At 48.4% G+C, this 108293-nt stretch overlaps 2 protein-coding genes across 2 annotated transcripts; both read right to left on the reverse strand.

Annotated features, from left to right (window-relative positions):
* Positions 1 to 8420: 8420 nt before the first annotated feature.
* ARHGEF18 (Rho/Rac guanine nucleotide exchange factor 18) lies at positions 8421 to 79112 on the reverse strand. The gene is made up of 29 exons (XM_084614519.1): positions 78623 to 79112; positions 74514 to 74718; positions 73565 to 73679; positions 72192 to 72249; positions 71696 to 71740; positions 71232 to 71309; positions 70603 to 70708; positions 69739 to 69892; positions 48518 to 48585; positions 46505 to 46568; positions 35948 to 36092; positions 34798 to 34910; positions 34463 to 34603; positions 32889 to 33139; positions 31968 to 32093; positions 30428 to 30545; positions 29525 to 29773; positions 26391 to 26467; positions 23811 to 23989; positions 23184 to 23275; positions 21655 to 21843; positions 20858 to 20995; positions 17664 to 17785; positions 16715 to 16771; positions 16075 to 16122; positions 14971 to 15438; positions 13488 to 13815; positions 10387 to 10509; positions 8421 to 10293 (listed from the first exon to the last, which is right to left on the reverse strand). Exons 1-29 carry the CDS (start codon positions 79090 to 79092, stop codon positions 10148 to 10150), a joined length of 4473 nt encoding a protein of 1490 aa, XP_084470645.1. The 5' UTR covers positions 79093 to 79112; the 3' UTR covers positions 8421 to 10147.
* A 352-nt stretch (positions 79113 to 79464) lies between these two features.
* LOC311513232 (uncharacterized protein) lies at positions 79465 to 107994 on the reverse strand (the record flags this gene model as incomplete). The annotated part of the gene is made up of 4 exons (XM_084614913.1): positions 107920 to 107994; positions 105968 to 106222; positions 80328 to 80508; positions 79465 to 79630 (listed from the first exon to the last, which is right to left on the reverse strand). The coding sequence occupies exons 2-4, from the start codon at positions 106209 to 106211 to the stop codon at positions 79465 to 79467; spliced, it is 591 nt and encodes a 196-aa protein (XP_084471039.1). The 5' UTR covers positions 106212 to 106222; positions 107920 to 107994.
* Between the last annotated feature and the right edge of the window lie 299 nt (positions 107995 to 108293).

Genomic DNA, 108293 nt, shown 5'->3' on the forward strand with positions numbered 1-108293 from the left:
CTGCTGAGGAAGCACCGCCCCAGGAAGCACGAGGCTTGGCATTCCCTTCCAAAGACTAACACCTCCCATGGGATGTGAGCAGCGAGAGAAGGCCCTGAAGCAGCTCCCAGCCACAGCTCTCACCTCAAAGCCTCCTGCGGCACTGGCCCGAGCTATCGGAGAAGTGGCCTGTCCCTCCGGGCCCGGGACGTCCTACAACAGCTGTGCTGCAGCAGAATAGTGAGACCCTCACAGCGTGGAGACTGGCCTGGCCACCGGGCGCACTCCTGCCAAGCGAGAACAATGGCTGTACACCTCGCTGTCCTCGCAGCCCAGCCCTGTGACTTCACCCTCCCAGAGCCCGTTCCCCCCGCACAGCCTGGGAGCTGCACAACCAGATTCTTCAACACTGAGCAGGTGTCAGATACTAGACAGACCGACCCTCCCCCTGATGGCCACACTGCCGGACAACTGGCACACATGGCCCAGTGTTCAGCAGGAAGTGGAGCCTGGCAGCTCCTCAAGTCCCTTGTGCAGCTGGCATTTGAAGGGCCAAGAAACCCCAGTCTGCAGACCAGCCCTGGGTCTCTCGCTTTAAATCCTGACTTTCAGAAAAAGCTGAGAAGCCACAGTCACAGAACCAGCAGCCGAGGCCAGGCTGAACTGAAAAGATTCGGGGAGGGAATTGCTCAGTGGTTTGAGCATTGGCCTGCTAAACCCAGGGTTGTGAGTTCAATCCTTGAGGGGGCCATTTAGGGATCTGGGGCAAAAATTGGGGATTGGCCCTGCTTTGAGCAGGGGGTTGGACTAGATACCTCCTGAGGTCCCTTCCCACCCTGAGATTCTAGGATTCACTGCCAGCCGGCTCTGGCGCATGGGGGGCCTGCCAACAGCTAACAGGCTGTCGCAATGGTGCCTAGTTGGGCCCCCACGCCGCACCTGGCCCAGGTGGCTGCAGTGCTTGGAACACGCCGAGTCACAAGCAGCAGCCTCGGTTAGAGAATCAAACGCTGAGGCAAACGTTCCCGCAATTCCTCCCCTTGGGTTCCCAGCTGCACCCTGGCAGTCGTCTCCTGCTACTGGCACGCGGGGGACATACCAGGCCAGCCCAGCTGCTCTCAGGCCTTACCTCCTCCTCAGGCTGGATGCCCACGTAATCCTCTCTGACAGAGCAGTAACGTTGGGACCTCTCGCTTCACGGCTGGCGAAGATCACGCGTGGCTCCGTTCATTATCCATCGTCCTCTGCTGCCTCGTAAGCTAGGGGTGGTGATGTTCCTAGGACACTCTCCTGCTCCTTATGCTTAGTTCGGTCACAGTTACCCCTCCCCAAGAGGCCCTGTGCTGCAGCCACCATCCTGCTAGCCAAGGAACGCAGAGGATGCTCCTTAATCCTCACTTTGAAGAGTCTCAATTACATGCCTGGACCACGCCAGTAGTTACTGGGTGTATGATTTAGTCTTGTCCAAACATCCAAACGTGACTGAAGGGAAAAGAGCTTTCAGATAACCGGAAAGGCACCTGTCACAGAAATACTGGAACAGCGTCATCCATGCTGAGCTGGCCGTCACGCCTTAGGGGTACGCTGCCTGCCAGGCCCCCCTCCAAGCCCATGTCAGTACTGGGTGCAAAGTGTTCTGCTTCCTAAAGGGGAAACTCCCCTGAGCCAACCCTGGAAGACTGGGCTTTGTATCTGGAAGATGTGGTTCTGCTGAGGAGCTGACACTACGTAAACAAGATGGTTTCTAAACCCCAGCGACCTCTGGGAGAATTGGGGGTGGGGTGGGGTGGGGGGTAAATGGGGATTTGTGGATGTTATACATGCATTTGCATGCACAGAGTTTATATTGGGTGAGAGAGTTCTTAAGTGGCTATGTTAGTACTCGCTTCGTGTGGGGCTGTTCTCTGTTATTCTTTGTGTCCTCTAACAGAGGCACGGAGAGAGGGAAAGCGACTTCCCCGAAGTCTCAGAGCAGATCGGGAGAGGGATGGGAATAGCCTCCCTTATTGTATTTACTGTTATTTTCTCTCTCCTCTTTTTGCTTTGATAATATTGAAACTTGATCCGCTGTGGAGCTTACTGAGCAGTTTAGAGTGAAACCTCCATCACCCATTTGAAATATTTGCGCTATCAAGATTTAGCTGTCGCCAGCCTCTGCTTCTGTCTGTTGATCTCAGCGCTCTGGGGTAGTTGTGGTTACTTCATATTGCTTAATTTATATTAAGAATTAAAGAGACATCAGACTTTGTTTGGAAAGGGGTGACGTCTGCAACTGTCCAAGGTGCTAGGGGCAGGCCTGGCCCATCCCACAGCACCCTCCCGAGGATGTTTCAAGGTAGTAGTGTTACTCTCAGCTTTTTTTTAAGAAAAGCAGCCCTGGAACAGAATGCAGCTGGGCCCTTGTCTGAGATCCCTGTGACACTCCAATGCTGCCAGCTGCCAAGACAAGTCGCCCAAAGTGCTGGGAGGGAGGCACTTACCTTGCTTCGCCAGAAGAAAGCGCCTCAGGCATCCCCCCTTGTATGCTGAGAACAGACTGGCCCACTCCTGGGGTAGGAAACTGGACTGGTTTTGATTTTCAGAGGCGATGAAGCAGCATATTCCCTCTCTCAGCAGCACAGGATGGACCCACTGAGTGCTCGTCCTTCAACACCTGGCTCTCCAGTGGCGCACAGATGCACATGCAGCCGAGCCTCCCCCACACGAAAGGGAACGTTCGCAGCAGGAAACTTGTCGTTCCTCATGGCTCAAGCGATTCATCCCTGGAGAAGGGGCGATGGTTGGGCTGGAGTTGAATCCGCATCAGATCTGAAATTAGCGAAGGCAGGGGGAGCTGCTGCCCTTGCTGAGGTGCTAGGTTTACTACTTGCTCACACGCAACTGGTTACAGAGTCCGGCTCTAGGGGAGACTATCAGGGAAAACTTAGAACAGAGCAGCTGTCCAGGGGCTTCACAAACTCCCTCTCCCGTGAGGGGAGGCCAGGGCAGAAGTAGCTTCGTATTCATTTTACAGAACAGCAATGGCTTGCCCAGAGCCTCACCACAAGCCAGCATCAGAGCTGAGAACAGGCCCCTTGGGGTCTCCGTTCCCAGCCACTTGCTCTCACCATGGCCTGTGCTTTGTGAAATGGTTATTTGCCACTCCCCTTGGGCTTTAGTGAGTCTGTCGTCGCTGGCAGAAATATTCCCTTCCCGCTGCTGGACTGGCACATCTGCATGGCAGATGCGGGTGAGCAATTACGAGGGAACCACCAGCTGCATGACTTTACGGCGGACTTTCAGCATGTGCTGCGGCCTGGAGTTGGTCCCTCCTCCCCGGCTGCAGACACTTGCCAGTCACGCCATTGCTTCGGCACTGGTCTTTGGGTTTCCTGAGTTTTCCCATCCGCTTTCTCCGTGCTTGTCTCGTCCACCCCCAGCACTGCCCCTCTTCTCACCTCTCTACCCTGCGTCTTTGCTGGGACGCCCCCACACTGCCTGCGGCACTGAAGCAGCGGCTGTAGTCTGTGCAGGTCACCCTGTCCATCTGCCCCCACCTCCCCGTTTCCCTGCAGCACAGACTAGACCCCTGCATGTTGCCCCATCTACCCACAACCTGCTCCAGCAACGGGGACATCAGCACTTCCGCGAGGCAGCTCCCTAGTCTCACTGGCAGCAAAATCCTAGTCAGCCTGAATTTTCCTTTGGCCATTGCTGGTTAGCTCTTGCTCTGGGAACACTGCATACAGTCCGGGCCTCCCAACTTGGTTATTAATCACCTCACACCCTGAGATTTAGTTGGGCAGGACTCCAGCCCTACCAACAGCACTGCCTTTTAATTCCAGGCATAAAGCAGCCCCCCCACCCAGCTGTCACCCACCAGAAACAGCAAAGCTCCATTTTCTGCTGCTGTACAGTATTTAAAAAAGAAATATTGCACTTTGGCTAGCTACCCAGACAAACAGGAAATGCATATAACAATGACCCCCCAGTGGCCACTGCAGCTGAGCACCGAGAGCGCTTACCAGGGGGCCAGAATAAGCACAAATGTTTTGTCCTCAAGGCAGATCCAAGTCAAGTCAGGATCTGTTTACACGGCCTTTAGAGCTCCATCCTCTGAAGCATCACTCAGCTCTACCACTACCTCTGTCAGTGTTGACATATGCTGGGAAAACACTCGGGACCCTCCATCTAATATGAACTTTGAAGACCCACAACTTCAGATGCTAAGAACATTTCACAGGTGAAGCGTAGCTTCCAACAGAGATACAGCCCAGATCCCTCAATACCACTTTGAGATTGATATGATTTTACCGTTATTAGACAAATCTAATCATTCGGAGTCTGCCACATTCACACACATGTATGCACATCTGGCCAAAGGTGTTCCTCAGCAGACTCCATATGGAATGGGGGGGACAGAAAATGCCTTCAGTCTGCTGGAGTCCAGGAACCCCCTGCTGCCCTCTCTCATTTTATCTGATCTATCCCCTGAGCCTCAATCCCCTGCCAAGGCCAAGGCTGACTGGGGCTTCCTTTGGAGTCTGTCAATACTTAGTGTTGTGAGGAGCTCCCCATAGAATGCGCATTGTCAGACCTGTAGCAGGGGCCGAGTACAACTAGTCAAATGAGTCCCACGCTGGCAGTACCTAGCAGCAGCCTCCAGGCTGGCACAGAAAGAGTTCGATACATTGCAGATGGAAACTGATTGACTGAAGCAGCACCAGCAACATCTCAAACCAGACTGGCCCCAAGTTGCTGTCTGCCAATGTAAGGTAATTTCCTACCTTCACACTCCCACCACTACACTGTATTTCTGCCATTCTGGGACCAGGCCCCTTCATGGGGGCTTCAGCTCCTTGGAGATCTCTATACTTGTCAAGACCCTTGCACCTGCCTGACTCACTGTATGCCTCCCCCTTCCTCTAGGCAGAAGATGTGTCACTAACACACAAGGAATTTTGTCTCTAGGGCAGAAAACCAGATGTATGTGAGAAACGGCTGCTTCTCTGATCTGTTTTAGGACAGCATTTAATCTTAAATGGAAATAAAAGTGTCTTAACGCAGCTAGTTTTTGAGGGTATTTTTATTGCTCGAAGTTGGTTTCAGGTCTATTGCTGCTCTGAAACCCTTCAGTGGAGAAACATTGCAATCACTGAAAAAATAAATTGTTTGGTGTGCTAAAATCATGTTTACAATTAACCAAGAAGTGCACAATTCAAGAGAATAGTAACATTTAACCATTGACTTTACAAATAAAATTAAGGACTACAAAGAAGTTGAATTACTGAATTATTGACAGTAGAGGAACTATTTACAATGTTTACATCCTAACAAAAGGAAAACAACTGAGACATTTCCCCAACAGAATACTCAATTTAAATCCCATGTAACCATAAATCATGATGATTCATGAATCATTGCAGCGCAGGGGGCCTTTAAACCAGGCCTAAGACTAAACAGCGTTAAGACAGTTCACAACTCACTGGGCGAGATACAACAGGATTTACTATCGTGAGCATTTACCTTGGTACAAACAGAAGAGGAATTTAAAATAAACTTTCCTAAAGTGCTCCAATTCTTTTCAGTACAAAAATATAAAACATTGATTAGACACATGGCACAAGTGGAATTCGACAAGTAGCATGCACACATAATGGATAAAGGGCAGCTAACTGTTTCAAAGGTACTGGACTGGCCTTGAAGGGGGGAAGGCTGTTCCCCAGATTTCTCAATGAGCAGGGTTTGCAGCTGCAGCAGAGGTAAAATCTACTGCAAAGGGAGATTTTAAAAATGCTGGGAACTGGGAAGATGACAAAATGCTCCGCTCTCCTGTGGGGAGAATCTATGCAACGAACTGGTGCGTCACTTGCGAGCATTAGCAGAGTCTCAGGGAATTGGGTTCTGCAGGATCAGGTATAAGGATTTATTATTTTTTTTACATTATTTTTAAACCCTATTCCAGTCTAATATGCTACTTTGATTCTAGGTATTTTGCCATTTGCTTTAACAAGTGCCATGAATGGACTCAAACAGTCGCCTGCATCTGGCTACAGGACTTTAAAAATAGAGGACCATTTAGAAAGGCAGAATTGCCACCACTTTACTCGGAATCAGCCGCTTGTCCGGGCACACTCGTAACTGGTATGCAGTGAACAGGCATCTCTAGAAATCAGCAACTCTTCCCTCCACCCAGGGAAATAGATTCCAAAAGTCAACTTGCTGGGCCGGCTGCACCTACAAGTCACAGCTGGGGAAGTCAGATGCTAAGAAAGCACTTGAGAGTGTCAGAGTGAGCTCAACCTTGAGGAAGCCATTGGAACCCGAAGGCGGGAAACATGAAGGGGCAGCACTTTGAACTGAGAGAAGAAAGGAAGCAGCCTTTGGATTGGATTTTAAAAGATCGAAGACTACAAGCAACCGTAACATTTCAAAGCAACAGTATGAAACACACACATCATCCAGGATGGGAAGGCTGTGACATAAAGTGAAGAACAGCCAAGTAGTTCAAAGGTCATGCTGAAACTCCCACCATACCTCTGGGCAGTAAAGGACCAAAGGGTGAGTTCAGGCAGGAAGGGCAGCATGGAGCTTCTGATTTGTAGCAACAGTATTTAAAAGCAAACGTTTGGTAGTGAGCTCCCCCGCACCGCTTAAAATAAGTAAGTTCTTCCCTGAAGAGCATTAGAAATATGCCAATTACCCCAGACTTGAATAGCATCTTTAGAATCTAGGCTGCTTCAGGGGAATGGGTTTAAAAACTAGTGCTGGGTGAAATACCCCAATGAACTATTTTTTAATGACAAAATTTGTCTTGTGACATTGGAGGAATTTAATGAAATTTCAAGGCCTCTGAACAGGTGAATTTTTTAAATCACCTTTTCCCCTCAGTTCCACACATGATTTATTTTGCATTTTGGTAGGTGAATGTCACGTTTTGGCTTAAAGCCTTGGAGAGTTACAGATTTTGCACACACTATCATTAAGATAGCGCATCATTCGCTAATTCACGGTCATGCCTCTTCAGGCCGGTCACCGCACAGAAAAATCACATCAATGCCTAGCTTGGCACTTAAAAAACCCAAACAAACCTGAGTTTGACTCGAGACCAAGAGTCAAAGGGGTCCAGTCACCACACCAGATAAATGCAACCTCCACAAATGCTAGCAACAGTGAGACGTGTGCATTGAGGCAGATGCTGACTCTTAAGGTAGCTCCTCAGTTGTGGATTGAAGGCCCCATCTGGGAAGGAGCCCTCGGGATGGCGCCCAAGAGGCACCACGTCTGCTCACGTGTAGCTACAATCACTTCCTGGGAACAACACTGATAAAGCAGCTGTTTAAAACTTGGGTTATGTTTCTGATGAGTTCTCATTACAGACCTGGCAGTTTCAGGTGTCACTCTTCTACATCTGAGAGGATTTATTGCAGGGAGGGGTGAGGACAGCAGCAGCTACCTAAGCCTTGGGGGCCCATACACTTTATCTCCCACAATGTTAGAATGACAAAAATAAAACAAAGTAATTGTTTCGGAAAATTGGTTTAAAGGCTCCACCCCCGACCTGGGACCATGGACATAAGCGTAGCTCTGTGGTAAAGCTCCTGAACTCCGGGGTTCTAAGGGAATGGCCGAATAGAATTTCGGCTTGGAATGGAGAGACTACAGCAACCCTGCACTCCTGCTGCTTTGATGTACACTTACACAAGGAAATGTGTGTGTCTCTATTACACAGGACTGGAATTGCAGCATTAGCTGATCAAATACAGCAATCAACCCTTACTGGGCGACTCGGTGGGCCCTCGTGCAGGTTAGATCAGAACTCATCTTACTCTAAGGAGAGAAGAAATTCCAGCCCAGCAGCCAAGAGAGGGTGAAGAAGAGAGACTGTCAAATGAAGACAGAGCCACAAACTCATCATGGTCCCATGTCCTGACCACTAATAAGGGGACACATTGGGTCACAGTAACGCAATATCACGATGCCAGCATCAGGCTGTCTCTTGGTGTGACCTGACAGCTCTTTGCACCTCGGCTCCATAACCAACTGCACGAGCTCGGCAAGGCTGCAGATCAGCAGGCAGCACTGCGACACCACCACCAAAGGGGCCTGATTTAGAAACCACTTGTCTCAAAACAGAAAAATATTCAATAGGAGCTTCTAGAGGGCACGTCTCTGGAGATAAACCACATGACGTGGGGCCGGATTCTCTTCTCACTTACACCAGTGTAACTCCACTGACTTCAGTGGCGTTGCTCCCGATTTTCACCAGGGATGAGCATTAAGCCAACAATGTCCAAGGCAGCACCGAGGAGAGGGCACTTGCCCAGCACAGCAGGCACAGGGCCACTTGGCTTCCAAATTTCTGTCTTTCTCCCTCACTGATCACAGATTTCCAGGATATTTGAGTCTCCCAGTTACAGCTGAGCTTGCTTGGGGCAATAATCCTGCTTACACCATTTAGCCACTTTGAAACCAAGACTGTATTCTGCAGCAAATACTTTTGACAATTTATAAAACCTCCTGGCCTTCCCACGTTGAACAGTCGAAAATACTTGGGCTGAACTGAAGTTACTGACATGCAGCACACTTGCTCTGCCCGTTCAGAGGGAACAGTTTATTTAAAGCAGAAATAACTCGCTTTCCTCTCAGGCTGGAATAAAGCAGCATATCCAAATGCTTCTGGTTGGGAAACTGCCTTAACTTGTGCTGAAATGATTTTAGCCAGGATTTTGTGCGCCAAATCTACTGCAATCGTATTTTAGGAAGCATTTCCCCAAACTTGCTAAGGTTGAGAAAGCCTGGTTTCCCTTCCTATGGCATCATCCCCACAGAACAATCCCTTTTGGTGCACATCATTGTACACAGTACATTTGACCAGACACTTCCATGTACTAGGTTACATGTTAATTAGATGTAGTGCATATTCAAGAACTGAGACACACACTGGAGTCCTATAATACGCTGAATGATTTCCCGAAATGCACACTGCCATTTGAGCAGAATGGTCTTAACTTTGTCAACATTCCAAAATTCACTAAACCCGACCCATCCAATAAGAGGAGATGTCAAAGCAGCTGTAAGATGATTTAGTTAATGGTAAATTATTCTAAATATTCCTTATTCCCTTCATTCTTGACACACTGCTGCAGAGCACTCTCTGCAGTAACAGCAGCTTTGTTACATTCCAGTCCTTAGCACGATGTCCACTGAGGCGGCAGACAGATAAAGATCCAGAAGACAAGAGGTTAGACAGGACAGTAACCAACTGCATGCTGAACCAGGTCTTTATGTTCAGCATCTTCAGCTGGAATAAAACCCCAGTCTCAAAGTTAATTTTGAACCAACACATGGTTTTTGCCTTGGGAATTTTTACACACTCACAGACATGGAGATGGTTGTCTACTTGTTGTGTCTTTAAGGAGCCTTTCCCGAAGATGGACATCAGACCTAGTGCAAGTGATTGCCAGGGAATACTCTCCCAGCTCAATTCTTCATTACCACGTTAGAGAGTTTATACATGTCCAACCCTTTGCTGTCACAACTAGGGGGAGCTTTTTGGCTCTTGGATTTTTTGAATGTTAAGAGGTTTACAGTCCCTCTTACATTTTGCATGTGCAGTAAGCACATGTTCTGCTGAACTCAGTAAAACGTACAAGATGCTATTCCTTTCATGTGAGTGGGTAGCTCTCCTCTGTCACGCTGGTTGTGAGAAGACTGGCTTGCTGTCCAGCTTGTTATTAAAACAAAATGAATAATCCATTACACTGATCACTGCTCTGTAAAGACAGAATTAAACTTCTCAGCCATTTGAAGACCTATTCTTAAAACTTGTACATAAAAATCTGAGAGGCCCAACATCAATTAAAACTGACTTGCTTTACAAGATAAAAGATCTACCAAGAGCTACTGCAAATTCACCAAAGAGAGCAAATTACAGTAGATGGCAACATTTTAACAGGCTTTGAATTTATACACCTAAGCCATATAAAAGTCAATACTTTCCCATGCTTGGAAAAGTTAAAAGAAAGTGTGTTACTATGGTGAATTCATTTTCAGCTGTCAGTAGAGAAGCCAACCAAGCAACACTGAAATCCTGCTCCACTGCATCAGTGGTGGAAGGACATCCATGATGCTGACCTTCTGTTCTTTGAAACGGCATGGCACAAGGACCTTCTTGAACAGGAAACACTTAGAAAAAAATGACATCTTCCTTGCAGGTATCGTCTTCAGCATTTATCAGGGCTGGCGGAGAGGCCACCAACGTGTGGACGTGAACATTGTTGGGCTTGAATGGATTCACTGCTTCGGGCTGGTTGTCAGCTGGGCTGTAACTCTCTGTGGGAGAAAGAGGGAGAGGAAAGACTCACTATAGTACACAAGAATGTCTCAGCACAGAGTGGCCTCTCACTGCTCTTTGGCAAGACTTACCTGGCTGGAACGCAATGCTGTGGCTGTTCAGGAGGACCGGGCTCGCTGACCGTCTGTTCTTCAGTGCACCCTCATCTTTCCCAACAAGCTTAGGTGTAAGCAGCTGTTTCAGGTCAACAGATGCTGAAAAGAAAAAGTTGCTTTACACATCAGTACTTCATCCTGGGAGCATTTTGCCGACTCCACTGTTTCAGCCCAGGCTCAGACACCCAATACCCATTCCCCATACACCCAAAGGGCTGGTCCTAATAAACTTAATTTACCTCTTCAACTGCTCAGACCATGAGCATTCACCCTCTCTCTCCCGCACCCAGCACCTTCTATTTAGTTACACAGAGACACCCCAACTCCCGAGTGGCCCCCCTAGGACAACTGAAGATTTTAATCCTGTTTTATGATGGTCTGGTATAGTCAAGAAACACCTTTGGCACAGACACGCAGAACAAAATGGCTATTGCCACTCTCCACACTAGAAAGGTCACCACAAGTCTACCCGTGCTCCTTACCTGCAATGCAGCTGCAGCAGTGAGAAAACACAGCAGCTCTGATGGGACACTTTGCCAATGTTTTTATTCCAGAAGTAAAAGCAATCAATGGGAATTAAATCACTCCAGTCCAAAAGGCCTCCACATCCCAATGCCCATCCCTTACCTAGCAACCTACAAGCCAAATGAGACACTATGTGCCATTGGTGCAGAAAGTCTTAGTACGTTTTATTCTCAGCTCTACACCCGTGAACAGACCACCCCATTAGCGCTGATGAGAATGGACCCAATCGGTTTGGGTTTCACACCTTGCTCATGAGCTGATGAAAAACCATTAAGTACATTTCCACTGTGCACATCTGTAGCAGGATGGTCACCACGCTCCGGCCCTGAAGGGGTTAAAACAGCCATGGGAGAGGGCTGCCTGGGGGAGCCAATAGTAAAAGCAGCCCTGGAGAGGGCTGCAGCTGGGAAAAGCTAGGCTGACTGGGGGAAGTAGCCACAGCTGGGGCCACACCCCAAGCAGGGCACAGCTGGCTCTTATAAGAGGGCTGTGGGCCAGAAGCTGGAGGAGTCTCACTCTAGCCCTGGAGTGGGAAGGACTAGCTGCTGGGAGCAAGGTACTGAAGCAGAGCAGTGCTAGGGAAGGGCAAAGGGCGCTGGGGAGCTCCAGCCTGGTAAACACCCAGGCTGCAGGCCTTGCTGAAGGCCAAGAAAGGTACTGGGACTGCAGCGGGGCAGCTTGGGAATAGGCACTGGAGTCAGGGAGGAACACAGATCCCAGCAGCAGGCGAGACACCAGCCTGTAGAGGGTGCTCTGAAGGCTGGAAAGAGCTAATTCCCTAGATGACCACCAGGAGGCGCCGTGCCGGTGAGTTGTCGCTTCGCTACAGTTATATTGTTCATTTTGTAATATGCAAGGTTTGCCGTTAGAATGGATGCCTCACAAGTCCTTTTGAAAGGGGAACTGGAGCAGTGCTGAGGAATAGGGCAAGGGAGCTGGGGAGCTCCAGCCTGGTAAAACCCCAGGCTGAGGCCTTGATGAAGGCCTATGAAAAGGTACAAGGGCTGCAAAGGGTCATCCTGGGAATAGACAGAGGCAGCTGGTCCTAATCCCCTGCCAACGATGAGTGGCCATTAAACTGCAGTCTGCCCCAGTGAGCGGAGGTTAGATGATGACTGGCAGTAGCCACTGAGGCAAGGTAGATTTAGAGGGTTGGGGGTTCCCCAGGGAGGGGAGACCCAGAGTGTGGGGGTACTGCTGGGGCAGAACCCCAGGGTAAAGGGCACCAAAGTCCAGGAGGGACATGGATGCCAGCAGCAGGCGAGACACCGGCCTGCAGAGGGTGCTCCGAAGGCTGGAAAGAGTTAATTCCCAAGATGGCCAGCAGGAGGCGCTGTGCCGGTGAGTCACCATGTCGCCACAACACCACTGTGTAAAAGCAATTTACAAAAATCAAGTTGGGGAGCTGCACTACTCCAGCTTTGTTTCCTCTGTTGCCACCACTTGGTTCAGAGGAAAGGGGCTACGAGGTTACAGGTAGGTGCTGGAAATAAGCCAATTCGCGTTATGAAAATAAAGTTACATTTAAACACCAGTGCTATAGGAGAGCACAGGTGGAAGGTGCCTCCCCAATGCACCTGGAGAAGCCTGACACTATCCACGCTACATAAACATGGACCTGTCATGTGTGTAAACTTGCCAGGACAATCCGGCATGGAACTAAAGATATTTATATAAAACTCAGAACTAAAGGCTGGAAATAAAGTGCTTTCAAGTGGCTGGAAAACTGTGGGTTTTGCATTGTCTGTCATTATCAAAGGCCACTATTTTAGTAACCAGCTCTTAGAAGCAGAAATTACATCATGGCATCATGACTGCATTTGTAGTCCCTTCTATTCCTGACAGAATTAGCTCTTTTTAGCTCTGTAATACATGCAGCACCCTTGTTCTGGCCTGGAGATTCATGTTCACAGGGTGAGAAACGTTGGCAGATTACTGCCTTTCAGATTCCAGGGGAGAACATGGCTAGGTATTAGAACCAGCAGCTTTGTGCTAGGAAGTGCACATCTTCCCCTTTGGGATTTTCAGAATGGCCTTTGCAAGTGAGAAATCTTCCTGGACAAGCCATTGCCCGCAGGGAGGTGGGAGAAAGCCAGTTCTCTCTCACGCCAGGGTACCCAACAATGGCGAGGAGGAGAGGCTCAGCATATTCCATACGCCACCATGAGGATAAGAGATACTGCTCAGCATTCACAAAACAAGCTAGGATTCGGGGTGAGAGTCATTCAGATGTGTTTAAATATGTATGCCCAAAGCAGAGTTGGATGCTCTATTTGAGAACCCCCTGCCCCAAATTCCCAGTGTTACAGCAGCTGAGGACAGGGTCAGGGAGTCATAGGATTAAATCAGCCTTAAGTTCCATGCTGGTTTACTTAGGACATTCAATTTTCAGCTACAGTTCCACCCCAAGAAGGGTCCTTGTGCTTTCTGTGGCTTATGAATTCCTGTGAGGGGTTGTTTGGCTGGATGGAGGTGGCCAGAGACTTGCTCCATATGGTGTTGTGTGCATCTGTGATTTCAGCAGAGCTCAGAGATCCCCTTAATGCACTCACCTGTGCTGTCTGTCCTGTGCGATGCTTTGCTCTTCCCCCCCTTTTCTTTGCTTCCTTTCGTGAAGGTGGCAAGCTTGGTGGGGATTTGCTGCTGAACTGCAGCCTGTTTCTGTATCTGGTTGGTTGCACTCAGCAGGTGGATTGGCACTTCGTTCTTCATTGCAAGAACTGGACGATTCTCCAATATGGCACTGTCCCTGCGAACCAGCTCTGGCCGCTCCACATAATCCACTCCCGAGACACTAGCCCTCCCAAAGGGCTTCAAGTGTTGCACAGACCCTTCTACCCCTTCTCCATTGAAACTGATGGAATGATTCAGTATTTGACTCTACAAGAGAAAAGAATTGTGTTACATGAAGCTGATACCTCATATCCCCCAAGGACTGAGGAGAGGAGGAAACAAAAGACAACCCCCAAAATATACACACGCCTTCCTGTGGCCAACACCAGGACCTCCCTTGTGCTACCGAACAAAAGAAGCAGCAAGAAAAACTCAGTCCGCATAAGTCTTGGCAAACTAAAGAAAAATATCTTGGCAGCTTTGGACCTTGATTAATACCATCCCTGACAGAGGGCTTTGAAAGGGACCACTGGCTGACAACAAAGTACAAATAGGGCAGACAGTAAAAAAAAACAAAAAACCAAAAACAAACAAGCCCAGCAGATTAGGCTGTGGGCCAGCAAGTGGGGCAGTGACATGAGAGCAGAGGCCTGCACTACGCATGGGGAAGTACAGCACACACCTGTTACAATCAGGCTAAGAACCTCACCCACGCCCACAGACAGCGAGCAGGTGCCTGCTCTGGGCTCAAAGAGGCATTTAAAACAAAATGGCGTTTTAAGGCTTTAAGAAGTGGCTGAGCTGAGCTACTACCACCTGCAGCTCTGCCTGGGGTGTCCGGGTCTATTGTACTTCTACATGGCAAGGAAGCTTGGTCACCTATCTCACAGCCCCGCCTGCTGTGGCTGGATTCCTCTCCCTGGAGAGGGACTGAACCAGTGGAGCTGGGGGCAGCCAGAGGCAGAAGGTCACACTTTGGAGGGGGAGCATGTTTTTAGAATTTAAATGCACAGAATTCAGGAAAATTACAGAATGTCACAACTAAACCCCTCTGGTGCAATCATCTCCAGGGCAGAGTACAGTGCCTTTGTTTAGCAAACCCTATTGCAGCCACAGGACCAAATGCAATTTCCTCAACTTCTCTCACATGCTCTGCAGAACGCTTGGGCAAGTTGCCAGGCTGAATCAGAACAAGACCATCTACCCCGCTGCCCTGTCTCCAATAGTGGCCAGTACCTGCTTCTTCAGAGAAAGGTGCAAAACAAACCCTGCAAGAGGCAGCTATGGGATAACTTTCCCCAGGGAAAGTTACAGCATTAAGATGTAGCAACTACTGTAAAGGAGGGAGACTTCCATTTAGAAGTCTATGTGAAGGTGGCAGTTAGAAATCAAGCATCCAGCTGCCAGCAACTCAGTCCTTACCTGTCCCCCTTCTGGGGAGAACATGCCCGACATCGTGTTCTGTTTTTTCAGCTTCTTTAGCTGCTCCACACGCTCTCTCTCTTTCTCAACTGCTCTCTGCGCTTCCCGTAGCCTCTCCAGGTCATGCTGATAGGCCTCTCGCTGTCTCTCCAGCTCTTCCCTCTCCTGGTTCAAGCGACCTTTCAGCTGCCGAGTCTCCTCTTCTCGCTCCTGCAACCGTGTCTCTATACTTTCAAACTCCCTCTGCTGCCGGTCCCTCTCCCGTTCCCAACGCTGCTGTTCCACCTTCAGCTGGTTCTGAAGCTTCTGCACATTGGCCAGTTCTTCTCTCTGCTTCTCAAAATTGCGTTGCTTTTCCTGCTCTAGCAGCAGGTTCCCGCGCGTGGACTGTAGCCGGTACTGCTTCTCCCGATCTATGATGGTGGCTCGCTGGATTTCAATGTAGCTGTCCTGCTGTGATATCACTGCCTGGAAAAAAACAACACAACACATGGGCTTGAAAAATACAGGAGAAGCGAGGTCAGAGACTGCATTGTCTACCAGTGTATAGATCTCAGAAGATAAAGAGACCTATTAGGTTACCCAGCCCATTCCCCTCAGCACAAGAGGGCTGAATTCTCACTTGGAACCTGTGGTTGCCATTAACCTGGTACTACATGTGACCTTGAGCCAAAAAACCTAACTTGCATCATTCAAAATGATGCATCTTTTGAACCTAATTATCAGTCTGTATCTGACAGGATTATCTATACACATCCACATAGACGTGGTGTGCGTATTCTATAGTCATTGTGGGAAGCACAGTGTATCTCAGCAGTAAGGAAACCAAGTGGAGCTCAGAGAGGTAGAAAGAAGGGAGCTAGTTAGATCAGAAGGAGGAAAGGATTTCATTCTGTAAAGGCACAGGCGGCTAGGCTTCCTCTGAAATACTGGGGATAGTATTGGTTACTCTGGCACCCAAGTCTCAGACAAATCCTGCAGCCTCCCCAGCCTACGCATGAACTTTGTTGTTTCCAGTGCGGTATTAAATTACCATTACTACCTACATTCCTGCAGACTGATTAGTTCAGCTTTAAACGAATCTCTTGGATAGCAGCGTTTTACCTGAAGGCTGAGGAGCAACTGTGACAGCCTCTGTATCCGTTGGACAAGCTGAGGAAAGAGAAAGGCATTAGATTCTGGGGAGGATATGGTGGCGACATTCATTTTGTCAGTACTAATCTGTTGTCCAGCTAGAGTATCAGTGCCCACTAACACCACACAGATTCTGGGCAGCAATCCTTGTGCCAGGCTTTCCTCAGTTTAGAGACTTGATGCTGGTTTCCTCCAACACACCAGCATGAAGCTATGACACATACACAGCTGCTTGAACCATCTCTCAGAGATTCAGTTTCACCTTAGTAAACTGTTAGTGTGAGAGTGAGGGTGAATGGGAAGTAGTTAGCTCACTATACCTAAAACTCATCTTCGCTTTCAAATAGGATTTCACTCTCTGCATTTATTATATCCAAGTAACTAACTGCAAGGTCCAGGCTGTTGACAAGTTTCTGAGTCTATGAACATTAAAATGCTATATGCTCAAATAAATTTGTTAGTCTCTAAGGTGCCACAAGTATTCCTCTTTTTGCGAATACAGACTAACACGGCTGCTACTCTGAAACCTACATTTTCTTTGTATACTATGGAGCTAAATGTCACTCCTCTTTACTCTGTCTTAAAGCACAAACATAGCTTATTCTAGTACCTCGGATTCCAGGAGGGGCTGGAAACTGCTGTTGTAATCCAGTCTCATTACATCACTCTGGAAAAAGACACAAGCAACAGATGTCCTAGAGCATACTGTAGATAAGAGTCAGCATGCACATAGGCTGCTTTGTCGTCACTCTCTCAGCTTTACAATGGGAGAAGGCTTATTTAGATGGAAATTTTACAACCATCATTGCAGTAGAAAACATTTGATTAGCTCTATTTCAGACCCATTTAAAGCATTGCAAGTGTTTGCAGACCGAGGAGACCATATTCCAAGTACCATAAAGAAATAGTCCAATAATTTATTTCTCAAGTATCAAAAGAATTTTCTTGTTTTTTAAAAATTCATTTTGACATGGAGAATTAATGCTGGTAAGAATCCAATTTAAAGCAATGAGTCACATTAGGTTCTATTCTGTGAAACCCTCCAAATCATTTTAGTGTTAAGAACATTAATTTGAAGAAAAAATAAAGTAAAGGGAGTGGCACCATTAAGACACACCTCTCCCAATACGTCATTGTGTGGCATTATCTAGATGGCCTTAATTAAAGGCATCTTCCCCAAGGGCTCTCACACTGAGGAGGGACATAGGAAATATTTTAGCCAAATTCCAGGTTGAAATAGATGCACAATCATTAAAAACTACATGTAAACAGTACATACAGTAGAGAATGGACAAGCACTATAAATGAAAAAGTTGCCAAATTAAGTACATGTAGATTCTTGCACTTCAGATGTAAAACCACAAACCACGAGTTCAACCCTAAAGAACAGTAGCCTTAATGGAGCCAACTTATTTAACACGACGTAGGACTCTGCTAAGGAGTGGACATCATCAGCTGTTGGGACTTCTGATTTTCAGTGACTTATCCTCTGTCTCCACCATGTTTGTCTAGGACTACCAGGATATGCATTTTAAAATGATGAGTGAAGACTAACGTACTGTGTGAGGTCCTTCTTCTGCATCAAGAGGAAGGTCATGGAGCTGCACATCTGAACTTATTGCAGGGCCTCTCCGGTCTCTCAGCCTCTGGTCACTACCACAGACCTTCTTAAAACTACCATCTGAAAAAGCAAGTAACCCAGTCAACATACACAGAGATGATATGTGCAACACTTGGTACTTTCTATTAGGAAAAAAATGTAAAAATTGAAACAATTTAATGGGCAAAAGCAGAACAACTCTGGGGTTGGAAGTTTGTATAGATTTGCAATTTGTTGATTTAAAAATATGTATGAAAGTAGGGAACAGGGAGAGTCAGGTCCATCTGAGAGTTGTGAGAGACCTGAAGAGAACAGACTAAGGGAAATAGTGAGAGTGAATTAAAATAGTCCGTGTACAGATTAACATACAACCAGCAACAAGGCAAAGACTGAGAACATCAGTGGTTACTAAAACATACCCTCCGATATCTATTGCTACATACATCTTACCGGAAGCAATTACTGTGGTGGATAGGGGAGGAACTGAAAACCAAGTCTCATAAGGCGAGTATCTACCTTGTGCTCTTTTCGTATCACAACAACTACCTTTAACAGGCAGGTGAAACAGCTCCTGTAGATAAAAGATGGTAGGGAAGGGGCAGCAGGGCTTGGAGGATGTTCCAAGTATGTGTGCATCACATCCCCAGGATGTGCCAGTGAGCTTCTGAATGATGCTAACCCTTGCCTTTATCTTCTTTTGGTGTTGGCGATAGCTCAGCGTCCAATTGAAGGTAACCCCAAGGGACCATGGATTGTGGTCGTGTGTTAAAGGCAGACATTTCAGTGGCACTTTGGTCTCAGGGTTGTTCAAGTGGAAGGCAAAGACGAGTGCTTTTGGGAGCGTTGGGTTTCAGTTGCCAAGCTTTGAAATACAGCTCAAGTGTCCAGAGGTCGTTGTTAGTCACCTTTTCTGTGGCCTTCAGAGAGGACACTCACATTGCTAATGCAGTATCATCCGTACACATGAATTTATGGGATGATGTGACCAGAGATGGTGGGGAGATTAAACAGGGCAGGTGCTAAAACGGGTCCCTCTGGGCGGCTGCTGTTCAGTCTCTGTAATTTGCTAGTGGAGTCACCGAGGTGTGTGGTGAATCTTCCGTTACTCAGCATCTCTGTGAGGAAGCTGATGGTTGACTGGCCGGGAAAACTAATAACTTCAGCAGGAGACCTTTGCACCACACAGTAGTGTATGTGGAAGGAAGGTTAATAAATGCTGCCACTAGTTTTAATTTTTGCTATTAGCTAGATTCTGTGTAGCTAGTTAAGGCCAGCGCCTGGTCACAGCAGCTGCGACCGGTTCTAAATCTGGCCTGCTCTTTGGAAACCAGATGCTCCACTCTCGGCTGTAACCTTTGAAGTGGGAGCCGCTCAACAGTCTGTAGCAACAGCTCAGGAGAGAGATGGGCTGGTAACTTTTTGGATCAGTGGCCTCTTTTCCGGGCTTCAAAATGACTATAATCTTAGCTACATTCCATTCTTTTGGTATTCTACCAGAAGAGCAGCTGTTAAGGAAGAAGTCTGCCAGCCATATTCTTGCTTTCAGACTAAGGTTTATCCAGAATTTCTGGATATATTCCATCCATTCCTGATGCATTCCCGGACTTACTGTTGGAGAGACCCTTATCCACTTCATCTACTGTGTAGAAGGCGTTAAGGGAGGAAGACAACGGGCACTGTGCAGTAAAGTTGTTTGTGGACTTTCCACCTTATGTTTTTATCCATGGGCACATGGAAGTTGGCAGTTAACTGCAGTGATGGCATCTGCACTTACTTGAGGTGGTTTGTAAGCTACTGGAGCCCCACTGCCTGAAAGACAGAGGAGCTTCCAGGCTTTGTGGCTTGACCTCGTGAAGTCAAGAGCCATCACGGTTTTGCAGAACCTTTTCCTTCTTACTGCATTCAAAGACTCAATGACATTGCAATTTTGAGGCTTTTGTTGGCTTGATATTGCTAGAAGAGTGCCTCGCTCTCTTCTGTTGAGGAAGGAATGAATGCTTTTCTGAAGCCTCTTGCCATGCTTGATTTGGTGGCCAATATTAATAGACCTATAAAGTGGTGGTAATGAGCCAGATATGGGGGGATCCAGTTTATCAAGCCCTCTAAGATCGCCTCATAACAGGACCAATCAGCAGAGTGTAAATTCTAGTGGAGTTTCAGAAGGGAATCGAATTAGAGGAACTTTTACACAAATCACAGCCAGGTGGTGTTGGCTGCTGGGAGAGTCATTGAGAACTGACCTCGTATATGACATGTGGCCGCTAATATTCTGTGAGACAAAACAAAGGTCACGAGCGTAGCACTTCCTCCATCGGGCTGACCCGAATGTGCCACAGGTTTTGGCATCCTAAAAAGAGGTCCTGGTCTTTGATGAAAGCCCAGGATGGTCGTTCCTATAATAGCCCCATAGGTCATGGTGGCTATTGAAACTGCCCGTGTGGATGGCATGGGGGTAGAGATGACACCCTTCACACGGTCGCCTGATACATGCAAAAACACAATGAATGTCATCAAATCAGTAACCAAATGATCTTAAGGGTCTTCCCAGTCAGAAAAGCAACGGCAATAACTGCACATGTCCAGACCAAACCTTCCTTCCAACAGACCCATCGCTGAAAATTATGCAGCTCAATAATGAGGCCTATCCAACGCAAAGTGCAATTACATCACAACAATCCTGCAGACTTAAAATTTCAACGTCCTTGCACTGCAAGAAATACACCTGACAAGTGAAGGCCACTGGTCAAACAGCAATGGATACATCCTTGTATCTGCAAGCCATCACCCTAAATATGGACTCCCAACGTTTGTAAAACATGACCTTAAAGATTTCGACTAGGTCATGCCTATCACAAACTTTTACTCAATCATCATCAAGATGGGCGATCTGATAGTGAGAAACATGCATAAGCCACCAACAATGGAACGGCCGCATCAGGGTTACCAACACCAAGCCATCTTACTATCCACATCGGCAATTTCTACAGCCCTCATAGCCTATGGGGCTAGTAACAGAACGACTGTGCTGGAGAACAGCTGACATCCTGGGCTTTCACCGAAAAGATCAGTAAGGTGACCAGAATGCCAGCTCCTCTCACTGACACACTGGGTCTGCAGTCCTGGACTGGATCCCCGAAGGCCCCAGTGTCTTACTTTTGTTTTGTATTGTGGTGGTGCTGTCATATCCCCCAAAGGTCTCCGCTCTCCTGGGTAGCCCCAACCCACAGCTGTCTTCAGAACGATAGGTCACATTGGCTGACTGTGTGAAAATCAGGTTCTGGAGATTCTCAACTAGGGAAGAGGAGCACAGGTAATTTTAAGGAGTCATGTCCATGCAATGAGGCATTGGCACCATGCTACTATGTTACGTATACAACCATTCAAAACTCTGACATGCATTTAGAGATCAGACTGAGAGCCTCTTTACAGCACAGACGTATTTTCCCTTACCTCATACTCTGAAACGGAAAGGTACATGTGAAGATGATGCCTCATCTTCAAATGGGGACTCAAGTCATTAGGCCAGTCTGGATGGGCTTTCAGAAGGCTAAATCAATGACTCTTCACACATCAGCCACCAATTAAGGTGATGTTTGTTATCTGTGCTCATGCCATCCTTGCTCTCACAGGCAGCCCAACCTCCCTTAATTTGGGACCCTTGCACGGTATCTCAGTGCATGCTGGCATGCTGTCAGGGCACTCAGTAGCCACACATCCGAACAGACTCATGTCTACGCGCCATAATTTGATCTAACTTTTAAAAAATATTGTTCTAACTTGTAGGGAACGTCCACATTACCCATTTCACAGGAGGGCTCTGAGAATTAATAGTCTGAACAGCACTACCCAAGTACTAACTTTTTAGATACCATTAAACCCCATAGCCTCTCTCTTTATATCTACCTACCTACCTACACACACACAAACACACATTCCTGTTTTGCACTTACTTTCCGTCACTGCAGATTTCAGGATCACCTCTCCTTGCAGATTCTCTAAGGTCTCCCCCCTGAGAAGAAGTTTGGATCGGGCTCCTTGGGAAAGATCTTCAAATCCATTCATTTCAGACATTTCTAGATAAATCTGTTGTTTCTCATTTAGACTTTGCAAAATCAGATCATCTTTCATGCTCAGACGGTCTAGGGGGAAAAACAAACTAATTTAAACCCTACAAAGCTGTTTGTAAAATCATTATCAGAAGCATAATGCTAATTTCAGAAGATCATATTGATTTATTTTGTATTTCTTCTGTTTGTTTGAAGCTCTTACTATCATAAATGGCCAGAAAGAGCCAAATGGCAGAAAAGGAAGCAGATAAAAATGGCCATACTGGGTCACACCAATGGTCCATCAAGCTCAATATCCTATCTCTGACAGTTGCCAGTGCCAGATGCTTCAGAGAAAATGAACAGAACAGGGCAACTGGTGAGTGAGCCATCTTTGTCCAGTCCCAGCTTCTGCCAGTCAGAAGTTTAGGGACTCTCAGATCATGGGTTTGCACCACTGACCATCTTGGCTAATAGCCAAGATGGACCTATCCTCCATGAATTTATCTAATTCTTTTTTGAACCCAGTTGTACTTTTGGCCTTCACAACACCCCCAAGGCAATGAGTTCCACAGGTGTGTTGTATGAAGAAGTACTTCCGTACATAGGCACCGACTTTCCCTCTGCCTGGTGGGCGCTCAAACCCCACCCCCCGCCGCCCCTGGCCTTGCCTCTTCCCGCCCCTGCACCGCCCTCACCCTACCCCCATTCCACCCCTTCCCCAAAGTCCCCGCCCCATCCTGTCTTTTCCCACCCCAGTCCCTTCCCACCCCCTTCCCAAGTCCTCGTCCCTGCCCTGCCTCTTCTCCACCTCCTCCTCTGAGTGCGCCACGTCCCCGCTCCTCCCCCTCCGTCCCGGAAAGTCCTAAGCACCACCAAACAGTGGGAAGCGCTGGGCGGGGAGGGGAGGAGCGGGGACATGGCGCGCTCAGAGCCAGGGAGGAGGCGGCAAGGGAGGGCAGGAGCTTGGCTGCCAGCGAGTGCAGAGCACCCACTAATTTTTCCCCGTGTATGCTCCAGCCCTGGAGCACGCAGAAAGTCGGCGCCTATGCTTCCTTATGTTAGTTTAAACCTGCTGCCTATTAATTTCATGGTGTGACTGCCGGTTCTTGTGTTATGGGAAGGAGTAAATAACATGTCCTTATACACTTTCTCCGCACCAGTCATGATTTTATAGACCTCTGTCCCATCCCCCATACTTCTTCATCTCTTTTCCAAGCTGAACGGTCCCAGTCTTTTTAATCTCCCCTCATACGGAAGCTGTTCCACACCCCTCATCGTTTTTCTCACATCTCAACAAAAAGTGAGAGGGGTTTTTTAGATGTGTTATGGGATGACATTCTTAGTCATTAAGTGTCCACCAAGAATAAGAGGTTCACGAAGAGTTAGTGATACTGAGAAGCTGTTCACTGGATGCTTGCATAAACCATTACCTTGAAATTCTTTTAATTTAGCAACTCGTGCTTCAGCCAGTCTCCTTTCTTCTTCAGGCTCACTGAATGTTCCTTCCTCTTCATCAGGGCAGCTATAAAATGAGGCAAGGCAGGAGGAGATTGATTTGATCTATGCATAGATAACCTACTGAAAGCCTTGGCCCAGATCCTGCATCCTTGCTTGGAAGGTGCTGTATCCTGCAGCCTGTTTGTATCTCGCATCCAGAACGCTACTATTATGTCAGGTAGTGGGCAAACACGCTTCCTAGGGAGGCTTAATCTTCTGACCAGGTCAAGTTACTGACAAATAAAACCCCTAATCTTCTCTCATCTGCCGTGATCTGTCTCCTTCAGGTGAGCATGTGCAAAGCAACATGCTCCACTCTTACGAAGAGCATGAAATACAACAGCAAAAACCAAAACCAAAAGACAGTCAAATCTATCTGGTCTCCTGAGAGAAGGCGCACTGAGATGACTAGTATACATCTTAGCAAGGATGTGAAATGGAGCCTGAGGGACCAGGTTAGTCAAATGTATCTTTACCCCACAAGCAGAACTTTCAGCTGTGCTGAGAGATCAAACACATGATCAAGAAATCAAACCCTCCGACTTTCAGTCATAATTTACCTTTCCACAGCTCTGCGAATTTGCGCCATCCAAGAATTTCTCTCTTCTTTGGAGCTGGTGTGAATTTCATACATCTCTGGTCCTTTTAATGAGGCACTAATTAAGAACATTGCTTTCTCCTCATTAGCTACCTCTCTTACAATTAGCTTTTGCAATGAAATAACTGGTGGCTTAGAGTCCTGCAGAACAAAAATATAAGTTGATGTGTTAAGTTTTGCTGAAGCACTAGATCACACAACACCTTTAGGATTAGGATTTCTTCTCTGTCCATGACCAATGAAGACAAACTGCAATGGTGCAGTTTTATTGCTGGGGCCCTTTTATATAGCACCCGTGCATGGCACATAACAGATGAGTCTCAAGGACCTACATTCTAAAAACATGAGACTTGTGAGAGTTGTGAATTTTGGCTCTTCAGAGTTCCCCGTGAGGGAGGGCAGCATGAACTAGTTTGGACTTTGCTTCTTTTGGCAGTAATAAAAACAGAACAGGGAAAAAAACACCACCACTAGACCTAATGATACACGAATATAAAAATGAAAGGAGAGCAGCAGGAAGCAATGCTGGTGCCAAACTGGCAGGTTAGCTCATAGGACAGGGAGAGAGAGTCACCTTCAGGTCTAGGAAACTGAAACCAGGTCCAAAGGGTAAAACCCTTCTTATATAACAGATTAACAGCAACTCTCCATGATAAACCGTTTCTAAAAGGGCTATATTTGTAACCAGTGTCCCTAGCTACACTTTGTATTTCAGCCAATGTACAACACTTAGATAACCCATCACTGGGTGAGAAAAGAGTTATTTTGCAGGCTGCTGAACATGCTCCATTTCCACCGCATAAATCTTGGGGGGAAGCAGAGGGGATTCCTGAAACTGTGACATCAAGAAAACAAAGTTTTGCCAACTGTCCTCGGGCTCCCCTGCAAGCTGTGTGCTGGGGTCACTAGGACAATGCAGGAGAGCCGAGTAGATCTATTCACTCCCCTCCTCCTCTTAATTTATCTAGGAGAGATTAATATTTAGCTCATTTTAAACAGATCCCATAAATATAAAGGTGCCACGAACAGATCAATCCTTGACTATGGACAGACAGTATTCCACCAGGCAAGGCACCCTCCACTAGGGATTAGCAATTTGGGATGGTAACAAGAGGCTGGATGCTCTTTAGCATTCTAACACATGATATCTAGGTTCTTCTGTAGCAGGAGTTGAGCTAGTGAAGTAGAATTGCAACTACAGTAACATAGGACAAAAAGGCTGCAAGCCGCACAGAGGGGCAGAGGAGCAAACTCAAACATTCCCAATGACAACTATCCAAGTGTTCCATTTGCAGGTATTACATTTGGGTTTAACATTCAACCTGAAGGAGTATATTTTGGGAAACGGACCAGAAGCAAATATCCCACTCTACTCCAGTGCTATAGAAGCCAAACAGTGTGTGTATGTTGTCATGAATGGATGAATAGGCTGTAAAAGCCCAGGTGCAGCAACTTTACAGATAGAAAATACCCCTTCCCGGAAATCATAGGTATAGGCTTAAAATTTTAAGTACTTGCTTAAATCCCATGGAAGTCAAGTGATACAGTTTGCCAGGAATATTCAGCCCCCGTCTTGATATGTTGAAAAATATCAGGACAAAGTAAATAATTTAAAACAAAAAACCCCTTTCAAAATTGTAATTAGTAAATCCTGTTACAGTCACAACTGAACTTTGGTCAGTTCCAAATGTACATGTCTGTCCTAAGAACTAGGAAAGGCCCTGAAAAACAAGCGAATCCACAAGTGCTCCAAATTGCTGCAGTAATTACATATGGGTTAGTGCTCATTACATTTACATAAGAAAATCTCAGTTGCAGCAGGTTGGAGGCTACCCTAGTCACAGTTTACCATTTCCCCAGATGACATGGCAGGATTTTTTTTTTTCCTTCATCAAGCCTCAAATTAACACACTGAAGGAAAGTTGAGCAGCAGAGTCCCCCTTCTCTAAAGAGCTGTTTATAGGGGCCTTTCAAAGCAGGGTTCTAGCACACTTCCTCATATACTGCCAGCATACACAACCCAGCAATAGGGGGAGCAGTGAAAAGAACACAGAACAGTGCTCAATGCCACAGGAAGTTAGAGAGTTTGCTTGGGTTAGGAGTTCCGTACTAAGAGAAAAGTTCTGGGGCTGACCCAGGTTTAGCTTACGTGACCCTAAGATACCTGGTTTGTTTTCTAATCATATTTTTCTTTCAGATATTTTCTCTTTTTGATTCTTCTATGTGGGTGCCTCTGCAGCTCATGAGGGGGCATTAGTTTAGTTTAGAACAAACTCCACTCTCATGACTCTTACGTTTCTATTATGTACAATGACGCATGCACTTCCAGTGGTGACAGACGGAGTCTCCATATCAGCTGGCATATGAGTCTGAATTCCATAGGCCAGTCAGGCATATTTGTGCAGCCCCTCAGCATAATGAGGCCTTGATCTCAGTTGGGGAGCTTGATCACTACCATAATATACACATTTAATATGAATACTGCTACCAACATTCATGAATATTATGAGTGAATATTTTAATGAAGCAGAAAGATACATACCACAGATGCGAAAGTATATTTTTGGTCCTTTTCTTGCAACAGCAAAAGTACGTCAGTTAACAGGACAGCCAGAATATCTACTCAAGGCAACAGGAGAAAAATGAAATGGTTTTAAAGCCAAAAGACTTGATGCAAACAAGAAACCACTTGAGTTAACACTACAGTGTAAATGTCAAACAGTGCAGATGATTTACAGAGAATGTTTTGGTACCAGAAGCCTTTCAGTACCATTCTACATTGTGATGAGCCACTTTGTGATGCAGCCTACCTGGATGGATTATAATCAAGGCCCTGTGTACTCTGTATCAAGGTAGACCTCAATTATGTGGCAAGGACTCATTTTCTGTAGCTTCATTTTAAATAAACAACAAATGGATGCTTTTACTAAAATGAGTATGAAAATGAATATAGGCAGTAAAGCAGCCCTTGTATTATTGATTTTATATTGGCCTATATTGAATGGCCTCATAAGAATGGCCTACTGGCTCAGACCAACGGTCCATCTAGCCCAGTATCCTGTCTCTGATAGTTGCCAGTGCCAGATGCTTCAGCAGGAATGAACAGAACAGCGCAATTATCAAGTGATACTGTCGTCCAGTCCTAGCTTCTGGCAGTTGGAGGGTCAGGGATATCAAGAGCATGGGTTGTGTCCCTGACCATCTTGACTAATCCGCCATGAATTTATCTAATTCTTTTTTGAATCCAGTTATACTTTTGGCCTTCACAACATCACCTACCAATGAGTTCCACATGTTGACTGTGCATTGTGCAAAGAAATACTTCCTCCCTGTTCATCTATGTGCCTGATAATTCTGTTCTTTACTACAGTTTCAACCAATTTGCTTGGTACTGAAATCAGACTTACTGGCTTGTTATTGCCAGGATTGCCTCTGGAGCCTTGGTTAAAAATTGGTGTCACATTAGCTATCCACCTGTCATCTGATACAGAGGCTGATTTAACCAATAGGTTAAATACCACAGTTAGTAGTTCTGCAGTAGTTTCATATTTGAGTTTCTTCAAAACCCTTGGGTGAATACCATCTGGTCCTGGTGACTTACTACTGTTGAATTGAGCAATTAGTTCCAAAACTTCCTCTACTGACACCTCAAGCTGGGACAGTTCCTCAGATCTGTCACCTAAAAAGAATGCTCAGGTGTGGGGATTTTCCTATACCCTCTGCACTGGTACAATGCAAAGGATTCATTTAGCTTCTCTGCAGCAACATTGTCTTCCTTGAGTGCTCCTTTAGCATCTCCATCGTCCAGTGGCCCCACAGCCTGCCAGTCATTCTGCTTCTGATGTACTTTGAAAAAATTTTGCTTATAGTTTGTGTGTCCTTAGATACTCTTCAAATTCTTTCTTGGCCTACCTTATTGTGCTTTTATACTCAACTTGCCAGAGTTTATGCTCCTTTCTATTGTCCTCACTAGGATCTGACTTTCAATTTTAAAAGGATGCCTTTTTGCCTCTCACTGCCTCTTTTACTCTGCTGTTTAGCCATGGTGGCATTTTTTTGTTCTATTACTTTTTGACTGGGGCAGGGGATGGGTGGGTAAGATGTTTAGTTTGAGCCTCTATTATGGGGTTTTTAAGTAGCCTCCATGCAGTTTGTCTTTATTACTGTCCCTGTTTAATTTAATTTCTGTTTAACCTCATATATGTGTAGTTCCCCGTTTTTAAATTAAATGCTGCCATGGTGGGTTTCTTTGGCATTTTTCCCCCTACAAGGATATTAAATTTATTTACATTATGGTCACTATTATCAAGCAGTTCAACTATATTCACTTCTTGTACCAGATCCTATGATCTACTTAGGACTAAAATCAAAACCACTTAACTGTCATGGGTCATGTCAGAGGCTGTCTAGTTGGGGCTTTTGTCCCTAAGAAGGCATGTTAGGCAGTTTGGGATCCTGGGATGAGATCAGCAGATTTCTATTAAAGTGATCAGCAGTGAAATAGTTAAGAATATTGACATTTAACTGTAATTAGTTGGGGTTGAGATTTAAAGCCTATTGAGAGGAATGGAGTAGATCACCCCACAGAGCCATTGTTACTGCATTGCTTACACTCAGGTCATGTTTTTAAGGGTAATTTCTACCACAACAAGCTTTGTATATAAGGAAAGTTTAGATTCTGGAGCCGATTCTGCAACCAGTTGGATTCCAAAGCAAATTCGTTGGCAACATCAAATACATAGGGGGGGGCTGATCATACTTATTGCTCTAGTGATAGACACAGTCTATATCAGAAGATCAGATGTAGATTAGACACCTATCTGCAGCTCCTTGTAGTTATTTCTAACGCACTGTGATTATGGACCTCTATCCCAAAGAAAAGCCTAGATTTAAAGCAGCAAAAGTTTTCAGAGAAGTGGGAAAAGTGGAAACACTTGGTAACTGTTCACAGCTACTCTAAACACTGTTCAACAGGCCTTTCCTACCGTCAGCGTTGCAATGGCATGTACATTATTCCTTTAAATTTGCAATGGTCACACACACAGCCTGACAGAATGCACTTTTTGCAGGAACACAAAAGGAACACATTAAAATATCTGCAAAGAGATTTGAAGATGAAAAGTTCTCCTGAGGCACAGGTTAACATATAAACCCAATCTGCTCATGAGGGAACATGCCTCTGTCCCAGCAGCAAAATCTGTGTGAACTCCACAGGCACCAGATACCTCTGGCAACATTAGATGAGCCAATGAGCTTATGGAAGCCGTATTGATTTTCTGACCAGTCAGTCAGTTTGTGGAAGGAAGATGTCATGACGTTGACATGACAATTTTTCCAAGTGTGAACTGGAGCTCGCACAAATAATGTTTTTCCACAGGAGTCTAAGAAGGTTTGACTCAACACTTTGTCATCTATTTAAAGACCTCCCATTTGAATTGGGCAGAGGATCAGACAGATTATAAGCATCAAACTGCATAAGGAATTTATCGTGTACCATTATAGAGTTGCTTATTTGACAAGTCAGGAATAGAACAAGTGCTATTTCTTCCAGTACCCTATGAAACTAGCAGGTTATCTTTATACTCATCTGACTTTATACTCAATTGATCAGTAATAAACAAATGGAAATCTTGTTTTCCAGTTGTGTTTTTCCCCCTTTTCAGCCCTTTTATTTACCTTTGAGCCTCCCTGATGCAGCTTTCCAGCACAGCGTCCCATCCAGCAGAAGCTGCCGCTGGCCCATGTCATTCTTCCGGAAAAGCAGCCCATTCTTGAATTTCCCTGATGATTTCAGCTCCATTTTGTACATAATCTCTCTAAGACGCTGCCTCTTCTCACACTCATTTACCTTGGCATCTACATGAGTGATCATGTCCTTAATTAAACTGAGTGCCTGGGACAGATCTTCATAATCCTTAGTGCCAGCTATAAAGAGGCAGAGTGTTGGTTAGTCTGACTTTGCTGCAGAAATTAAGGGAATAATTCATAAAATGAAAAGAAAAGGAGTACTTGTGGCACCTTAGAGACTAACCAATTTATTTGAGCATGAGCTTTCGTGAGCTACAGCTCACTTCATCGGATGCTGTAGCTCACGAAAGCTCATGCTCAAATAAATTGGTTAGTCTCTAAGGTGCCACAAGTACTCCTTTTCTTTTTGCGAATACAGACTAACACAGCTGTTACTCTGAAACCTGTCATAAAATGAAAGTTATTTAGATTTCCAGGACACAAAATGCCCCCTCTAAACAAATCCCAATCACCTCCTAATGTGAGGTGCTCTGTGCTTAGCAGCTCAAAGTGTTTCTTTGTAGCATAAAGTCCGAAAAAAACCAAAGCATCAAATTCTGATCAAACTGAGAGGCTAAAACACCAAGATTTCTTGTCTTTAGAGTTAAATCTAATGCTGCCCCTGAGCCTTTTGTGATTTTTGTGGCTCAGTAACAACCCTTCAATGGATAATGGAGTGAAGCGGCAGAGCCTAATGGGAGTCCCAGACAACGCTCCACGTTTAGAAGGAGGGTGGTGCAAAGGAAGACAGCCAGGGCAGGGTGGGCAGGTATTACAGGGCACCTCATATACCTTCTGTATTCTGAAGAATACGCTCCACCAGCACTGGGTACTTCGTAATGCGTTGAGTGACTAGGAGGATACACTCCTGGACACCAAGTCTCCTCACAATAGAAGAGTTTCCTATTTTCTAGGGAGCAAAAAAACAAACAAGAAAAAACCACAACAACAAAAACAGAGCATGTGGTTAGACAACTCTACGTGGCATAAACTCCATGTTGTGATACAATCTGCATTTGAGATAGCCCTCCGTGTCCTACCCGTCCCCAATTACACATTCCTTACCTCTTGACATTTCTTTTTAGTGCAACAAGATCTCCACTGACTACACAACCCAGCGGCTATTCTTGCACCACAGCCCCATTAGTGTCAACCACAAACTCTTGCACCCAGCAAACCAAAAGTTGTTATTTTGACTTGCATCACAGGAAAAGTATTTTTAAATGTTATTTCCAGCTAGTGCAACACAGACCTGGACCAAAGCAGAGCAAAATCCAACTTCAAATTGTTGGATTTCCCACTTAACAGTGGATTTTCTTTTTTTTTTTTTAATACATATATTATGCCCACTTTTAAAACATATTTATAAATATCTTCTAATCGGGTTCAACAGTATAATTGAACTGAATTACACTTGCTACTGAATGGTGTGTAGGTGTCTCCTTTACCAGGGTTTCTGGAATTATGCTAATAAATACAGATCCACTTATGAATGAAAGCATCAGAACCCCAACAGTCAGTCCGATTCCAGGTACTCTGGGATCCTGGCAGCAGAATGGATTACAGATTCATGGATACTCTCTTCTCAGAAAACAGAATGCACTGCACTTTTAAACTCATTTCAATTCTTGACAGTAATGAACTGTCCCTTCTAAAAGACACCACCTAAGAGGATCTATAATTTAGAACAATACTGGGAAGTACTCAGAATTATTGAGCTGTAGGATTTAGAAAATTCCATCCATCTGGACCATGTGACGTTCATCTAAGATTCAGGTTAACTCCTTACAAATTGGCTACATTTAAACGTATAGCAGCTTATTTTGTTCTACCTATGTTAGACTGCACACTCCAGTGCACAAGAGACTGACACGTGCCCTGGAGCCAGTCTCTTGATTCTGGAGAGATGTCATAGTGGGCAAAACTATGACAATAGTACCTAGTTCTTATACAGCGCTTTTTATGGTAGATCTCAAAGAATGATTATCCCCATTTTACAGATGAGGAAACTGAGGCATAGAGAGGTAAAGCAACTTGCTTACAGTCACATAGCAAGCCAGTGGCAGAGACAGGACTAAAACCTAGGTCTCCTGAGACCCAGTCCAGTGCTCTATCCACCAGACTGTTCTAGAGCGGCAGTTCTCTTGGTGGGCTTTGTTACATGCAAACTGCTCATGTGGCATCTGTAACACAGAGAGACAGACAGAACCAGCCAAGTAACAATCTAACACTCCTTTCAGCTTTAAGTTTGATTCAAAACCAAACCCAAGAAATCAGAGATATTTTGCTTTTTGGAAATGGGGCAGACTGGGTCACTGGCTGGGTTTTTTACCTTTATTAAGTTTTGGAACTTCTTGTTGCTCTGCAGCAGGTCCTTATAGTGACTGACAGCTTCACTGTGACCACAACAGAACATACCATATTTTTCTTTCATTCTCTCTCCACTTTCACCTGAAAACTAATTGGAAAGATGAGGAAGGACATTAAATTAGCCAGTTTAAAATGCAGCCAGTTACTCCCAGAAAGCTTGGCTACTATAACACTCTTGGGTTTAATTAGGCTTTGTGCTGATTAGCTTTTAGGGTCAAATTTCTTTGCTACTCCAGCTACTTCTCCTGCACCAGATATAGGAGAGATTGAGCCACTCCACTTTATCAGACACTGTGATGTACCCAAATATTCATTTACTCCTGGCAGAAAGACAACAAATGTGAGTAAGAGCTTCTGGGACTCAAACTCAGAGCTTTTTTGGAGCTGGAAAGGGTGGGAGGGACAGCAAATTGGTGGTGATGTAAGAGAGTTTCTATCACATCATTCCAAGTCAAGGAGAGCGTATAGAGTAGCAGAAAAAAGGGAAAGCCAGTTACAGCAAGGGTCTTTATAACCCAAGAGGGTCAGCAATTGATGCAGGAAAGCTGTGTTCAGGGGGCATATGAGGACTCTACTTTGAAGGACTTCAGTGGTGTGCTGCTTTAATTCTGGAGTGGACAAGAAGCAGGACCACGCCCCTCCCAGTAGCATGCCATGTTGTGCATAAATACACAAAGGAAATATTCAACATTTCACACAATTAGGGACCAGCTGCATTTCCAGAAGCCAAAGACAAATGTGGTATTGGAAGGAGCACTTTAAACCCAGTGTTTTGTCAAGGGCCCACTACATTCAAACTTTACTCAACCTACTTTAATATTACAGTTAAGTTCTTAGAAGTTAAATATAGTATCAACTAATGTTATTAGAGCTTAGTTCACACCTGTTGTACCAAGAGGTCTCCAATGTTCTGGATAATGTAATTCCGGTCACTGCCTTCCTCCAAGGATGCCTTCCGTCGCTCCTTTAATTGAAACAGGAATTGCCCATGCAGCTCCAACAATTCATCCACACAAGGAAAGATTTTGTTGATGCCAGTGTTCGTGAACTGCAGCTCCTCTCTCAGAGCTTTGGAGTACACCTTCAGCATGATTTTCAATGTTCGGACATGATGCATTTCAGTTTGCATGAGCTCTGGAGAGAAAACACGTTAGCGGTCATTTAGAAATGTTAGGCAGCGGCTGGCCAAGCACCTAGCAGAGCAGGCTGTGAAAGTCAGCAGCCACAGCAAGCCTCTTATCACAGTGCTGATGCATGTTGCTAGCAAATGCCCCACTGAAATAATGATGGGCATTGATAGCTCAGCTATTTTACTTTCTACATTTTACATTCTAAATTTATAAAACACACCCACCACTTCTTATTGGCAAGATAAACTGACAGGTGATCTTATACTGTTGTGTGTTGGATGCTGTGAAGTTTGTGCATTCCTCGGAGGGAGTGCTTTCAGTTAAATTTTTCAGTACCCATCAAAAATCCTTACTTTTACTGAAGTCAGGTGAAAACTGACAGCTTTTATTATGATTCAAGTCAAAGCCTAGGAGACCCTGAATTACTGAAATCCAAACATCTCATTAGTACAGAAACATGGGACATGAGATACTCGCACAGCTACGAAAGCCAGCCTGTGCCTATGGAAAACTCATTTATGATGCTTTTGGATTTCTCCCAGACAGTAATAAAATAATATCACCAATACGTGCCAAGGACTATAGCAGCAATATACCAGCATGGCAGTGCTAAAGACTTTCCTCAGATCAGCTCAAAGCTGAGTATGCAACACAACTCTGAGGAGGGTGCAAATCTGACAGCTAAATTCTCTAGTCTGACTAAAACTCTGCAGTCTACATTACAAAGCAGCTGTAAACATTTTGAAGTATGCAGCGCAGAAACAGTAACCAATGTCGACAGCAATAATAATCCCTATTCACGCAATTTGTAAAGAACTTCAGGATAAAAAAATAATTTCATTCCTCTCTGGGCTGGAATCGAGCTAGCATTCTGAACCGGAAACACTTCCTGAAAGGGTTTCTAGAAGGAGAAATGAAGACTCCTTATAATCCAATTAAAACCCTAGAGGGAGTTTTAGCATTATAGGTTGCAATTTGGCCAGGACAACAGGGCTGACAAGCCTACTCTTTCAAAAGGAACCATGGGATCCTTAAGAACATCGAGACGGTGGCTAAGGATATTGTCTTGTTTTATAGGTGGAATTTACAGCTTACATTAGCAATCTGAAAACCACAAGTTGTTTGACAATATAACAAATCAGAACCCAAGTACACAGCATGTCCAGGGGTAGAAGAGGGGAAATCTTCACACAATCCTGTCTTCTAAGCACAAAAGAAAACAGGGAGGCAGTGAAATCACTGAATCCTATTATACTACTCAAAATAGCAATAGGAGACATTTTAAAATAGAAGCACTATGTAAATGACAGAAATAAATTGTTCTTACCATAAATGACATCTTGCCTTTTCATAACTTCTCTCTTTTGCTCCTTTGCATAAGGCTGTTCCACTGTGAGACTCCAAGATTCAGCCTCAAACTCATGAGCATCTGTTTCTATCTCATTTCTCAGAGAGGAAAAGTATGCATCTAGACCAAAAGCACATTCCATTTAACTAACATTATGCCTTAAATAACATTATAACTTGGACATATCCTCCAATAACTTTTATGAACATAAAACATTTCAATATAGTCTCTCTGAGACTCAATTTGTTTAAAAAAAAGAAAAGAAAAGAAAACAAACCAGCAGGAAATCCTCAAAAGACAGAGAAGTTCCATACCTTCCAGAAAGATGGATTCTGCTGTTGAAGGTGCAAGTGAGACAACATCATCTGATGTCTGCTTAAATTTTATAAATCCTGAATCCCCTTCATCCATTTCTCCTGTGATTGGTCTAAATAGGCAAAAAAATTATACAACTGTGTTATTTTAACATAGAATATTAATTTTTTGAGAGAAAAGCGTAACTAAATTATCTATAACAAACCATTTTAATTTGCACTCTTCCTTTATTATGGAGCTAATTAGTTATAACAAACACAGGCTATTCTTGCTTTTTGACATGAAATAGTCAAATTCAATTTGGTAATAAACATTGAAACTCGGTGGATAAATTTCCAGTTTAAATTAAAAGTCTCTTATTCTCTTCTCTTGATCAATCAACTCTTGTACAGCTTCCGGTACTACACCTTAAAAGGCACCTAATTTTCTGTTGATGAACTGGATAGGGCACGATATTCCCTATGTAGGGTCAAAATTAAAAGCTCCATCAATAAGATGAGACACATAATTGTGGCAAACAAAAATGTGATACACAGATTTGAAATATCCCTTGATTAAAATAAGGGACTATTTCAATTTAAACAGCATTGTCAACTACCCTACTTGGCCCAAGAAATTCAGGCTAAGAAAGAAAAGGAGTACTTGTGGCACCTTAGAGACTAACCAATTTATTTGAGCATAAGCTTGCATCCAATGAAGTGAGCTGTAGCTCACGAAAGCTTATGCTCAAATAAATTGGTTAGTCTCTAAGATGCCACAAGTACTCCTTTTCTTTTGCGAATACAGACTAACACGGCTGTTACGCTGAAACCAGGCTAAGAAACTATTCCTAGGATTCCAGAGACCTAGAGGTAAAGGACTTAGATGGACAATAAAGCTTGGGCAAGGGTACTCAAATGCCACAATCCAAATTTCACCATAATCCATGGTATTTTATCTGTAGCAGAAAGGAACTACAGAGATTTTGCATCCTCACAAAGAAACAAACAGCTGTCTATTTGGAGAGCATTTCTCAATGCAATTCAGCACTAAGGCTTCATCTAATACTCTCTACAGTTTGCAGTAAGTGCATGTCCTTAATTTGAAATGGATTTAGTTCCGTAACTGTAGGAAAAACAAAGTAGCTTATAAGAGAAGCTGTCTACTTACCCAAATTTATTAACAGAACCAGCAGTATTCAATGAAGACTGTGAATTTCTTCTTTGGGTGATAGTCATACCGAGATTCCGAGGCAGAACTGGGGTGCCATCCGATCCCAGGAGAGCACTTTGGGGCTGCTCCTTCAGAGAGGCTGCTACAGAAGCAAAAACTGAATTGGTGCTCAAAAAGTGAGGAGCACACTGCAAACTGCCTGCTCTCAAACCACTCCTCTCTGAACGTGGCTGGAGAGCAGACAAGATCTTGGATGTCAGGAGCTCATTGTCCGAAAAGACATTCTCATTCCATTTTCTTGAAAACGAGCTACAAAAAGACAGCTCAGGAGGAGCTGGCATTGTGTTGTTTCTGCCACTGCTTTTTGAATTTGTATTCCCCATGCTCACAACTGGCTGCCCTAAGATTTAGCACAGTAAAGTGGCCCCACAGATGCACTGTTTTTATACTATCTTGTGATCCTTCTAGAAATGTAAAGCTGCCACTTAACGTACTGTATTGGCTAAATCAGCAGGTCTGAAGTGCAGGAAATTGGTCCCTGCTGGGTCCATTTAGTGTGGAAATTGCAAAGTATCTTCTTTAGTAAAGCACTATAATCTACACACAATTATTCACACCCCATTGTACAAGGGCATAGAACATTTCATGTCAAACAAGAAAAATCTGAGATCACAAAAAAAAACAGGAGGAGAGGTGGAAAGCTCACGAAGGGAACTCAAGGGAGGAAGGGAGCAACACAAATTCCAGCAAATGGGGAGCAAGATGATGCCAAGGACTGATATATGGATAAAGTTTTTAAAAACCAGGGATTATTAAGTATAATCACTAATATGTGCATAGAATGGGGCTTTAATTCTATGTTGCAGTTCCGGTGACATGTATAAATCAGTCTTTTGAATCATGAAGCTATCAAACACTGCAATGAAATTATAGCCTTTATTACTCCAGGCTACATAAATTAGTGTTCAACTAAGCAGCAGATGGATCATACTCTACTTGCTATTCCACTGAATATACAAATGCCAGAGATTTCCCCTTGTGTATTGTTTTATTAACTTCCATGCGAGGAGGGCCAATGGCTACTGAATGCCTCTTTAGAGGAAGAGGCTACAAGTCTTGAAATACAAAATCAATTTCAATATTAGGACCCAATCCTACAAACCCTTGATCACAGGAAGAGTTCCACGGGCTTCAGTGGACTAAGTACATGAGGCGGCAGGATCCAGCCTTTCATGAGAAAATGTTCCATTTATTGCAAAATGTTGGCCTACAAAGCCAGCTGGTTTGTATCAAAAGCCTGATTAAAGTTTGTGGGAAGATCATTTTATTGTTATCATGAACACAATATTTTATTGCTGTGATCACAACAAAAAGCGAGAATTAAAGAATTTTTCTATGTCTAGAGACTCAGTGTTTGAAGTTCTTATCTGATTTTCAGCAGTCCTGAATGTCACTGATGGAGACCCATACATCTGCAAGCAGCGATATGGCAACTGCAAACTGATCTTCTGTTCACTTAAGTAACAAATTTGCAACTAAGCCTTGATAAGCTCATGTCAAAAATCACTCAAGAGAGCCCCCAAAATGAGTTTCCCTTCTGAGAGTTTCAAGTGCGTTTGAAATTCAGGTTCCAGGTGAATTGCATCTTCTCAAAAGTCTTATTTTAAGACAGTGGTGACCTTCCATTAAGTGTCTTTAATGCTGCGCACTTTAGAAGGTAAGGTTTCTATTCTGGGGGCGGGGGGAGTGGCGAGAACCTTTGAACAAGCTTCTGAAGTAGGGTTCTCAACCTTTTGCTTTGTAAGGCCCTCCCCCAATGTGCTATAAAAACTTCACGGCCCAGCTGTGCCACAATCACCGGCATTGGAAGGTAGCAAGCAGGACCACTGCCCAGGGACCCACGCCACAGTGGGCACTGAGAAGCTAAGCTGCTCAGGCTTCGGCTCTGGCCCTGGGTGGTGGGGCTTGGGGTCCCGGGGCTGCAGTCTTGCGTGGCAGGGCGTTGGCTTTCTGCTTTGGGACCTAGCGAGTCTAATACCCGCCATGGCTGGTGGACCCCCCTGAAACCTGCTCACGGCCCCCCAGCCCCAGGACCCTTGGTTCAGAACCACTGTTCTGAAGGGTGCATTAAAATATATCACTGCAACCAATCCCCATCTCTGTACGATTTCTACACAAAAAGGTTAGCATAATTAGATCCCTACTCATAGTGATATTGCCCAGATTCAACACACTAGCACAATACCTCATTAGTAAAGAATGTCATCTGTGCATGCATTAATATTATGAGCCTTTGCATCTCATCATTTTACTATGTAACTAGAATCTCACTCGAATAATTCTAGGTTTCAAAGATATGCTGAGTTTGTAGTATTGAGCCATTGGATTTTCATCTGTCAAAACAAGGGGCCCACATATATAGAGAAAGTAATGTGAAAGTGTGGGGAGAAAGGAGCAAGTTCAGTTTAATTACAGTTCACCTTACCAATTAAAGTAAGTATTCAATAGCATCAATTTAAAGCCTACAAAAAATCTTGTTTTAACAAAATTTCAGAAAGGGCCATCAACTCAAAGGATTGCAAAAAAAGAAAGAAGCTAGCATTGCAAAGACTATATATATTTTAACAAATACGCAGCCACGGCTCCAGATAGTGTACCAGGACTAAAAGGGGCTGTCAACATAAAAAATACCAAAAACCACACTTTTGTAAGGAGTTTTTTCACCTGCTATTTTTATATGTAGTCCCTAAGATCACTACCACTGAAAAACAATAACAATTATTTTTATCAATTTGTTTACACTGCATATAGGAAGCATTTTATCTATAGTCACTTTGACTGTGTTGTCCCTGCTCCATATATGAAGTCGGTCAGCCCCACAGTTTGCATGGGTTATTCACACAACAACCGGGGACAGAAAATCATTTTAAAGTTTAACAAGTGTGATGGTAAAAGCACAAACACTCGCAGGTATAGGTTCTGAAATTGCTGTTAACCTTTGTTAACAGACTACAATATATTTCAACTTGACTGTGTCCCTTTAAATAAGAATAAAATTCAGAAATAAGCCACTGAGCCAAGACCATACAGATTCACAGTATTCACCTCCCAAAATACAACAGAACATCCATGTTTATTTGACCATCAAGTGACAACTATTCCTTATCAAAAGCCTGGGGCAGCCAAGGGCTTTGCACTAACCCTGGCAGGCTAACAAATCTAGACTCCAGCAGACCAACAAAGCAGGGAGTGAGTTCCAAAGTCAGACATCCTACCCATAACACTGCCTCTATCCCCTATTTTCTGAAAATGGAATAGAGGTGCTAGCTTGAGTGCCTGATCACAAACACAGTAGTCAAATTTCAGAGTAACAGCCGTGTTAGTCTGTATTCACAAAAAGAACAGGAGTACTTGTGGCACCTTAGAGACTAACCAATTTATTTGAGCATAAGCTTTCGTGAGCTACAGCTCACTTCATCGGATGCATACTGTGGAAAGTATAGAAGATCTTTTTATATACACAAAGCATGAAAAAATGGGTGTTTACCACTACAAAAGGTTTTCTCTCCCCCCACCCCACTCTCCTGCTGGTAATAGCTTATCTAAAGTGATCACTCTCCTTACAATGTGTATGATAATCAAGGTGGGCCATTTCCAGCACAAATCCAGGGTTTAACAAGAAGGTCTGGGGAGGGGGGGAAGGAAAAAACAATCGGAAATAGGTTACCTTACATAATGACTTAGCCACTCCCAGTCTCTATTCAAGCCTAAGTTAATTGTATCCAATTTGCAAATGAATTCCAATTCAACAGTCTCTCGCTGGAGTCTGGTTTTGAAGTTTTTTTGTTGTAATATCGCAACTTTCATGTCTGTAATTGCGTGACCAGAGAGATTGAAGTGTTCTCCGACTGGTTTATGAATGTTATAATTCTTGACATCTGATTTGTGTCCATTTATTCTTTTACGTAGAGACTGTCCACTTTGACCAATGTACATGACAGAGGGGGATTGCTGGCACATGATGGCATATATCATATTGGTGGATGTGCAGGTGAACGAGCCTCTGATAAAAAGAAAAGGAGTACTTGTGGCACCTTAGAGACTAACCAATTTATTTGAGCATGAGCTTTCGTGAGCTACAGCTCACTTCATCGGATGCATACCGTGGAAACTGCAGCAGACTTTATATACACAAGAGAATATGAGCCTCTGATAGTGTGGCTGATGTTATTAGGCCCTATGATGGTGTCCCCTGAATAGATATGTGGGCACAGTTGGCAACGGGTTTTGTTGCAAGGATAGGTTCCTGGGTTAGTGGTTCTGTTGTGTGGTATGTGGCTGCTGGTGAGTATTTGCTTCAGGTTGGGGGGCTGTCTGTAGGCAAGGACTGGCCTGTCTCCCAAGATTTGTGAGAGTGTTGGGTCATCCTTTAGGATAGGTTGTAGATCCTTAATAATGCGTTGGAGGGGTTTTAGTTGGGGGCTGAAGGTGACGGCTAGTGGCGTTCTGTTATTTTCTTTGTTAGGCCTGTCCTGTAGTAGGTGACTTCTGGGAACTCTTCTAGCTCTATCAATCTGTTTCTTCACTTCTGCAGGTGGGTATTGTAGTTGTAGGAATGCTTGATAGAGATCTTGTAGGTGTTTGTCTCTGTCTGAGGGGTTGGAGCAAATGCGGTTGTATCATAGAGCTTGGCTGTAGACAATGGATCGTGTGGTGTGGTCAGGGTGAAAGCTGGAGGCATGTAGGTAGGAATAGTGGTCAGTAGGTTTCCGGTATAGGGTGGTGTTTATGTGACCATCGTTTATTAGCACTGTAGTGTCCAGGAAGTGGATCTCTTGTGTGGACTGGACCAGGCTGAGGTTGATGGTGGGATGGAAATTGTTGAAATCATGGTGGAATTCCTCAAGGGCTTCTTTTCCATGGGTCCAGATGATGAAGATGTCATCAATGTAGCGCAAGTAGAGTAGGGGCGTTAGGGGACGAGAGCTGAGGAAGCGTTGTTCTAAGTCAGCCATAAAAATGTTGGCATACTGTGGGGCCATGCGGGTACCTATAGCAGTGCCACTGATTTGAAGGTATACATTGTCCCCAAATGTACAATAGTTATGGGTAAGGACAAAGTCACAAAGTTCAGCCACCAGGTTTGCCATGACATTATCGGAGATAGTGTTCTTGACGGCTTGTAGTCCATCTTTGTGTGGAATGTTGGTGTAGAGGGCTTCTGCATCCATAGTGGCCAGGATGGTGTTATCAGGAAGATCACCGATTGACTGTAGTTTCCTCAGGAAGTCAGTGGTGTCTCGAAGATAGCTGGGAGTGCTGGTAGCGTAGGGCCTGAGGAGGGAGTCTACATAGCCAGACAATCCTGCTGTCAGGGTGCCAATGCCTGAGATGATGGGGCGCCCAGGATTTCCAGGTTTATGGATCTTGGGTAGTAGATAGAATACCCCAGGTCGGGGTTCCAAGGGTGTGTCTGTGCGGATTTGATCTTGTGCTTTTTCAGGGAGTTTCTTGAGCAAATGGTGTAGTTTCTTTTGGTAACTCTCAGTGGGATCAGAGGGTAATGGCTTGTAGAAAGTGGTGTTGGAGAGCTGCCGAGCAGCCTCTTGTTCATATTCCGACCTATTCATGACGACAACAGCACCTCCTTTGTCAGCCTTTTTGATTATGATGTCAGAGTTGTTTCTGAGGCTGTGGAATGGCATTGCGTTCTGCACGGCTGAGGTTGTGGGGCAAGTGATGCTGCTTTTCCACAATTTCAGCCCATACACGTCAGCGGAAGCACTCTATGTAGAAGTCCAGTCTGCTGTCTCGACCTTCAGGAGGAGTCCACCTAGAATCCTTCTTTTTGTAATGTTGGTAGGGAGGTCTCTGTGGGGAAGTGATGCAGCCCAATCTAGGTAGCCAAGTCCTAAACTGCTTAAGGCTGTTTACTATATTCAAACGCAACACCTTGAACACCACCTGGCAGATAAAAGTCAGCTAGTGCAAATTACAGAAGTTACATGTCCCCTGAGTGAAACCCTGCTTAACAGCAGTCCTTAGTGCTCTGCATTAACTTCAGCTTCCTTGCAGTCCCCAGGTACAGCCTCACATAGAATGCCTCCCATCATCACTGTGACATGAGACTAAGGTGTGGATAACCCATGCAAGGTCCATATCTGACATAGGAAGGTGCACATGACTGAGTGCCCTGGGCCTCAGCTGCTACCTAAGCAACCAGGGACTCCCTCTTTTATAAAACCTTAACTTGCTAACCTCTAATACAGGTCCCTCCCTCCACTGGATGGACAAAGTCATCTTCTTTAATGTTCCTGGTTGGTTCCCACATCCTACCAACATTACTTCAGCGACATCCCACTCTCAGATACCAAATCACTCATTCCACTGTACCTGCCAAGTCTGACATACAAGAGAGACAGATCCAAGGATCATCAGTACACTGAAAACAATGTAGCCTCTATTCACCCCCGCCCATGTACAGAAGGAATAATAAAACAGACCCCTACAGTGCCCTGCCTCAGGGCAAAAAAAGAAACCACCCAAAAGCACCCTTTCATGAAGAAAGGAGTAGAGTAAGCAACTCTGTCCCCCCTGCTAGGAAGTGCAGACGTATCTGTAAAACCTAGTGGTGAGTTGTAGCAAAGGCAGCTAACAGACCCAAAAGAATCATCCATCGACAAGAAGAAATCCTCTACCAATGGAACCTATTTGTCTCATTCCTAAGTCTGAAACCTGACTGATTTCCATAGCCCAGTCAGAAGCCAGAGCTTCCTGACACAAACTCAGTGACTTTGCCAGAAAAGGACGATTGGATGGATACTGGTCAATTGTTAGCAAGGTCAGCGTCAATGGGTAGCTTCTTGAGCAGAGGACTCATCATAGCTTCCTTGAGGATAGGTAGCATCCCGTCTCCAGCAGGGAAATGATGACAACCGCAACCAACAACAGGCTCAGTATTTCCCTGCTTGCTTTCACCAACCAGGAATGGTCCAATTCACAGCAACCTGCTGTCTTCTACAGCAGCTCCAGAACTATACTGAGAAAATGACTCTTCAGACTTTCCTGGCTTAAAAGTGATTTCTTCTTCTATTGATGCAATAGCTTTGGTCCTTTTATTAAAGTTGGAGAAGGAAGAGTGCTAACAAACCATCCCCTGAAAGTGAAGTATACCCATCATCTCATAAACATACAATATTTCAGACATTAAGCCAATGCCACACTAGATAGAACTAGAATTTGGTAAAGGAAGGTTGCAAAAAATTGGTTTTCGGTAGCCCGCTGAACCATCAGGCTAGCAACAAATTTGTTCACCAAGTGTGTAATATTTTCACGTATATGCCAAATTCCTTGAGAATTTCAGACTGCAAATGTACAGCAAATAGAGGATAGGTGGCTGATGTAGTGCCTTTAAGGAAAGCGACAGCACTAAAGAGGCTGAGATAGTCTTTCAGAGCTGCCATCCACATTCCAAAAAGTCCTTCAATATGTATTTATAAGCAAATCCAACAGCTTTTATCTTTTCACTGCCAAAACCAAGCAGAGCACACACAAAATATCCCTAAATGCCAATAAGGCCAAACCGACCTTGGGGCCTCCAATGCGGTTTCCTTGCATCTTAGGACCTATTCTAGAAATTACTTTCACTTAAAACAATTCCCAGTCAGATGTAACTTACTGTTTTAATACAGCGTATACTATGAGTAAAGACATGTTCTGCCCATGGCATTAGCTGTTCTTTTCAACTTCTTACTCTTCTACTTTGACTATATTCCCATTTTTCAATGTACCTAGCAGAGTCTGTACTAAAGAAAAAGTCATTTTCTGAGTTCAATTAGCACTGTCTGCACACTTCTGAGTCATCATTGATTGCTGTTAACCCATCACACCAGACCAGACTGTATACCACAGAGATGTTCCAAGGACAAGATCTAGGATTAACTTTTTCCATTTTCATTATTCTTTCATGTTTCCTATTTTAGTCTCTAAATCAGGGGTCAGCAACCTTTCAGAAGTGGTGTGCCAAGTCTTCATTTATTCACTTTAATTTAAGGTTTCACATGTCAGTAATACATTTTAACATTTTTTAGAAGGTGTCTCTCTATAAGTTTATATATTATATAACTAAACTATTGTCTATGTAAAGTAAATAAGGTTTTCAAAATGTTTAAGCAGCTTCATTTAAAATTAAATTAAAATGCTGATCTTATGCCACTGGCCAGCTCAGCCCGCTGCCAGCCTGGGGTTCCATTCACCCAGACCGGCAGCGGGCTGAGCGGGGTCAGTGGCCAGGACCCCAGACCGGCAGTGGGCTGAGCGGCTCAGCCCGCTACTGGTCTGGGATCCCGGCCCTGCCCTCATAGAGTGGGTATCTGCCTTCTCCCTGGTTCTTGCCCATTCTCTTCCTCTCTCTCTGCACTGAGCTGAGGGTGAGAGAACACTGAGCACAGGGCTGGGGGTGAAGGAGTAGGCTGGGGGCTGGGGTGTAGGGCCTGGCCAAGAGCTAGAATGAGGGAGGGGGCTCAGCATTGGGGCAGGAGGTTTGGGTGTGAAGTGCTTACCTGGGCAGCTCCCACTTGGTGCAAGGGGTGCAGGTGGGAATGTGGGGGTGTGTGTGTAGGAGCCCCCGTTTGGTGCTCAGGGTGGGGGTGGGAATGTGGGGGGGGTGCAAGAGTCAGGGCATGGGGGGTGCAGGAGTCAGGGCAGAGGACTGGGGGCATGTGTGGGGGGTGCTGGAGTCAGGGCTGGGGTCGTGGGGGGTGCAGGGGTCAGGGCAGAGGGTTGGGAGCGTGGGCTAGGATTGTGGGGGTGCTCCCAGAATGCCCTGATTCCACCCCCCTTCCTGAAAGCCCCGTCCCCACCTCTTCTCCGCTACCTCCCCGAAGCAGCAAGTGCGCTGCAGCTCGGCTTCTCCCCCTCCCTCGCAAGGGCCATCGGCTGATCAGCGGCAGGGAGGGAGAAGAGGAGGGGCAGGAACCAGGGGAAGAGGCGGGGGAGGGGGGAGCTTGCCTGCCCTGCAGCAGCAGCCGCGGACCAAGCTTCTTCACCTTGCCCCAGCGGGGTGGGGCAGAGAAGAGCAGGCCGGGGCGGGCAGCATTTTTAATGGCACACTGCTGCCTGCCGGGGTCCTGGCCCCGGTCCCGCTCAGCCCGCTGCCGGCCTGGGTTCAGCAGCGGGCTGAGTGGGGCCTGCGGCTGGGACCCGGCAGGCAGCAGCATGCCAGTAAAAATCGGCTCGCATGCTGTCTTTGGCACGCGTGCCACAGGTTGCCAATCCCTGCTCTAAACCTTCCCATAAGGAGACAAAGCCATTCTTGGCAACAAAAACAGCCACCGATCTTATTCTCACAATTAGTCCCCCTGTGCTGTCTCCACAGTAAAAGCTTTTTTAAAAAAAACCCTTGACATGCAAGTCAGCCACCACCTAACATACACACACTGGTACTCCAGATAACAGACATCCCCATCTACAATGTGTCTCAGTGAGTAACACAACTGAACAGAGACCAACACATCCAGGCAGAGACTAATTTTGCCCTTGTTTTGATCAACCCAGTCATCTTACAACCTGAGGAGTCTGTTTCTCCCCTTAACACACACCTGTCAATTGCTACCACCTAAAATTGTATTTATGCGCACACAGGGCTGGACTGTGATCTCGCTCACATGGGCATAAACACAGAACAGTTCTAATACACTTACACCAGTGTAACAGAGAACTGAGTCTAACCCACTCAATGGGGAACACCCTGTTAGCATTTTATGTAATCACTGATTGAAAAGAATAGCTGTACCTCAAAATAAACACCAGTATCCAAATTCTAGAAACAACTCAAAGCAAAGGTGCAGAATCTTACAGACTGTTTGATGAGAGAAAATTCTGTGATGGTGAAAATGCCCATTTGGAAGGATCCAAAAGGCCTCAGCATAGCTTCAGCACCACAGCCATGGGCAGGGAGAGAGGGGAATGAATGATTTATCTATTGGATAACGGTGCTTGAAAGCAAGCATGTATTTTCCAAGCAATAGCAAAAAGCTATTTCAGAGCTTATGCTTCAAAATAACTGCTCTTTTCAAATATTTTTTCCCCAATCCTTTTCCAAATTTATGACAAAGATATATCTTTCAGACCACTAATGCCTGCTTGTCTCAGAGACTGCTAGCTAGCACCAGCTGCAGGCAAATTTTTAATAGACAATTATGAAAATCTGATGTACAGTGAAGGTTCCAGTTCACAGTTCTAGTCTTTTCAGAAGACAGATAATAGGCAATCAATGAGAAACTAGTTTATCGACCTTTCTTCACTGCGATATTTTGAAGTTACACAGCAAGAAGGTATAAAATAGAATAAAAATATAAACGGATAAAAACACACAGGAGACTTCTAAGCACTTCTAGCTCATTCCCAATGAGGAAAAATGAAGTCATCTTATTAAGAGAGACCTTTTCTAAACTTCAATAATACACTGTATATTGTTTCTAAAACATATTAAAGAAAAAAGTATAAAACTCAACAGACAAGCTTTGAGCACAGAAATCATTCTTTAGTACAAACCTGGGTAAAAGCACTGGGGTGAACTTTGTGGGAATCCAGGAGGTCTGTGTTGCAAATCCTTCTGCTATAGGAGAAAAAATAAAAATTTCTTAAAGGGTGTCCTTAACTACAAAGATGAGAGCATCATTTCACAGTGAACCATATTTTCAGTATCATGAATTACAGATGACAGGTGGATCCTTACACTTAAACTAGGAAACCAAAAACTTCTATAGAAAAAGGTTTTAATTTTTCTCACATTCTAAAACAAAGCAATGTATCTAGACTTAAAAATTAGAAATAAATGCTAAGAATGCTTTGCAGAGTATAAGCAAGACTAAGCCTTGCCTACATCAGAAAGCTGCACAGTTTAAAGGTACGATTTAAATAGCTTTATTAAAACCACAAAACCCCGTGTGGACACTTATTTCAGGTTAAGAGTAGCTTATTTTGGTTTATTTTAAACCAACTCCTAATGGGCTTAAACTGATTTAAACCAAAAGTAGAGTGTCTGCACAGGGCTTTGTTCAGGTTTAGTTAAAGCAATTTAAATCAGAGCTTTAGTTACACCAGCGCAACTTTCTCACACAGACAAGTCCTCATTCGTATGATAGGGCAATGTCCAAAGGTCAATCTGTTAAGAGCCAAGATGTCAATATGCAGGAAAAATAAATAATATATTTCTGTAGCAGGTAATTATTATGGGGGTCTCATTGCATTTCATTATTTATTTTGTCTTCTGTTTCTATTTCAGCCTACTTCTCTCTCTTTTCTCTTGTCCTAAGAGTGACTTGTGGGAGCCTGGTTATGTATTAGAGTTTGTAGAAAGTTGTATCTGCAAATGGAACATTTCTATTGCACAGAAGATAGGCATAATAGTGTTTGCACGTTAAAAAAACCAGGATGCTATGAAAGTTCAAAGTAGAAAACAAACAATAATTCTGCCCTCAGGACTGGGCTGAAAATTGATTCCTTCATCCCTTGACTGCCAAGGCTTGGGCTGTTCTGTACTCTCTGTTCTTCCCCATATTACTCCCTGCTCTGCCTTAGGTCTCTGAAGTCAACAGTTGCATGTGGAAAAAAAACCCAACATTTGAATGTAAGTCTCAATAGGTAAGTGAAGGAGGAAACAGAAAAGGAGTAATTGTGGCACCTTAGAGACTAACCAATTGATTTGAGCATAAGCTTTCGTGAGCTACAGCTCACTTCATCAGATGCATCCGATGAAGTGAGCTGTAGCTCACGAAAGCTTATGCTCAAATAAATTGGTTAGTCTCTAAGGTGCCACAAGTGCTCCTTTTCTTTTTGCAGACTAACACGGCTGCTACTCTGAAACCTGAAGGAGGAAATGATATTCAAATACCATGTTTTAAAAACACATGAATGGACTAAATATTTTTTACAAATACATAGTTGATTATGACCACACTAACCTTATATGGAATCCTATGAGCATATTTTGATAAAGGTAAGAAAGAAATAAACTGCTTGGCTAGAAGTCAAGGCACTGAGCCATGGCTTGCAAAGATTCAGAAGAAGATTTTACAGTTTAGAACTTGAAACCACTATTTCTACAGTGCTCAGATTATAATTAGCATGTAACTGTTCTGATCAACCTCCCTCCTCTCATGCAAGCCTCCTCAAACATGGACCAACAATGCTGTGTTACCTTTTATCCATGTAGTGGCATTAAAAAACAGGGGTACCAAAAATTAAGAATATGTATCATTTACTTTTAAAGAGAGCAAGAACGTTTCAGGAACAAATAATGGGCTCGAGAGCCAGGAATTCCTGAGGGTGAATCTAACACTGACTTGTTATATAGCTTTAGGTAAATCAGCCTGCCTCAGTTTCCCCACACATACATAAACCATCAAGGGATGCTAGCTGGACCAGTTAGTAACTATTCAAGGATTTGAAGATATAGGGTCAGATTCTTAGCTGGTGTAAATCGGAGTAACTCCACTGAATTCAATAGAGAATATAGGTGATATTAATCCTATCTTATAAGGGTGGAGAAGTTGTAAAACCAACCTTGGGTCTGGTACTGCTGCATTCAGCCAGTAAGGTCTTGCAGTTCTTGTGGACATTCACTGCACAGTCTGAAATGTACAAAATATTTAAGTTATTCTTACCCCTCCCATTTCAACAGAGAGAAATAACTGATTTCTCAGATTTGAAAGGATCAGGAAAGGACTCCAGGTATTCCATTGGGAATACTTATTGTGCAATTTCAACTCTTGGTTTTATACCAAAATGCTCAAACTTGTAAGAATGAAGGTAAGAGATGTACTGGGTCTGAAAGAACACCATTACCAGAGTACCTCTGGCACCTGAAAGACTAACAGATTTATTAGGGCATAAGCTTTTGTGGATAAACCACCACTTCTTCAGATAAGAATCTAAATCTGTTAGTCTTTAAGGTGCCACCAGACTCTTTGTTTTTGTGGATACAGACTAACACAGCTACCCCCTGATACCACAGTACCTTTGGGGCATCCCCAGATGGCAGCCTAAGGCAGGAACAGTACCACATAAATATGCTGCTTGTTCCAACCCTAGTACAGTAGAATGGATATAGCAGATTCATATTGTAACCTAGTGGCATAGAACAATATTTTTCATTTGCATGGTCTCCTAATGGCAATATGACTATCACAATATTTCAGTCTCCGACTAAAGTGCAGTTAATTGTTCCCTTTTTCTACAACATTTTTTTACCTTGCATATTGCAAGTTTATTCTTTTTGTTGGGTGCATGAACGTGCATGCGCATGATGTATAAACCATTTCTTGGTTAATCAAGTCTATTCCTTTGCTACCCCCTTTTAACTAAACTTCAAGCAAGAAAACTGGTTGCTGGTTTCTTCATTAATCTCACCTCAGATTCCCCACCTTACCAAAATGAAAAGTATACATAATCTTCATATTTCAAATCATTCTCACAAACATTAATTAAATGAAAAATGAGCATTACATGTCCATTTACAAAGCAGAGAAACAAACTCCCAAACAAAAATATAACGGTCAGAAAATCTTGCGATTAACAGATATAATTAATTCTGTTAGTTCCCATAAGGATGATATTTGTTAAAAGCTCTCACTGCTTTCTGTAAAGAGCTCATTATTCACAGATATTCTTCTGGTTCATTTCCACCTCTGTCCAAGCACCACATTCTTCAGATTCTGAACTGTTATTCCAAGGCAAACTGAATCAAGTTACCTAATTCAGGCAATATACCAAACAAATTCAGAGACGAGTTAATTCTTCATGTACAATGTACACAGTGTCTTTTTACATGTGGATGGTGAATAGGAACTGATTAAATTAACTGAAATAGGCAACCAGAAGACCCTCAACGTAGTGTCAACGATTCAGATGCCACCACTTTTCTATGGCATAAGGCAATTGCTTCCACATCATGTCATTAGAGCATCCCGAGTAACACACAAGACCTTTCCAACCAAGATTAAATTCAATGCCCTTTTCCCACCAAAATAATTATAACTCCAGGGGGTGGGGTCCAACTGGATGACACCACTCACACATTCTCCAGTAGATCCCCTGGTCCTGTGTAAATTAAGATGTTTTTCTTACCTGGAGACAATAGAAGCAGGACACCAGAAACTCAAATATTGAGGGAAACCTGATTTTTTTGCCCTTGCAATGTACACAAAACATGCTTAAGAGGACAGCTAGAACAGGAAGACTTGCACTGTAACTGCTTGAGAAAAGGCTGTTTGTGCCTAATGCACTGGGGGAAAACTGTTCAAGCAATATTCATCCATGCAGAAATATAACCCCTGTTATGGTGCCAGTCAGCAGCACCTAGGGTGGACTGTTTTAAGTACTGCTGGTATAAGATAGCTACATGCTCATTTACACAGCAGTATTTTCCACAATTACAATAAATGTCTGAGAAGAGAATACAAGTAACAGATAAACCCTTACCCAAGCCAAATATCTAAATAAGTTAATGTTAGCAGTCATGTTGGTTCCAGGTTATTAGAGAGACAAGGAGGAAAATGTAATATCCCTAAGAGCTCTGTGCTGCTCGAAATTTGTCTATTTCACCAACAGAAGTTGGTCCAATAAAAGATATTACTTCACCCTCCTTGTCTCTCTAACTAAATTACCAACAGACAGAGACTCAGGCCCGTTAGGAGATGGGATGACAACTGGAAATGAAAAGGTACATATGTACATGCTTTTTCCACATGTGAGGGGTGTAAGAGTAGAATAAATGCTGAAAGTGCACGTCACACATACAGACTTTTCAATAGAAAATATCTCTGCAAAAAGCTTAATTCTGGCAACTAAAACTAGAAATAATGTGAAAAATGAATTAGATACATTTAGCATCATCCAATTTCAGTATTAAAAGTGCTTTCAATCCAAACTTTAAACCAAAGAAAGAATTCTGTATTAGCCATTCTACATGGGGTATAAACTGATGAACCCACTAACATAGCACAAGCACCCCACAAAATGAAGGAGCTCTAAAAGAAAAATGGGAAACAAAATCAGCAGATTCAGGAAGATGCCAAAAGAGCTCTCAATATTTGTTATGGATTCCTGAATGGACATAATTAGGAGCCTAATGGCAAACGCACCCATGAAACAAACCAGTAAACTGTAGAATGAAACCACCATAAAACAGGAATTAGAAACAAAATATTCAATAAAAAGAAAAGGAGGACTTGTGGCACCTTGGAGACTAACAAATTTATTTGAGCATAAGCTTTCGTGAGCTACAGCTCACTGCATCAGCTGCTACTCTGAAAGTATTTAATGACATTGTGCCTGATTGAATGGGCCCTGGAGACTGAACTCCCTTCTTACCCCTGGGGCAAGACGGGGGCACACTGGATAACTTTCTCCCCAACCCTGCCCCAGCCAATCACGCCTGTGATATACCTGCTGTGTGAAGAATCCGTGCCTAATGCTGTCAGTCTAGCACCTTTCACCGGCTAAATACAATTCCATTTAAAAAACAGAAATTAAGAAATAAGGACATTATGCCACTGTTACAGTGCTGGACAGGTTTAAACTGAAGTTGAGGCATTCCACTGAGAAAAGGTCACAGGTATAAGGTTGTCAGTACATATGCGTTTTATAAAAAGGAAAGGAGGACTTGTGGCACCTTAGAGACGAACCAATTTATTTGAGCATAAGCTTTCGTGAGCTACAGCTCACTTCGGATATAGACTAATACGGCTGCTATTCTGAAACATGCATTTTATAGTTTGCTAATGTCATGTTTTTGTAAAAGTAACCTCTCTGCTTCCTGTACACCTAGGAATGCTGGCTGTAAGCACCCACAAGCTTCATTAGAATTCCATTTATAAGTATTTGGGTGAGCGTGAATAAAATTTCCACAAAAGAATAAAAATATATTTAAAACGTTGTAAAAAGGGAAATCTTCAGATTGTAAGTGAATAAAAGATTTAGAGTCAAAGTTATAATGCAAAAAGCTACCATGAACATTCAACTGATCAAACTGATTGGACACTTGAATCACTCTGATCTTAAATCTATAATTGACTTAGGCCAGGTCTACACTACAGACCCAGTATAGACACGTTGCTCAGGGGTGTGAAAAATCCACACCCCTGAGTGACATAGTTATACCGACCTAACCCCTAGTATAGAGGAGAGCTTCTCCTGGGGAGGTGGATTAACTATGCTGACGGGAGGAGCTCTCCTGTCAGCATAGAAGCATCTTCACGTAAGCGCTGCAGCACTTAAAATGCAATGTTTTAAGTGTACTTATTGATTAGGTTAAACAATTCCTTTTTCTTTAATGATTAGTAAGACCAGGTCCTATTCTCCAGACTTAGGCATTTGTTAAGATAACTTTAAAAGGGACATCAATTGAAAAATACACTTCTGTTTGAAAACTGTTCACCTATCTTTGTTACAAGCAACACCTAAAATTACCAAATCTGGGAGATTATGTATTTGACAGTACTGTGTGAACAGTTTCACTGTTTCCCTGTATTGTCAGTTTGTTTCCCTTGTTGTAGAAGTCTTTCACACAGCAAGGCAGAGAAAAACACACTAGAAAATAGGAAAAAATGCAATTGTAAAGCCTCAAAGATTGGCAAGAGAATTTATGGGCAGGTGTTGTTTCTGAAACTGCCCACCCAATGTGAAAAAAGCGTGAAAAAATAGAGTGAAAGAAACTGTTAAAGCCTTTTATAATCCCACCGAATTTTATAAAATATGCTTCAGTTATATCTATTTGACACCCTTCTTACTGTAGTGGAGCAGCAAAATTACCACTATAGTTAAAGGTGAAATAATATACATTTGTTCATTCTCTTGCAGACTTTTGGATTTGATTTCTTTTCTCTAAACACAAGATCTTTTAGCATTCTCTATTCCTTCAGAGCACCTTTCTGAACAGAATATTGGAAAATTAGAGAGGGTTCAGAGAAGAGCAACAAGACTGATCAGGAGCATAGAAAAACTTAAAAAGAGATTGAAAAGATTGAGATTGTTACCTTAGAAAGGAGATGAATAAAAAGTAAATAAAATAATGGACTGTCTAGAAAAGATAGATGGGAGCTTCTGCAATTGAAAAATGGCAAATTCAAAACTGACAAAAGAAAATAGGTTTTTCATGCAATATATAATTAGATCGTGCAACTCTCTGCCACCTGATTTTACTAAGTCCAAGAATTTGGCAAGATTCAAAGAGGCAATGGACATCCATATGTTTAACAAAAATATCCAGAGTTATAACAATTAACACTAATAAAAAGAGTAGTGGGAGTGAGCTAAAACCTCATGTTGCAGCATTTAAACCAAACTAATTATTAGAGATTAAGATGAGACCTTCAGGGAGGGCAGATTATCCCACATCTGCTTCATGTGGAGTTTCTTGCTTCATGTGGAGTTTCTTGCTTCCTTCGAAAAATCTATTTTTTGGCCACTCATCAACAGCATACTGGACAAGATGGAAAATGGGTCTGATCCAGTGTGGCAAGTCCAATGTTCGAGAGCAAATAATCAATAACAATCATCATAAAAGATCATTTTCATGACCAAAGATATTAAAGTTATTTTCTGGTAGAAAATAAAAGCTCCCCCTCTCCTTCCCAAAAGTTAGTTTATACAATACGAAGTGTTAAAACATTTGAGGTGGATGGCTGGTCTGAAATTCTGTTCTATGTCAAAAAACAGCTCTCTCCCAGACTTGTTGAGATTCATAAGAATATTTAAGATGGTACCATAAACCCAACGGGCTAAAATGTAACAAGATATCTAGCACAATGAGATTATTTCAGCACCTATCAAAATCCAGTGCTCTGGAACCACCATTGGCAATTTAGGATTCAGCTAATGTTTACTCAAGGTGTACGCAGCTACTGGCAGTAACCAATTTACAAGTCAACATGTACGAGTGCTTTTATTGGACAACACATTAGATAGCCCAAGAGAGGTTGCCAGGTTATGCTGACCCACAGTATCTGACAAGTCACTGAACCATCAAACCAAATTGGACCTGCCAATACATTCCCTCCCACGGCAACTAGTACAAAACTGACAGGCAGAGACGAGAATGTCCAATAATTAGTATTAAGCTCCAGTGTGGAGCTATGACTCATCACACATGATGAGTGGGAATGACCCTGCCCCCTGGACAATAAATGCATTGCCTAGTAAAATCACTCTTAACTGCTCATTTGCAAATCAGTTGTGACTAAAATCTAGGTATGCTGTAATTAGATTGAATCCTTACTGCTAATAGTCACGATGTGGTTCTGGAGCATTTGTTTTTTTAAATTAGACAGAGAAAGATTGAAAACATCCTTGAAGCACAATTCAGTTATAATATAAGATTTGGCAATCTCTGTCACTGTTTGCAAGGGTACAGAGCTTGCCCACGGATATACTCACTACCTAATGGATCTGACCTAACAGAAATGAACTGTGAACCAAATACCTTTCCCTTGATATTAATGATTTCTCTGCTGTCAGACATGCTTGGATTCTTCAGAGAACAAAAAGGAACCTTTTTTCTCCGTATGAAAAACGAGAAGATTATTTCTCTAGTCTGACTCTATAGGAAATGCCATGTAGTTCATGATGAATGTGCTTCTGAAGGATTAACTATAAAGGTATTTGTTTAAAAGTATGCCGTAACACACTAATTTGCTGTAAACTCCATTTTGATTCACAGCACAAACAGTTAGAATTAAATCACAAACTGTGCTTTCCAACACCAGTGCATCCAGGTTTAGTCACTAAAAACACACCACCATATGCTTATGGAAATTAAGTTGTTCTTATGTAATATCTATGAAATATTATAAACATTTTGATGTATCCATAGTCCAAGGCAGCTGAATAGACCTGAAGATACACAATCAGTTTATTTTGTTACTACGGTAGTACACAGTTCCAGAAAACGGAACTGTCTGTGACAATCTCATCAGGGAGGTGGAGTTTCAACTGGACTTGCAGCAGTTTCTGAACTGAGCAAATCCAGGTCATGTATCCTAATCAGTTCAGAACAGATTTAACTTTGTCCTAGTGGATCCAGTGACTGGCACCTGCTTGTTCTCTTAACACCTAAATGAGTAGAGCAGAAGCAAAACTGTACATTCTGATGTAGCAGCAGGAACAATCTACACTGAAAAGCCATGAAACCTGTACTTATTGAGTAATTTCATTTTCTTTATTAAGAACATAAGAATGGCCATACTGGGTCAGACCAAAGGTCCATCCAGCCCAGTATCCTGTCTGCCGACAGTGGCCAATGCCAGGTGCCACAGAGGGATTGAACCTAACAGATAATGATCAAGTGATCTCTCTCCTGCCATCCACCTCTACCCTCTGACAAACAGAGGCTAGAGACACCATTCCTTACCCACTAAGACTATTCTCTCTCCTAAAACAAGGAGGGGATGTTTTCTCAATTTATTTGTTTTTAACAAATTCTGTTCTAAATGTTAGATAACTAGTTTTCAAATCACGCCCACCACCACCACAAAAAAAAATTTTTTTAAAACACAAACTCAGTAACAAAATTGATTCAGATCAGGCACTTCATTTCTTTTTGAACAGCTGCAATACAAAATGAGCATTTTAACCGAAAATAAAGATTTGTTCCATTTCAAGTTTCTCAGACTTTTCAATTGCAAATGCTGAAAATGTGTCTAAACACGCTATCAAGAGCATTATGGGGTTACAGCAAAGGGAGTGTGAATTAGCAACTGTGACATAATTACAAAATATACTGAAAACATCTGATAGGTAAACATTAAGTGGAAGTGCAGCACATCATGTCTTATAGCTCCTGTTTGAGAGCCATATTTCATATATAGAAAAGGAGTACTTGTGGCACCTTAGAGACTAACCAATTTATTTGAGCATGAGCTTTCGTGAGCTACAGCTCACTTCATCGGATGCATACCGTGGAAACTGCAGCAGACTTTATATACACACAGAGAATATGAAACAATACCTCCTCCCACCCCACTGTCCTGCTGGTAATAGCTTATCGAAAGTGATCATCAAGTTGGGCCATTTCCAGCACAAATCCAGGTTTTCTCACCCTCCACCCCCCCACACAAATTCACTCTCCTGCTGGTGACAGCCCATCCAAAGTGACAACTCTCTATCATGTGCCAGCAATGCCCCTCTGCCATGTACATTGGTCAAACTGGACAGTCTCTACGTAAAAGAATAAATGGACACAAATCAGATGTCAAGAATTATAACATTCATAAACCAAAAAGAAAAGGAGGACTTGTGGCACCTTAGAGACTAACCAATTTATTAGAGCATAAGCTTTCGTGAGCTACAGCTCACTTCCTCAGATGCATATCGTGGAAACTGCAGCAGGCTTTATATATACACAGAGAATATGAAACAATACCTATTCCCACCCCACTGTCCTGCTGGTAATAGCTTATCTAAAGTGATTTCCAGCACAAATCCAGGTTTTTTTCATAAACCAGTTGGAGAACACTTCAATCTCTCTGGTCACGCAATCACAGACATGAAGGTCGCTATCTTAAAACAAAAAAACTTCAAATCCAGACTCCAGCGAGAAACTGCTGAATTGGAATTAAATTGCAAATTGGATACTATTAATTTAGGCTTAAATAGAGACTGGGAGTGGCTAAGTCATTATGCAAGGTAGCCTATTTCCCCTTGTTTTTTCCTACCCCCCCCCTCCCCAGATGTTCTGGTTTAACTTGGATTTAAACTTTGAGAGTGGTCAGTTTGGATGAGCTATTACCAGTAGGAGAGTGAGTTTGTGTGTGTATGGGGGTGGAGGGGTGAGAAAACCTGGATTTGTGCTGGAAATGGCCCACCTTGATTATCATGCACATTATAGGGAGCTAATTACGGCTTGTAGTCAATCTTTGTGTGGAATGTTGGTGTAGAGGGCTTCTACATCCATAGTGGCCAGGATGGTGTTATCAGGAAGATCACCGATGGATTGAAGTTTCCTCAGGAAGTCAGTGGTGTCTCGAAGGTAGCTGGGAGTGCTGGTACAAGCCATCAAGAACACTATCCCCGATAATGTCACGGCTAATTTGGTGGCTGAACTTTGTGACTTTGTCCTTACCCATAACTATTGTACATTTGGGGACAATGTATACCTTCAGATCAGCGGCACTGCTATGGGTACCCGCATGGCCCCACAGTATGCCAACATTTTTATGGCTGATTTAGAACAACGCTTCTTCAGCTCTCGTCCCCTAACGCCCCTACTCTACTTGCGCTATATTGATGACATCTTCATCATCTGGACCCATGGAAAAGAAGCCCTTGAGGAATTCCACCATGATTTCAACAATTTCCATCCCACCATCAACCTCAGCCTGGTCCAGTCCACACAAGAGATCCACTTCCTGGACACTACAGTGCTAATAAACAATGGTCACATAAACACCACCCTATACCGGAAACCTACTGACCGCTATTCGTACCTACATGCCTCCAGCTTTCACCCTGACCACACCACACGATCCATCGTCTACAGCTAAGCTCTGCGATACAACCGCATTTGCTCCAACCCCTCAGACAGAGACAAACACCTACAAGATCTCTGTCAAGCTTTCTTACAACTACAATACCCACCTGCGGAAGTAAAGAAACAGATTGATAGAGCCAGAAGAGTTCCCAGAAGTTACCTACTACAGGACAGGCCTAACAAAGAAAATAACAGAACGCCACTAGCCGTCACCTTCAGCCCCCAACTAAAACCCCTCCAACGCATTATTAAGGATCTACAACCTATCCTAAAGGATGACCCAACACTCTCACAAATCTTGGGAGACAGGCCAGTCCTTGCCTACAGACAGCCCCGCAACCTGAAGCAAATACTCACCAACAACCACATACCACACAACAGAACCACTAACCCAGGAACTTATCCTTGCAACAAAGCCCGTTGCCAACTGTGCCCACATATCTATTCAGGGGACACCATCACAGGGCCTAATAACAGCAGCCACACTATCAGAGGCTCATTCACCTGCACATCCACCAATGTGATATATGCCATCATGTGCCAGCAATGCCTCTGCCATGTACATTGGTCAAACTGGACAGTCTCTACGTAAAAGAATAAATGGACACAAATCAGATGTCAAGAATTATAACATTCATAAACCAATCGGAGAACACTTCAATCTCTCTGGTCACGCAATCACAGACATGAAGGTCGCTATCTTAAAACAAAAAAACTTCAAATCCAGACTCCAGCGAGAAACTGCTGAATTGGAATTCATTTGCAAATTGGATACTATTAATTTAGGCTTAAACAGAGACTGGGAGTGGCTAAGTCATTATGCAAGGTAGCCTATTTCCCCTTGTTTTTTCCTACCGCCCCCCCCCCAGATGTTCTGGTTTAACTTGGATTTAAACTTTGAGAGTGGTCAGTTTGGATGAGCTATTACCAGTAGGAGAGTGAGTTTGTGTGTGTATGGGGGTGGAGAGGTGAGAAAACCTGGATTTGTGCTAGAAATGGCCCACCTTGATTATCATGCACATTGTAGGGAGAGTGGTCACTTTGGATGAGCTATTACCAGCAGGATAGTGAGTTTGTGTGTGTGGTTTTTGGGAGGGGGGTGAGAGAACCTGGGTTTGTGCAGGAAATGGCCCAACTTGATTATCATGCACATTGTGTAGAGAGTTGTCACTTTGGATGGGCTATCACCAGCAGGAGAGTGAATTTGTGTGGGGGGGTGGAGGGTGAGAAAACCTGGATTTGTGCTGGAAATGGCCCAACTTGATGATCACTTTCGATAAGCTATTACCAGCAGGACAGTGGGGTGGGAGGAGGTATTGTTTCATATTCTCTGTGTGTATATAAAGTCTGCTGCAGTTTCCACGGTATGCATCCGATGAAGTGAGCTGTAGCTCACGAAAGCTCATGCTCAAATAAATTGGTTAGTCTCTAAGGTGCCACAAGTACTCCTTTTCTTTTTGCGAATACAGACTAACACGGCTGTTACTCTGAAACCTGAAATATTTCATATATGTATTTTTGCTTTGCAGCTGTAAGTACCAAACAAACAAAAAATACTCAAGCAGAGTTTTTATCTCAATAAGGGAGATGTGCCAAAGACTCCAGGAAGTCCATTAGTGACTTCACTTTTGCTGCTGATTTTACGTGGAAGAAGCCCAGATATTATGGTGACAGGCATACAATATAAAACACTTAGCTAGACAGTACACTACTAATTCTGCTTAGTAACTAAGGAGGCTTGACACAGATACACAGTCTGTGATACTGCAGCTTTTTGTGTTTTGTTTTGCAGTATAAAATTTTCCTGTGAAAACTAAATACAGAATAAAAATTGTACAACTAATCCCATGTATCTGACAGCAAAACAAGATACTAACTCTACTTATTTTTTTCAGAATATTCTATTTATTTCATACTATTAAAATACAGAATAGGCAAGACTACAAGAAAAAGAAAACCCTTTCATTGACACCGATGGGCAGCACAAGAGTGTCTCCACCATGAGGAAGTGCCTGCCGCATAGGGAACAATCCTGCACAAGCAGGAGCTGCAAGACCCCCTGCTGGGGCTTTTCCACCCCTAACCCCCAGGATTTTCTAGCACACACCTCAAGCCTCAATAAGGGGGCGAGGGAGCCTAACTTTCTGCTTTCTTCCTTGGTGTCAGGGAAGGCGAGCCCCGCCGCTTGAAACCAAACGCGCGGAGGACTGGTGAGAGGGCCCGGCGGGGTCAGCCCAAAGGCCGATGCAGCCCGGCCTCCCGGCTGCCGCCAGCGGCCAGTGCCGGGGCCCCAGGGAAGCGCCAAGTGACCCGTCCCCGGCCGCCCACCGCCCGCGCCCGGAAGGGGCGTCGCGGCAAGAAGCTGTCGGGGGCCCCGGGCTCCCGCTGCCCCGACGGGAATTTCCCACCGCCTGACCCCGCCCGCGGCCGGCCCAGCGGGAGCCCGAGCCCCGGGGCGCTGCCTTCGGGCCGGGTCGGGCCGCCCCGCTCCCGCCGCCCGCCGCCGCCCGGGGCAGCGCGGCCCGCAGGGCCAGGCTGGTCCCTTCCCCGGGGGCTCGGGCCCCGGGACACGCCCACCGGGCCGGGCCGGGCCGGGCTCGGGCCCCGGAGGCCGGGGAGCGCGAGGCCCGGGGCGCTGACACCCCCCGTCACCTACCGAGGATCCGGGGGGAGCCGCCGCCCGGGAACAGGAAATGCCCCAATGACCCGGAAGTAGAGCGCGGCAGGTAGAGGAGCGGCACGGCGCATGCGCCAAAGAGGGCTGTGCTTCTTTCTCTTCCACCCCCACCCACGGGGGGTGGGATCTGTGATTGGGGGAGAGCAGGGGGGTGCCTGGGGGGAGGAGCAGGGGGGTCTGTGACTGGGGGAGAGCAGGGGGGTGACGGGGGAGGAGCGGGGGGGGTGACTGGAGAGGAAGGGGGTCTGTGACGGGGGAGGAGGGGGGGTCTGTGACTGGGGGAGGAGCGGGGGGGGTGACTGGGGAGGAAGGGGGTCTGTGACGGGGGAGGAGTGGGGGGGTCTGTGACGGGGGAGGAGGGGGGGTCTGTGACTGGGGGAGAGCAGGGAGGGTGACGGGGGAGGAGCGGGGGGGGGTGACTGGGGAGGAAGGGGTCTGTGACTGGGGAGGAGTGGGGGGGTCTGTGACGGGGGAGGAGGGGGGGGTCTGTGACTGGGGGAGAGCAGGGAGGGTGACGGGGGAGGAGCGGGGGGGTGACTGGGGAGGAAGGGGGTCTGTGACGGGGGAGGAGGGGGGGGTCTGTGACGGGGAGAGCAGGGAGGGTGACGGGGGAGGAGCGGGGGGGTGACTGGGGAGGAAGCGGGTCTGTGACTGGGGAGGGGGGGGGGTCTGTGACTGGGGGAGAGCAGGGAGGGTGACGGGGGAGGAAGGGGGTCTGTGACTGGGGGAGAGCAGGGAGGGTGACGGGGGAGGAAGGGGGTCTGTGACTGGGGAGGAAGCGGGTCTGTGACTGGGGAGGAGGGGGGGGTCTGTGACTGGGGGAGAGCAGGGAGGGTGATGGGGGAGGAGCGGGGGGGGTGACTGGGGAGGAAGGGGGTCTGTGACTGGGGGAGAGCAGGGAGGGTGACGGGGGAGGAGCGGGGGGGGTGACTGGGGAGGAAGGGGGTCTGTGACTGGGGAGGAGCGGGGGGGTGACTGGGGAGGAAGGGGGTCTGTGACTGGGGGAGGAGCATTCTAGACATTCAGGTTTGGGCTGGAGCGCTGGGACCCCTAACTGAGCTAGATCTGTAATAAAGGGGCTCATTATAGCAGCTTGCAAACCCTGTGGAGAGGTAGAGCCGAGAGCAATGGGCCCAACTGTGTAGCAAGATTCAGGGCCAGCGCTGAGAGGAGTATTCAAGCTGTGTGCTCAGACCAAGGTTCCCAATCAGCAAGGTCTTTGCACTGTTGTTTTCCAGTACACTAGCTTTCATGTGCTGTGTAGGGCCACCCTAGCTGTGTGTTCATTAAACCTACTTATCAATAAGATACAAGACAGAAGGGTCAGGGGTCCTGGTCATTCTGTGAGGGTCATCTCAGCATTTCTTTCGAGTGGTCCCTTCAGGAACTGAGGAGGTTGGCCTCCAAAGCCTGTTGGAAGCCAGGATCTGTAGGGAAAATAACCTCAATCTCATGGAGAACTGATCCCTCTGGGGCTTCTCTGAACCCCATCAACACCTTTTCTCCAAGAGGGTGCAGGTTTAGAGCAGCAGGTAATGAGGGCCCATCCAGACTCTCAAAGAATCCCCCATACAAAGGAGAGGAATTCACGAGACGCTATTTACCCCATCTATGGTTCCCTGCCCATTTCCACCAGCCACTGGTCACCATCTCTTTGCACGCTCAGACAGCAAGTCAGTTCCCTCTTCAAATACTTGAAACAAAAGCATTTTTTTATGAACATTTGGCATTTTATAAACAGGGCCAATAACTTATTTGAACCTAATCCTAGGAATGGATGACAAACTTTCTTCCTCTCAAAGAGCTACGTAACCAGTAGGAGCTTTTCGATAAACAGAACCTTTACCAACGGGGCTTTCCAGAAGCCCTGCCTTTCATCAGCAAAAGTCTGTGACTAGAAAAAAATAGCTTGGCTTTTAATTAATGGTGAATAGTACCTTGACTGACAGCTTTAGCAAGGTAGTTCATATGTTTGTGTAAAGATCATTTAGGGCTTTACATTAAATGTGGTATTAATCATATTAAAATTATGATGCAATTTTCCATTCAATAAAGACAGCGCCAAAGTGGTATTTTAAATCTTTGTTTGCTAAGACAAGTGCAGCCAGGGGAAGGGCATCCTGCAGCAACAGCGAAGTTTTCTCAAGCAAAATTCAGCTGCGACTTACAGTGTGCCCCATGCAGCCAGCAGAGTAGAAGGCATTAATATTAATATGTATTTCCAAAGCAACTATTGCCATAGAGAGAGACATTATACAGTAAAGGAAGTTTAGTTTCAGCATTTGATGCAGAGCTTGTATGCTATATTATATGAACAAACATGTTCACTCTGCTGGAAATAAAAACGATCTATTTTTATTTTTGTATTATTAATAAGGATTCTGACAAGCAAGCTAATCCTTTGATTCCAATGCCTGGCTACTAAAATACCCTTAGGAAAAAGAATCACAAGCTTATGTACTAAAAGAAAAATAAGTTTGGGGTTTCAGCCTAGTTATCATAGAATCAACACACTAAAATCTGGAACTGTCCAGGTCTGCTCAGGAGAAGCCCAGCACTGCAAAACTAGGGTGCCGCTTGCATGACAGGATTTGGCTGTGTCAGCAAAGCTGTGCAGGATTGACTGCAATGATGAGGAGGGTCGGGTGCCTCGGGGGTACTGAGGTGCATTAGCAAAGATGTGTAGAAGCACAACTGAGAATGAAAATACTGTCCTTAACTATAAAGTCCATTTGTTTCTTGTGAAAGGGTTCCAAAGCTGCATATACAAGTGGATGAGACACTGCAGTATTTTGTTCAATCATTGTCTGTGCTCATAGGCCATCCTACAGTGAACAAAGCATAATTCACCTACAGTCTCATCATTATTAAAATATTTTCTTCCCTTCTTGGATTGTGAACTGATTGGACGCAAAGTTCTGAATGTCAATGATTAAACACAGCCCTAAAAGACCTGAGACACTTACATTCCTTTTGCCATCAGCTTTGTCAAACTGAAACGATGAACTCTCCTAGTTATTTTCATAATACACAGTTCAGTCATGACAGACCAGATTCCAGGAGGGGACCCAGACATGACAAGGATTGAAAATAACTGCTTTTGGCCTAATGATGAGATGCAACCTTTTCATTGACCTTAACAAATGCAATCCTGCCCTACTCATATCCATTCAAAACACTGCTGTAAAGATCAGTTTCCTAGCCCTACCTTGACCATAACATCCCTCTCTTTAAAAAGAAAAGGAGTACTTGTGACACCTTAGAGATTAACCAATTTATTTGAGCATAAGCTTTCGTGAGCTACAGCTCACTTCATCGGATGCTCAAATAAATTGGTTAATCTCTGAAGTGCCACAAGTACTCCTTTTCTTTTTGCGAATACAGACTAACACGGCTGCTACTCTGATCCCTCTCTGAATTCCTCCACTGCTCTCTTTCTCTGTCGCATCAAACAAACTGCTTATCTTGACTTCCAAGGCCCTTCATGACTTAGCACCACCCTGCCTATCCTCTCTCATTCACTATTCAAATGTTGAACCCCCACCTCTGATCGGCCCAGGATGCCAGCCTCCATCTCTGACTAATTAAATTTTCAAACACACAGGCTGCCCTCCACACTTGGGGCATGTTTAGACCGCTGGTGTGCTGAGACCACTACCTATCTTGCTGGCTTATATGGTCTCTGTTTCCTTGTATTCCCATGTCCCTGTCTCCATCTGTTGGCTCTTATACTTCCATTATAAGCTCTTTGCAACAGAAACCATCTTTTTGCTCTGTCTTTGTACAGTGCCTAGCCCTTTACTGGGGCTCCTAGGCTCCATAGGAATACAAATGATAAATAATAATGAGGATGCCATTTGGGGGTAAACAGAAGGCTGCCATCTGGTGACAGAATCATCCTAAGACAGACTGTGTTTGTGCTTCACTGAGATGAGATGCATACGCAAATGCAATGCAGCCCAGACTGTGTCAGCAAGGCTGGCCCTAGACCAAATGGCGCCCCAGGCAAGGAGCGTCTTCAGTGCCCCCCTTCACTTGTTAAACTTTTGAAAACCTTATTTTTTATTGTATTTGTAGCCCAATTCATGACTTTGATGAATGATTTGCATGCATGATTTATCCCTGTCATATAAGACAATAAATTTGCACGCAAAGGTCCAGAACATTCTAGGAGGATAGTGAAAAATGAATCCACGTATGGAATACCTGAAACATTTTACTTCAAACATTCTATTTTCTATTTTGTCACTAACAACAAAAACAGCCCCCCAAGCCCAGCGTGCCTCCCCCTAACCCCCACTGTCGCCTGCCCCTAAATCCAGCCCTGCGTGTCACTATAATTTTTCAAAACTGGCACAAGAAGAACATCTTATGCTGGGGGTATATGGCCTGTGAGCATCTGAACAACGTCAGTATAGAAGGTGCACAGCAACCAGTTCAAATACTGTCTCTTCAAACCCAAATGAGGGTTGGATAGTGACAAAGAAAACAGCATTATCCTTCCAATGCCATTTAATAATCTACATGAAAAAAACACTTGTTATTGGCACTGAACAAATAGGAGATAGGGAAAAGCCCAGACATGTAATCAAGAGAAGCTCCATCAGTACCAGGCCTGCTTATCCACTCCCCAGGCAGAGCAGATAAGATCCTGGAGCTGTGTCAGGCAACTGAGAGAATAGGATCCTGGAACTGTTCCACAGAGGGGCAAGTAAAAAAGCAACACTGAAGTGAAAGGAAAAGAAGATGAAAAGCAAAAAGGAGACGCACTAGAAGCACTGAACAGAGCCATCTGACTGCAAAGAGCCATCCTGTCCCCTTTCTCTAAACTCCTAGGGTTGCAATGAGCATCCACTAGGATGCAGATATGTGGCAACAAATTCAACAGATCGCTTGAAGTCTCACCTTGTTTTGGCCTACAGCAATGTTATCACAGTATCACCGTGGTGGCCTTTCGTGGTCTCTCTGGTTCTGCTGGTTGTTTTATTTAGACTCTTGTCAGTAATTTCCCATTCCAAATGGGATTCCCAGCACATTTTTCAGTGTCACCATGCCACAGGAGCCAAATCTCCTCTCTCTCTTTTCCCTAAATAGAAGTTTTTAGGCAGCTGTGTCTCTTTCTAGAAATGTCAAGTTTCAAGTTTACTGCTAGCTTTCAGATTCCTCTGGCCGCTGTCAGGGCTAGTAGCAGAAGTTTCTTGTTGGAATTCACAGAATTCAGCTCTTTTCCAGTCCAAGCACTGCATGCCTACATTAGCTTACTGGCGCTGCTCTGGGGAGCCCAGGGGAAAAATGCAGACATCAATGTACTAAACACAACTGGCAAGGTGAGGGGGTCACTTTAACATGTTAGAATCCGAGCATGGGACAAAGAAGAGACGCCTGAGCCTGTTTTCTTCTTCAGCAATTAATTCACCACTAGTGAAAGATGCTGGCCCAACAACTCCGGAGATTGATGTACACAGAACAGGTATAACATGGGTCAGAGAAATTCAAGCCTCTCGCACCAATATTCCTCAGCCCAGCACTGGGGTCTAAACAGGAGCTCATTCTCCAAGGCGCATTGAGTCTCTCCACTGAGAGCCAGCAAGGGGTCAAACTGGGACAGATGGGCAATAGTGATATCAAGGTTAAAGGCCTTATATGCCATTGCTGTTACCTGAGCCAGCCAGTCCCCCAGCCTTTATGATTCATGGGGATTTAATAACACACTAGTACTTCGAATCTCGAAGGGGAGAAGAGCTTCCCTGAAATCTGCAAAGCGCTTTGGCTGCAATTATAGATTTCAGCATGTCCCTGGCAGGTAGATCTCTACAGACCCTCTTTCGTATGCCCACAGGACTGGGGGCTGCACACTGCCTCACATAGCCTTCAACATGTAATCCGTCACTCATCAGGTGCAGAAAACCCCCCAATGGTCAAACCTAATATAGTCAATCCTGCTGTAACACATTCAGTGGCAAACCCTTGGCTCCCTTCCATGGCACAGCCGAGTTGGAGAGCTCTGCTCCTGGCAGTGGCTTCCTGGGATTCATCTAACTCCTGTTACATAAACATTGAGAGCATGTTTATGAGAAAGGATTAATTTAGACACACCGGCTTTTCCATGCTTGAGAATGGGGGCTGTCTCCGTCTAGACTCCAGTGATGGGGTCGCAATTGCTGCAGAGGACCCGCTTAGTTTGAATCCTAGTCAGTCCTGCTGGCATCTCACTTCTAAGGGCTTGTCTGTAAGTGTAGGAGTGCAGCTGTGCAGCTTAGAGAAGACACCAACTATGCCAATGGGAGAGCATCTCCCATCGGCGTAGGTACTCCACCACCCTGAGAGGCAGTAGCTATACTGACAGGAGAAGCCCTTCTGTCCACATAGCACTGTCTACGCTGGGGGTTTGGCTGGTATAACCACGTCACGCAGGGATGTGGATTTTCCACCAGGGCTTAGACCGTGAATCACCCACTGTCCTGAAACAGGGGCTCCAGAAAATGTTCTTTAGTCATGCTCTGGACCCCACATGGTTCTAAGCTGGCACCCAGCTGCCTGCCTCCCCTCCCTCATTAAGGGACTTTATACCTTAGGGTGCCCCTGATTCCAGGCATGGCTGGTGGGATCTCATGGAGAGAGGGAGGCAACTGTGTTTTGTGTGGAGCTATTTAGGATGATTTCCTCGTTCACAGCATGCATTTATGTTACCAGCAACAAACTGACTCCTCTCTGCCTTTCTGAACTAGGAGCACAGGTCCTGCTATTGCTTCTTACTTAAAGGGGCAGAGCTCGGATTCTCACTGGCAATCCCGGCCACAGTCCACTCAGAGTAGCTAACAGACCATCTGTGCTCACGGGAAACTGGAAAGTCCTGGGGCCTCTTACCCAGCCCTCCATCCTCTCTCTCTGGCCTCCCCTGTAACTCGCTTGCTCATCTCGGTCACTAAACTTGTTTTCTCTTCTGCCATGTGGTGGCTCTGCTGTTAAAATGCTGTCAACACAGCAATAAACAGCAGCACCTGCTGTGCTAAGACCAGCAGCCAACAGGTCTGGGATCACAGGTGTGGGCTCCTCACTGCTATTACTGAGCAAAAAGGATAGGAACAGCCAATGTTTGGGGCGGGTGAGAGGGTGAAAATGGTCTATTGCTCCAGGACTGCCACCTGACAGGCATCAGTGTCACTGCTAAAGCAGCAGGAGGTCACTCTGGCTGTGCTGCTGCCGGGGAGGGACCAAAACGCTGCCTATCCAAGGGCCACCTCACAGGAGCCCCAGGGCCAGCCGTAATTGGAATAAATGGAGCCAATGGTGTCAGCCATCATCACTGACCCACAGGTGCAGCCTACAGAGATTCCAAGCCCCAGCATGCTGTCCAGCCCGATCTGAATGCCACTCTCTCCACAGGCTGCAGCATGCTGGGCTCACTCGTGGTCTGGGTGGAGAAGGGCATCTAATCGCAGCAGCTGTCATATAGCTCCCGTCAAGGTAGCCTGAGGGGAACACCATGTGAGAACAAACTCTGGCTGCCCCAGCCCAACACACTATATTAACCAGCACAGCACAACGCCCCTGGGCACCCAGGAAAGCCAAAGGAGATGCTCACACAGTCCCGGTGAGATTCGGAGCTTTTCCCTCCTGTCAGGGTCTGGTGCCTTCATGTTCACGGGAGACACAGGATCACAGATGTCCTACAGCACAGCTCAGATCCAAGCTTTGTGCAGCTCCAGCTCACACCCAGCCCCAGGCACTTGCTCTAGACTGCAACACGCTGAACCATGTACACATTCAGACAATCCAGGCACTGGGCTCTCCTACACAGCAGACCAGAGTCCGAACCCCTAAGGCATGCGAGCTTGGGGAAATGAACCCAGGATCCCAAAGGCAGTGCAAAGAAACCTGGCCAGCAGTGGCATGGGTCTGAGCTCCTGAAGGAGGCTTGACCTGAGTATCAAAGCAGGGTCTCCTGCCTGGCAGCACAGAGCACTATACACTAAGTCACGGCTAATGTAGCTCATTGGAAAGCCAACATCCAGTACTCCAAGGCCTCACTGTAACCATGTCACCCCTCATGCATGGGAGGAATTCCCTATAAACATCTGCTAAGCCATCTCCTGGTCCCCCTCCAAACCCCTCCTTGACATTTCCTCTGCTGTGACACCTATGACACACATGACAGCCAGGCAGCTGGGGAACTCCAATTGCAGCTTCTCAGGCTGACCAGCAGCATCTCACTCTTTCCTTGGGCTCCTTGTCTCTGCCTGTATTCCTCTGTCTTACCTTTAGCCCGTCAGTTCTCTGAGGCAGGGGCCACCTGACTGTTACGTGTTGGTGCACCACCCAGCGAATCAGGGCCAGGCCTCTAGGCATTACCACAATACAAAACTATCAGAGCCGGTGTTACAAACCCGGCTAGAGGCCCTATACGAGCGGGTCCGCCTGTGTCTGTAAAAGCCCTGGTTACACCTCAGTGCCAGCCCGAGGCGCCACTAAGGAAAAGATCCTTCCCATGGAGAGCGCATGGGGTGGCCAGTCCTTTCCTTCCCCTCGAAGGGTGTTACTGACCTTGAGCACCTCTGAAGATCCCTTGCTTGGGCGCGAGCTTTGCCAAGGGGCATGGGATGCAGAGAGAGAACCTGCCATTTCCAAACTCCTGCTGCTTCCCTCTGGAAGGTCAATGTTCTGCAGTGCCTTGAGCAGCTTCACCCGCTCACCAAGCACAGGAAGCAGGGGGCCGAGGCCCAGAGGTGAGACCATGCAGTAGGATAAAGTCTTACGTCTGTCCAGCACATTCCACAGAGGAGAGCCCTCCCCCCTCAGCCTAGGGATGTTTTTCCCTCTCTTTAGATGCACTGAGCTTGTCCTGCCTCTGTACAGGGTTAGCGCTCTCCAGGCAACCCCACAGGGGAGGGCCAAGCCCCAGTGTGTGTCAGAGGGTTCTGGGGGTGACAGCATTTCACTTTGGCTTTGGTTAACTAAGCCCCGGATGGTTTTTTGACTCCCCATGTCTGTTCCCACATCACATGCTGAGCTGAAAGATCTGTGTCTCTGGGAAGGAAAGACTGGGCCCAGGCAGCCCAGTGGGGCTAGCCCCAGCCAGGCCCAAAAATGCTCTCAGGGCTACTCAGAAAGGACAGAGCATTTCCTGACCTTCCCTTTTTGTTAATATAAAATTTAAAGGAATGAATTGACCCTGAACCCTCCTTTGGGAAAGAGACAGGAGATGCCTGGGCAGGTAAGACCAATGAGAATGAACAAGGTGCCATGCCCTGTGGGAATCTGGGAACAAAGAGGCTAGGCCAGGCTTCCTGGGTACAGCCAGTCCAGGCAGGAATTGGGGGCACAGTCAAGCCAGGCACGGAGTGGGAGCAGGTACAGCCAGGCCAGGCAGGAATCGGCGGCACAGCCAAGCCAGGCCAGGCACAGAGGGAGGAGCAGTTACAGCCAGGCCAGGCAGGAATCAGGGGCACAGCCAGGCCAGGCACGGCAGATGGGGGAGTGGGTACAGCCAGGCCAGGCCGGAAGCACAACTAGGCCAAGCCAGGCCAGAAAGCGGGGGAGGGGGGGTAAGTACAGCCAGGCCATGTTATCAGCCATACTCACTCAGGCACTGCAGGCCATTTTTATTCGTCAGAGGTTTGGTGCACAGTGAACAGCTGGTGCAGCTGGAGAAAGTTCCTGGCGCCAGCTGGTGCCCATTGACCCTTTTCCACCTTTGGCTCTTTTCTCTCTCTTTCTGTTGGTCTTTGTTCTTACCCTAGAAGGGGGAAAGCAGTGTCATGGCACAGAGTAGCAGGAGTTCACTATGGGTGCACACACACACATAGAGCTGACCCCTCAGCAGAGACGTTGGGCCCATTAGCACTAGTGCAATTATGTGGTTAGTACCCGGCCCGCATGTGTTCCCCAAGGACTGAGCCAGCCCCAGAGTCTCTGCAGCCCCACTAGGGTGGGTGCACATGTGACTGAGGGCAGGATGCAATCTGCGTGCAGCAAAACATCTGCACCACACCCTAGAATATAAACTCACACCGACTCCCTGCCCGGGGGTTGTTGCCTGGGGAGGGATGTGCCCCGGGCAGGGTCCATGCACTGGAAAGACGACAGCTTCTCCAGGGCAGTCCAGCAGCCAGCCCTGCCAGCCCTCTCCTCACCCTTTCCCCACACGGGAGGCCGTGCTGCCACCTGGAGGAAATGTCCTCCCTGATTGGAACTCCCCGCATATTGGGCAGCCCATGCTAGAGCAGCCAGGACAAGTCCTGAGCAAATCTGGCCCTGGGCGGGGCGTAGGGAGCAACGCTCGGAGCAGGTGATATTAGGGGCTGGGCTGCTGTCATGCTCACCATTGAGGAGACCAAGTCTGTCCCAAAGCAGCCCCACTAGACCCTGCCCTAGACCCTGGGGAGCTTACATCCTCTCTGGTGACAGTGCTGTGAGCCCCTTATGGGTTCCACTTTTCTCCCTCACCTTATCCTTCTGCCGGTACCCGGTGACGCGGTTCCGCAGGCAACTCAGCCGGCGCTTCACCTTGGTGCCTCTCTCAGTCTTGTCATTCTTCCCGTTGTCCTCAGCCCTGAAACAAGCCAGGAAACCAGTCTCATCCAAAGGGAAGGCAAGTGGGGGCGAGAAGTGCCATGGAAGCCCTGGGACAGGCATGTACCCCACTCACAATGCCCCCAGGAGAGACACCCAATGGAACTCACCCCAAGGGCCCCCCCGCAACATTGAGTTTCCCAAATCTCATGAGCATCAGGTTCTGTGCGAGTTGCCTCCCACATCTGCAGCCTTGTGGTGAAGGTGCTGAGCTCTCCAGGGACCTGGGTTCAAGTCCCAGCTTAGCCACTGACTTCCTGCATGTCCTTGGGAAAGTCACTTCCCCTCTGTGACGCAACACCTGTCTACAAGAGGAGGAGAGTAACCCTGCTGCCTATTTGGACAGTAAGCTCCTTGGGGCAGGGCTGCATCTGTGCAGCACTCAACACAATGGGGCCCTGATCCCGCCTGAGGCAGCTGGCTGGGATGCCTGGGTGGATGGAGAGCTGGGACACGGGAGCTAGGATGGGGACATGGGGCACCCGTGCCAACGGGTCACTTACTCAGACAGGAACTCAAACCAGGTGAGGTTCTGCTGGGATTCGCTGCTTCCCTCGGCTGTGCAGGCCCATTGCTCCGTCCTGAGCAGGGGAATGGGACAAGGCATCAGACTGGGAGGAAGAGTAAACTGCCCCAGAGCTTCTGAAGGGAGCGAGTTCTGCCTGTCCAGGGGGACCCCAGCAGGCTTTGCACACCCTGTGGGGGGAGGGGGGATTGGTGTGGGACAGTTCCCGTGTGGGTCCCTGGCAAGCCCTGCATGGGTGGCTCTGCTCCTAGGGTGGTGTTGGGGGCCGTGTACACTGTGGATGTCAGCTCCCAGGAAGGTCTTGGGGGGATCCTGGTGGGTCTTGTGCACCCTGGGGGGCTGTTGCATGGGAGCTGCCCCAGGGGGCACTGGCAGGTAGGACAGCCCATGAGACTAGCCAGCCCCTAGGTGACAGGTGCCTTCTCCCAGCCCCACACTCACCCGTGATACTGTTTCAACTCCTGCAGCACCTGCTGGACGATCAGCCTGCCAGGGAGGAGGAAAGGGGTTAGGAAGTCTCCCTACCGGCTGCTGCTTCAAACCCCCATGCAGCTCAGTCCAGGGCAAGATTCATGGCTGGGGTAGCAAGAGCCAGCAAAATGCTTCCCTCATACCCTGGTGACTGGAAGGAGCAGCTGACGAAGGGAGCGTGCCAGCTACGGAGACCTGCCTGCAGGGCCACTTTGTGCCTCACACAGCATGAAACACGAGCCCAATGCAGTCACTGGGAGTTTGGCTGACAATCTCAGTGAGCCCAGGGCATTTCCCAGAGCATCCCATGGGTCTGGGGCGCATCCCAGAGCAGGCACTCCCATGGCTCATGGCACTGCTGTTAATTGCTCTCTTACAGCTAGAGGCCGAATCCAGATCCCCAGCAACTCAGAAGAACGTAGAGAATCACTGACCCACCCCCTGCTCCAGGATCACTGATACCTACACATGGTCTGGGGCCACATGGTCCTTTTCAATCATCTCCAGCGCAGGCGGTTCAATACCTGGAACCCAGGGAAAACATGGTCAGTGGGGATGCCAGCTGCCTGGGCTGCCCCTTGGCAGAGCGCCACATTTCAAGCTAGGTACAATTAACCCTGGGCCTGCTGGGCTTCCACTCTCCCTTTAATGGGGAAGGAGGGTCGCTGTGGAATCTTCCTTGGTTTCCCAACCTGTCCCTTCTTTGCTCCGTTCTCTCTGCTGCCTCCTTCACATTCCCCTTGAAATCAGAGGCCAAGAGCTCAGCCCATCACGTATGTTCCAAGCTACTTGCACTCCTGCACCACTTCTCCAATACATCCTCTTTCTGCTCCCTCCCCAACTCTTCCCATCTGAGGGCCGGAGATACACGCACATTGCTTGATGGCAGCCTGGCGGGCTCATTAATGGAGGTTTCAGCAGCAGGCTCCCTGGGTGTGGAAAGAGCAGAGCTCCCATGAGCTGGGATGCTTTGGAGGTGGCAGGCCATGGTCAAACCCTGGTGTTCTCATGGGTTATTTGTGCTCTCCAACGAGTTTTGTCTCATCACCCTGCTCTGAAGCAAGGGGTTTCTGAATGACCAAGAGTAAAGGGGAAGGGGGTCTTTCTGAGCAGGGTTTGTGTGTCAGCAGCTTTACCCAGGGAACTTCACAAAGGGATCATAAACCACAACAGGATACCCAGCAATGATGGTCAGTTCTCTCTCTAGCCTGCCTCTGCTTTCCTAAAGCCTGTCCAATCCAGGAATGAGAATCTGCGATTCTGCTCTAAAGGCTGTGCCCTGCTTGGGTTTATCCCATGCCAGGCAGGCTCAGTACTTGCTGGATGCACATCACCAGCCATTCTGGAAGCTAGGTTACCAGGGGAAGCTGCACTGTGCCCCTGACAGGCGGGACTGAGGCTCATGTAGAGACTGTGTTGTTGGGATGCCGCTTTCTGTCCATAGGGCACTGTTTGTTGTTGTGTGCAACCAGGGATCCGACACCGCATCCAGCCATGGACACATTCTGTGGCATTGGAGACAGCTATGAGGTCAGGACTTGGATACCATGGTAACAAGGGCTATGGAAATTCCTTAGATCAGACTCAGGCTGCGTCTGCACTGCACCTGGGGCTGTAGTTTCTGGCTTGGGAAGACATAACCACACTAGCTTTGACTGAGCTAGAGTGCAACACGCAGTAGCCTAGCTGCAGTGAAACAGGCAGCAGCATGGGCTAGCTGCCCGAGTCCATACTCGGGGCTGCACAGATTTCGGGATTCTCCACAGGATCTCCTGCTAGTGCACGTTCTTAAGACTATGTCTGTACAATTAACCTATTTCATGCCAGGCATTTACTCACCTTTGGCAGCTGGGAGCGACACCTCCAGGATGTGAGAGATTAGAGGAGAGGAAACCTTGTTGCAGGCAGAAGGGACATACTTTGACTTCAGTCTCTTCCCATTGCTGTCATATTCCTGGAAAAGAGAAGAATCATCAACGCCTCCTGCCCTTCATGCAGCAAGGGTGCTTCAGGGGCACACAGTTAGCACCAGGGTTCTGCTGATGACCCCATCCCACCGTCTTGGTGGAAGTCACAGCCAGATAGTTACCACACGGCATAAATCAGGGCCTCCCCTCAAAACCAATTACACTGGAAAAAAAAACCTTGGGAATAGGCTGACATCCTACCCCACCCTTTGGTATTTAACCAGAGTTACGATCACAGACATGCTGGAAAAGCCGTCTATTTACTAGGGTTTCTAGGGAGGGCTGAGGGTCTGGGCTTTAGGATGGTGTGGAAGAAGTATATGCTGCTGTGATATCTGCTGTCTATCAGCTAGGGTGCCTAGAACTTTTGTACAGGTGTCCTTTTTAGATATAGTGAATCGAAAGAAACAAAGGCATTGGGTAGAGCTGCTAATCAGGAGACCTGGGCTCTGTTCCTAACTGGCTTGGACTCTCGGTGACCTCTGCATCAGGTTCCCCATCTATAAGATGGGGGAGATGTCCCTCTTCTCTGGGGCTCTGATGGAGTCTGTGAGCCTCACTGCACAGAAGCCACCAAGTGACCCATGTTATTATTATGCAGGAACATGTGCCCGTGACTCGGGGCCCAGGGGCTGGAGCAGTTTGTCCCAGAACAGAGTGAGGACACAGTTGAGGATTCACAGGTGCCAAGGTCCCTGGGGGTAGTGCGGACAGGAACAGAGCCTGGAGAGACGGGGCACAGGTTGAGCCTGCATGTCCCGCAGTCCAGCATCTCCCACTCCCCACAGCATGCCACGGGCACGGCTTTCAAGCCCACTCACTGTGTCCTCGTGATCAGGCACGATGGCGAAGTTCAGGTGCAGGGGCTCTATCTCCACTTTTATCAGAGCGCTGCCGCCGCCCCCCCAGGCCTCCACCCCAGCTGCGGGCAGCTCCAGGGACACACGGGGAGCCAGGCAGGGCAGGCTCCTTTCGAGCTCTTCTTGCTCCAGGTCACTGGCCATCTCGGAGGCATCCAAGCTTAGCCTAGTTCAGGAAACAGAAACCAACTCAGACCACAGGAAGGTAGCGAAGGCAGCAAGGGGGCCAACAGAGGACACTGGTCCATGCCCTCCCCTACAGCCACCTGTCAAAGGCCTCATCCCCAGGGACAGACAGGAAATCCAGGCCCAATTCTGCACCAGATACGTCTGTTCCACAAAGGCCGTTGGCCCTCAGTGAGGGCCCAAGCCAGTGATTTATGCTGTTAGTCTGAGGAAGGTGAGCAGAGGCCAGCCAAGGAAAGCCACCCCTGCGTCCCCATTCTAGGACAGCCAGCTGAGGACAAGAAAGGCCCATTACAGGCACGAACTACTTTGGACAGCAGCCTGGGGGTGACAGATAGGGAAATTTCCTGCCATAGCCTGGAAAAAATATATTTGTGAACGTATAAGGGATACGATTCCTTTGGGGTCCAAGGCCTCTAGCTGGCTGCCTGCAACCCCAGCCTGCTGCACCTGAGAGGAGAGCAGAAATGTAATTAGCTGATCTTTATAAGAGAGGGAGAGACTCCAGAAAGCTGAGGGCCAGGGGCTGTTCCCCTAACGGACTGCTGCTGGAGCCACTGCAGAAAGGAATTGCTCCAGAAACCAAATGGGCAGAATGGAGACTGTGGGAAGTCCTGAATTATTGAGGCTCTGAGGTCAGAGCCAGGAATTTTGGGTTGCTGAAGGTATTGGTGTGAGGGCCAGATATGGGGAAGGGACCACTCCGCCTGCACAGACTTTGAGGGAAGAATCCATGAGGTTTGATTTGTTTTGTTCAGAAGGGTTAAGATAAACAGCAAACCCAGCTGGAAACTGCTTCCCTGGGTTCTTTGAAGGGAGCTTGGACAGAATAACCCCAGGCAGCAAGCTGGCTCTCCAAGAGCAAAACCTGGCCTGGTAAGTAGGAGGAGTGTGCTATAAGATAGGCCCCAACCCTTCGCAGCACTGAATTAAGTTTAAGTTATCTGTGAAGTCCACTGTATTGAATGCTATGTTTATGGATTATTGGGGAATTGGAAGCAACTTCTCTAGGGGGAAATGTGGCCAAAGTAAACCCTGTCAAGTGTTGTGAGCTTCAAAGTTCTGTTCTAAACAACAGGCTAGACATGGAGGATCTTTTGGGACAAAGTGAAGTGGGTTTCCTAGGAAATTCCTCGGGATGAATGTAAATTCACACCACCCGACCCAGCTTTCTGAAGCTATGCCTTGAGGACAGAACCGCTGTCTGCTAATTACTACTCCAGAATCTGAAGAGCTAAAGCCCGAGCAGTAGAAAGGAGAGCGTGACCGATTCACGGTGGTTCCTTTTTTGAACTAAAGCTGTTATGAACTCGTAACCACACAAAACCCCTGGGGGTTTGAAGGACTGTCCACCGGCCAGAGCCCTTGCTGGCATTAGGGGTGATCTCTGGTGAGCTCATTAGCATGCATGCAGGCTCTTTTAATGTTTTTAATATGTTTTCTGTGTACTGTTTTCACCTTAGAACTAGACGTGCTTGCTTGGAAAGAGTCGAGTGGTAACAGAACCGTCGGCAGTTATGCTGCTTATTGCCTCTGTAGAGAAAGCAACGTGCAGACGCTAGGTTAGGCCGTCTGATTGGCTGGGGCTATTGCGGCATAGGCAGGGAACCGTGCAGCCGGGACATACCCCAGTCAGGAGGGAGAGAAATGCGGGTCTCCGCCCAAGAGAGGTGAGGCCTGCGGAGCTGGGCCCCTAAAAGTGGGTGACCTTACTAGATCACTCTAGAATTTACAGATCAGTTTTTCTGATCATCAGCATGTCCATGACCTGCCCATACCCCCGCAGGGCAGACTGTACCAGCAAACACTGCTGACCCCTGCCCAGCCCCTGTGAGGTTTTGGGACAGACATGGGCAGCTGCCCAGCCAGCACGGCCTAACTCCATTTGCATGCTGTATGCCTGTTGGCTAAAACACCATCAAAATCACATTGGGCTTTCCCTTTGAAAAAGCCTGATTTTGCAGGCAGGGAGCCACTGCCATAAAACTGTCCTGTAAACCCTGCCACCACCTGCTTACAGTGGAGGCTGCTAAATAGGCAGGACAAAGAAATCCTCGTTCAGGGGGCCACAGGCCAGGATAACTCTCCCCTGTCCCCCAAGGCCCTGATGATTCCTAGCGTGCTATCAGGACGCCAGCCACGTAGCAGCGAAGTGATGAATAGAGACCAATGGAAAAATCTTATGGTACCTTGTGGGACCTAGGTGCTGATCATTGTCACTTGGCTCCTGCTAGCCAGACACAGGTCCCAGGAGAACCAGACACACTCCCCTTCTCTACACATCATAAATCACCCAGAAAGGGGACTGACCAAGGCTGTGGCTTGCTCCTGGCCACTCTCCACACTAGCTCACATGCTCCTGCCACAACGTAAGCTGTGAACGATACACAGTGGATGGAACAACAATAGGTCTTAGGACCGAAGCCTGCGCCTGATAAAGAACTGCCAAGATCTCAGCACAAGATAATTCCAGGGCACCTTATAAGGAGGAGGAGATAAAAATAGTCGTTGCTGGCTCACAGCTCCCTCCCTGCCGGCAGCCAGATCAATACGTTCATCCCAAGGACACACCAGTGCACAGAAATCCCACCCAGAGGCCTGCGTGTGACAGAGCACATGCGGAGGAGGCAGCTCCAGCCCTGGCTCAGCCTTACCCACAGAACACCCTCTCTCCAGCCACAGGAACCCAGAAGAGGATGTGGCTTGCCAGAGAGGGCAGGGTCAGAGCTGGGATCACATGGGCAAGCTCCCTCCAGGGGAGAGCAGCTGGTTTGGCAGAGCTGCCCACCCAACACCTTCTCCTGCTGGCACAGCCGGAGCTGAGGGGACAAGGATGGGCTGGTGCCATTCTCCGGAGCTCCTCCCTGGGGCAAAGGGATGCAGGCAGGGACCCCGCTCACCCCAGGAGGGGAGATCCTCTTTCCAGCTCCTGGGCCTGCTGGGAAGGGCCTTCTTGCTGCTGCTGCCCCTTGCCAAGCAGCTAATGGTGCAAAACCCTCTTCCGGCCCCCCACACCCAGGCCTCCTGCAAGAGTTTACATCCCACAGAGCACAGGGAGTGGGAGGCTTCCAGGCCTCCCTTGGCAGAGGCTGACTAGGGAGGGGGACCACCCAGCTGCAGAGAGATCTGGGCTGCCTGAGCATTCCAGCCAAAGCACTGCACAGGCCTTTGCTGCTCTGGGTGGGCTGCCAGCCAGCCCCTTGCAGGGGGAGGAGCAGAGATGTCAGCAGAGAGCAGACCCATTGTATGGGTGGCTCAGGGCAACCCGGGGTACTGGAGTTCTTTCCCTGAATGGTTACTGGGGCTGGGGTGTCCTGGGGGAGAACAGAGATGGCACAGTCACTGTCAAGCCAGCAGCTCCTCCCAGCCTGGTGCTGCCACCTCGGACTAGAGGGGAGCTTGGTCCCAGGGCCCAGTCGGGTGCCTGGAGCGAACAGCCATAAGCCAGCGCTCAGTTCTGGGGCATTCCGGCTGGGGAAGGAAGCAGCATCTTGGGGCTGCCGGCTCCTTGAGACACTGGGCTTACAGCAGCTACACTGAAAAACCTGCAAGGAATGTGGGCCCCTGATAGTCAGGGGTCAGCTTCAGACCCTTGGGTGGTTCTTGGGCCGTATGTAGCCACAACATGATTAACCAAGGGGAAGACCCAGACCTGCCCCCTTCCCCGTCTAGGGAAGCCCAGGAGAGGGACACCAGCCCCACCCCCAACCTAGGGGAGTTTTTTGGTCACACAGCAAGCGCAGGTGCATCCCAGGCAGAGGAAGCAGCAGCCCCTTCTCACCCACGGGGCTCAAACCCTGATTTCAGGTGGCTGGAAAGCTGCTGTTTCACCACATCCTCTCCCCCTCCTTCCCCCCACAGGCCCCACACAAGCCTGGCCGTACCTGCGCCCGCTGTCTGTAGGTGACAAGGAGGTTTCCCAGCTGTGCCTCCATGAGGTGGACATGGATCTCATTAGCGTGGGGAAGGACTCCCCATCCTCATGCCGCTCCGGTCCTTTACCCTGCTCTGCCTGGCACCCCCCTGCAGGGGGGCTATCCGGGAGCCCTGCCGCACAGGAGCAAGCAGAGTCACTGTTCAGGAAATGGCAGCTGGCCTCCCTGTACTGCACTGAGCCGGAGATGGGATCGGGGCAGCCAATGCCCACAAGTGTTCGCTCCAAGCCTCCAGGCTTCTCTTCCGGTACAGGACAGCCTGGCGCCCCCTGGCCTGTCCGTTCGGGCAGCATTGCCATTGCTGGAATCACACAGGCCTCTGGCAGGTTCAGCAGCCCCAGGTCTCTGTAATACTCTGTGTCATGGAGAGCTAAGTCTATGGAGAGGAGATCCTCAGTACTGCTGTGCACGCTGCCCATCAGGGCATCCAGCTCCGGAGACGACGCATCTTCCTGCCAAGGGAGCAACAGTTTAATACCTTGGGAAGAGACCAGGCACAGCAGAGCATGGCTGGGGCAGACCATGCAGCCCGGGCCTCAGAAAGGGGCATGCTCCCACTCACACTAGCTTCCCTTTCACCTCTTGTGACAAGCCAGGAGACAGCTGGGCCCATCCAAAGGCAACTAATCCCTCCCTCCTGGGTTTTGGAATATTAACACTTAACATGTTGTCCCTGATACCTTGGAAACACACCCAGTCCACCTCACCTTCTCCTGTGGGGGAGATATCACTATCGCCCTGTGACACACAGGGACTGGCAGGACACGGGGAAGAGGCACAAAGGGCTGGAGTTAGGCTTTCTGACAATTATGGCTTATCACCTGGCTGGCTTTGAGGACTGAGACGTGAGATTTTTGTGTTGCTGCCCGCACCAAGAGCAGGGCTCTGGTACCTTTCTGCACTTTGCCTCGGGACAGGCACTGCAGGCCCAGAGCAGGGCAGTCGCTGGTCTCAACTCTGGAGGGCGAAGAGCAGGGCACAAAGGGCTTCTCTGGTGGGTGAATTGTGCTGCCATCTTAGCATGGGAGTGCCTAATGCTTCTGCCCTGTGGCATGTGGCATTCCTGTGCCTGACTCCCACTAATGCCAAGGGAAGGGGAGTGCGTTATTTCCCCCTGCACAGGGGAAGTACATCTCCCAAGCCCTCCAGGCTCCCCAGTAGCCCTGCTCTCCAGTCTCACATCAGTGCAAATCCTCCAGGACATTCTTCCCTTCTCTGCAGGAGACCGAATCAAAAGCTTTCGCTGCTGCAAGGCCAGAGGGTGGGGGATACAAATGCTGGCTGGGGGCTGGGCTGTCTAACCTCTGACCCCTTTCACTTGGATCCAGACCCAAAGCCAAGGGCTTGAGCATCAGGTCTCTGCAAGTGAAGCCATTGGCTGAGCAGAGCAGCCTTGGTGCAGCAAAATCTCACTTTCGCCAGAGAAACAACCATCCATCCACAGTACCCTGTGGAGAACAGCGAGACTGCCACCAGGGCAGAGGCAGTCCCAGGGACCTGATGCTTCCAGCGGGGACTGTGGATGGGAGCAGAGGACAGACAGGACACTGGACACTGTGCTAAAAGGGAGGGGGACTCCCAGTCCAGAGCCCTCCCCACAGGGCTGCCTACCTAGCCCCTGCATAGCTGGAGACTGCCCACTCAGCACTCTCACCCACAGGACAGTGCTTTGGCAGCAGAACTGTAGGCCACACTTGCCTTTTCCTCTGCCATGCTGGTGAAGAAGACTTCATCCTCAGCAACCAGGGATGGGGAGAAGGTGTCTGGGCTGCTGCAGTCTGACGTGGGGATGCCGCTGGCAGCGAACTCCCGCGAGCATGGCTTGCAGTCTGACCCTGCAAGAGAGAGAGACGGTCACGGTCGCTCAACAAGAGGGAAACGGGAACAGCCACAAGGGCAGCGGTGGGTCAGATGCACCCACGCAGAGCGAGTGCAGAACAGGGCAGCCCCAGTGTCCGACACATGGCGCGCAGCCCCCTGGGCTCCTACGTGGTGGCCGTGCCAGGGGCCATTGTGACCTCAGCAGCCATCAGCCCGGAGCCAGCTAGAGAATGGCATGCCATGGCCACCTCGCTGCAGGTGCACTGGAGATGCTGCAGTCTGCCCCACTGAGGCCCTCGGGCTGCTAACGAGATGCCAGCGCAGCTGGGCAGAGGTTAAGCTGCTGGTGGCAGAAGGCAGACACTGGTCCTGCGTTCCCCATGGAGGGCTGTAGGGCACTAGATACAGACAGCAAAGCCCTAGAAAGGAGACAGCACAGTAAGTGCCAGAACTTGCCCAAGCCAGGGTCAGCTGGGCGCCCTCCTTAGCCCTTTGCACAGAGACCAGGGGAGCTAAGGAGGAAGCCCCAGCGAGATGAGTCAGCCACTGGCTAAAGAAGGCCCAGGCACTGCAAGCTGAATGCTGACCCGTCTCAGGCCAGGCCCAGCCCTTCCCCCCAGGCTGCTCATTTGGACGTGTCCTTTCAAAGAGGGTTTACCCCCGAGAAGCACTGCCCCAGCCTGGACCCAGACCCAGGCCAGCTCCCGCCCCAGCGTATGACCTCCCTGTCCGCCAGCCACATTATGCCATGCGGGATTCACTGTTTCCTCACCAAGGACGTCAGAGAGGAGTTGGGCCTGCCCTGTGCACTGGCCCAGCACCAAGTCACACCCAAGCAGCAGCCAAAGAGAGCACCTCCACGGAGGAATGAATTTTAAACAATAACCTGAGCACATGGGCCATTAATTGAGCCAGATGGTGATCAACTTGGGGCCTTGGTGGCCAGGAGATCTGGCCGTGACAGAGGGAGGGGATGAGCAGAGTCTCCACGGCCCCTACAACAAACAGCCCAGGTGCCTGCATCCTGGTGCAGCAGGAGCAGGGCATCTCTGTGGGGCACACGGGGCCTGCACATCCCCCAAGGCCTGGCGTCCCTGCCCCAGGGAGGGTGCAGCAGGGAGAGCCCAGGGCACACGGGGCCTGCCTGGAGAAGACAGAACGTATATCTGCTAAATTCAGTATAAAATCAAATGGCACGAGACAAGGAATCTGTAACCAGACGCCTCTGAGCGTGATCAGGCCCTGACTGAGCCAGGGGAGCCACCAGCCATCTAGCTGGGCACTACGTTCCTCCCTGGCACAAGGCACTTGTGATGAACTTGGCCCCTTCTCTCCAATGCTATGTCCCCATCACCTGCCCTAGGACAGACAGCAAGCGTGACACCCTGACAGCAGAGACAGCGATGGGCTGTGGGGAGGCCTGCACTGAGAAAGCCAAATGTCAAACTTAATTATCATACACATTGTAAGGAGAGTGATCACTTTAGATAAGCTATTACCAGCAGGAGAGTGGGGTGGGAGGAGGTATTGTTTCATGGTCTCTGTGTGTATATAATGTCTGCTGCAGTTTCCACAGTATGCATCCGATGAAGTGAGCTGTAGCTCACGAAAGCTTAGGCTCAAATAAATTGGTTAGTCTCTAAGGTGCCACAAGTCCTCCTTTTCTTTTTGCGAATACAGACTAACACGGCTGTTACTCTGAAACCTGTCATTGCTGGGGCTGTAAATGCAGTATTTCTGCCCCAGAATGTGCCTGTTCCCTGCTCCCTCGTGGCCCAAACGGGGAGCTCGAGCCCTTCCACTCGCAAACTGAAATTCCCCTTCGCCGCCAACGGGTGATAAATATTATGCAGAATGTCTCCTGTCCCCCCAGACCTCCTTAGGCAGGGCCCCTCCATAGGGCAGCGCAGCGGGATTGGCTGCAGTTCTGCTGCATGGAAATGTCTCCTTCGCTCGTGATCCCCAGGGAACAGGGGAGTGCTTGTGATGGGCTGTAACTCTCCACAACGTGCCTCACAAGCACAGAACGTCTCCACTGGCCCCAACCCAGTGATACGTAAGTGAATGCGGCTCCTGAATGAAAGCTGAGAGCGGGGGGGCGGGCTGAGAGATGCAGGGCAGCCCTAGGGCTATGGGAAGCTTTCTTGTGGGACCTCCATGGCTCTCAGGAGGGGAGCCCCAAATTTCAGCTCTCGGGGAGGAAGCAGGGCTACTCCTCTGACCAGAGCTACACAGACCTTCAGGGATTGAAAATCTAAATCATGAGCCAAGCAGGGCCCCCAGGCAGGTCTTGTCCTGCGAGCAGCTGAAATGCCACACTCCTTAACTCCCCCTCCACTGCACCTTGGCAGGGCAGCGCCTACAACCATCATGGGAACCAGCCGCCTTCACGTCCCCTCCTTGCTGGCTCGGGTCTGGGTTCACTGATCTTCTGCCCCACTTGTTCTCTTTCCAGGGTCCGGCAGGCTTCCCCATCCCCAGCGTCCCCCTGGTGGCAGCGGCACCAGCTCACCGGGCACAGCAGCACGTGCCTGAGCAGAGGCTAGGGCAGGCAGCCAGCTCGCGCTCCGCCAGCCCGCTCTTCCCAGGATTGCTACAGCAGGCGACTTACTGTCGCCATATTGTGAGGCCTCAGGCCTCTGTCTGCAGCCACAGTAAGACAGCAGCAGCCAGTAGCTAAGCAGCAGAAAGTCACATCCTCACATTCCATCTAAATTACGGTACATTAAAACAAGGTCATAGCAGGCTGTTAAGAAGGAGGCTCCTGACCTAAGATCACCCACCATCACCAGAGAACGAAACAGATCTTAAGATGGTTAAAGAAAACTTAGTTTGATAGCGTCTGTCTGGCAAGAAATCACTTATCAATAGTTGTGCTTGTAAAATCCTCATTTCTTTATTGTTTTATCTTTATGGTCCCCACTTCTCTATTGTTTGTCTGTGTGATCTCTGTCTGGTTCTTTGATTGTTTCCATGGGTGGCGGATAGCATAGGCAAGGGGAGGCTTTGTCTCCCCAAACAGCCTGCTGTGGCCCCACCCCCAGGCCAGCATGCCTCCTGCAGCAACTGGGGCCACCAGGCAGCTGCTGCTGGGCCGTGCTGCCTGCCTGGCACTGGCCACCCAAGCATCGGGACTGGGGAGCTCCTGGAGTCCTGGGGCTGGGGGCACGGTGACCATGCTGCCCGGCCACCTGAGCACTGGGGCTGTGGCGTACTGGGGCTGGGGCCCCGCCCCCCCACCTGTCTGTCCGTCCGTCCGTCACTGGGGCGGGGGGGGGCTGCGGTGGGGGTGCTTTGGGCTCCTGCAGGGGAGAGAGAAGTTGGTAGGGGCAGAGCCTTGGGCACAAGGGGAAGGACCGGGGGTTAGCCTCCTCGGGCAGCCGGGTCACCGGCCACCCGTGATTGTTTCTGTCTGTTACATAATTAATTTTGCTAGGTGTAAATTAATTAAGGTGGTGGATGATTAGGTTAGAGAATTTTGTTATAGTATGTTAGGATTGGTTAGTAAAAATTTAGTAAAATGATTGGTTAAGGTACATCTAAGCCGGACTCAAGTTTTACTATATAAATTGGGGTCCGAAAGGAAGTTCTTTGGGAACCAACTCCAGGACAAAGCCCCAAGAACAAAGCTGCCAGACCTCAACACTCTGCCAATGACACAGTGCAGAAGCTGGAGTCCCCAGATGACCTGATCCTGACTGGCCATCAAGAAAAGTTCATCTGTCTTATTGGGAGTGGGAGTGGTGAACATTGTATGTTTAGTGTGTGCATTCTGTTTTGGTGATTGTTAATAAATAGAGGTTAAGTAGGAGATTACTGTATAAGGCTCTTTCACTGATAAAAGACCCCGTAAACCTGCAAAAGATTAAGCCCTGAGTCCACAGGGAATGGATGGGTGCTCTGAGTCCACACGGAATGGGTGTGTGCTCTGAGTCCGGAAGCAGTAGAGCCTAGAGCCCACGGAGGGGTAAATTAGTGCCTTTCTCCTGGAGCCCTAAGAACTGGGAAAGGGTTGGGGTGCCCAAATTAACCAGGTTACGCCTTGAGCACTAGGTAGAGGTGGGATGCCCTAGAGCGTGCACGTGACAGAGAATTTTGTGCGGGTAACATCACACGCTACAGCAGGCAATTTCCATGGCATGTGACCTGCACTGTTCTCCCAGCCCTCCGTGAGCCCACAGGCCCCTGCACCTGTCAGCCGGGAGGAATCCCATACAGGCATTCCAGTGGCCTTCTCCACAGAACAGATTCCCAGAGACTCCAAAGTGACACTGAAGAAAAGGGGCTCAGAGCCCAGATCAGCTACACCCAGAGACAACTCTGTACATCAAGGAGAACATGGCTTCCACCAAGGAATGCCCTTGGGCGCTCCCCCATCTCCTCTCCTCGCTGGCCAGGGTTCTTCAGCATTCCGACCAAATGAGGTTCTGTTCTCCATAAATACACAGCTTCACCATGTATGTAACCTGCTTTCACCTGGATAGTCCTGGACTGTCCCAGAGAAAGATGGGCTTGTTCAGCACCCACAGATTTCACCCCCACCCCGATGGGTTCCACAGAGCAGTGCCAAAGGCACTCAGAACAACAGGGTGCAAGCTGTTTTCTACCAGCCTGGTCACTTGCATCTGCATCCTTGGCTGGGGAAGGATTTCTCCTGGCTCCTGGCATGAAAGCCTATTATCAGTGTCCGCAGCCCCACACATGAATACTGCAGGAATGAAAAGCTGTTTCACAATAAGTCCCAACAGTGAAAGATTCACTGTCCTTGAAAAGAGGAAATTAGCATTCTCAGCTAAAGCACATAAAGAGTAGTCATGGACAATGCCCTGTTCCAGAGCTGGATTGCAGATAGTTGTCACAAGCTTTGAGGCACTTCTCAGGGGCTTATAGTCCTATGAGTTTGCTCGAGGGTCCACAGACAGCTGCCCTCCGTGGGAATTTAAGATTTAAACACGTCCAACAATTTTACTTTCATCCTTTATTCTTAAAGGCTACAGCCCAGGAGACTTTGTAGGTGTGAGACTAGAGCCATACGCTGGGGTTCTAATGACAGCCCTGAGCAGCATGGAAGGATTTCATACTCTGGTATCAGAACGCTCCTACGTCCGTGTCCTCTGCACTGTAGAGTGTTTGTGTGTGAGAGAAAAGCGTGTGTATGCACACAACCTGATAGCTCATTGAGAAATAAAACAAAGGCTTGACATGGTTCGTGGTACAATGCATCATCCAGCTGACTACAGCACATTCCTATGTAGCGAGCCACACAGAAAATGTTAACCATGATCTCTAAACCATGGCATGACTCATGAAGAATTCAGATGCCATCTCTAAGGAATACACTGGACACAAGCCAGGCCACCAGACCAAGCATTGTGGTAGATAATTTAAGGTACAGTCTCTTGCTTTGTTCTCTGCAAGAGGCCGAACGCTCCAGCTGACCCAACTGGGCAAACCAACTCTGCAAGGAATACCACAACACACTTCAAAATCTAAATCAAACAAAGTATTCTGTAGATCTCTATTTCTGACCCCGTATCTGACACCAGGAAACCTGAACTAACTATTGTAAACTTGTTTAAATTCACTGTCTGCAATGACAACACTACGCATTTCATGCACATGGTTCATTTTTTAGACTAGGCTGGCTTGATGCTCTTCTACACACGCAGGACTGTCCAGCATTGAACTGGGTGATGAGTATACAACCAGCCTCAAGATGGGTAAGCCCTACAGAACTGTCCTAGAGTAAGCATACAACCTCCCTCTGCATGCCAATGCATTACATGGAACTTGGCATGCAATGATGTAGCTATTTGATGGCTGTTAACCTTTCCTTCCTGAATCTTAAGAATTCAGTGTTCCTTCCAGAGACTTCAAATTATAATTGCTACCAATCAGCAAGTGTCTGGCAATATGCATTTTTAATTTTATTTTTTTCCCATATGTATTGATTGATTCATATGAGAGAAAAAATCCTAAAAGATTACACTGAAATCCCACATAACAGACTTTTGAACTGAATCTATTACTTATGGGCTATCAGCATAAACACCCCCATTAAAATGTTCCAGGATTTCTAAAACCTTTTGTTTGCTCTGTCACAGGGCTGTGCTGGACTATTTAGTAGGTAGCAGGAGGAGCGGAGGTGACATCTCACACTTCGTCATGTCACAAATCTAAATCAAGCTGGCTGGCTACAGCACAGACATTGGGCTGCGATTAAATAGGCAGGTAGTTGGATGCCCCATGTGACAAAAGCCATTGAGAGACTCCTGACAGACAGGGTTAGACACGGAAGTAGACCCTCACATGGACCTGGATTGCATTCGCCCTTTTGGCCACAGCATCGCATTGGGAGCTCATCTTTGGGTGATTATCCGCCCCAAGTCTTTTTCACAGTGACTGGCCTCTGTGCCAGATACGCCACTTGCAGGAGGGACTGCTAAGCTGCCAGTGCCCAAGGGGATGGAAGCAAGTTCTGTTTTCATAATGAGAGCTGCCTAGAACAAGGGAAGAAAAACGAAGCCTCTTGTTTGTGCCTCCTTTGAAACAGGGGACCTTCTCTGAAAGTGAATGGGCAGGGCCCCACAGGTAGCCAGCTGCAGGGACCAGGCAGTCACTGCAGACTGACACGTGTTTTGCTTCCACACCGATGTGGGTGATACCTCCGAGTCACATGGGTCGAAGTTAAACCAATGAAGTGTTTTCCTCTAACAGCAGGAGTCACGTCCTGCCTGCCGGAGCCACTCCAGAAAGAGGCCCATCGCTCCTGTACAAGGCGGCCTTCAATCTTCAGTGCTGAAGTGGAACCCTGGAATGGAACCAGCACCCTTGGAATCCTGGAAAACATTCAGCTTGTTCTTCTCGTGCCATCCCGGGGCTGGGGATCTGGACAGAGACACAGACTGCAGCCAACGTAACTTCTCCACCCCACAGCACAACATAGATCCTCTCTGGGCATTGCAGACACCCTGTTCAACACTCAATAAATCAGTCCTGCAGACCAACCCCCATAAACTTCATAACACAGCCCCGCACAGCAAGGCATCATTACTCAGCAGCATATAGAGCGCAGAGCTATAGGGCTGGGAGACCATTTTAGGCAATGTGTGCACAGCCAGACATGACAAATTAAACCCCACGCTACCTTTGCAGTGACTCCTTTCTAGCTAGTACCATGGAGAGGGACGAGGTGAAGGGGTAGCCAAGTAGCAAAGCCATCCGCACACTCCCCAGCAAACCCTCCCAGGAGCCAAAGACTAAGGAAACAAGAGGAGCCTTGTCTGATGCCCTGAAGGTCAGACTGGCTTCATCCAACTGCCAGGAGAAGCAAATGCCCTGAGCCAGTGCAGACTGTGGACCACGGGTGTCATGTCACATCAACCATGTTCATCTAATCCAGCGGTTCACAACCTGGGCGCCACAGCCCCCTGGGGGTCCGTGAGCAGGTTTCAGGGGGTCTGCCAAGCAGGGCCAGCGTTAGACTGGCTGGGGCCCAGGGCAGAAATCCCAAGCCAGAGCCTCACCATGGCGGGGCTGAAAACCAGTAGTTGTAGCATAGGTGGGCCATGGAGTCTTTATAGCATGTTGGGGGGGTGCGGGGGGCTCAGCAAGAAAAAGGGTGAGAACCCCAATCTAATCCATGTAACACAAGCAGCCCCGAGAGTCCCTCCCAGGACAGTTTCCTACTAAGCCAGCACCGCTATCAGCCACACCCAATTGGTCGCTATGCGTAACAGATTGGCACGCGGTCAGGCGCACCACATTCGCAAACCAGCCTCTGAAATTGCATTCCCACATTTTGGCTGGGCAGACTGGTGTGCACACAAGAACCAGCTGGGCGAGACCAATCCACACTTGCGCAGAGCAGCCACTCAGCAACTGCTGAGGAGATCCGTCGTCCTTTGCTGAGCGGGAGGGGTTTCCTGGCCCCAAGGAAGCCCCCAAGTAGCCTGGCAGGAACCCAGAGGCAGGATTCCCCTCCTACACCTTCCTGACTCCAACAGCACAAGTGAGAGCAGGACAGGCCCAGGTGGGACTGAGTGACCCTGGAGCAACAGTGCGGGGCAGGACTAAGACAGGTGCCTGCCAAGCACAGGAGTGGCCTGCGTGGCAAGGGGCATCCACAGTGCCACTCTGGGAGAGTTGGACAAGTCCATGGCCCTGCACGGGGCAGGAGGCGCCGCATTAGGCTCCCCGCACTCAACAGCACTCTGAGTAGGAACCTGCAGCCTCTGGGCTCAGCGCAGTCGCCAGCCCTGTGCCATGTCTATACTGCGGGCCCTCTCATGGTACCGCTACCAGGCTGAAGCTGTGCTCCTGTCGTATCGATGCGACAGAGGGTTTTCCTCTCTGAGGCAGAAGAATCTTTCCATCAACCTGGCTGTGTTGTCAGGGGGGCTTAGGTCACAAAACGTGTCCCCTCCCTGAGAGCCGTAGCTCGGGCCATCTAATTTTGAAGCATAGACCAGGCCTTGGGCTCTGTGTGTTTTGCTCCTTTGTAAAAGATGCAGGCTCCTCGGGGCAGGCAGGCCCAAAGCGGCAACAGCTGGAGGGGTGGGGAATCGGATAGACACCTCCGGCACTCAGCAGCAGCTCGCACCTTTGCTCAGCCGGAGGCTGGAGATGAGATGACAGAGTGACGCTCTCAAGAGCATTCACTGTTTGCTTAAGGAAACATTAAGCAGATTAGGACTGTGGTTGCTTAATGCGCCTCTGGCTGGGAACCATAAAAGGGTACTGCTGCAGCGAGCGAGCGCCTGGCCGTGGAATCCCCAGAGCGAGTTTGTGGGGAAATGGTCTCTGAGTTCCCTAGGACTGGAAAGGGCCCCACCAGCAGCCTGGGAGCCTGGTTTGATTTAAGGCTCAGCCACAGCCTGGCTTCATGGCTGGCACCCGGTACCATAGCGTAGCTCCTGCACAGATAGAAGGGAAGGAACATGCAGCACGACAGGACAGTTTGGGACCTGTGTAAATGCACAGCAGGTAGGAGAGGACAGGCCTGTGACCTGGGTGAATCTGCCCCCAGGTCCCAAAGGACAGGACAACACTGGAGCCTCTTCCACTCTGTACCACTGGCTCAGGCTATCTCCCTGCGCCCCTCAGCCCCTAGGGCTGGCCGAGGCCAGGAGTGTCCCGTCTCCGGGGGCACGCAGAAAGGCATGCAGGCCTGTAGCCCCTCTCTGGATCTGATGATATCGAGACAGGCTGAGCAGGTTCCACGCCATTAAAGCAGAGTCTGGGTGTAAGTACCAGGAAAACCCCACCACAAGGGGTTAAATCCCCACCACCACGAAGGATTAAAGCCCAGTCAGTGCAGCTCTTGCTGCTGCCTCTGACAAACCAGTCCCTGGTTCTTTGCAGCCTGGACTACCAGGTGAATCCAATGTGAACGCTGCACTTGCCTAGTGGTTAGAGCAAGACAGACTGTCAGGGTGTATCCCCAGCTCTGCCACTGACTCACTATATGACCTTGGGCAAGACATTTCCCCCTAGCTGGGCCTCAGTTTCCCCCCACTCAACAGCGTGCAGGGTTTTGTGAGGCTCAGTGAATGAGTGAGGGAACCGTCTGGGGAGGAAACATGCTGGAGAAAAATCAAGAGCGCACATTCCATATGCGCAGCTCAGGGTCTCCACATCTCAGGCATTCTCCCCACTTTCTTTTTTCTAAAAGGCAACACCAGACACTGTGAAGAAAGGCAGAGCTACCACACCATGTAATCTTTCCACGAGGCAGGAATGGCTGGGCCCCTGGACTCCTGGACACTTATAACACTTATAACAGCAGCAAGTTTAAGGGAGAAAAAGAACGATCAAGAAGCCACCTTCTGGCCCCAAAGCCAACCCTTTACAGGCTGGCTCTCCGGATTATTAGCGCTACAGACTAAGATAGCTGTAGAGTGCGCAATAAACCTGCCGCGCCGGGGGCTCTGAATGAGTGTGACCCCTTGGTGCGTGTGCCAATGCCATGCGTGAGCAGCCCTTCGCTGTGGCAGAGAGCAGCTCATGAGGGCTGGGCCGGGGGAGTGGAGACAAGCTGTCTGACTCTAACAGTAACTTGCAGCCATACACTGGGGAGTCTCCAGCCGTTCCTCCAAGCTGTGCCCAGGCCTCGCTGTTGGGCTCAGGCAGGGCCAGCTGACTGCTAAGGAAACAAACGCACACACACGTTAGGGAGACAGGCAGCAGGAGGTCCCGGTTGGGTTCCCTCTGGTCCCTCCTGGGCGCCAGGGCAACATGGTTCCTGGCTGTATATTTGCTAGGTCTTTGTCCAGTTTAGTTTAAATTCTTCCAAGCATTGGAATTCCCCCCAGAGATGATTACCCAGCAGGATCCATCTGAGCGAGCTCCAGCCTCCGTTTCCCCATCACGGAGGGGTGTAGCCCCACATAGCACCCTCGGGACCTCCCCCTCCCCGTAGGAATCACTCTTCACGCAGTGGGCCCAGGGCCAAGTGACATATGCTCAGCTTCTTCCTCTTTCCCCTAAATCAGCCTGCTGGGTGCTGTACTCTAGCTTCCTTCAGCAAACACCCCCATGTCGTCATGGGTTCCAGACCCTTTCTGACCGCGCTGGGTCAGGATTTCCGTCAGCAACTGCTACTGTTGAACCAGTTTGTTTTCCAGGCACGGTGCTCGCTCCATTCGTGCTGCTGAACCAAACACCCGCTGTCCATTTTCTGAGGCTGGTAGCTGCTTCACCTACCCTACTCTGCTCCAGGCTCGAGAGACCCAGAAGACAACCCAGTGCCCTTTCCTCCTCTCACTCCTTGACACAAATCCCCTGCTCCCTCCCCACAGGCCAGCCGCCAACCACGTGGGGGCAGCCGCTGGGCAGGGGGCAGAGAGGAGCAAAGTGCTGGCTTTGTTCTTTAAACCAGCTCCACTTCGACTACGAACTTGCCAGGGTCCTGCTGAGAAAGGCTCCCAGAGAATCTCACGGGGGTATTCAGCGCCAGGGCACAGGAGATGTGCTTGGGAGAGGCTGTGTATGTAACCCTGGCTCCCGAGTTCCCCAGTAGCTAGGGTCTGACACCGATGCGGTTAACAGGCGGTCCCCACGAGATGAGCGCTTAGAGCCCACACCACATGGCTCATGAAGGATTTGTGTGCAGGGACTTCTCTCATTCACCAGCTGGCGCGCGCACGAGTCCTTTGTGACACGCCAGAGACGGCGGCACGTCGGTGGTGGATGGTGTGAGCCCAGTACCGTTTGTGTCTGTCACACTGATAAAGCACCTTGAAAGGTCCCAGATAACTTGCGGGGAGGGAAGTGGGGGATTCAGATGCATTTTGAGCGTCCGGTTCCTCTGCTGTTGGCCCAGAAAAAGGGCATCTCCAGCCGCAGCACAGACCTGCAGGGCAGAGCTGAGCTACAGCTGAACATCCTGTGCACATGCCACAAATGGACAATCTGTTCGAGGCAGTGCTGTGTTGTGTGCAGAACCTACAGTGCTGCAGGAGGGAGGCTGGTGTGAGACAGACATTCTCCAACCCAATGCATAGGGGCCACTTAGTACCATGACATTGCTACAAGGGAGATTTGCTTCATTTGGAAATTAGCAAAATTCAGCTCTCATCAGCTGCCTCAAATCTCCCTGCGCCCCAGCCAGCTGCCAGAGCACATCCAGGTTTGGAAAGGGTTAGCCTGAATCAGCCTTTTGCGAGCCTAGTCCCGTGTCAATTTCTGCTTCCTGCCCAGAATGAATTTCCATGTGTCCCTCAGTTTGAGTCTCAGATCCACCCTGTATCCAAGGCTCATCCACTCAGGAGAGGGGAGTGCTGGGGGAAAAGGCAGGCAGGTATGTGGGGAGAATGGAGCCAGGTGAAAAGGAGGGGGAGGAGCAGGCTGAGAGCTCTGACATCGCAGGTAAAAATACCTGGAAGCATCAGAGCAGCATGGCAGTTGCACACTGTAAATATTCACTGGGGAAATGATGTCTGCATGCGACAAGTCAAGCCCCAAGTGACTGCGAAATTCATGCTCCTCAGGCCTCTGGCTCTAGCTCAGCCAATAGCAACACAACGTTTTCAGAGAAAGTTATGCAGTGTTTGGGGGCTGAGGACCACAATACCAGAATCGGTCTCCTCCGTCACCACTCACTAACACTGCTGGTCTTTGATTTACAAAGGGCCTTACTCGGTTCTGTGTGGCGCGCCATGTTCCCCAAATCACAGGCTGCTCCTGTCAAGTGTTGAGGCTTTGTTAGCCCACAAGTTCCAGGGGGTCTCCTTGAAAGCACAAGATTCAGCCCCTTTGCACACATGGCTCTGGGAGCTGAGCTCTCAGCAGGACATAACCTGCAGCGCTGCCAGAAGTTCACCTGGAGACAGCTGCCTCTATAAACTTTAGGTTCTCCAGTCCTCTGGGAGCAATGAATCAAGTTCATTATCAAACCAGAAGACTGATATTTAACCAATTACCCAGCTGCTAAAAGCACTTAAGGTGCCCTGAAGAGAAGATTAAAGGGAAGGAAAAGCATGAACAAATACTTATGCAGCATCCCCTCCGGCAAGAAAAGTCTCGTTTCTAAACAAACATAAGCCTCTCTGCCAAAGCAAGTCAAACTCCGCTAGCTCCCAGCTTGCTCTGGGTCTGGGTGTCTGCACTGCTCTGCAGCAGTTACCCAGGACCACAGAGCAGGGCTCCAACAGGCATCCAGGGCCCACGAGTGGGATGTTACCTCGCTTAAAGGACCATCTCTTCATCCAGCGCTTTGAGAACGATGGCCAGGAGTGGTTTAGCAGCGAGTCTGCCATCGGGGAGCCTTCTGAGCCCCGTTAGGGGATAAAACCCAAGCGGAAGACAACGATGCAGTCGCTGGAAGTCAGAGCACAGCACGGTCTGAGGCAGCTCTGCAGACTCCAGCCCAGGAGCTGCCAAGAGGGGGGAGTGGAGAAGCCAAGTGTTTTGTCAAAAGTATCAGCTGATAGAAGAGGCAGCCAGAGGGAAATTCTTGAGCTTTATATCTCCCACCTGCACAAAGGAGCCGTGCACACTTCCTGCAGCAGTGAGTGCAGGCAGGATGGGGACATCTAGGATGACAGCTCTGCTCCCTAAGCACCAAGCACTACTCACTGGATTGAAACTAAATACAAAAACAAGCTATTAGCACATTGGTAACTTTCCCCTGGCTGGCAAATAGCTCCCCATTCCACTCCTGGTCACGATGATGATAGCCTGCCAAATCCATCAGCCACTCAATCAGCGCTGCAGGGTCCCGAGTACTCATGCCATGGAAACACCGGATGAACACCACGTGCACACGGGCCTGGCATTTACGGCTTTGGCTGGCAGCGTATCCAAGTGCAAAGGCAGAGCCTGAGTGAGTTCCACGGGGCAGGCCTGGGAAGCCGTCCCTCTGATAAGCCAGCAGCTCTGGGAAGCTCTGCAGCAAACCCACCATCAGCAGGGAGAAACTGCCCCTGGAACAGACTTGTCTCCAGCTCATTTTCCCCACAGCATCTGATCAGGCTAAGGAGGGCCCCCATCGTCAAGCTGCTTCAGATGGAATAAGAGACCTGACCCATCACCCAAAATTTGAGTGGACCCCTTGACTCTGTGCCTGTAACTCAGCCTGCTTCCCCCCACCTCTCCATCCTAGCTGATGCCCCAAAATTTTAGCCCAACCCCTTGGCCCTGTCGCAAGGCTGGAAAAGCAGAGCTCTAGCCATAGGAAGCCTGCCTGAGCTCTAGGCCAGTGGGTCTCAACCTTTCCAGACTACTGTACCCCCTTCAGGAGTCTGATTTGTCTTGCGTACCCCACTTAAAAACTACTTGTTTACAAAATCAGACATACAAAAGTGTCACAGCCACACTACTACTGAACAGTGGTTGGCTCTCTCATTTTTACCATGTAATTATAAAATAAATCAAACGCAATATAAATATTGTACTTACGTTTCAGTGCATAGTATATAGAGCAGTATAAACTAGTCATTGTCTGTATGAAATTTTAGTTTGTACTGACTTTGCCAGTGCTTTTTATGTAGCCTGTTGTAAGATACGGCAAATATCTAGATAAGTTGATGTCTCCCCTGGAAGACCTCCAGGGCATACCTCCCAGGGTACCCCTAACCCTGGTTGAGTACCACTCATCTAGGCCGAGTCTGCTCCCTACAGCTAGGCTCACTACTTCTCAGGTCTCGCTTATGTGGCCGACTCTTTACAAAGTAGAGGACAGGCTGCCTGGGGTGAAAAGACCCTGTCCCTGGCCAGGCCCTGCTCTCAGGCTAGTCTCTCCCAAAGCCCACTTCCCCAGAAGATGCCTTGTGGGAGGCTGTCATAAACATACAGCTAAAGGAGCATAAAATCCCTCCTTTACCTGTAAGGGGTTAAGAAGCTCAAATAACCTCGTTGGCACCTGACCAAAAGGACCAATAAGGGAAGAAGATGCTTTCAAATCTATGGGGGGAGGTTTTGTTTGTGCTCTTTTTGGTTGTGCTCTCTTGGGACAGAGAGAGGGACCAGGCAGGAAAAAACCCTCTCCTAAAACCCTACCTGAAATAAGCATCTAAGTTTACAAAAACTGTAAGTAAAGCAAGGAAATGCATTAGATAATCTTTTGTTTTAGCTTGTGAATTTTCCCTGTGCTAAGAGGGAGGTTTATTCCTGTTTTTTGTACCCTTAAGGTTTTGCCTAGAGGGGAATCCTCTGTGTTTTAAATCTTACTACCTTGTAAAATTACCTTCCATCCTGATTTTACAGAGGTGCTTCTTTTACTTTTTTCTTTATAATAAAGTTCTGCTTTTAAGAACCTGATTGGTTTTTAGTATCCTAAAAACCCAAGGGTCTGGTCTGCACTCACCTTGTTTACCTATTTGGTTAGTATATTATTCTCAAGCCTCCCCAGGAAAGGGGGTGAAGGGGCTTGGGGGGATATTTTGGGGAAACAGGAACTCCAAGTGGTCCTTTTCCTGAATCTTTGTCTAACTCACTTGGTGGTGGCAGCGATACCGTCCAAGGACAAGGAAGAATTTGTGCCTTGGGGAAGTTTTTAACCTAAGCTGGTAGAAATAAGCTTAGGGAGTCTTTCATGTGGGTCCCCACATCTGCACCCCAGAGTTCACAATGGGGAGGGAACCTTGACAGAAACCTTGCTAACCTAAGCCTGTGGAGCAGCAGGCACTGGCTTCTGGAGTCTCCTCAGCCACCAGCTCTGAGCATTTCCCTCCCCAGCCACAGCCAGAGGAGAGAGCAGAGCGGGAAGAGCAGGACAGAGCCCAGAACAGAGAGAGCATTGCCTCAGCTGGGAACGGCCTGGGAGAGAATTGCCTGCACTGTAGAGAGCCGCGCTCAGGGCTGTTTTGACCCCTGGACCGGAGAGCACTCCCCACCCAGGCCCAAGGCCCATGACAGGATCACTTGAACCAGTGAGGGACCAGAGGGACTCATAAGGGCTCCCGTCCTCTCTCACACCAGGCAACAGGCTCCAGAGTCCACAGACATTTCTCATGGCTCCAGGCAGACGCCAGTGGAGCCTAGATGAGCCCTCTTGCTCACCCTGCCACCGGGCGCAGCTTCCAGTCGGGACCTCTCTCCCGCCGCCACAGCATCAGTCCAGGCCTTGTCCCGCCAGTCTGCCGAGCGAGGCCCCGAGGCAGCTAGCAGGGTGTGGCTGCAGCAGGAGCCGGGGGGCTCCTGGCTCTGACCCCAATTCACTGTGTGACTGGGGGTCAGTCACTCCCTGGGCCCGTCTCCACTGCCCCTCCCTAGATCACGGGGCTGGTGACACCACCCCATAGGGGACGAGGTCATTTGCGCTAGCAACATGCCCTGACGTCAGTCCCTGCGCGAGGCTCCAGCTGCCGGACTGCACAGGGCCCAAAGGGCTGGGTCCAGATTGTCATCTGGGTTCCAGGCCAGCTTCTCCTCCAGAATCCCAGCCATGGCTCCAGGGCCCTGTCCTCCCTCAATGCTGCGGGTGGGTGGAGTCCTTCAGGCGCCATGGGGCAGCCCCACAACCTTCTCCTGTCCCAGCCCGTGGCCTGCAGAGCGCAGAGGCCCCTTGCTCCTCCTCTGCTTCGCCACAGTCAGACCAACACCAGCCTCCACCGCTCCTGGAGTGGGGGGCCATGCACGCAGGCCGATGCTGACAGTCCAGCCATCACCCCAGGGAAGAGCCGGGAAGAGCTGACGGTAGCTCCCCTGGGTGTGCTGCCCCCGAGCTGAGGAGCCCAAGGGCTCTGGTTATGCCGGAGGCACTGGGTGCCTGGGGCCTGGCAGCCCTGCCCCTCACCGCTGGAGCGGGTGGGAGGAGAGCTGGTGCCTGGGACTCCTGATGAAGTTACACCTGCGGGCACCTGGGAGCAGCACAAAAGCCCCTCGCCTCAGCTTGGGGGCAGGCGCCTTGGCCAGGGAGAACGGGGGTGGGAGGAGGAGGCGGCGCAGGGCCAGGGCCTGTCTGCAGCCAGACGGCTACCGTGGGAAGCAGGAAGCTGGAGTCACAAGATGCCCAGTTGCCCAACGGGGGGATGACGGGGCCACCCACGTCAGGGTTTCCTGCTGTGTCGCGGGCCGACAGGCCTCTGCGCGGTTGGACGGGCAGTGCTGCCACCTGGTGGCTGGCACGGGCGCCATCACCTCCTCTCACGCCCAGGCCGGCGGCCCTGGGCAGCTGGGGCAGGCTCCTGCCTGCACGGGGGCAGGCTCCAGCCTGCACGCTGCGAACCGAGCGGGGCTTGCGGGTCACTGTGAGACAGAGGGAGAATATGGCCGGCATGTTTCACCACTCCCAGGAGCCAGGGGCAGCTGCAGCATGTGCCCAACCCCCAGCTCCCTCTGCCGCCCCGCTGTGCTGTGACCCCTCTCACCAACACCAGAAACTTCTCAACCTGCGGCCAAGAGCATCTTCCCCGGCCCAGTGCTACCGGATGCCTCAGCTCCCTCCACAGACTGGGGCAGAGGGGAGGCCTCAAGTTACAGCCACTGCCCTCAACCTCTCCCATTACCCCACACATCCTCCTCTAGGCTCAGAGCCCTGCATCCCAGGGGCCTTTGGGCCAGTCCTTGCAGCAGGGCAGCGGGGGGGTGAGGGAGAGTTACAAAAGCCCATGACCCAGCCCTTTTGGCCGGGAGCTAGTCGGTTCTCCCACCAGCCATTGCAACAATCAAACAACGACCCAGGGCCCGGGGGTGGAGGTTGTACAGCGGGACTTACCCAGGACGTGGGAGGCCTCTCCTCAGCACGCTGTGGCGGCGGTCTCTCACCAGCCCATGCCCTGGGCTTCTCCGCCCGGTATCGGGACAAGACACAGCATCAAGGCTCATCTCAGAAATGACAGCAGCCGCTGACTCAGTCCTCTTGCCACTTCCCCTTTCCTGAGTCACACACAAACCCGCCCCTCCTGGCCTGCGATTTGCCCAGACCAAGGTAGCTTAGTTGCTTGCAGACACCTGCAGTGACCCTGCTGGGTGACATGGACAGGAGAGGCCCAGAAGCAACCCAGGGCCGCCCAGGCTGGCAGCTCACAGCACAGCCCGAGTCGGCAGTGGATGTGCAGCCAGCAACTGCCACAAACGGCTTCCTGTTCCGCTCAAAGAGAAACCGCTTTGCACTTGCCTGTGCACAAGTGCTCAGCATCCCACCTCCCTCCAGCACACCTAGGGAGTGGCAAGGCTCCTAGGGGAGGTTGCCTAATACTTTCCAGGATCCAGCCTTGTGCCCTTTTTACCGGCGCACTCCTCTGCCACTGTGGTTTGCTGCCAGGCCCTGCGCATGGCCTGCCGGAAGCCCTGCGCAGCACTACAGGGATGCATGAAAGCGAACAGGAGATGAGCCGGGTCCCAGCATCACAGGGGCAGAGGCGGGACGATGGGATAGAGCCGTGCTGCAGCACGCAGTGCAGCAACTGGCACTGGCTAATGGAGACCGACACCAGCAGGACAGACCCTCCTCTGCTCTCCGGGCAGGAGGGGGAGTCGGACGCTACAAAGACTCTTTCCTTGTCTGGGCACCTGGCTGGCGCCAAGCCCGAGCGCACCCACCGCTCCTGTGAGAGCTCTAGCTGAAGGGCTGACCTGCTCCCTCCCTCTGGCAGTGGGTCCCAGGAGAGAAAGTAGGGGTGTCTCCTCGCTACCGGCACCCCTGTCCAGCTGGCTTAGCTCTGGGCCCTGCAAGTCCTGGGACATGCTGCCACACGCAGGTTTCTGGATCAGAGTCACCAAAGGGCAGGATGTCAGGATGCTTCCTGACATATCCTTGCAGCCTAACTGGCGTGAGCATTGTTTCATGCTGTGGCAAGCACAATCCAGCCCAGCCCTAACCAGAGCAAGAGTTGCTCATCCGCCAGTTACTGAGACCGTGGCTTCGGCAGTGCTTGGAACAGCTATTACCCTGGGCTCCAGGAAACCACAAGAGTGAATAGGAATCAAGGTTTAATTCCTCTGCTGCAAGACCCTGATAAGCATTTGAGATCAGACGGTCCCACACTGGGCAGGGTGCCCCAGCCTCGCGGGAGGCGACTCACCCTCAGATCAAGTGAGGAAGGGACATTGCCTTCTGGCTGCATAGCACCTGGCAAGCTGCTGGCACTACTATATATAAACAACCACCCTGCAGTGAGAGAGGCAGGGAATGGAGAGCCCTACCATGCCCTGGCCTTTTGCTGGGACAGTGTTTTCCAAATACAGTTTGTTGGATTTTCTTAGGCCAAACACAGTCACCTTCCCTCTTTCCCATCCCCACCTGCCTAGCATCAGCCGCCTGCCATGCACCTGCTCCAGGCCCAGGCCACTGGGGAGAGTGGTCCTCCAGACCTCACGACTCCAGCGTGCACACCTCGCACCACAGGGTCCTGGTCCAGAACTGGGGGTGTTACACGCTACTTTGCTGTATTAGAAGCAGGGAGAGGGTGCATCGGCTCTACAAGCCAGGTGCCATTAGCCTCCTGCTCCCTGCTGTGCATTTACTGCCCCCTTCCAGCACCCACCTCCCACTCCTGCCCAACCTAGGCAAGCTCAGCCACAGCCGCTTTCACAGTTCAGAGGCATCTGACCCAAACCTCGAGGGAGCTGAGCAGCTACTCTGAGGGGACACTGGCTGGAATGATACCCAAGGAAGTCTAATGGTGGCTAGTGCTTTATGCTCTGCCCTTGGGGAACAAAAAAGATTTGTCCCTCCAGGCTCTGGGATCCTCACATGGCCACAAAGCTCTCCCTTTCCCTCAGAGCCCCATGTGCAGCCTCAGCCGTCAGTGGGTACTGCAGGTCTGTGTTTAGAAAAGGACAGCTTGCCATCCGTTAACCCTTTGCAGATAGGGCTGAGTGAAAATACCTTGCCCCATCCTCTCCAGCCTGCAGCTAGACAGTCAAGCAGTTCCACATATTCAGCTTAGGACCACGTTGACCCTGAGAGCTAACAATGACAATTTAAAACCTCTGCATCATTAATTAATGCACAGATAGTCATTTCAGAAGAAGTGGCAAAGAGTCCTGTGGCACCTTACAAATTAACAGACGTATTGGAGCACAAGCTTTTGTGGGTGAAGACCCATTTCGTCGGATTTCAGAAGAAGACATCCGGATTCTGTGGGCACTCACCATGTGCTACCAGCGTGTACCTCTGCTGGCCCCACCTAAATACATTTGGAAAAGCCCTTCTCATTCCTTGCAGACAGCTAGTTAAGCATGTGTGTTTTAAAAGTGAGGGGCAGGAATGTGTTTGTGGAGCCATCAGCTGCAGATGTTTACAGGATTAACGCCACAGGCTGAGCATGGTGCCCAGGGCCCCTGCGAGCTCTATAGAAGCCTCTTAGCAGAATGCAGTTCCTTGTAACACATTGAAACAGGAAGCCTTGACAAGCACTGTCCTTTTCATAGGATCATAGAAGATTAGGGTTGGAAGAGACCTCAGGAGGTCATCTAGTGCAACCCCCTGCTCAAAGCAGGACCAACCCCAACTAAATCATCCCAGCCAGGGCTTTGTCATGCCGGGCCTTAAAAACCTCTAAGGATGGAGATTCCACCACCTCCCTAGGTAAGCCATTCCAGTGCTTCATCACCCTCCTAGTGAAATAGTTTTTCCTAATATCCAACCTAAACCTCCCTCACTGCAACTTGAGACTATGGCTCCTTGTTCTGTCATCTGGCACCACTGAGAACAGCCAAGCTCCATCCTCTTTGGAACCCCCCTTCAGGTAGTTGAAGGCGGCTAGCAAATCCCCCCTCACTCTTCTCTTCTGCAGACTAAATAATCCAGTTCCCTCAGCCTCTTCTCATAAATCATGTGCCCCAGCCCCCTAATCATTGTCACTGCCCTCCGCTGGACTCTTTCCAATTTGTCCACATCCTTCTTGTGGTGTGGGCTCCAAAACTGGATGCAATGCTCCAGGTGTGGCCTCACCAGTGCTGAATAGAGGGGAATAATCACTTCCCTCGGTCTGCTGGCAATGCTCCTACTAATGCAGCCCAGTATACCGTTAGCCTTCTTGGCAACAAGGGCACGCTGCTGACTCATATCCAGCTTCTCGTCCACTGTAATCCACTGTAATCTGCCAAACTGCTGCTGAGCCAGTCAGTCCCCAGCCTGTAGCAGTGCATATGATTCTTCTGCTACAACGAGCCCCCACAAAGACAAAGCAGGGAATCCTGAGCACAGAGAGCAGCAGGAGGCTGAGGGTTGCATGCCCTGGACAAGATCTGCTCACTATGGGCACGTTCAGGAGATTAATGGATGTTTTTTCATTGCAACCAACCTGCTGGCGGAGCTGCAGCCCATCTGGACCCATCTTGTTCTAAAGGGTAAATATTTTCACTAGGGCCCTGCCTCCCAAGCCAGGAATGTAGCATCTCCATAATATGCCACCGCCCCACAATGCAACCCCCTTACCTACAACACTGGCCAGCACTGGTGCCGCTTGGTGGGGGCAGCACCAGCGCAGACAGAGCACAGGTGTCGGAACCAGGGGTGCAGGGGGCTGCCGCACCCCCTGGCTCGAGGTGGTTTCCATCATAGCCAGGGTTTACTGTTTAGTTCAATGGCTCCCAGCACCCCCACTGTACCAATTGTTCCAGCACCCCATGCCAGAGTTGTTTCTAGTGTGATCTCAGCTTGCTGGGAGCAGCCAGAACTCCAGGGACAATGGCTAGGAGGCCGGCACCTCTCGTCACAGTGGGGAATTCCTCAGGAAAGGCCAGCGTAGGCACTACAGTAGCCAGATCTGCAGGCCGCCTGCGGAGTCCCTCGTGCATTAATCATGTGTTTGAAGACCTTGTGCAAGAGGCTCTGTAGCGCTGAATCCATGATGCCCCGGAACCAAGCCAGACGCTGGTTATATTCCAGGCAGAGTCTCAACAAGAAGAAAGAGGATTTCACCAGGACTGACATATCTGTGTTTGTGTCTAGTGCCTCCCTGAATTCCCATTAACGAGAGACGGGCCTGAACCGAAACCTGGGACCCAAAGACTCCGAAACTCAAGAGGAAATCCCCAGCTAGATACAAACTTCTAACCCAGCTCCTGTTTGACACCGAAGACCCTGACAGTTTGGATCTGAACTCTGTGGCTGAGGCCCAGAAGGCTGGTTTGCCTTTCTCAGTCCTGGGAGACGTGTGCACACCAGACGCCGGGGTCCTGACTGACTTTAGCAGTCAGTCAGATCACGCTGCTGTCGTATTTTAAGGAATATATGGAAGAGTTTGAAAAGTGTCTGCGCTATTTCAAGCACTTTAATGTGAGTTCTGTATCAGAGACCATTTCCTGGTGCCCGTAGCCCAGACTTGCAGCCAGCTGCCAGTACTCCAAGAGGCTTCTCCCTGTATTGTTAGAGGCACTAGATGGCATCACTACAGCACGGAGATCATTCAGCCCTTTACTCTCTCTCCACGTGCATCCCTGGCAGATTCCAGCACGGGCGGATGAGGGAAACACTGATAAAATGCAACAAGCTGCCCCATGTTTCGTAACAGTACAAAGTGAACAGCAGCCTTTGGGGATAGGAGCCAAGTGCTCTGTGGGCCAGGGCAGTGTAAGCCAAGACACAGCCAAGACTGTCACAACTGCAAGTGCAGAGATTGTGATCTGGGACTGGGGACATTCAGAGCAGCAGCACCGATTACGTAACACTAACCGCTGAAGCGGAATGGCGTTCTGGAGAGCGAAGCTCCAAAACAGGCCATGCAATGACACAACGTGACACAGGCTCTCAGTACTAACAAAGGAACCTGGCACGGCCAGCGATGGGCAAGGCAGGAGAGTGCAGTGAGGGGCTTGGGCAGTAAGGAGCACACAGAGAGGCTCTGCCCTGGGCAGGAAGGACTGGGGAGCACCGGCCATGGTGGGGCCTGAAAGCCAGGTCTGCCATTGGGCCCCCTGCAGGGATGAGTGGGCCTGGCTCTGACAGCATGACGGATTTGTGGTGCTCAGCAGCCAGACCGTGGGACTAGGAAGACGGAGAGCATTATGCTTGAAGCATTTAGCACTGTGATCCCACAGAACCTCAGCCCGCCATCAGCAAGCCCACCGACATGGTGTTTGTGCAGCATGGACCAGGCCTGGGCAGAGCAGGAAGGGCCAACCACAAATCTGAGCATGTGGCCAGGAGACGGGGTCCAAAGGTACTTCCTGTAGGTGGCTGATGTTGCAGCTACCAGGTACTGCAGTTCCTAGCATTGATCAGACCAGCTGACTGGACCTGAAGCCAGAATACAGATGGCCCTAGGAACTGCTGATCTGGGCTGACGCGTGTCACTCTGTGGGACACCGGCACATTTTCCCATCCGTCTGGGAACAGCCCCTAGAAACAAACAGCTGCCGGCAGAAGCGCCCTGCGCCACCCCCAAGGATTAGAACTCACTCCAGAAGAGGAGAGCAAGAAAAGCAGCCTCCAAATGAACAGCGCTGCACCCTGCCATGGGGACAGCTACCCCTCAGTCATGGGCTGATCATTTGAAGAGATTCCCAGTTCCCAGGGCCAGCCAACATCTGCGGCATGTCAGGAGTGAGGTCCCTCTGGGCGAGCCAGCAGTTTTAGCTGGGAGCTGATCATGTGCCAGACTGGACCTTGCAGTTCATTGTACAAGCATGAGCTGGGGACGGAACTAGAGCAGCAGGGGAAGGGGCAGGTCAACTGCTGCCTGACACTCACACCGGTTCTGAAAGGAGTTCACAGTTAGCCAGGCTTCCTGCCTGCATGGTAAGGTCCCGTCTCAGACAAGGCAGGGTGGGTCCTGTCTGCTCTTCAGTTGCTACTTTGGCTCATGGTACAAGGGCAAGAGGACAGTCAATTAAGTGTAAATAACTCATAAAAGGTCTCACTTTGTTTCTTTACATCATGCACAATTAGCCCTGGAACTCATTGCCACGGGATCTTGCTGAGTTCAAGAGCTTAGCAGGATTCAGAAGAAAATGAGCCTTCTTTTGGGGATAATGAGACTATCCACAGATACATAACTGGACAGAATCTTGTAAGGACAAACAGTCCTGGCCTTGGAGCATAAGCAAGCTTCTAACAGGATTTCAGGAGACCCTTTCCACAGCAGGCTGCTCTATAATTTTTCATTGCTGAATTCTGATACCTTCTTCAGAAAAGTCTGGCACAGGGCAGAATGGGCCCTTAGTCTGACCCAGCCCCTGGCCATTCCTGTGACCTCGGTTTGGTGTTCTGCCTTGTTCCCTTTGCTCCCCACAGTCACTGGATTCCTTCATTTTCCAGGATTGGAATTTCCTCAGATTTTTTGTTTACTTGCTTAACCTATAAATAACCATTTCCCACAGCCAACAATGCTCAGGGTGACAGGCAGGAGGGATGCAAAGTACCAGAGGCAAGGTGGCAAATTAAAAATTGACAAAAGAAAATACGTTTCCACACACTCTGAAGTTAATCTGTGGAACTCACTGTCACAAGATGTCATTATGGCCAAGAATTGAGCAAGATTGCAAGCATGATTGCACACAGTGTTAACAAAGATTACATCAACACTGCAATAAAAGACTCATGGCAGGGCCACTTCTGACTCAGGTCAGCTGAGTAGGGCTTGTGGGACTCTGGCTGTGCGGCTAAAATTGCAGTGTAGACATTTGGGCTCAGGCTGGAGCCTGGACAGTATCAGAGTCCAGGCCAAGCCCAAACATCTACACTGCAATTTTTAGCCCTCGCAGTCAGAGTCAATTGACCCAGGCTTTGAGGCTCAGTGCCACAGGTACCCAAAGCCTTTTACAGCTAAAGCCACAAGCATCAGGCCTCAAGCCAATGCATGTTAGGGGTTAGGACAAGCCCTTCCGGGAGTGCCCACTATGGAGTTTCTGCATCTTCCTCAGAAGCAACTGGTGCCAGCCACTGTGGGAGACAAGAAACTGATCAGATGGAGTTTGGGTCTGACCCAGTCCGGCCTCTTCTCATCCCCAGTGCTCCCAGAATTAGGGGAATGAGCCTGGGATGCTCAATGCACTAGAAGCTTCTCAGCCGAAAGGTGTGTATGGGCGGGGGTTTGACTTGTCCCCCAGCCTCGGAGGGGAAGGAACAAGAAACCCCTGACTAGGGAGATGGAAAGAGAATCTGCCAAGGAAACAGTGTCAAGGAAACAGTGACCTGGACCAGCCCTCTTTCTTCCCTGCCTCCCCTCAAAGGCAGGATCCTGGCCCCAAGACTCTGCTTTCACAAGGGGAGACAGAGGTGGCGTCAGGTCGGAAGGTGAATAGCCATCTCCTGGGCTGGGACAGGCCGCTGGGCTCTCACAGAACAGCAGAGTGAGACCTCCAGCCCCTGAAGAGCAGCCGCCATGAGGGGTTGCCCAACTCCTGGTTTCCTGTGGCATGTGCGTGACTGGCTATGGGGTGGGGAGATGCAGAGATGGAGGCGCCCCCCAGTACATTATAGCATTGTACAGAGCATGCGGGAGGGATCATGCAGACGGCCCTGCAGAGCCGCTGAGCCGCGCGGCAGGACACCCAGACAGCATGGCCACATGAGCTGCCACATACCCACTGCCTGGAGGGATGAGAGCAGTTTGTCCCACTCCAGCTGGCTCTTCTCTCCAGACCCCGGGGGCAATTGCCGGCATTCAGAAGCCAGGTACCCCTGGTGGCTTTGTCCTCAGACTGCTAAGAATCAGGAAGGCTCTGTCCGGCCAGGTCCTGTGGGCTGGTGGGAGTGGAGGTGCCTCTTTGGCCCGACTGAACTGTGCAAACCTGGTTTGTGCCGATGCTCAGCTGCCCCGTCACCAGCAGCTGCACAAGCAGCTTCTCTTTGTTATTCCCAAGCCAAAGACTTTGGGCCAGTTTGTGTCTTTCCAGGCCAAACTCTTGGCTGCTGCTGCTGCTATTAAAGCTACAGGCCAGGCAGCGCACAAGCCGGTCTCCCCTGCCTCTGTCTGAAGGCCAGACTCCCTGGGTCGCACCGGGCGCCTGCACCAGGACTACTGCTGCCATGGGAAGATTCTTCCCCAACCGTTTGCTACGATCTATAGAAGAAGCCCCCCAGCCCCAGCCACGAGCGAGGCTTCCACGGAGATCAGACAGTGCGGGATGAACCCTTACCAGAGCGGCAGCTCCTCTTCCCCACTCCATTCGTCTTGGAGTCGTGCTGCTGGTACGAAGCACGTTTTCCTTTTGCTGTTATGCAGTGGTGTAAACAGCTCTGATCTCCAGGAAAAGCCCATTGTCTAGAAGTCCGATACATCCGCCTGGGCAGAGTGAATTCTTGTGGAGGCTTAGCCATAGCCGTAGCCAAGTGGCTGGACAAGGAGCAGAACCACCATGCTGAATTGCCTGGAGAGAGCATATGGATGGTTCCTGCGCCAGAAGAAGGGATTTACCTTTTCAATGGTCTGCATTAACTGGTGGCATCTGACAGTACGCACACCACGGATGTCACCCAGACCCTGCCCCACTCCCTGCGGCTTGCCCCAGGAAAGCCCTACCACAAGGCAGTATGTACAGAGCAGAGCATTTACAGCTCCAGCTGGAGTCAATGGGCACCGCAGGTGCTCAGCACCTCTGGGACTCAAGCCCATAATCCTTAGCCCACAAGCTTCCTCCTGAGCAGGATTTCTCTGCCTCTGCCCCCACTTGTGTCAGACACACATTCAGCCTGGTGAGCTCCTTCGTGGGGCTCATGAGACTTGCTTGGTTTGGGTTCAAGGGTGAGTCAGAAGAAAAGCTCTGCACCTCCACCCAAGGGCCTAGTCGGACATCTGCTTTCCCAGCCCGAACAATTCTGTGATATCACAGGTCACTGTCTACGCCACAAGTTGTACCATCCTCATCTTATGGCACATAAAACACATTACATGCTAGCATACCACATGACAGTCCACTGTATGAACCTGCAGACCGAGGCCAGTATAAGCCAGGCTATAAATGAGGTTGAAGATATTCAAATGTGTGGATCACTACTAGCACCAAGTGGGTGGGACAACACAGTTAAAAGAGATGCCATCAGTGCTTGAAATCTAGTCCTTTTGGGAGGGGGAAACTGAGTGAAAAGCAGTTCAGGTCCTAGACTTATTCCAAACCAATTTTTATGGGTTTTACAAACATAGTTTCTTTTAAAAACATTCTTCTCACTCTTGCTGCTTTGTGATAGGCCCAGATGAACAGCTGAGAAAGCTGATCGTAGAGGGGAAAGACTATACAAAAGGCCGGCGAATCTACACAGCAAACTAACTGGAAAGAGTTTCCCTCCAGTTTCTGGTTCTAGCCATTTCAGGGGTTACTTGTAATAACAGCAGGTAAAACATTTTCAAGGGGCATAGTTTTCAAAAGTTGAGGCTATCCCCTTTACTCGCCTAAGGGTGGGATACGGGTGGCTGCATTTTCTGGTTGCAGTCCAGGCTATGTTAGTGAAGAGCAGGGTGAACTGCAAGGAGATTCAGAAGGCACTAGGAAACTGGGTAACAAAACAGCAGATTAAATTTATCTATTCTAAGTGTAAGGTAATGTCCAAGGGAAGGGACAATTTAAACTCCTCTCACGCACTGATGGGTTCTGAATTAGCTGGCCTCCCAGGAAAGTAAGCTCCTAGGCATTAGGCTGACATTCACTCGTCACTCAGCAGCAGTTAAGGAAAACAGGGTTATGTTGTACTATAAATACAAACAGGCTATTCTATAAATTGGTGGCATGCCCATTCCCTAGAATCCTGCATTCGGTTTGGGGTCCTTCTTGCAGGAATAAGGAAGGTCTAGAGACAGGCGCTGAAAATCCGATGATTCAGCGGATGTTCACACAGGGAGAGGTTAAAAAGATGAGGGCTATTTTGGCCCTGATTCTTCGAAGAGTTTGGGCTCATTGCAGCATTAGGGCTCTAGTCTATGAAGCAGTACGAGGAGCCAATCGGGGGCTCCCGTTCACTCCATCCCGTAACACAGAGCGACAAGACTTCTTAACAAATGGAAGCAGATGTTTTTTACACAGTGTATAACTGCCCAGCACAGGAGACAACTGAGGCTTACTACTCAGGAAGATGCAAAGCAGGATCCATTACTTACCTGAGTAGGAAACAATATCTGCAATTACAACAGCAACTATAAATCCTCCTGCTTCATGGCTGGAGCTGATCTCCAGTTGGGGTCAGGACGGAAATTTCTCCCTCTGGTAAAAAATAAAACAAGGTGCAAGTGGGAAAAATAAATAAATGAATAAATAAAATGGTTTTACATCAGCCTCTAAAGCATCCAGCGCTGCCTGCTGCCTGTCATGGGACACCAGACTTGATGGGTCATCAGCGTGTTCGATCAACTCTGCGGTTAGGCGTGAAGGAGGTGCCTGGAACAGTCTTATTTAACCTGCCTGTGTGGGACAAGTTCTCTCTAAAAGGCAACAGTGGGGGAAAAAACAAACTAAACCAAACACTAATTTTCCC

This window comes from Lepidochelys olivacea (genome assembly GCF_965140295.1).
Source record: "Lepidochelys olivacea isolate rLepOli2 genome assembly, chromosome: 25".
Taxonomy (NCBI): domain Eukaryota; kingdom Metazoa; phylum Chordata; order Testudines; family Cheloniidae; genus Lepidochelys; species Lepidochelys olivacea.

What these genes read in the sequence shown, in the direction of transcription:
- ARHGEF18 (XM_084614519.1), bottom strand. Translation starts at nt 79,092, where the DNA reads ATGGGCAGCGTGCACAGCAGTACTGAGGATCTCCTCTCCATAGACTTA. An exon ending in TGCCTGATCACGAGGACACA is followed by an intron (nt 73,680 to 74,513) that starts GTGAGTGGGCTT and finishes TCTCTTTTCCAG; the next exon opens with GAATATGACAGCAATGGGAA. An exon ending in AGTTCCAAAACTTAATAAAG is followed by an intron (nt 30,546 to 31,967) that starts GTAAAAAACCCA and finishes TTTGCTCCCTAG; the next exon opens with AAAATAGGAAACTCTTCTAT.